Genomic DNA, 144,179 nt, shown 5'->3' on the forward strand with positions numbered 1-144,179 from the left:
TCAGTCGTTAAGCATCTGCCTTCGGCTCAGGTCATGATCCTAGCATCCTGGGATCGAGCCCCACATTGGGCTCCCTGCTCCACGGGAAGCCTGCTTCTCTCTCTCCAGCTCCCCCTGCTTGTGTTCCCTCTCTCGCTGTGTTTCTCTCTGTCAGATAAATAAATAAAATCTTAAAAAAAAAAAAAAAACTATTTTTTCCAGACTGTATGTTGTCTTTCTACTTCTCCATAATGTCCTTTGATGCACAGAAGTTTTTATTTGGTGAAGTCCAACTTTTCTGCTTTTTGTTGTTCTTCATGCTTTTGGTGCCCATTGCTAAATCCAAGGTCATGAATATGTACCCCAATGTATTCTTCTGAGAATTTTATGATTTTAGCTCTTGTATTTAGATCATTGGTCCATTTTGTGTTCATACCTGTATGTGATATAGGTAGGCGTCCAACTTCACTGTTTGCATGTGGAAATCAAGTCATCTCAACAGCACCTCTCCAAGAGATGATTCTCTCCCCGGTGAAGAGGTGACAATTGAACAGCCTTGGCACCCTGCTGAAAATCAATTGACCATAAAGGTATGGGTTTATTCTGCACTCTCACTTTTATTCCATTGGCCTATATGTCTACCTTTATGCCATTTTTATTACTGTAGCTGCATATGCTGCTTTTTAAACCTTTTGGCTTTACTTAATAAATAGAATAAATTCTGCAATAAGGGAACTATAAATATTCTCTATAATGTCATCAGTCAACCTTTTCTGTGTAAGGTGTCCATATTTCTTTATTATCAGGAGCAACATAATAAACACGCTTGCGGTTTTGTAAATGAGATAATCTGCAAATATGCCTCAGAATAACTTCCTTGAAGTAGGATCCCTGGGCCCAAGATTTTGCAAAATTCCCAGAGTTTGAGTAGCTGTAGCTGAACTCCCTTCCAGAGAAGCTCTGCTAACTTGTCTTCTCTCTCCAGACTGAAGCTTCCGTCTCCATCCCTATGTCCTTCTCTCTGTTTGTCCCAGCCAGACCCCAAGGATAATTGTCCCTTCTTTTCTTCTACTTCCAACTGTGTTCCATATCAACTCATCTTCTTTTCAATTTTAAAACTAACTGCATATTGGAAAATGTAACACTCCCTTCGTACTTCCTTATCCCAGAGATTGAAAGAGTCAGCTCCCTTGAAAAAGCCTGAAAGTCCCATTCCTAATGTGATGGCCCAACAAGGACGCTTGGCCATTGTGAATTCACGGGGCACAGTGAAATGATGGGTCCTCACATCCCTATCGAGCACTATCAGCTCCCAGTCATTGCCTTTAGAACGGGCAGGATGGTTGAGTCACCGATGGTAGAAACTATCCAGCATAAAGTTACTAGTCTCAACTGAATGATGCTGGCAGACAGAGCCCTCTGGAGCCCACTGGGCAGGGATGACACGGCAGAGAGAAAGAACACCTCCTTCGACCCCGGAAACGGCCCCTGCTCTCTGTGCCCCTAGGAGAACACGATTCTGAAGATTCCGTCTCTGTAGCTGACCCGTTGTCAAAGCCACACGGGCTGTGAAGGTTTGCCGAGATGGACATGTCCTTTGCCAGTGAACTCAGCAGGGGTTGCTGAAGGACACATGGGGAGAGAGGAAAAGGAGAGACGCTCTCTGAGTGTCCAGGCACAAGGTGCACGCCGCAGCTCAGGGGCTGCCCGCAAAGCTGCCTCGCCAGCGTCCCTTCACCACTGCAAGCACTCAAGTCGCCCTCTGGTCAGCACGGAGGCACAAAAGGGGAAAAGTGCCAGGAAGCTGCTCACATCGTTGAGTCGTGAACAACCACAAAAAAGAGAGTAACCAACGCTGGGCTGAGCAGGAGCCCAGACTCCCCGCCCATGTGCTGCCTCGGCCAGGCCCAGCACCTGTGTGGACCTTGCCCGTGGATGGGCCAGCCCCTTCTTGCTGACCCTGGCCTCCCAGGAAGCCACCACGGCCATGGCCACGCCGAGCCCACACACGGAGGAGTCCTGGTGGTGTGTCCCTGCTAGACGCCGCCCTCCCCGGTCTGTACAGATCGAATCTCTCCTTTGCCCTTCTCCCTGTCTCCCCTCGTATCCCTTTCCCCAAAAGGGACACAGGCAAAGGAGGGAGGGGGCGACGAGGCAGGAGCTGTGGATCTTAGTGCATGTTCTTGGCCTGATGGTCCCGCGGGGGGCGGAGGTGAGGATGGGCTTGCAGGTGTCTCTGGAGAGAAGCTTTTCATCCAGAAGAGGACCATCTGCTTGAGGCAAGTGGGCACTTCTGCCGGAGAAGCGTTGTTTCCAGCAGAGCTCGGTACCAGGGACCTTTCAGAGGCAGATGTTCTGGTTTTGTAAATGAGATAACCTGCAAATATGCCTGCATATTTGCCTGCATATCTGGAGTCTGCATTTATTTCCAGGCTCTTTATAGAATATTACATGGAACAAATGAGAAATTGGAGATAAGGAGAAATGGAAAAGCAGCTAGGAGTAAGTAGGGTGAGGAGAATGTGCTAGACAGCAGGATAGAGGCGTGGGCTGCGATGGAAACAAGGTAAATATAGACACGGCTTTCCATTTATAGGCTCACTTCACAAAGCACTTTAAAAACTAGCATCTCATCATCTCCTAACTACACCTCTGGGGCAGAAAACATCAGCCTTCTTTTCCAGAAGAGGCAGGGAGGGGAGACCCCCGTGGCCCGAGCAAGGTCACAGAGCTTGTTAGTGGCACACGGTAGCTGCCCCCAGCCTCCTGACTCCTGTTAGCGAATCAGTTAATGCCAAGAAGACAAAAGCACAAGGAAGAACACATGTGAGAGCCCTGATTTTAAAGTAGAGCAGAAGGGATTTAGCAGAATGACTCGGAGCGGGGGCAATGTTTAAACAAAGCGGGAAGAATCGCTCTGGGCAGAGGAAGAGAGAATCGGAGGGCGGGCCAGGAACAGGGCTTGAGGACACAGCCATCCATCCCCACAGCTTTGGCGGCTGAAAGCACAGACGCCAAGTCAAAAGGAGAGCAGCACAAAGCAGGTGAAGAGAAACTTCCAGATGGAGCAAAGGAAGGACAGAGATCCACGGAGGACCATGCCAGGGTCCTGGGCAGCTTCGATGTGGGAAACACCATGGGGTGGGGGTGGGGGGTTATTCTGAGGCAGAGGCGACTCCCACCGAGACTCTGATCACAACTCTAGGATATTTTGTGTCAAAGGAGTCTGATGGTACGCTTTATTTACCTATCTGGCACTTTCTTTCCAAAGGTGCTTGAGAAAAGGATAGGAAAGTCCACCAAAGGATTTCCACTGGAACTCTCTGATGGGGGCTCACCTTCCACGGCTAGTGTTTCCATTTAAGTGTCTTCCTTTCAGAAAACGTGGTGATTTGTTTTCCCTGGAGAAAGATCAGAACAGAGTGGCTTTAGCCATTAATCCCAGAGACCTCGTTCACTATTCTGTTCAAAGAGGGCAAAAACCAGAAACAGATTTCAAAGAAAGGCTCTTCTAATGAGCAGAGGCAGACAGGCAATCTGGGAGTAATGAGCCCTGAGCCCGTAATCAGCCACTATGTTTAAAAGTGTCCCCAGATAAGAAAACCTTCTGAATCTAAACAAACACACAAGCACACATCTTACCTGGTGTGGCTTCCTCTCTCCAGAGAACCCCCTTCCACCTGTGGTTTCTTGCTGCTTTTTCTATCCCTCCTTCCCTCTAAGACCCAGGTGAGAGGTTTTGGGAATAAGAAGTCTGTTTATTTAATTTCACCCAGTGGTTCTCAAACAGAAATGACCCCCTTACACACACACACCACTCAGGGGACATTGGGAGTGTCCAGAGATGTTTCTGATGGTCATGACTGGACAGAGGTGGAGTGGTTCTGTGAGCTCTGGTCGTGGGAGGCAGGGACCAGCTCACCACCATGCAATGCACAGGATGGCCCCTAGGACAATAATCGAGGTCAAAATGTCCATAGAGCAGAGGTGGGGAAACCAAGGTTACCACTGCCACCACTGAGGTCATAACCATTCACACTCTAATCCCGGGGTCTGTCTTCTTTCTCCCAAGTACAGGATTTTAATAGTCACACGTCAGAACAGGGACGCGTGTAGGTGACGCGCTGTTGTGTTCACCTCCAGCTGAAGCACTGTCTTCCTGCTCATGACGCCCCTGGCAGATGCGGTAAATCTTCATTACACAGTGATCTGGGTGGGGATAGTTCCAGAACGTGTGAATGCCTAGGGGAGGGACATGCCATAGAGAACTAACTTCAGCAGAGCCCACACGTCAGTCTTTTGAGCAAGAGTTCTGGAGGCCGACATTCCCACCTGCCTCAAATGAGGCTGCACTGCTTTGTAGAAGTCAGCTTCTTTCTGGATGCCTTATTTTGTCCTGATTGGCAATGGGATCCTAAGAGAACGAAGGCCCCTCTTTAACCCCGGACACGGGGCTACAGGGAATTTGGAGTCTAGCATGCGTCTGCAAGAAGAATGAGTTCTGTACGTTTTTAAATCGTGGTGAAAACAACAAAGAAAAAGTCTGCTAAAAAAAAATACGCATGTAATAAAAATCAAAAGGTGGAAACCACCCAAATATTCATCAGTGATGAATGGATAAGCAAGAGCGGTCTGTCCACATTGCTTGGCGATAGAGAGGAACAAAGCTCTGACACATGCTGCAGCATGGATGAACCTTGAAAATATGACTCTCAGTGAAAGAAACCAGATGCGGAGGCTAGGTGTTGTATAATTCAACTTATATGAAATGTCCAGAGTATGCAAAGCAGATGAGACAGAAATAGATTAGTGATCGCCAGGGTCTGGATTAGCAGGCGATGGCGAGTGAGCAGTAACTGGTAAGGGTTTCCCTTTGGGGCAATGAAAATATTCCTCAACAAAGTAGAGGTGATGGTTGCATGCTCATCAGTGCACTAAAAATCACTACAATGTAGAATTTGAAGTTGTTAAAAGGTGGATTTTATATTATATGAATTTATCCCAATTTCAAATAAGAAAACATGTTTTAGGACCCTTCACTTAGGACAATCTGATGAAATGAATTCTCTTGAGTGGGAAGGAAGTTAAGTATGAAACACCATTCAGAATCTATTGACTTGTGAAAAATAAAGCCAAACAAACAGCAAAAATGATGCCAAAGCCAGGTGTTTGTGGATGGTAAATTACATCATCCAGCCTTGGCGCTGGTTTTCCCAGGTCTGGGACAGGATCGATGAATGCATGCCAATGAACATAAGTCAGTTCCTGGTCACTGGCCCAGCAAATTGTTCTATCATTTTCATTTTTAGTCGCTCCATGCAGCTTCGCTTCACTGTGACTCTGAGAACTGAGTGTAATCACGGTCATCGCCAGCCCTCGGCAAAGGTGACTGTCTATCCATTGGGACCCTAAGACCTCCCTCCCCAACCCTGTCTCCACCACTGGCATCAATGAATGCCCCACTCTGAACTCAAAACCTTGTCTGGAGATGGTCCTGGAGAGGAGACAGAGTACCATGAGATGTCATCTGTTAGGTCGGCATGACCCTCAGCAAAGGGAATAGCATATGGGACAGGTGTCCAGCAGCTGAGTTACCTAACCCACATTGTGCTTCCTACCAAAGCCTGGGTCAGTCCGGAGATAGCGAGAGCTTGCACAGGCAGAAGACAAGAAGGAAAGGCATAGCCATTCAGAAAAGGAGGTGGTTTTCAACAAAAGAAGGTAGGGGTGGGCTAGGAGGAATTCAGATGGGAGGTGGTGGAGCCCTGAAGGTGAGCTTCATTGCTTCCACCTGTCTGCAGACCCCACCTTGAGCTCAGTCTCCTGTCATCCTGTGGTTGGACCTGACTTTGTCTACACACTCTAGCACCCACTTCTTTTCTGATATTGCCAGGAAAGGTAGACCAGGGTTCCAGAATGTTCCAGCAGCTTGTCAATCCCACAATCCAATTCACAGGGTCAGTCATTGGAAAAATATGGAACCTACTTCAACCAAGATATTCTCTGCAAAGGAGGACAGGTGTGTCCAGGCAGACAGACTTTGGACATAGTTTCTCTTGCTCATCGGTATACGTTAATTGCATGTGAATGTGTTTTTCCCATTTGGCAGTGTTAGAAGATTAACTGAGGCTTATTAACATTGTTAAGAGTTTATTTGAGCAGAAATCCATTCAAATCAGCAACATCCAAACTAACAACTAGAAAGGAGTTCCGAGGTCCTGTAAAAAAATAAAGATTTTTGTAGGCACAGGGCAGCATAAATAAGGAAATTATAGTGACAAAAAACAAACAAACAAACAAACAAAAACAGGTTGGTTATTGCAAGGTCACTTTCCTTTAGGGGTTGGAAGGGGTTGTAGAAAAAGAAAAAAAATCCCTTCTACCCCCCATGACATGACACAGATTAACAGGAGAAAAAAAACACAAAGATTTATTATGTGTACTCAGAGACCCAGTAATGAAACTGAGACCCAAAAAATGACCAAGGCAGATGATTTTAAAACTTTTTAGACAGAAAATAAATCTGCGAGGAATTGATAAGGAAAAAGTAACTTTGGAGCTTCAATTAGTAAGGAATTCTAAACAGAATTTGGGCTTTCACTTTTAGTAAAAGGTAATAAGAGGTTTTTTTTTTCTTCATTTTTTAAATTTAAATTCAATTAACCAAGGTATAGTACATCATTAGTTTTTGATATAATGTTCAATGATTCATTAGTTGAATATAACACCCAGTGCTCATCACATCACGTGCTCTCTTTAATACCTGTCACCCAGTTACCACATCACCCTACCCCCTCTTTTTCCACAACCCTCGGTTTGTTTCCAGGAATCTAGAGTCTCTCATGATTTGTCTCCCTCTCTGATATCTTCCCATTCAGTTTTCCCTCCCCTCCCTTATGATCCTCTGCACTGTTTTTTATATTCCATATATGAGTGAAACCATATGATAATTGTCTTTCCCTGATTGACTTATTTCACTCAGCATAACCCCCTCCAATTTCATCTGTCCATGCAAATGGTAGGTATTCATCCTTTCTGATGGCTGAGTAATATTCCATTGTATATATGGACCACATCTTCTTTATCCATTCACCTGTTGAAGGGCATCTCGGCTCCTTCCGCAAGGGGTCTTTATACAGCCTTCTGGGCTCGAAGTTCCATATCTCCAGTGGTAAGGGTGTCTCTTTACCTCCGGGTACCTTTCACATGGGACATTTATTTCCTGCCTTCTGGAGGCAAAGTGGGGGTTAGAGTATTCTTCTTGCACTGGCTGTTCTTAAGTATCTTTTAATTCAAAATAAATAATCAGTATGTCAAAGTGGCGCAGTTTGGGGCAGGGTCTTGGCCCCTACAGGGTGTATCAGGCAGATCACCTACATGATATCAGTGCCGATGAACTGACTTCTGATTGACTCACTTAAGCTTCCATTTCTGAGAGAGCCCAAATTCTAAGTTAGCTCTCGGTTCAGTGATGTGGGCCTTAGCATAAGCAACTCCATTTTGGGTTGTTGTCTTGTTTTTAACAACAATCTGGGTTATTTTCTCTGGTTTGGAGCAGGGTTCAAAAATTACCATAGCCAACTGGAAGCTATCTAACCATTAACAAAAAATAGTTTCCATCTTAAGGTTGTTTTAAATGCTAACATGGGTTTTGTTTTAAATGTTCAAACAACAGCAGAAGGCTTTAATGAAACTGAAAAGAAAACCAAACTGACTAATACATAAAGGTTCAAAAATCATAAATCTTTCTAGGCTCCTCAGGTGTGTGCCCCTGTTCTTGTCTAAAAACACACATGGAGTCGAAACAGAGGGCCACGTCTGCATCTGGCTGCTTCAGTGATTGATTGACATCTGTGATTGTCACATACACACCGGCAAACACCTGCTTTGTGAAATGCGCGTCCCACATGCTAAGAGAGCACAGCAGGCGAGCATTCACACTGCACGCATCCCCGGCCCACGTTTACATGGACCTGAAACCCCTCACTGTCTCCTTAACTTCCTCCTTAGGAACCTGGTCTATTTTTAAGCCTGGGATCTAACATTCAGTTGTGTACTGGAGTCGGGTCAGGGGAGCTCCTCCATGTCAGAGGACAGGACAGTGTCAGTGCCCAAGCCCAGGCCCTTGCTGAGGGGTGTGGTCACCTCCCACAGGGCCCAGCTCTGTGATGGGAAGACGCCTGCAGAGCCAAGACCAGAAGGGAAAGGTTGGTTGCTGTGTGGGCTAGGGTTGACATGGATCCCAGGCTACTCCTTGCCCCCTGAGGAGGGGGAAAGGAAGCCAACATGGACTTTGGGGTGTAGGTGGAAGCATGTAGGGACTTCTTTATACATTTGGAAGATGCACTCAATGTGCATGTGTGTGTTTGTGTGTGGTGCACATATTTATAGACATACAAAGCACACACAAAGATGGACATAGAAGATAGAGTCAGCTAGAACTGTCATGCAAAGTACCATGGACCAGGTGGCATAAACAACAGAAATGTATTTTCTCCCAGTTCTGGAGGCCAGAAGGGCAAGATCGAAGTGCCAACAGGGTTGGTACCTTCTGAGGCCTCAGGAAGAATGTTTCCTACCTCTCCCCTGACTTCTGGTTTGCAGGCAATCTTTGACCTTTGTTGGCTTGTGAACATATCACCCCAACCTCTGCCTTCATCTTCCCTGCATGCATGCCTGTGTTCAAATCCCCCCCACCTTTTATAAGGACGCTCGTCATGTTGGGTCAGGAGCCCACTTACCCCAGGATGACCTCATCTTAACTAAATACACCTGCAAGGACTCTGTTTTTCAATAAGGTCACATTCTGAGGTACTAGGGGTTACAATGTCAATATATGAATTTGGGGGAGGGGCACAATTAAACCTGTAACACCTCCCAACATGAACACATTCAGGTGCACACACGTACTCAGGCATATACACTCCACGTCCTGTCTGCTGTTATTCTAAGAAGCATGTGTTCCCACCATGGGCACTTATCTCTTCTTGACCCTCTGGGAGTCCCTGTGCTGTGGGGCTAAAAGGTACAAATGTCACAGAGAAGGAAAAACGTGGATTAATCAAGAACATGCAACTCACTTCTGGTTTTCTTTTCCATTGCCACACATCAGTGTATAACTGTGCCCACGCCCTCCAAGAGCCGGTCCCTGGGGAAAGCCAACAATCCTGGATCTCATGGAGATGGGGACAAGGAGAGGGGAGTTCCAGCATCCGGGGTCTTGGACTCACACCCTTACTCTACTGTGAATTAATGTAAAGAGAGTCATGTTCTAACTTTGTGCTATAGTTACTTCTAAAACTTTATGCCTTGCATGGAATTCATTCAGTCCTGTGTGCATTTAAAAAAGCTCTAATATGCTCTCTATCTGTGTTTGCAGATGTTGAGGATAACCACACTGTGCAGGGTGGGCGGTTCTGGCTAAACCAACTTAGCAGGGCTTTTGCTAAAATTGCGTGAGGCAGAGATGGACAGGGAAGTCCAAAAGTCGGGGTCCAGTTGGGAAGAAGGCTCAGAGAGCCCTGACTGGAGTGTGGTCAAGGAGGGACACTTCGCCACCTTGCCCCTCCGGGTCTGGGGAGTAACAGTAATCTTCCCTCGTTTTCTTCAAAGAAGCCCACACATCTGAGAACAAACTTCTCCTCAAGGTCTCCTGAACCATCTGACCTGGATTTTGTCTTCTGCCGGGCCCCTGACTGACCCATGCCTGGGGGCCAGTCCTGTCCACGTGCACCACCAGCGCCCAACATGAGTTACTGTTTTGTTTCTTATGTCACCATTTAACAGAAATCTGAAGCTCTCCTAACAACAGACAGATCCCTCCTTCAAAATGGAGGCATGTGAAACATGGAGGCTCCCCATGATTTCCATGATCTCCTATGTGCTCTCGAGGCCTCCCAAATGAGTGGCTTGTGAATAGGAAAGATTTATCACTGTCACCCCTGCTATTGAAAACAAGTCTGCACCTCCCATCAGAGCATTCCAGCTGTAGAGAGCAAAGTCAGACAAAATCGGACCCTGAAGATAGCTGGAAAGAGGCCTCCCCGCCAGAGCTGTGCTTGCGCTCATTCTTTCTCTCATGAATGCTGATTGCCTTTAAAGGGAATGTGCTCTGCATGGTGGTGTCCACACTTCCATTCTGAGCCTCCTTTTGTCACTGAGAACAATGCAAGCGCATGAGCCCAGTGTGTGAAGTGACCCATCTTGTCTTGCTGAAAAAACCACCATGACACAAGGTTAGGGAAATCAGAATTGGGTAAAACGTGGAGGTAGATGCTTGCTGCTTTTCTCACACTTAAAGAGTAAAATGATATCTTTCTTCTGCTCATCTTCCTTCATTGACTCCAGAGACCAACAATGGCTGAACTAAGGTAAACACTTTATATCATGGTTGTTCAAAAGCCACCTTACAGGGGGGGTGCCTGAGACATACTCCAGTCTGAGAGGCTGATGGGGCTCCTTCTCCACCCAACCTTAAAGTATACGTTTCCAGAGGATGTGACAAGGACCAAGGGCTTTCTCCATCCATCTGGTCACTCCAGCTCCCCTTCCGGCCCCATCAGTCTTGTCCTGAGGGTGGCCTGGTTAGTTTCAGGGCACTTTCTGTAACTCAAAGCCCGGCATCTGCCTGCTCTGTGATGACAGCCGCCCTGGTGGCCGGATGAGAAAGCACTCAGCCCCCATCCTTGAGCAACACGGAGTGAGACGTCAGCCTGCAGAATTCATGCTGAGCATCTGAAAGACAAACCACCTTGAAAATAAAGACACATGCAACCTCCTGAGGTTCCTCCATGTTCTAGAAATCCAACACAAAGCTGAAAGATGCTTCCACTAAATGAAAAAAAAAATGTTTTCAATGGAAGGCTTACATGAATAAAAGCCTCAGGTTCTCAGCTGGAAGCACAGTGTTGGCTAGACACCAATGCCCTCACTCACACGCTGGGATTGACCCAGAACTCACACGTCTGCAGCATCTGCGCACCAGACAACCTTGACCAGGCGACAGGCTAGAGGCTGGCAAACCGTAGCCCGTGGTTGTCCCGCGAGTATTTCCAACCGTTTCAAATAATATCAGGCTTTGGTCTTTTGGAAAACTGGTCGAGCGTTCAATAGGAGGTCCTGAGAACACTGTTTCTAGGTGAAACCACATTACACTTACAGAACTTTTCCTCAGAACATAAATGCTATTAAATGAGAGGATGTCTACGGAGGCTTGGGATTAACTCAGTAAATTATTTACAAATAAAATACTTTTCATACATAATGTATTAGTCATGTTCTCCAGAGAAACAGAACCATAGGATATGTATAGACAGAGAAAGAGAGAGAGAGAGAGATTTATTTAAGGAATTGGCTCATGCAATTGTGAGATGTAGCCTGCCTGAAATCTTCAGGGAAGCCTGGCACGCTGGAGACCCAAGGAAGAGTTCACACTGCAGCTCAAGTCTGAAGGCCTTCTGCAGACAGCATCCCTTCTTAGCGAACTTCAGTCTTTCCTTCTAAGGCCTTCACCTGATTGGATGAGGCCCACCCACATTAAGCAAGAAAATTTGCTTTAATTAAAGTCTATTTAAATGTTAATTACTTCTAAAAAAGTACTTTAATGAGGACATCTAGACTGGTGTTTGACTAAACACTGGGTCTGGTACAGCCAAGCTGACTCATTAAATTACCAATTGCACATGCACACATATACAGGGGTAAAAGGTAAGTAGTAAAGAATGTCCATAGAAGGTGCTACTTGTCCACCTGCAGGCAGTAATATATTTGAGTTTTCTAGGCTAAAGTCCTATTAAATAAAGTCAAAGTCAATAGCATTAGATATTCTTCATTCCTAAGAATAAATACCTCTATATACCTAAGTTGTCCTTTCTGGAAATTGAGGTGATTCAGTTTGTGCTGATGCTTTAACAAAGTAGTGTAGTGCAAGACCCAGGGCACAGACCTTAGAGCCAGCCCAACCTAAGTTCACATCTTGGCTCCTTTATAGATTCCCTGTGTGACCTTGTGCAACTGATGTAACCTCTTTGGGCTTGTTTCCTAACCTGTCAGGTGAGCATAGAAGCATGAAACTCGCAAAGCAATGTGAAGAGGTGTGCCTGAGACCCAAAAGGGAGCTCTTGGAGGCAGTGCCAGGCATACAACTGTGGCTCCGCAAACGGTGGCTATAAAAGTGAGCCAGAAAGCGCTTCAAATCACTGTCTACCATGTGCAGTAAAACAAAGGCCGACTCAGATGAAGGCCATAAGGATACCTGAGCACTAAAAGTATCTGAGCTTCAAGGCAGAAGGGGGAGCGATGGTGGCCAAGACTCTACAGTTTGTGGGCAGGTGAGGACATAGGAGATGCAGCCAGATGATCCGGTGCCCTGTTTAAGGGGAGGACCGTCTCCATGCTGATTCCAATGGCAGTTAATACCAGAAAACACAATCAGGTGGGCAGGGTATCTGAGTATCATGAACAATCTAGAGCAAAAATATTGCAGTCATGAGAACTGTCTTTTTTAACATGATCACAGCTGTGCAGAAGGAGATTGGCAGGTAGGTTCAATTGCTTTCCCATGTATTATATGCAACATTTCTATGAAATAGATGTATCTAAAAAATGGTTAAGATACTGCTATACAGGTGAGTTCCAGCTCCACTAATACCGGACTAATCTTTCCCAATGGGAACAGCCATAAAATCTGAGAAAATATTATTGAAATGTATGCAGAGTTGTCATAAAACTAATATAGCAATAAAAAATATTATAGAACCAAGGTTTGAGAGAAAAATAAAACAGGTGAGTCTAGCATTTGGGGACATTTACCCTAGAAGCTTCTCCTCCTGCTGAAATGAGCGGAAGAACACGAAGTGATGGCCAGAGCCTTTGACAGACTCCCAGGGATAGAGACAAAAACTGGAATTCAGGGTACTCCAGGCACAGAGGGTGGCTCTGTAAACACCTAGGCATTGAGTTGGAACATCAAAGAGTTGAAACCTAGGAATAAAGGTGGAGCGCCTGGTGGTTCAGTCTGTTAAGCATCTGACTCTTGATTTTGACTCAGGTCATAATCTCAGGGTCATGGGATTGAGCCCCAAGTTGGGCTCCATGCTCAGTGGGGAGTCTGCCTGAGATTCTCTTCCTCTCCCTCTGCCTCTCCCCTGCTCACATGCTCTCTCACTCTCTCTCTAAAATAAAAATAAATAAATCTTTTTAAAAAAAAAAAACCCTAGGAATAAGGGTAAACCAGAAGTAAACTGACCTTCAGAAAAAGATGGTAATCAAGCATTGATCCATGCCTGTCCCTGAGAGTCAAGGTAACCCCAGCTTTGAATCCCCTCGCCTAGTTATGGTCCCCTGTGTAGGAAGAGAGCATCATACCAAGCCTCAAATTATCTCTACAACTTTTCAAATACAATGTCTGCACCCAGTCAAAAATTACTATGCATGAGGAGATAAGAAAACATTAGAGAGAAACTTCATCCCAGAAGGAATCCAGACAATGGCATTGTCAGACACAGGTTGGAAAGTAACAGGGCTTAATGTGTTTAAGGAAATAAAGGACAAGCTGAGAATTTTTGCACAGAACTAGAAACTATTTTTGTAGAGAATTTTGTAGAGGACTACAAAAAAGCCCAAGCAGATCTTCAAGAACCAAATAATACAATGACACCACGTTAATGAATGTAACAGAAAACTATGAAGAGCAGTAAACAGAATTAGCAAACTGACAAGACGGTCAGAAGGAATTACCCAGACAGCATGATGAAGATGACAGAAAGAATATAGGAGAGGCAGGGATGTGGCAAGAAGGTCTCCATTACCTGCAACTGAAGACCCAGACACAAAGAGAAAAATAAAGAGGCAGAAGAAATTATGATAATATTCCAAAACTAATGAAAGACCTAACGCCACATATTCAATCCGCTCTACAAACCCAAACAGGGTAATTACAAAAAACCCCCTCACCTACACACAATGTAGGAAAATGTAGAAAAACAAGAGAGAAATCAGGCAGAGAAAAAAGACAAGTGACTGTCAGAGCTGTGTCTGTAAGAATTATAGCTGACTGTTCTCTAGAAATGACGGAAGCCAGGAGACAATCAAGTTCTGTCTTCAAACAACAGCAACAAAACCAAGAATTTAAATTAAAATTCTGAGACAAATATATCTCAAGAATGAAAGTAAAATTAAAACATGTTGAGGCAAAAATGGACAGAATCCATCAGTATGAGGACCACCCTGACGGAAAGGCTAAAGGAACTCCTCCCAGTGGAAGAGAAATGACTCCAGGTAAGACCTGAGACAAGAAAGAAAAGGGTAAACTTCAAACATGTGAACAAAGCTAAATAGAAGTGTCCACATCAAGTGCAAATAATACACAATTAAAGTAAGTGACAACAATAACACAAGAGGTGGAACTAGGCTACGTGCAGTCAGGGCACCCTACCTTTCCTGCTGTGGCTGGAAACAATAAAAGCATTAATTTATATTAGACTTGATAAGTCAGGGTGCTTGTTGCATTCTCTGAGGTAATCACTGGCTTAAAAAGAGTACATAATGATGAAGATAATGAGGGTGGGGGATGGAACAATTATAAAAATACTTAACCAGTTTAATAAAAAAGGCCGTCTTAGAAAGAAAAACATCTTCCAGATATCAAGGAAGTCATTCACCAAAGAACTGCCAAGCATTGATCATAGAGCTGGTATGTCATTGGCCCAGAAACCAGTTCCTGGTAAAAGGACCCCAGGTCCTTCATACAGTTGGGTTCTGTTTCTTGACTTCTGCCAGAGAAGGGTTTCATTGAACTGTGATGATGATATCAGATAATGAGATATATATATATATATGCAATACTATAAAGGCAGGTCCCAGGAAGTAGACATAAGAACATGGAATTTGAAATCACAACAACTATAGTTTAGACCCAGTGCAACCATTAAATTACATTGCTTTAGCAAGTATTTTAACAAGAAAGATCTGGAAGAGAAAATATAGAGTGCCATTTTTAAAAGTAACATGAGACATTACAATTTTATGGCCGTATTCATAATATAGATTTTAAATGAAAGATAGATGGTTGTATAGTCAGAAATCTAATCGTGGGTGGGAGTGGATGAACCACAGAAAAGCAGTTTGATAAGGAATCAGGTGGGTCAAATTCTCCCCAAGAACCTGTCCCAGATTAGGAATGTCTGAGATTCTGAGGGACTGAGAGAGTCCTCAGAGAGACAACATGAAGAGTCCCAACACATCTTGGAGCTCTAGGCTTTGAGATTAAGTATGTAAGGTTGGTCCTGCTGGTGTCTATTCAGGAATCACTGCCCTGACCTTGTGCCTCTTTCACTCTGGTCTGTCAGAAGAAGCTCTGCCCAGTTCAGGAAAGAGCAAAATCATGATCAGCAAGGATATTTGTGCCTCAACCCACACCATCCTCGGGAACTCTGAGAGAGTCCATCTAACTGTGGATGGTGTAAAGTGCTCTGATACTCCTGGTGGTGACTGGCCTATTAGGCTTCCTTCATCTTCTCTCATGTTCCTCTGAGCACTGTGCCTCAGTTTCTCCGTCTCACCTCATGGGGCCATCAGACAAGGATGGATGGCATCTGGACTTCAATACCACATATGTGAGGATAGATTCATGAGAGGGCTCTTTGAATAGTCCATATTATAGCTTTTCCAAAAGAACTGTCCCAAACAAGAGGAATAAGACTCCATTAAGGCGAGTTTCCAAGTCTAGTAACTGGGCTCATAATAGTGACTAAATCCTAGGGCGTGAGGCTTCAATTATATACCTGAAACAGAGTAAGTTCTACAAACAATAGGAATCACTGTCATCATTATTGTCATCCTCATTTCTTTTTTTTTTTTTTTTCTTTTTTTTATTCTTATGTTAATCCCCATACATTACAACATTAGTTTTAGATGAAGTGTTCCATGATTCATTGTTTGTGCATAACACCCAGTGCTCCATGCAGAATGTGCCCTCCTCAATACCCACCACCAGGCTAACCCATCCTCCCACCCCCCTCCCCTCTAGAACCCTGTTTGTTTTTCAGAGTCCATCGTCTCTCATGGTTCGTTTACCCCTCCTATTTCCCCCGCTTCATTCTTCCCCTCCCGCTACCTTCTTCTTCTTCTTTTTTTTTCCTTAACATATATTGCATTATTTGTTTCAGAGGTACAGATCTGAGATTCAACAGTCTTGCACAATTCACAGCGCTTACCAGAGCACATACCCTCCCCAGTGTCTATCACCCAGTCCCCCCATCCCTCCCACCCCAACCCCCACTCCAACAACACTCAGTTTGTTTCCTGCGATTAAGAATTCCTCATATCAGTGAGATCATATGATACATGTCTTTCTCTGTTTGACTTATTTCACTCAACATAATACCCTCCAGTTCCATCCACGTCGTTGCAAATGGCAAGATCTCATTCCTTTTGATGGCTGCATAATATTCCATTGTGTATATATACCACATCTTCTTTATCCATTCATCTGTCGATGGACATCTTGGCTCTTTCCACAGTTTGGCTATTGTGGACATTGCTGCTATAAACATCGGGGTGCACGTACCCCTTCGAATCCCTACTTTTGTATCTTTGGGGTAAATACCCAGTAGTGCAATTGCTGGATCATATGGTAGCTCTATTTTCAACTTTTTGAGGAACCTCCATACAGTTTTCCAGAGTGGCTGCACCAGTTTGCATTCCCACCAACAGTGTAGGAGGGTTCCCCTTTCTCCGCATCCCCGCCAACATCTGTCGTTTCCTGACTTGTTCATTTTAGCCATTCTGACTGGTGTGAGGTGGTATCTCATGGAGGTTTTGATTTGGATTTCCCTGATGCCGAGCGATATTGAGCACTTTTTCATGTGTCTGTTGGCCATTTGGATGTCTTCTTTGGAAAAATGTCTGTTCATGTCTTCTGCCCATTTCTTGATTGGATTCTTTGTTCTTTGGGTGTTGAGTTTGATGAGTTCTTTATAGATTTTGGATACTAGCCCTTTATCTGATATGTCATTTGCAAATATCTTCTCCCATTCTGTCGGTTGTCTTTTGGTTTTGTTAACTGTTTCCTTTGCTTTGCAAAAGCTTTTTATCTTGATGAGGTCCCAATAGTTCATTTTTGCCCTTGCTTCCCTTGCCTTTGGCGATGTTTCTAGGAAAAAGTTGCTTCGGCTGAGGTCAAAGAGGTTGCTGCCTGTGTTCTCCTTTAGGATTTTGATGGACTCCTGTCTCACATTGAGGTCTTTCAACCATTTGGAGTCTATTTTTGTGTGTGGTGTAAGGAAGTGGTCCAGTTTCATTCTTCTGCATGTGGCTGTCCAATTTTCCCAACACCATTTGTTGAAGAGACTGTCTTTGTTCCATTGGACATTCTTTCCTGCTTTGTCGAAGATTAGTTGACCATAGAGTTGAGGGTCCATTTCTGGGCTCTCTATTCTGTTCCATTGATCTATGTGTCTGTTTTTGTGCCAGTACCATGCTGTCTTGATGATGACAGCTTTGTAATAGAGCTTGAAGTCCGGAATTATAATGCCACCGGCTTTGCTTTTCTTTTTCAATATTCCTCTGGCTATGCGGGGTCTTTTCTGGTTCCATACAAATTTTAGGATTATTTGTTCCATTTCTTTGAAAAAAGTGGATGGTATTTTGATGGGGATTGCATTGAATGTGTAGATTGCTCTAGGTAGCATTGACATCTTCACAATATTTGTTCTTCCAATCCATGAGCATGGAACGTTTTTCCATTTCTTTGTGTCTTCCTCCACTTCTTTCATGAGTATTTTATAGTTTTCTGAGTACAGATCCTTTGTCTCTTTGGTTAGATTTATTCCTAGGTATCTTATGGTTTTGGGTGCAATTGTAAATGGGATCGACTCCTTAATTTCTCTTTCTTCTGTCTTGTTGTTGGTGTATAGGAATGCCACTGACTTCTGTGCATTGATTTTATATCCTGCCACTTGACTGAATTCCTGTATGAGTTCTAGCAGTTTTGGGGTGGAGTCTTTTGGGTTTTCCACATAAAGTATCATATCATCTGCAAAGAGTGAGAGTTTGACTTCTTCTTTTCCAATTTGGATGCCTTTGATTTCTTTTTGTTGTCTGATTGCTGTGGCTAGGACTTCCAATACTATGTTGAATAGCAGTGGTGATAGTGGACATCCCTGCCGCGTTCCTGACCTTAGGGGGAAAGCTCTCAGTTTTTCCCCATTGAGAATAATATTTGCTGTAGGTTTTTCATAGATGGCTTTTATGATATTGAGGTATGTACCCTCTATCCCTATACTCTGAAGAGTTTTGATCAAGAAAGGATGCTGTACTTTGTCAAATGCTTTTTCTGCATCTATTGAGAGGATCATATGATTCTTGTTCTTTCCTTTGTTAATGTACTGTATCACATTGATTGATTTGCGGATGTTGAACCAACCTTGCAGCCCAGGGATAAATCCCACTTGGTCATGGTGAATAATCCTTTTAATGTACTGTTGGATCCTATTGGCTAGTATTTTGGTGAGGATTTTTGCATCCATGTTCATCAGGGATATTGGTCTGTAATTCTCCTTTTTGATGGGGTCTTTGTCTGGTTTGGGGATCAAGGTAATGCTGGCCTCATAAAATGAGTTTGGAAGTTTTCCTTCCATTTCTATTTTTTGGAACAGTTTCAGAAGAATAGGTATTAATTCTTCTTGAAATGTTTGGTAGAATTCCCCTGGGAAGCCATCTGGCCCTGGGCTTTTGTTTTTTGGGAGATTTTTGATGACTGCTTCAATTTCCTTAGTGGTTATAGGTCTGTTCAGGTTTTCTATTTCTTCCTGGTTCAGTTTTGGTAGTTGATACATCTCTAGGAATGCATCCATCTCTTCCAGGTTATCTAATTTGCTGGCATAGAGTTGCTCATAATATGTTCTTATAATTGTTTGTATTTCTTTGGTGTTGGTTGTGATCTCTCCTCTTTCATTCATGATTTTGTTGATTTGGGTCATTTCTCTTTTCTTTTTGATAAGTCTGGCCAGGGGTTTATCAATCTTGTTAATTCTTTCAAAGAACCAGCTCCTAGTTTCGTTGATCTGTTCTACTGTTCTTTTAGTTTCTATTTCATTGATTTCTGCTCTGATCTTTATGATTTCTCTTCTCCTGCTGGGTTTAGGCTTTATTTGCTGTTCTTTCTCCAGCTCCTTTAGGTGTAGGGTTAGGTTGTGTACTTGAGACCTTTCTTGTTTCTTGAGAAAGGCTTGTATTGCTATATACTTTCCTCTTAGGACTGCCTTTGCTGCATCCCAAAGATTTTGAACAGTTGTGTTTTCATTTTCATTGGTTTCCATGTATTTTTTTAATTCTTCTTTAATTTCCTGGTTGACCCATTCATTCTTCAGTAGGATGCTCTTTAGCCTCCATGTATTTGAGTTCTTTCCGACTTTCCTCTTGTGATTGAGTTCTAGTTTCAAAGCATTGTGGTCTGAAAATAGGCAGGGAATGATCCCAATCTTTTGGTACCGGTTGAGACCTGATTTATGACCTAGGATGTGATCGATTCTGGAGAATGTTCCATGGGAACTAGAGAAGAATGTGTATTCCGTTGCTTTGGGGTGGAATGTTCTGAATATGTCTGTGAAGTCCATTTGGTCCAGTGTGTCATTTAAAGTCTTTATTTCCTTGTTGATCTTTTGCTTAGATGATCTGTCCATTTCAGTGAGGGGGATGTTAAAGTCCCCCACTATTATTGTATTGTTGTCGATGTGTTTCTTTGCTTTTGTTATTAATTGCCTTATATAATTGGCTGCTCCCATGTTAGGGGCATAGATATTTACAATTGTTAGATCTTCTTGTTGGATAGATCCTTTAAGTAGGATATAGTGTCCTTCCTCATCTCTTATTACAGTCTTTGGTTTAAAATCTAATTTGTCTGATATAAGGATTGCCACCCCAGCTTTCTTTTGGTGTCCGTTAGCATGGTAAATGGTTTTCCACCCCCTCACTTTCAATCTGGGGGTGTCTTTGGGTCTAAAATGAGTCTCTTGCAGACAGCATATCGATGGATCTTGTTTTTTAATCCAGTCTGTTAGCCTGTGTCTTTTGATTGGGGCATTTAGCCCATTTACATTCAAGGTAACTATTGAAAGATAGGAATTTAGTGCCATTGTATTGCCTGTAAGGTGACTGTTACCGTATATTGTCTGTGTTCCTTTCTGGTCTATGTTGCTTTTAGGGTCTCTCTTTGCTTAGAGGACCCCTTTCAAGATTTCCTGTAGGGCTGGTTTTGTGTTTGCAAATTCCTTTAGTTTTTGTTTGTCCTGGAAGCTTTTTATCTCTCCTTCAATTTTCAATGACAGCCTAGCTGGATAGAGTATTCTTGGCTGCATATTTTTCTCATTTAGTGCTCTGAATATATCCTGCCAGTCCTTTCTGGCCTGCCAGGTCTCTGTGGATAGGTCTGTTGCCAATCTAATGTTTCTACCATTGTAGGTTACATATCTCTTCTCCCGAGCTGCTTTCAGGATTTTCTCTTTGTCTGTGAGACTCGTAAGTTTTACTATTAGATGTCGGGGAGTTGACCTATTTTTATTGATTTTGAGAGGGGTTCTCTGTGCTTCCTGGATTTTCATGCCTGTTTCTTTCCCCAAATTAGGGAAGTTCTCTGCTATAATTTGCTCCATTATACCTTCTGGCCCTCTCTCTCTTTCTTCTTCTTCTGGGATCCCAATTATTCTAATGTTGTTTCGTCTTATGGTATCGCTTATCTCTCGAATTCTGCCCTCATGATCCAGTAGTTGTTTATCTCTCTTTTTCTCAGCTTCTTTATTTTCCATCATTTCATCTTCTATATTACTGATTCTCTCTTCTGCCTCATTTATTCTAGCAGTTAGCGCCCCCATTTTTGATTGCACCTCATTAATAGCCTTTTTGATTTCTACTTGGTTGGATTTTAGCTCTTTTACTTCTCCAGAAAGAGTTTCTCTAATAACTTCCATATTTTTTTCAAGCCCAGCTAGTATCTTTAAAGTGATGATTCTGAACTCTAGATCTGACATCGTACTAATGTCCGTATTGAGTAGGTCCCTGGCAGTCGGTACTGCCTCTTGTTCTTTTTGTTGAGGTGACTTTTTCCGTCTTGTCATTTTGTGCAGAGGAGAATAGATTAATGAGAGAACAAAATGCTAGCAGAGTAACCACGTCCCCAGAAAATATACTCTAAACAAATCAGAAAAGACCTGAAGCAGTGGGATAAGAAGGGGAAAGAGAGAAAAAAGAAAAAGAAAAAAAAAGAAAAAGATAAAGATAAAAACAAAAACAAACAAAACAAAACAACAACAACAAAAGAAAAACCAGAATGTGATCAAATATGATCTATATGGTATATAGATCAGTGCCACACACTAGATTTGGGGTGTATTTTGGTCTTTTAGAAGAAAGTGTCTCCCAAAATTTTAAAGAAAGAAAAACTTATATATGTACAAAAATAAGGGTTGATATGATGAAGGGATGGAAAATGACTGTAAAAATGGAAATTATAAAAAATTTTATAAAAGGAATTGATAAGAAGTTGTTTGAAAAAAGAAAGAAGAGGATTTAAAAAAAGAAAAAAGAAAAAGAAAAAAAAAGGGAGAGGATGGATCAGGCAGGGGAATAGAAAACACCATATACTAGAGATTTAGGGTATATTTTAATCTGTTAGAAGAAACTATCTCAAAATTTTAAAGAGAGAACAACTTATATATATAAGCCAAAAATACGGGAAACTACTATGAAGGGATAGAATATGACTCTAAAAATGAAAAATAGAAATGTTTTTTTTTTTAAAAAGGGATTGATAAGATGTTGTTTGAAAAAGGGAAAAAGAAAAATTCAAAAAGAAATAAAAAGACAAAAAGACAGTTAAAAAAAAATTAACTTTAAAAGACTAAGGAATCATGGTAAAAAAGCCATGAATTCTATGTGCAGTAGTCCCTTAGCGCTGGAGTTCTGCTGTTCTCATTGATCGGTAAACTTGGTCTTGGCCGGCTGTTCTCGCTGATCTTCTGGGGAGGGGCCTGTTGCCGTGGTTTCCAAATGTCTCTGCCGGAGGCGGAATTGCCCCGCCCTTGCCCCCTCCTGGCTAAGTAATCTGCTCGGGTTTGGTCTCCGGGGCTTTTGTTCCCTGCGAGCTTTCCGTACAGCTTTGGAGGCGGAGAGTGAAAATGGCGGCCTCCCAATCTCCGCCCCGGAGGCGCCAAGAACTCGGGGCCCCACTGCTCAGTGAGCCCCCAGAGAAAAGCCGCCAGTCACTCCCGTCTCCCCGGTCTGCAGCTGCACTCCGTGCTCAACCGGCCTGTGACCACGCGTTTCTATCTCCGGTACCCGACCCGGTCTGGAGTCTCCAAACCCAGCAGATCCCTGCGGTGCGCTCCGTGCGGCTCCTCCCAGAGAAGGAAGGGGAGTCTCCCCGGATCTGCCGCTTGTGGGGTCCCTGCTGGAGGAGCAGGGGCCCGACTGGGCCGCGGATCACGGTTTATGGGCACCCCGAGCTGAGGGCCCGCGCCTGGGCTCCGCCTCTGCAGCCGGCTTCCCTGCTCCGATACCTGGGAGCTCTGCCGCACTCAGGCACCCCGGTCTTCCTGTGACCCCGAGGGTCCTGAGACCACACTGTCCCAGAGGGTTCCACCCCCTGCTTAGCCACCAGAGTGACGTCCCTTGGCGGAGCAGACTTCTAAAAGTTCCGATTTTGTGCTCCGCGGCTCTATCACTTGCCAGAAGCGGCCGACGGAGGCCCCTCCCCCGCCGTCTATCCTCCCGAATATCGCCTCAGATTCACTTCTCCGCACGTCCTACCTTCCAGAAAGTGGTCGCTTTTCTGATGAGAGAGTTGTTGCTCTTCTTTTCTTTGATCTCCTGTTGAGTTTGTAGGTGTTCAGAATGGTTTGATCCCTATCCAGCTGAATTCCTGAGAGGAGACGAAATCCAGGTCTCCTACTCCTCCGCCATCTTGCTCCGCCCCCCCCGACTCTGTCATCCTCATTTCTACCATCCTTGTTTTCATCACCATCCACACCATCATCACCATCCACATCGTCATCACCACGATCATCACCACCACTATCACCATAACCACCATCTTCATTATCATCACCATCCACATCGTCATCACCATCATCACCACCACCATCATGATCACATCAACACCATCCATCATCACCATCAACAACACCATCATGATCACATCAACACCATCCATCATCACCATCATCAACAACACCATCATGATCACATCAACACCATCCATCATCACCATCATCAACAACACCATCTCCATCATTCTGGAGCCAGTATACTGCTTCTTCCTTCTTTGTTTTTCCAACCTCCCCCACTCCTGAGGGCTCCACCTCAGGCCTCTGGAACTCAGTGTGCGCAGCCATGCCCATCCCAGAGGCACTGGCCAAGTGGAGGGCCCCTCCCCCCGGCAGGGATGCACGTCAACAGCCAGCTGTGCACTGTGTGCGCCTGACGCACCACAGACAAGCCTGGACACACAGCTTTGAGCTCAGTGGACCCGAGCAGGAGGACCCCAGTCCCAGGAAGCGGTACGACCAGATGGCTAAGAATAAAGATATTAAGAAACTGGCTGCCTGTGATCTTGAAAGTGCAACTGACTCATGGCCATGGGGAGCCTTTTTGGAGACTTTCGCCTTGATGTTCTGAATGGAGCTCATTGTGATGCATGCCTGCTCTGCTTATTTATAGTGATGAGATAAAACCCAGGTGAGTTATTTGGCAGCAGGGAATGCTGCTGTTTTTAATCAAAGCAAATAAAAAGACAATCTCTTTATTGAACAGATGTACCCTCAAGGCCTTTTACAGACTGCAGATGTGTGCACCTTAATCTTACATTCCTTTGAAAAGAGAACACTCTTGAAAAGCAATCTATATATTCCTAATTTCACAAAGAAATACTGGAATAGTTCTGTCTTTCTGAATCAGAAAAGAAAACAAAGGGGGAAAAATAAGCTGGCTGTGACACAGGAACCATCCCATGTCACCAGCTGGAAGGCGACATGCTGGGGGAAAACCAAGTTCAAGGCTACCAAGCCTCAGGCTGCTAAGAGGCAAATTCGATTTTGCAGTATAAACATGACAAGTCAAGACAATGACCGCAATATGAGGATGCAAAGGATGAACTAGGCAGAGAACCCAGACTGTCCGGGGTGATAGTTGCAGATGTACGGATTGTCAGAGGAGGCTCCACACCCACAGTGAAAGGGGAGGCCACACGCCACCCGGTGTCTCCCACACAACAATAACGGGTAATGGAGGCACGGGGAGAAATGTGCTGAAAAGCAATGAAAAACACATCAACCTCCGTGCGTGCTCCCAGGGAGAGACATGAAAGGACAAGCGTCCTGACTGAGCAGACAGGAGTGGCACAGTCTCCCGCCGAGCAGGGCAGAGGATGATCTGTCTGGTGGTGTGCCTAAGGAAGAGCTTTTGCTTACCTGTTCACTTCTCGTGACTTTATCAACAACAGTGTATAGAAAACACTGGTTTTCTAATGTGATTTCTTCACCCAACCAGACTGGAAAAAAATAACATTTCTACATTTCTCTTTATTAAAAAAAACTGTTTTGTGTGAGTGCAGATATAATTTTTTGATTTCTTTAATTGTTTTACTATTCTCGCATGACTCTTACCACCAAACCCAATGATACCTCAAGGAGGTTTGTTTTTTTGTTTTTTTAAGATTTTGTTTATTTGAGAGAGAGAGAATGAGAGACAGAGAGCATGAGGGGGGCAGGGTCAGAGGGAGAAGCAGACTCCCCGCCGAGCAGGGAGCCCGATGCGGGACTCGATCCCGGGACTCCAGGATCATGACCTGAGCCGAGGCAGTCGCTTAACCAACTGAGCCACCCAGGCGCCCAGGAGGTTTGAATTATGAAAAGAATGTCAGCCCAGCAAGATGAGCATAGCTGAGGGGCACCAGGATTCGGGGCCTGAGCTTGAGGAGGTAAGTGTGTGTATGCTTATGAAGTGTGTACTGGGTAAGAGAGTGTCTCCCCAAAATCCACACCTACCCTCCTACCCTCAACCTCATGATGTGACTTCCTTTGAAAATAAGGTCTTTGCAGAGATGCCATTAGTTAAAATGAGGTCATTCTGGATTGGGCTGGGTTCTAACCCAATGACTTGTGTCCTAATAAAAAGAAAACGGAGACACAGGGAAGAAGCCATGTGATGACAGGCAGAGAATAAAGTGACATGTCTACCAGCCCAGGAACACTGAGGATCAACAGCAACCACCAGAAGCTGGAAGAGGCAAGGGACGATCCTCCCTTTGAGGCTTTGGAGGGCACAGGGCCTGCCAACACCTGGATTTCAGAATTCTGGCCTCCAGAAACGAACAGAATACATCTGTGTGGTCTGAAGCCATCAAGCCTGTGGTTTGTTACTGCAGCTGTGGGAAACTCATACCTGGTCCCTCAGCCATCTGGAGAACAGAGTCTGCAGAACAGCACCGTCCCAGGACCCCTGCACACTGAGCATTCGAGTGTCTTCTGAAATCTGTGAACGCACGGAACTCCTGGAGTTGTTAGGAATCGCTTCCCTTGAGTGACTCCGCAGCGCTCGGAGTCCTGACAGGTGCTCTGTCCGCCACCACGTGCCACGACCTGGCTGCCGGTCCTCTGTGTGTGACACGTCCCGTTCATTCTTGAGCAGGCTGGTGGAAGACTCTTCCCCTAGTCATCTCACTGGCATTTCCAAAAGCCTGGATGGCTTTCATTCCACAGTCAATGGTCTTCAGCTGAGATTCTGGAATTTTCAGCTGGTGTTTCAGGCTGACTCTGCACCTGCTGTTACTTCCATGCCCGGCCCTCCCTCCCCTCCCCATCTCCCCCCTCCCTGACCTTTCCACTCTGCTCAAACCCAGCAAGGCCTCCTCTCCCTCTGTGCACAAGGCTTCCTCCACCCCCTCCTAGCCTGTCTGCCTGTTTTGTCCCGTCCACCAAGGGTGTTCGTTTCCTAGGGCTGTTGTAACAGCGCTGGAAACTGGTGGCTTAAACCAACACAATTTTACTCGCCCACAGTTCAGGAGGCCACACGTGTGCACTCAGGGTGTCGGCAGGGTCCCCGAGGGCTCTTCTTGGTTTCTAGCACTGCCACCCTCCTTGGTGCTCCTTGGCTTGCTGCTGAGTCTCCTGACCTCTGCCTCTCGCATCCTGCCGCCCCCCCCCGCATGAGCATCAGTCAAAGGAGTGGGGTCCAACCTACACTTGCATGACCTCATCTTAGTAACGAGGTTACTTCGGCAAAGACCCCATTTCCAAATAAATGCACATTCACCATGTACTGGGGGTAGGACGTGGACATCTCTTCCTGGGGGACACGAGTCAGCTGACAGCACCGAGCTGGGTGACACGGGGGGCCAGCTGGCCCTCTCTCATACTACCACTCCTCACCGCACGGAATCCGGTCTGCATCCAGCCCTGCAGGGCTGGGGAGGGCCCTGTTTCTGAACTGTGCTCTTGCTTGCAGAGGGTCTAGCCCTGGCTGCCACTGGGCCCCAGATTACAATGCCCCCCATCACTGCACTCCACCAGCCCTGCGTTCCGACGTACAGACACAGAACCCACCATGACTGGGCACCAGCCACCTCCCTGTCCCCCACCCCCACACAGTCTGGGGGTCCCCGGCTGGGTCTCCCCCTTTGATGCGGAGAGTCTCACAAGAAAGTGTCCAGCTCTTTCTGGTGAGGACATGCTGACACTAGCCAGGGCCTCCCTCCGTGTGGCTGTACCAGAGCCCATGTGTCCTGACTTGCCTGCCCAAGTTGAGCGGGTATGGCCGGGGAGAAGAACGCCTGCCACTGCAGGGCTACTCATTCAAGATCTGGGCTTGGCCCGCTCGGGGGCTGGGTCTGCAGCTGCAGGCCGAGTTAGGCCATGGAAGGCCCTTCCCTTACAGGCGCTCTGTAAGGGAAGACTTCTGTCCTCAGCAGCCCCGTGTCTATGTCTTCAGAGTGTTTCCAGTGTACAGGGAATTCCCTAAAGAAAAAAAGAAGGGAGAAACAGGACCTGACACATAGTAATAAAAGCTAAAAGTAGCCACCAGCTATGAAGGGCTCGTGATGGCAGGGCAGCATTGTAATCACCTGAGCACAAGCCTGCACTACGTTATTAAAACCTCGCTAGAGCCTGGGGGTGGGCTCTGGATCTGATAAGGAAGCTGGGATCGAGGTGCAGGGACCTGCTCAGGCTCACATGAGTAAATAAAGGGCAGAGCTGGGGTCTGAAGCCCAGAGTGTTAGATCCTGCTCTATTAGCCACGCGCCTCTCACCTGCACCCCCAGGCAATGGCCAGCTCTGGATGGTCCTGTGTCTGCATCTGCCCCAGCTACTAGGAGAGCTTCCGTTTCAGCCGCAAACCCCTTGCCTCTCCGTCAAGTGCTGCCCGCTCTCTCCAAGGCAGAGGCTGCGGCCGGACCTGGCCAGTGGATGGGGTCAGATCCAGGTGATGGCCAGATGGAGGCATGGACCAAAGCTGGGGCTTCTGGCTCCCTGGCAGTCAGCCCGATTGCAGACCCTCATGCCAGTGGCTGTGTGGTTTTGGCACTCTGAGACTCCAAACTCCTGCTGGATCAAATAGGTGGACATAGCCTCTGGGCTGGTGTGACTGAGCAGGCACTGGAGTTATATCAGCTTCCTCAGGACCCGCACATCACAACACCCACTTGGACTTTGAAGAAAAATTCCTGGATCCTCATTGTCCTGAGAGAGCCTCTATCTCATTTGCTGGACCTCAGTTTCCTTCCACATGAAATGAAGAGACTGGATGATGTTTTAATTACGAAGCTTGTGGCTCCCTTAGTCTTTTGACTATAAAATTTTCATCAAGACCAAAGTTGGCTTTGCCTCAAATGGGGACAAACAAATTCAAACCACGTGCAGGAGAAACTGGGCCAAGCACATGCTGGCCTCCCCCAAACTCGGGCCTCACTCCATGCTGGCCTCTCTGCATGCTGGCCTCCCTGCTAGTCCTCAAATTTGTCAGCTGCACCTGAGCCTCAGGGCCTTTGCCTCTGTTCTTTCCCCTGCCTGGGACTCCGAGGCTCCTCCCCGCCCCCACCCGACAGCACCATGCCCAGCCTCTGACCCCTCCCCTTCCTTCAAGGACAGGGGAGCTGGGCATTCTTGGGGAGGAGCAGCTATACTCAGGATATGTGTCGAGGACACAGCTCTCAAGATTTGCTGAGTGACTGGGATGTGGAGGGTATGGGAAATCAGTGTGCAATTACTCCAAGTTCCCTGGGCCCAGATAAGTGGACAGGATGGAGCTTCTGGGTACCGTGATATAGAGAGCAGGGGACAGGTAGCAAGGGCATGCTCAGGAGTTACATCTGAACATGTCACATCTAGGACACCCCTTGGACTCGTTGGATAGCTGCTTAGAGATGAAAGTCTGGAGTCAACATATCAGTCATGGCTGGAGGTACAAACTGGGAACCAAGAGTGCACGTATGACATTTAAAACCAGGAGAATGAAGTGCAAGCAGAGAAGGGAAGAGTTATCAAGTTTTGGTGAGCAGGGAGGGGAAGAGAACCCACAAAGGAGACTGCCCAGGTGGAGGGGACTGGAGCTCCACAAAGCATGGGAGGTGCAGAAAGACTGGAGCAAGGCAGGTCATTGCAACCACTCTGTGAAGTGTTATTCCTTCTTTAATTTGAGGAAATGGGTAGAGTAACTTGCCAGAGATCACTGAGCTGGTGAGACACTGATTTGGGATTCAAATCCAGGTCCCACAGACTTGAGAAACACTGGATTTTCCACGACAGTATCCTTACTGCTTGATAAAGGATGGCGTGTTCTGTACAGATATTATGCTGTTTCATAGGCATAGGGTTCCCTAGGTTCCTGTATCAGCCACACTACTTCCAACATCATTGCTTTTTGTGAGTTTTCTTTGTCTTTTTCAAAGTGCTTTATTTGCAGTTTTTTTTTTAAATTAAATATAGGAAAATGAGTCCAGATGGGTACAGCTAAACAAGCATCAAAAAGTGATAATTATCAATGAGCTTCTTCTATCTGTGAGTCAATGTCCTTCATCAGGAGGACATTTGGGAAATTCTCAGCCATCATCTCTTTGAAGATCATCTCTGATCCATTCTCTGTTTTCTCACCTTTGGGGTGTCGAGTCTATGAACATCCAATGTTTTCATTATGCTGCTCTGTCCCTCCATTCTTTGCCTTATTTTCCATCACTTACTCTTTCTGTGATTCAGTCTGGATATTTTCCTTCTCCTGCTTCTGGTTGTCTGGCAAAACCTGACTTTTGATTTTTGAACATATTCATCACAATTATTTTAAGTCTGTGTCTGCTATTTCCAATATCTGGATCACCCATGGTTTGGTTCTTGCTGTCTGGCTTATTTGTCTCACCTTGTTTGTTTGTTTTCATTACACTATCATTCTGCAGAGAAGACTACCTCTTGCTTTGGCCCAGTGTCCAGGGTTGGGTGAGTGTGCAGTGGGGCTCCTTCTGCGGGAAACCTAAACGGTTTCTGGCTTAGCCCGACATCTTACATACTATCCTGCGAGATTCTCACCTGAAAGCATGGAATGATCCTAAAGACTTCTTCAGGAAGGTCTCTGATATCCTGTTTCTGTCCTCCCAGGTCCAGGAGACTGCTGAGAGCTCGGCAGATGCTCAGACGTTTGGTTACTACAGTATCTTGAGGGTAAAGTGGCATCTGACCTCAGGGTTTTTCAACACCTGCCGTGCTTCCAGGGTCCTGGTCCTCAAATCCTGTGGCCTTGGGAACCGTGCAATGGCCACAAACAGACAGGTCTCTTTCCTTTTTATTGTATTCAGTTTTCTTTCTGTTCTCAGGGGAAAGGTTGGTCTGCATTATCTATCTCCATCACCAGAAATAGAAGTCTTTTCTTAGTTGCTTATAGCAAGTTCACAAAGTTCCTCCCATTAGTGTTCTTAGTCCATTAGCATGGCAGATGCCTAGGAAGACACAGTTCACTGGGCCGTCCTCACACGTATAAGCACAAATGACTTCATACAGTGCATTTAGCACATTCTTTCAAGTAACCTTAATGAAGCTTTTTATTTTCCCTGCCACCTTTTGTGTCAGAAAGGGCCTAAAGAGTTCACTTTTTATGAAACTAGTATATCTCTCTTGGCTTTCACCATGTTGTGTTCTTAGAAACTTCCCACCTCGGGCGCCTGGGTGGCTCAGTTGGTTAAGCGACTGCCTTCGGCTCAGGTCATGATCCTGGAGTCCCTGGATCGAGTCCAGCATCGGGCTCCCTGCTCGGCAGGGTGCCTGCTTCTCCCTCTGACCCTCCCCCCTCTCATGTGCTCTCTCTCTCTCATTCTCTCTCTCTCTCTCAAATAAATAAATAAAATCTTTAAAAAAATAATAATAAAATAAAATAAAATAAAATAAACTTCCCACCTCTCATTAAAACATGCAGGTTATAAATTTCCAAGTAGCAGTTGGGGCAGGATATGGGGTTTCAATATGGACAACCTAACCTCAAACTTAATAAATATATTTTCAGGGGGAATAAAGAACTCTAATTAAGAGAGCAAAATGACAGATCAGAGAAATAGCATCAAGCAAGTCAATCCTACACAGCCTAATTTATTATCCATTTCTTCTCCAGATGCAGCGTGGAGGATGAGAGCCAATAGTAAGCTTAAGTTGAAGCCTTGCTCAGAGTCTGCCTGTGTGCGTCCCCCAGACTCTGGGCCTTGCTACTCTCCGGACCCCATCACAGAGCCTGACTGGGAAAGGAGGAGCAGAAGTGGAGCTCATTGCACAAAGTAGAGATGGTGTTGGGGGAGCTTTCCCTGTCCGAATGAGCAAAGACGTCCTCACAGATGCATGCGGACAAGGAGGGGAGAAGAGCCCACACTCCCTGCCTAATAACTCTTTTAGGTCACTTAGAAAACATACTCCCTAAAAACATTTATCTCGTGTGCCAAATCTTATCAATGAGCACCGTGTTGAGAAACATTCTGGGGCTGAATCAAGGTCAATGACAAAGGACACAATTCTAAGGAGTGACATCAGCCACGGGTGTTTCTGTATTTGCCACTTCTCCCATTAAAATGTGTGTGCAATGACCATTATTCCAGACTTACTGTGGTGTGTCAGGGCACATCATTATTTTTTCTCTTGTTTCTAAAGCAACCTCATGATGTAGGTAAGACTGGTATCATATATCTCATTTACAAGTAAGAAAGCTGCAATACGGACTATCACAGGATTTGACCAAATCACCCCCAGCTCATTACTGACTTTTGCACCTATTTCTATTCAACTTTTCCATGGTCGTAAGGAAGACAGCAGGTGCCTGATGACCAGGGCATCACGTTACAAAAAAAAAAGGACCAGGCAAAGGTATTCACAGCATTGGTCTCAAAGAACAAAATAAATATTCTCTAAATAGCAAATGATTCTGCCCATTCATGGTTTTTTTTTTTTTTTTAAGATTTATTTATTTATTTGAGAGTGAGAGGTGAGAGAGAGAGAGAGGGCATGTGTGAGGGAGAGGCAGAGGAAGAGAGAGAAGCAGACTTCCTGCCAAGCAGATAGCCCCACATGGGGCTTGATCTCACAACCCTAAGATCATGACCTGAGCAGAAATCAAGAGTCAGATGCTTAACCGACTGTGCCACTGAGGCGTCCCCTGCTCATTCATGTTAAAAATTAAACATGTAATTAAGAATCTATTACAAAATATAACTAAGATATAAAAATTATGAAAGATCATGAATATAGTCTTTTTTCATATTACTGATGGAAGACCACAAATGGTTAATGCGCCAAACATAAGAAAACATACAGTGTGCCTTCAGGATTGAAAACCTCAGCTGTTAATCATTGTGCATACCCAAAAACAAGGCAGGAAAAGAGCAGTTCAATTCAGTAAAACAAATACTAAATTGGACCATATGCAAAACGCATAGAATATATTCTATGCTTAGAATATACTAGAATATAACCTAATATGGGTCAGATAAATGTACAAATAACTATAATCCAAGACTAGATATGGTATGATGTTGGAGAGACACAGGGGAAATGTCACGGGAGGTCACCGAATCAGAAGATTTGGAAATAAACATTCAGAATGATGACTAATTGAGTATGAATTTCATTTTTATAAATCTTTAAAATTTACTTTCAAATTCAAGTAGGAAAGAGAGAGAGGGAAGTACTTCTTTCAATTCTGTGGATTGAGTCTGCTCCTATTTTTTCCCCCTGGAATCCTTAGATGGATATGAACAAACCAGGCTGCTAATGTATTCATGTCTATACCCCGGAACCTTTGTAGGATCATATATAACAAGCATTTAATAATAAACCAATTTATCTCAGGACTCATGGCATGGATTTTAATTTTGGCTTAGAGATCTTCAAAGGTTAATAAAAGGGAAAATGGCCTCTACAAATGGATGATAGAAACCAAGAATTTGATGTAATTCCTTCCACCTTAAATAGAAATATCTTTAGACTATTCAACATGGACTATTATTACCCACTTTATTTGATAGCTCTCCTGGAAACAAGATATGAGAACCCCTTGCATCAAGCATTTTGGCACTAAATCCCCTTTGTGTTGTGAGCTCTTCTCTTAAGGCTGAACACATTAGTACCAGACACACGGAGAGAGACTTTAGAGTGCATTACTAACTTCTAAAGTTTCTGATCCATGGACAACAGTGGCATCTCTGTGTTGTTGTCTCTCCTCAGACCTTCCCCTCAAGTCAGGCAGGCTTGTGACTGCTTCAGCTAGTCAATATGGTGGAAGCGACACCACCTGACTTTTGGAGGAAGGTCATATAAGTCATGCATCCCCCATGGGGCCTCGTGGAACACTCTTTCTTGGAATGCTCCTTCTCAGAGCCCAGGCCCATGCAGTGAGAAGCCCAAGCCTCATGGAGAGGGACTGTGCGGGCATTCTGCTCACCATCCTGGCAGAGCCCAGCCTTCAGGTCACCCCAGCTCAGGCACCAGATGGCTCAGTGAAGAAGCTGCCAGATGCTTCCAGTCCCAAACTCAGGTCACCCCAAACATTCGAGTCTTTTCAGGTGAGACTCCAGACCTTCTGTACTCTGTATAATTTCCAGAAACGTAGGATTTGTGAACATGAGAAATGACTGCTGCTTTATACCGCTAAGCTTGGGCTTGTTTGTTACACAGCACTCAGTAGCTAGAACACCCACCATGATTTTGGCCATATCACTCCAACGTGTCCGGTGTCCATATCACAATCCTTTTCTATCCTGAGTCCATGTTCTATGTCAGTCCTTATGCAACGTTTCCATCTTAGCACTTACCCAGTTTGCACCATTTTTCTCATTGTCATATTTTGGTGTATTTATTTCCATTTTTAAAGATTTTATCTATCTATCTATCTATCTATTTATTTATTTATTTATTTATTTATTTATTTTAAAGAGGGGAGAGAGAGCGCACAAAAGCAGGGGGAAGGGCAGGGAGAGAAACTCAAGCAGACTCCACACTGAGCACAGCACCCGACTCGGGGCTCCATCTTACGATGCCGAGATCATGACCTGAGCTGAAACCAAGAGTCAGACCCTTAACCGACTGAGCCACTCAGGCGCCCTTATTTCCATTTTTAAAACCATCCTAATATTATGTTTAGATTCTTTTCCATTAGATGCACTTAGGGGCGATGCTATCATGAATAGCTTTGTGCGTGATTTTGTGCTTGAGTTTGGGATTCGTTTTATAAGACAGATTTTCAGAAGTTCAGCTACTAGGTTAAAGAGGATTAATGACTTAAGGCTCTGGAGGCATGCTGTCAGATTTATTTTCAAAGAGTTATACCAGTTTAGAGTGACACCAATAGTATATGCGTGTGTCCGTATGACTGCACCCTCTCCAGCTAAATTAAGTTTTGAAATTAAGGAAAATATTAATCTGAAGCATCGCATGCACTGATTAATTTATCTCCCAAACACATGTAGATGTGGAATAACAACAAGAGCAGCTAGAACAGTAGGCACATGACGGTGTGGGCTGAAAACCAGATGAAGTATAGTCTAGAAGTGAGAAAAAAAAACAAAAAAAAGAAATCATTAACTGTCAAACCCGAGGGAGTGAGAGAAGGCAAGAGGGAGAAATGCAGCAGGAAGGATACTCAGAGGCGTGGCTAGACCTCCGCACAGGAAGGGAGAGAGACAAAAACAGAGAGCTCCGAGCAGCTAGGTGCATCACTGTGTCAAGTAGGATTCTGAGGCTCCAGGAAAGCCACTGGGGGCTGAGTGTCGGGGTGCGCTAGATGAGACTCCGTGTCAGTGGGATTTTCAGGAGGAGATCAGGTATTGGAGACACCCAGACAAGAGTCATTAAGAGAAGGAGGGAAAAAATGCTGACCTGTGGTGTCACTACGTTAGAATCCCCACCCTGTTTATCAACCCATCATTGCTCAGAGGGTAGCTAGACGTTAGAACACAAGGATTAGATAAATAGCATTAGGAAAAAAATTACAAAAAAAAAATTGGGAATGTGAGTGAATTTGGCCAAAAATTTTATTCAAATACCCTTACCGTTGTTTTCCAACTAACAGCTCGTCTTCTTTCAGGTAAATGTAGCTCCTAGAATGAAGAATTTTTTTTTTTTTTAAAGATTTTATTTATTTGACAGAGACACAGCGAGAGAGGGAACACAAGCAGGGGGAGTGGGAGAGGGAGAAGCAGGCTCCCCGCAGAGCAGGGAGCCTGATGCGGGGCTCGATCCCAGGACTCTGGGATCATGACCTGAGCCGAAGGCAGACGCTTAATGACTGAGCCACCCAGGCGCCCCCTAGAATGAAGAAATTTATGAGAATATTCAAAATGGCATTTTAAGGAGTACGTTTCTTGAAATCGCACTGTTTAACGGCCAGCATGCTGCGCTGTCCTATTTTTTCCCGGATACTAAGGGTTTGTGATAAAAACATCTGGTCTATGTGAGCTGGGTTTTGGCAGTAGCAGGTATTTATGTAAATAAATATCTGCTTAAAATGCATCACACCATTGCGACTGATGTCATCAGCTACACAGTTTTCCAAGGACAATATGAAATAAACCACCAATTAAGCCTTCTCAACAGGAGGAGAACAATAGATAGAATAATCTGCTTCATTCAAGCTCTGTTCGGTGCTGGCATGCAGCATCTGTGTAATTCAGGGCACTCGATGCTCCTGGACTTGCAGAAAGAAATGCATCTTCCGCCAGATTACATTCACGTGCTTGGCACAAACATCTAACGTATACAAAATAATCAAAAGTTTGTTTTCTGCATGGCCAGGAAATGGGTAAATTAAATATTCTAGTTTATAATGTAAGCTCTATTTATATATCAGGTGTGTGTGGATGGTCCATCAGCAAAGATCACTTATATTTGTATACTGACCTATGGTATGCATGGTAGTTTCCAGTGTATTATCCCATTCATCAGCACGATTTGACAAAAAAATCTATTAATGTCTCCACTTTTCAAAACTCTGGTCCTGGATGGATCCAACTGCTTGCCTACATGTGGGTAGCCTGTGAAGAGGGCAGAAATCATACCAGCACCAAAGGAGGTTCTTTCAAATCTGTGTTCTCCTGTGTACCTGAGCCCCAGGCCCCCACCCCGCCCCCTGGGCTGCAAGACTCCAGCCACACCTGAGCCCATACACCACCAGGCCTGAGCCCTACTGTACTCCAGCCTCAGTAGGGTTTCTGTGCTCCGCCCAAGAGCCTACCCGGGTCCTGCAGCCCTCACCCACTTCTCCATTATAATCATCAGGTGCCCCTATGGGTTCTACTACCTGTAGTTCTCCCAGTGAACCTAACACAGGCCTGTGATGAATAAAAGATCTTGTAAGGTCTCAGGGGGTCTGAGGACAACCTTCGACATCATTTTCTAGAGAACTCTCTGGTTTACATGGGCACTCCTAACAGATCAGAAAGGCCTCTCTCTCAGTCCAGAGCTCTTTGAAGAGATTACCGGTGTTCTCCAACTAGCTTTCTTCTCAGGTAGAGGGCATCCTCTGTTGGGGAAGCATTGGTTTTCTTTGTGGGCCTTTGAAGAGAAGGAAAAACAACATGGTGGCTTTGAACGCTGCTTGGTAGGACCTACGGGAGGTGGGCCCCTCAAACGGCCAGTTAGGGCATCTCTCTCGGCACCTCAGCGGAGTTTCACATGTAGGACTGGAAATGTGACCACATATGGAAGGGACAGCAGGACAAAGGACAGAGCAGCAGAGCGAGTCCAGTCCAGGGTCCCTGCCCTGGAGCTGGGCAGCCTTTGGTGATGTGTCGAGTTGGGATCCCGAGAAGCAGACCTGAGACAAGGAGGGATGTGCGTGTGGTAGGGAGGAGGGCCATGTGGAAACCAGTGCCAGGGTCAAAGCTGGACAAGGACGGGAAGGAAGCCAAGCAAGGGGCGATGTCAGCAGAGTCCTTCAAGCACAGCTCGGCCGAACCCACAGGAAGCTCTTGGCGTGAGCTCTGCCTCCCCGAAAAAGACAGCCAGTGCCAGGCGCCCAGACCCAGGGACACGGTCAGCAGTCACCCCTAAGCTCCCGCCACTTCTGCTCTGTGCAGAAGGGAGGACAGGTCCAACAGCCCAAGGCCAGAGCCTCAAGGAGGAGCCCCAGCTGCTGGCACTGAATGGGCACTGAGAGGGGAGCAGGTCAGCACCAAAGAGCCTGGTGCCCCGAGACTCACGGCTGAGTTTCTGGGAGCAAGTCCGCGGCTTCTCTGCATCCCTCCCATTCATCACGTGCCTTCCTCAGAGCCTCCTGCTGCCACGTTTCAGGGCCCTTGAGCACTAGACTTTGCCTGAGCCACGAGACACCTCCAGATGCCCCTGGGGCCCCCAGCTGGCCGCCTGGAGCACGGCGCCTCTCCAACCATCACCACGGGCCTGCCCCACGTCTCTGCTGCCACCACCACTTCCAGAACTGGGCAAGATGCCAACACACGGGATCTGCACCCAAGCGGCTGCCCCGGGGACATGCAGTCTCATTAACTTGGGAGATGTTTGCCAATATGAGCTAGGATAAAAAGGAGCACACATTTCTCCTCTTCTTCCTCCTGTGGTGGTTGGTCTGGAGCCATCCTGCAGAGCAGGCTCACCTGTGCACACCTGACCGTAGCTCTCCTTGGCATCACTTCCCACCTGCTATGGACCGATTGTGTCCCCCCAGATTCATATGTTGAAGCCTAACCCCCAGTGAGATGGTACATGGAGATGGAATCCTCGAGAGGTAACTAGGTCTCCACGAGGTCATGAAGGTGGAGCTGCCATGATGGGATTCGTGTCCTCATAAGAAGAGACAGCAGAGAGGTTGCTTCTCCTGTGTTCTCTCTGACATGCAAGGCTGCAAACCTGGAGTGCCAGCACCTTGATCTCCAGGATAATGAGAAATAAATGTGTGTCACTTAAGCAGTCCAGTCTGCAGTCATTTGTCATGACAGCCTGAGCAGATGAGAACAGCACCCCTGGTGCCTCACACTCCTGTTCCCTCACTCCCCAACACACATAATCCAGCCGCATGTAATCCTTTCTCCAGGCTCTGCTTTCTGGAGAATGCAGGTTTGGTCTCAAGTATTTCATTTTTATTTTATTTTATTTTATTTTTTTAAAGATTTTATTTATTTGACAGAGAGAGACACAGCGAGAGAGGAGAACACAAGCAGGGGGAGTGGGAGAGGGAGAAGCAGGCCTCCCGCGGAGCAGGAAGCCCGATGCAGGGCTCGATCCCAGGACCCTGGAATCATGACCTGAGCCGAAGGCAGACGCATAACGACTGAGCCACCCAGGTGCCCCTCAAGTATTTCATTTTAAAAATAGAGACCAGAAGGCTTGCTGTGAGAATGGAATCAAACGTGAAGAAAGCCATCACTTCTTGTGCATTAGCCTCCTGCTGATACGGTGCTAAGCATCGTATATTCAGGATCTTTAGTCCTCAAACAACCTGTGGGGACATTCCCGTTCCCATCCTGCTTCATGGAGGAGGAAAATGAGGCAGAGGGTTTTGCAGAGACTTGTCCAAGGTCAAATTGTGAGGTCAGGGACTTTCCCAGGGCTCCACACTTGCAGTTCTGGCCCCAGGACGACACCTTCTTTACCACCGTATGTGACCTGGGAAGCCAGGAGTGGTGAGTAGGTGATGGCTTCCCTTCCCCTCCAGCTGTGTTTACCATTATGATAGAACATCAGCTTTCTTTAGTTCAACATAGTTTTGTAACATGCTCATCCCCAAATGTGTGCTTCTACCTCTGGAGACAACCATCCCCATGACATCTCCTGTAAGCACTGCTATCACATTGGGAATTGAGTCTCAGAAAAAGCAAAATGAACGGACTGTAGAAAGGATGCCATTAAATTATTCTGCAAGATCCTTCAACATGCACAAGTACCCATCTAAATAAATATTTATTCCCAGAAGCTGGTGTTATTGCTGAAACTACTTGCAGCATATTGATTTTTATTATAGTACCGAAAAGTTATTCAATTTTATTATATTTGGTTCTTTTTGACTTAACAATTTTGCAAATAACTTTTTGATTCCAGGAAAACAGATGAATTAGAAGTCGACGATTGGAATCGAGTCACTGAGTTTAGAGCCCATGTGTTCTTTCTCCATATTATCTGCCTGTGCACGCACAAAGCTGCACACTGTGCCTCTCCTTTCAGCCCTTTCCTTTCAGCCATAGAGGAAATATTTTATCACTCATGGGAAGCCGGCATCATAGGCTATTTCCAGATAATTGGAGAAATTGATGCCAGCTACTTTCTGTGTTCTTGGGCAGTTTTCAGGCACAAGCCTAGCCCCAGGTCCCCACTGGGAGAACAGCAGGTAGAGGAAGGAAGCAGACAAGGGTCTTCATGCCAGAACTGAAGGGCGAAGGGCAGAGCCTGGGCAGCGGTGTGGGGGACAGAGAGGCAGCCTCCTCAGGAAGGCTGCAGGGGGTGAGCCTTCAGTTGTTGAGAAGTGTAGTACTTGTTGTCCAAGAGTATGAAGGGAAGGAAATCCCAGATATTGGTAACATGAGCAAAGCCATGAGAGATGGAGGTGCACCCAGTTGGGTGTTCACAATGCAGGTGGCGTGTGAGAAGATGAGGCTGGAGAAGCAAGGAGCAAATAATGCTGGTCTCCCCATCGGCCCACCAAACAGTGACAGTGGCAGGTAAGTGGAGGCAGGTGACCTGTAAAGGTAGTGGGATTAACATCCTAACAACCAGCAGGGAAACTGATCCAAGCCTGGAAGGAGACTGAAGGCTTCCCGTGTGTCGTCTCCTAAGTGAGGGGTGCTAGGGGATGGACAGGCTCCCTGGCCTCACCTGAAAGGAGGAAAGAAAAGAGAGGAGGTGGGGTGCTAGAGACAGGAGTGCATGCACCCATCTGGAGGACGGCAAGGTAGCATCCATCACGGTCTGAATCTGGGTGATTTCTTGTCCTTAAGAGGAATTGCTGCACTGTTTCTTTCTAAGCCCCCAGCGTTTACCTTCCTTCTGCTCTGGAACCTGTGGCCTATCTCAGTTTGGATGCAACTGTCTCCTTCAACTCTGCGCTGATGACAACCCTGCACCATCGGATACAGTGAGGATCCCAGGGTGCATCTGGGCCCCATCGTGGGATTCTGCAGGGCACCTGGTGCACCCCATGTGAGACAGAGTACCATGTGGTTCTCAAGACGCAGTGGTTTGACTCTGGAAAGGAGTTGCTGATCGGGGATTAGAAGCAAAGGGCTTCATACACCCTGAGGGGAGGCCGTGAGGGTGAGTGGGACTGCATGCATGCCTTGTGTTGGCGTGGACTGGGGTGGCAGGGTGCAGGCAGGGAGGACAAAGCCCCCATACCCATTCACTCTGGGGTTCCAGTCACAGCCAAGCAATTAATCCCATGACGACTATGAGAACCGACATTCTCCCACCTGGTATGCTCACACGAGAGTAACCAACAAGGCAACTGTCCTCAGCAGAAAGGAGCACATGGGGACTAAACCTCACAACCCCAAGATGGAGAGATTGCAGTTCAACCAGTTTGCAGCCAACCACTGCTTTTCACTGAGGAAATAATGAACAGGTACATCATGAAGGAGTATGTCATGAGCAATACTGCACACTGTTTTAGGGAGTCTGGATTCAGAAGTATGAATGCCCCTGTCTCCAAAAATGCCAGCCTGAAGACCCCCTTGTCAATCACTTCAAGAATGTCTCCTTCCAAATAAATAACTTTTCACACCAGGCCACCTGCTTCCTCTGAAATGGGATGCTGTGTTGGTGTGTTAGTATGGTTTCTCCAGAGACACAAACCAATAAGACATGTGGTAGTAAGGAATATGTGGTTTTGTGTCTCTGGAGAACCCCGATATGACGGATGGATGGACAGATGGATGGATGGATGGACGGACGGACGGACGGACGGATGGATGGATGGATGGATGGATGGATGAATGGATGGATTAGATAGATAGATGATAGCTAGCTAGTTATCATAGATAGATATAATCCTATCTATATTGTATCAGTCCAAATAGGACATATATTAGGAATATGTAGTTCTGTGTCTCTGGAGAACCCTGACTAATGTACTACAGATAGATAATAAATAGATGATAGATACATATTAGTTTCAGATATATCTAGATATGATATCTCTATATATCTACACAGTTATTTATATGGATAGATATAAAGAGATTATGTCTACCTATATACATATCTAAACCTATGTATCTATTGTAGATGTTAATCACGTTTGGAAAGTACCTTCACAGCAACATCTGTTTGACCAAACATCTGGGCACCACAGCCCAGCCAAACTGATGTGTAAAGTTAACTGTCCCAGCTGGTATGCACTACCTTCCCTCTAGAATTTCCATGGGGCAAGAACAATCATCCATCCCCAGAGAACACACATGCTGCGGAGTCCATCAGCCCTACGTGATGACGCAAAGAGAGCTGAGGTGATAGGAAACCAAGGAGGGTGGAGGCTGGGGTGGGGGGAGGACAGACAGAGCCCACTGTTCTGGGGATATGCTCAAATCTGCTCCTCCCCTCCCCCCACCAAGAAATTTCCCTGAAAGCCACTTCACCTTTCAGTTCTGCTCTCTTAGCCTCAGGGGTAGCAAAAGTACCCAATTGCATGCAAGGAAAAACCATTTTTAATGTAATTTACACACACTGAAATGTTCAGATCTCAAGTGGATTATTCCATGAGGTGCTTTGAACATCCACTGAAGAACACAGCACTTCCCTGAGCTGAAATCTGCCTTGTTCCCTCCCCAGACAATTCCTCAGGCTTTGAGGCAAGCACTGATCCGATTTCTATCACCATAGGTCTCCTTTATTTATTCTAGAAATTTGTATCTGTGGAATTGCCCAGGATGTACATTTTTGTGTTTGGCTTTTTCCACTTAGCCTATTATTTTTGAGACTTACACATACTGCGTGTATGTGTAGTTCATTTCTTCTCATTGTTAATATTCAACTGTGTGAACAAAGCATGGTTTATCCATTCTGTTGATCAATAATCCAGGTGTGACATTATAAATGTCCTATTAAAGGCTTTTCATGGACACACATATTTATTTTGGACAAATACCTAAGAGTGATTACTGTGTCATAGGAACTGACAGTTTGACAAAGTGGTTATATTCCTACAAGAACATGTGAGAGTTCTGGTGTCCTTTATCTCTTCCAAGCTCTGCTGTGGTCAACCCTGTGCAAGGAGACATTCTAGCACAGCATGTATATCATTAATAACATTATATTGTATCATAGCCAATACTGCGCTGGGTTTCTAATGTGCTATTTTCTTGATGATTAATAAAGCTGAATAGTTTTTCATGTGCTTATTAACCATTTCGTGTGTGTGTGTGTGTGTGTGTGTGTGTGTGTGAAGTGCCTATTTGCCTTCAACACTTTTGAAACTGTGTTGCCTTATTACTGAATTCAGGAGTTCTTTATATATTCTAGATACAAATACTTTGTCTTATGAATATATCCTCAGTCTTTGACTTGCTTACTTTACTAATAGTGTTTTTTGATTTTTTTTTAATTTTTATGAAGTCTAATGTCCTGTTTTTTAAATTTTATGAGCATGCCTTTTGTCTAGTAAGAAATCTTTGCTTATCTTAAGCTCACAAATATGGTCTTCTATGTTTTCCTTCTTTCTTGTTTGAGACTTTACATTTTGGTCTGTCTCAAATAGGATTTTGTATGGAGTGAATTTGTGATTGAGGTTTCTTTTTTTTAAAAATGGATCTCGTGCAGGGGCACCTGGGTGGCTCAGTCAGTTGAGCATCTAACTCTTGATTTCAGCTCAGGTCATGATCTCAGGATGGTGAGATCTAGCCCCACTTGAGATTCTTTCTTTCCCTCTCTCCCTCCCCCTCTGCTCACACACACTCTCTCTCCTCAAAAAAAAAAAAAAAGGATCTTGTGCAAAGCACATTTTAAAACCTGAATTACAAGGTATTAATATAGAGCAATTAATATACTCTTTCCTCAATTTGGCAATTAACAAAGATGTTGACGACTGGCTTTCATACACCTGGGGGCATCAGATGGCCCCCTGAGATCTGCCTGCTCTTCTTGCCTTTTCAGCTATTCTCCAGCACCACTCAGACCTATCAGCCACACTTAATAATCACTATCAGTCTCCTTGCCATCAAAATAGTGCTTTCTTCCCATCCCTCCATTGTGTAGCACAGCATGCCTGGCAGTCTCCAGATGATTCACTTCCCTTGATTTCTTGCTCTCTCTACTTTGAACACACACACACACTTACAACGTTTTTTATATTTATACAAATATGTACCTTTTCTGGTGCTCTTCATTGCTTCCTACAGATTTGGAATTGGAGCTGACATATTTCTTTAGCCTGAAAAATTATTTTAGTGCTTCTTGGAGAGAAGATTTAATAGAGCAAAATGCTCTTAGCTTTTATCTTCTCAAAATGTATTTATTTTGCTCCCATTTTTAAGTTAATCTCTTTATTTTTGAGAGAATATTAGATTCATATGCGATTTTAAGAAGCAGAGATTCCATGTACCCCTTTACTCAGTTTCCTTCAATGATAACATCTTGCCAAAACTGCCTACAGTACCACAGCCAGGATATTATTGCTGGTTCAGTCAAGGTACAGAATGTCCACCCTACAAGAATTTACTATGGTGCTCTTTTTTGTAACACCTCACACTCTCTACCCCCTGTCAGTGACCCCTAGTAACCACTAATCTGTCTCCCCTTTCTGTAATGTTGCCATTTCAAGAATGAAATTGTACAGGATGTAACAATTTGAGATTGCCTTAGCTTCATTTGTTAAGGCTATTTTCCAGGATATGGAATTCTGGGTTGACAGTCGTGTGTGTGTGTGTGTGTGTGTGTGTGTGCATCCTCTGTCTTTTTCCTGATTGGCTTTTTCGGAGCATTTTGGAATCATGGGTTGACGTCTTTCATCAATTTTAGACCGTTCAGAGCAAATATTTCATTAAATATTACTCTTTCTCATTCTCTTTCCTCCTTAGATTCCAATTACACACCTGCTGGACCATTTGATATTGTCCCACAAATTAAGACACTCTTATCAAATCTGTTTTTTTTTTTTTCTTCTTTGTATTTCAGTTTGGATACTTCCAAGTAACCTGTCCTCAAGTTACTGATTATTTCCTCTGCTGAGTCACTCTGTTATTAAACCCAATAAAATATTTATTTCTGATATATTTCTTATTTCTACTTGATTTGTTTTTATAGTTTCTTAGTGTCTGCTAAAATTCACCACCTCTTCATATCTATTGTATACATTTTCTAGGTCATTTAGCATATTTCTAGTTATTTTAAAGCTTTTGTCAAATAATTCCAACATCTAGGCCATTTATGGGGTCTGCTTCTATTTACATATACTTTCTTGATCATGATATATGAGAACAGTAGCGACTGAAGTAAATAATATTTCCCTATAGTCACTTCCTTTCTGGTTCAGGCCACTGGCTCGGAGCAACCAAGTAAATGTGTTTTACAGTTAAGCTAGCTCCGAGCTTTTTGGCAAGTTTAGTTATTCACCACCACCTTCAAATATTTTGAGACTGGGCTTAGGATTTTCCATTCTGCAGTGCTTGGGGTCTGGGCAGCAGTAAGAGTTCCCGAATTTTTTCATGTTACCCAAAACACCAGTTTTCCACACCATAAAATCGTTCTGATCTGTAAGTCAACCAATAGTTTTGTACATTGATGGGCAGCTCTCTTTGTTTTCTGGTGCATCCACAGGCCTTGGGATACGTATTAGAGGTCTTGTTCGGCCTGGAGTGCGTGGATGGGTTCTTTCAGCTCTCCCACCCCACCTGCAGCTAACGTTCATGGACAATCCCCCAGGTCTCTTGCTCATGCCCAGCCCTTGGTAGCTGAAAAATCCAGAGTGCCTCTGATTAATTTACATGAGGTCTCATGCTCTGCTTCTCCCCTCCTTTTGTAGGTGGCTGTCTGGGACTTGGAGGAGGTGCCAGGAATGTCTGGGGACATTCTCCAGCTTTCTGTCCAGCTCTGATCCTGAGCACTTGATTAAGGCCTATGGGAAAGACTTGCTCTGTGACTGAGGGTCCTCAGAATTCTAATCTGTCAGCCTCATGTGGCTATTAAAAGATCGTTAAAATTCATGCTCACTTCTTATCCCCACCTATGGCAGAATCCTTTTTCTCTTATATCTACACCAAGAATGAGAGTAGCTATGGGCCTTTTCTCGCCTCTGAAAACCTTGCCATTTTCTGTAGTTTAGTTCCTGATGGGATTTTTTTATATCCTAAGCTGAGTGGCTTAGAAAGACTAGGATTTTGTGGGTTATACATCTTGTTTGGGTTACTGAGAGCAAGAGGCTCTTGGGAGACATCTTCTGTGGCTCTTACCTTCTATTTTCTACCATTTTGTCTGAGTTGTCTTCTGTAATTATGTGCAGAGCAACCTTAAACCAATATCTCATCATTTGTAACTTATCTGCTTATATCCTGCCTTCTGGGATTATACTTTGAAATATATATGTGTGTGTGTATCTTTGCTTTTAGAAGTTCTATTTTGTTCTTCACATCTGTTGCCTGATGAATCTCCATAATCTCTTGTTTTCCTGTCATACTTTCATATTCCCATCCAATTTCTTTAAAATATGAAATACCATTATTGCATGTACCCTGAATCTGAGAAATAAGACATATACAAACTCCATAAATCTGATTAAAAACCTACTTTATTGTTTCTGGAAGTTCCCACTCATGGGATGGGTTTTATTTTCTCATCTGTTTAGTAATTCCGTGGGTATGAGTAGGAATTCATGTTCCTTGGAACTTTACCTATGGGGATTCTTTAAGGACTGGGCTTAAAAAAAATCTTTCTTCTAATAAGAATTTGCGTTTGACTCCAGATGCTTTAAATACAATTAAATTGGGATCGCTGTGAACGAATTTGGAGGGATGGGGGGCCATACAAGTGGTGTACATTCCTGCCCAGGTCCACTCAGGTGCAGGACTTGGGGTAGGAATTCTCGTGCAAGATACTGTTTTTTTTTTGTGTGTGTGTGGTTTTCCTTGTTCTACCCATAGCTAGGATGGAGAGGGGATTCTGTCCCTACCTTCTCCTTCTTGTTTTTTTTTGTTTGTTTGTTTGTTTGTTTTTCGTGGCTTAACTCAGAGTTTCATCCCTATCCGTGTCCTGGCTTCATGAGACATGGTTGGCTGTCACTGATGGACCTCCTGCTCTTCTGGCCCCAGGCCTTGTCATCTTTATCCTTCTCTGTGGCCTGTAAACCTCAACCTGTTTGCCACCTGAGACTGGATGACTCCATCCCTTTCTCACCCAGGCAGATTCCAATCCCTCCCCCTATGGATTTCAGCTTTCTTGTCCTGTCTCTCACCTTCAGGAGATTTTCTGATTTTCTGCCACCTCAACTATGCATTAGATTTTCAATGTTTTATTCAGCATTTTTTAGTTGTGCTCCTTGTCTGCAATTCTGCACGAGTCCCTCTTTATCTTTTACTTCTACTGGGCTCTCCTGACAACTAGTGTGCAAGTTTGTGGTTTCCAGGGGCCCTCGGGAGGCATTTCATTCATTCATTCATTTTAGAGAGGGTGGGGAGGGGCAGAGAAAGGGAGAGAATTTTAAGTAGACTCCACACCCAGCGTGGAGCCCAACGGGGGGTTTGGGGGGCGTGGATTTAGACTCAGGACCCTGAGATCAAGACCTGAGCTGAAACCAAGAGTCGCACGCTTCGCTGACTGAGCTGCCCGGGTGCCCCAGGCGCCACAGTTTTAAAGCACCTTCAGGATCTGGGTAAGAGCAGGGCAGTCGTGTGTACTTCTCAGATAAGGTAGCCAAGCACTCATCTGGATGCCCACCTTGCAGAGTTTCTGAAGGGGAAATCCTGCTTCTTCCTTAGGCCACTGGCCAGTTTGGACTTTAAAAACATTGGATTAAAGTGACTTTTGTATCGGTCTTTATTTTGGCAGCTGTAAATGTTGAAGTGAATACAGATGTTACTAAGTTTAAAAGTGTATCATTACCACAAACTTACTTTTAGTCAAATTAAATTTCAAACAAACCCTTATGATTTTAAAAACATAACTATCATTTCTAATTTTAAATTAATCATTGGGCAGAAATATATACTTCTAAATGATGACTAGAAATTGTCTGGTGTTAACTGTTCTCAGAGATTTTTCAGAGTGAAAGGTGGAGTAAGTCTGTGCAAGCTCAGTAAAGGGAAGTACGTAATCAGGTTTGGAACTACACGGACATGCTGTGAACCAGCCCAGGTTAACAGTGGAAGCGATCTTGGAATTCTTTTTTTTTTTTTTTTTAAGATTTTATTTATTTATTTGCGAGAGAATGAGAGACAGAGAGCATGAGAGGGAGGAGGGTCAGAGGGAGAAGCAGACTCCCTGCCGAGCAGGGAGCCTGATGCGGGACTCGATCCCGGGACTCCAGGATCATGACCTGAGCCGAAGGCAGTCGCTTAACCAACTGAGCCACCCAGGCGCCCTGATCTTGGAATTCTTAATAGGCACTGCTTTCCCCTTTCTGCAGAGAAGAAACACCTCAGGTGTGGACACACGCTGGGGGCAGACAGTGGCCCGGGCATTAGAAAGAGCAGGTTCTAGACTGAGCCACAGTCTCTGCCGCCCCGTGGCAGGTCTGGGGGCAGGGGGCTGACGTTCACCTGCCCGTCCTGCTCTGCCGGCCAGGGCGCATCTGCATCTCCCTTCTTCCAGGAGACATCAAGAGACAACGGGAATGGCTGTAAACCAAGCCTGACCTTTCTGACATCTTCTGTCATGCCTTCGTTCAACCGAGCCGGGGACACCCAGCATCTGGGATGCAGGAAACATCTCATCCACGGCCACGGACGCTTCACGAACCAGCAACAAGTGTCTGTAATTCTGCCTAGTGCTCCTGACCAGCCCACATCGTCACTGATGTAGAGGCCGTGGCTTGCTGCCCCCCAGCTCTGGGAGCAGCTACACTGGTGGCCGTGGCTGAGGTTCAAGCAGCCTCTCAGGAGGACAGAGACATATAATAGTCCTCTGTTTTAATAAAAGTAGTCTGCCTTGAAAAACTCTCCACCAAGCAAAAATCTTAAAATTTAATCAAATGAAATTAGGGGCACTTCATTACTTCAATAGTTAACAAAGAGGGGGCGCCTGGGTGGCTCAGTTGGTTGAGCGACTGCCTTCGGCTCAGGTCATGATCCTGGAGTCCCGGGATCGAGTCCCGCATCGGGCTCCCTGCTCGGCAGGGAGTCTGCTTCTCCCTCTGACCCTCCTCCCTCTCATGCTCTCTGTCTCTCATTCTCTCTCTCTCAAATAAATAAATAAAATCTTTAAAAAAAAATAGTTAACAAAGATTATTGTGATATTTGGGTATAAACTTGAACATTTAAAGCAAGTTTCCCACCCCACCCCCCCAAAAAATCAGAATCAACAAGAAAACAGTAAAGGCAGAAGAAAGTAATCAAAATAATTCCGTTCCAACGGTGAAAGATTATTAGCTGCCCAGGACCAAGCCACCAGGATCCTGGCAGAATGCTATTAGAGTATTAGTGGGCTGTGCTAATGAGAAGCAGTGTCTCCTGAGCTCAAATTCTCAAGATCTGAATGGGTATTTTTCAGGGAAACTGTGTTTTCTATAGAACAAAGTTTTAAGCCCCACCCAAATTTCTTGGGTGACTCTTAGAAAGATGTGATTTACGGTGTACATCAGTCAGTGTACATCATTCTGCACCAAGACAGAAGACCAGTCCCAGGGACGCCAGGAGCCTCAGGAAGTCACCCAAGAATATAGACACTGCCCCCTTCAACCCCCACCCCCCCCTTAGCAACCACACACATGCCTGGCCCTGCTTCCAGCCCAGGGGCTCCAGGGAAGCCACCTTGGGATTGGGTTGACAGGGAAGGGGGAGGGCAAAGCCCCTTGCTTGAAGACCCTTCCCGGGCCCTCCAGGAGCTCTGCCACCCCCAGCTCCTGCAGTCCGTGCTTCCGCGGCAGGCCGTCCCCGGAACCCACCCCAGGGTCACGTCTGGGTTCACTGCAACATGCGTGAGGTCCTTTTGTGTCTATGCTCTTCAGATCCTGGGCTCCCGGGCTGGGCCGGCGTGAGCGGCCCTGCAGGCTGCGGGCCAGGTGCAGCGCGCCCCCTCCCGGGCAGGCCGGGCACGGCGCTCCCCACCGACGCCGCCTGCACCAGATTGTTTTTAAATCCTGGGCACAAGGGTCTTCTTACTCTTAAGACTTTTCTTCTCCCTCTCCTTTCTCCCCACCTGGCCACATTGTGGAGTTTGAGAGAAAAGGAATTGCCAGGTAAAGGGCCAGGTGTAAAAACAAACTGTGCTCCATAACCTCTCCCTTTGCTTAAGTGCACTGAGAAAATGGGGGTGGGTGGGCGGCTGAAGAAAGCCAGAAATAAAGCCACATGAACTGACATTTCTTTGAGTTCTATTTATCTTACTTTGTTTTTTCCAATGTCAGTGTTTCTATTTAGAAATTAAAGTTATAGATTTCAAAATTGCATCAGAATCCAGGACACTAATTTCCTCATCACTAAAGAAATAGGCTTTATGAACGGAAAGACACATGAAATGGTTATTCTGGAGGATCGCCACCATGTTAAGAGCCGGGTTTCAGTCTCCTTAAAAATACAAATTCGGAAAGGTCAGGAGTGAGCGCTTTTAAAACTATTTTCCGCTCCGGAGCCAAGGTAACAAACAGATTTCCAATCTGCAGAGGCTGGCGCTCGGGTGTAGAGGAGGAGGGGAGGCTGTCCGCACAGCCCCTGGGACTGAGTCACACCCCTCCTTCCACCGCAAGGGGGCTCCCCAGGGACTGTCCCCGGGGTCTCAGGTTGGAGACGGCCCTGCAAAGGGACTCCTCCCATTTTATCAGCACTTCTTTTGCCTTTGAAGGTGGGGGCCAGAGTCCTGTCTGGCTTTCTCAGTTGGTCTCTCCCTGGATTTCTCCAGAAGAGACAGGACTCTTGAGCACTTGCTGCCACCACCACGGACCCCAACTCTGCTTTTCTAGATGCTTCCACACTCCCGAGGCTCCGGAATCAGTAAACACCTTACAATAGGCAGGTCCTTCCCCTGGGTCGGTGTCTCTTTCCTCTTCTCCCCCATATCCCTGGGGTGATGTAAAAGCAAATGCTCCAGACGAAATCGTGAGAACCTCTGGATTATTGATAGGGGCGCCCCCTGCTCTGCAGCACAGAGCTTCCTCTGCCCAGGGCAGGTACGGGGCTGGCAGGGGCTCCAGGAACAGAAGAAACCCTTTCTTATGTTAAATGCTAAATGCCTCTTTTTTTTTTTTAAGACTCCACAGTGTTTCTGCACAAACTTATTTTTTTCCACAAAGGAGAAGCACTGTTGAAAAACTAGAGAGATACAGGTCCGGAGACCTTTCTGCCTGCATTAGCGCAGTCAGCACTTAACCGAGTCTTCCTATGAAGGAAGTTTCTGCAGGTCAGATTTGGGTTGTCCAAACATTTGCAAACAGGACTGTTTTTGATTAAAAGAAAACGAGTCCCGGATTATATCTGCTAGCGACTGATGGGCATGTCGAGGCGGGCTTTCCCGACTGCGTGCGAGAGGATGTTCCCGGCGCCCGGGGGACACGTGGGAGAGGTGCGCTGACAGGGCAGAGTGCCTGGCATGTGTGGTTTTGGCCATACTCTCAATGGTTCGCTAACCTCTTGTCCCCTTCCATTAGTTCCCACGATCGAGGTGGCCTGGAACAAAGCAGGTGTGAACAGACGCTGACTTGGCTAACTCATTATACAACACATTTATTGCCTCTACACTCCAACCCCCAAAACATTACTAGGTGTTTATTTTTAGAGGATTGTCACAACACCGTAAATAGGATTCCTCAGAAGTCAGAATGGTTCCTTCATTTGGGGGTTTGCTAACTATTTATTAAGGTCGTTTGTAAGAATCTGACTGGTGTTGGCTTGGACATCAGGGAATCATAGAACAGTCATCCACCTGAGTTAGGGGTTCAGGTATACGAGCGTCTGGGTGAAAGCTGGGTTCAGAGCCCCCACACGCCCCTGCCCATCTGCCTTCCCCTCTGGCTAGTGGGCTCCGCAGCACTCCCTGCTCTTCAGGGGGAGCAAAAGCCCCAGTGGGAGCCCCTGCACCCAGAATCCCGAGGCTGGAGCAAAGGAACAGCCCTCCAGACCTGACTCTCCGGCACTTTCGAACGGCTCAACATGATTCAGCTCTTTTGGTCACCCCAGGCTCTCCCATCCCCATGCCCTCCACCAAAGGGACAGCGACCCCAGAGGACCCAGCTCTGCGCCGGCAGGAGAGTCTGCAGCTCAGCTGTCGGTGACCTCTGGGGTCCGTGGCAGACAGCGGTGAGAAGGGTATGTGGACCCTGATGTTGGCCTCAGGACACCCGCCTGTGGATGTGGCAGGAAGCCCAGGAGCCCGGTCATGGAGCTGTTGGCCCAAAAAGCAGGGCAGGAGGAACAGGGCCAGAGGGAGACTGACAGGCCAGTGTGTGACCTGCTTTCCTTTTTAATTTACGACATGCATACAGTACAAAATCAACATGGAAAATTAATTAAAGTACACTGGATCACAATGTAAACTATTAAAAGTGGGTATATAATAATACATATTTACATATAGAAACATGACAATCGAGTGGGGCAGCTTCCATGAACGCGAAAGGCGCACTGGGCTCAGGGTTTACACATTCGACCCCTCGCTTTCCTCCTCTTTCGTCAGTTGTACACTCGTGATTTAGGGTGAGATTATCCTGGAGCAGCAATTAATGACTATTTGTTAAGAAAAAAATTAACACCCTTAAAGACTACGCGAACAATTTAAAACAAAGAACGACAGTTCTCGACGGCGGGAGGAGGGTAATAGGCTCCCCTCCTCTTCCTCTCCCGTTTTCCCCAAAATGAATGAGGAGGGGACAAGGAGGGCTCAGCCGAGAGCGGCTTGGAGGGCAGAGGCAGCTCTCAGGGGCTCCCCCACTGCTGGGGGTGTGCACCTGGCCCGGAGGATCGGTCCACACAACCGCAGACAGCCCCACTTCGGCACTCAGTGGGTGGGGGGTGAGGCCATGTCCTCCGAGAACCAGGGGTCCGGATCAGCCCGCCAGGCACCCCCCGCCCCTCCCTGGGCCCAGAGCCCCTGGCCGGGCTGGGCAGCACCAGCTTCCCCAGCAGCAGAGTCAGAGGCCCCCCCGGGGGAGGCCAGGCTCCGAGCGTGGACGCTGGGCACGCTGGGGTGTGTGTGCCAGGGAGCCCTGGCCCCAGCATTGTTCCGAAACCCCGAAGTCCTCCATAAGACGCAGACACCGTCGCTCTCCCACAACCCGAGCGCACCACCTCCTGCTGGCGTGTCACTCACAGATCCGTCGCTGCCCACACTGCGCTACTTGATCGCCCTCAACACGCTGGCTCCGCACGGGGACCGCTCTGAAATTCACAAAAATGACCCCGGCACATGAAGACGGGAGTGTCGCGCCATGCAAGCAGGTCCTCGTTATTCTCGAGGCAGGAACAGGTCTGTGTTCCACAACCATGCACTGAATTTCTCTGGGAAAGTAGCAGGCGGATGGAAGGACGAAGAGGAGGAAGGCCTTGAAGGCAGTGGCTTTCTTCCTTTTGAAGTCCTTCCCCGAGGCATCCAGAACATTCCACACTGAACCCTCGGTGGCATCTTCGGGCTTCATGAGGCAGGCTGGTTAGACGTACACGTCTGGGCTCTCTGCACACCACAGGCTGCTGACAAGACGGCTCTACGCAAGAGGACACACTGGGAATGTTCTCTGGGGTACCTGGCACGCTCCATGCGCGGGCGGACGTCACTGCTGTTCACACGCCTGGCTGAGCAGACGAGCGCTCAGAGCCTTCCCGCCCAGCAGCGCCACCACCGACCCACCTGGCCGCCTCATTTGTTCATTCCGCTCTAGGATCACTAAAAAATATCCAGGAAAGAACCCAACCAACAGGCAAAATCTGTGCATTTGTAGTTGGTCGGGGGGGAGCTCTCCAATTCCACGGATCTTACATGTTACCCCTTCCACGCATCCCTCCCGTCCACTGCCGGGGAGAATGGGCCCAGGCACGGACACGCACTCCACTCAAGGCCCAACATGTGAACAGAAGTAGGTCTCGCTGGGTGGCAGGCGCAGACAGCGCGGCCATGCCTTCTGCCACAGCCCCGCTGAGGAGTCCTCCGTGGCCCAGGCCGTGCCGGCCATCGGTGAGGCTGCAGCGCCCCCTAATGGCCACGGTGCAACTCTTTCCATCCCCAAGTTCAAAAGCCAGGCTCCTAGAAATTCAAATTGTGAGTTACACTGTCACATCCTGTCTTAAGAAACAAAGGGAGCAGTGACCCAGTGCTGTCAGGGTGGAAAATGACAGCCTGAAGTATCTCACAGGCCAGTGGGTTTTGTGCTTGGGATGAAAGGCTGGGACCCCCACAGGCGAGTCCATGGGGACAGGGCTCAGACGTGAGCCGAGATCACGGGCCACACTGCTCGCTGCCCTGCTCACGCCACCGTCCCAGGGACAGCTCCTCGGGCTCCCCCACCCTTAGCACCCAGCAGCCCAGCCTGGAGCACCTGGCCTCCCACGAGCGTCACCAGAGCAGGACGCCGGGCCTGCATGGGCTGCTTAGAGAGCTGTGCGGGACCCAGCTGGGGCCACCCAGAAACTGTGGGCTTCCTGGGTGCACAGGGCCCAGCGCTAGTCTAAGGTACCCCACTCAACTCCAGGGTCAAATGTTCATTCACTTGGCTGTTTACTCATTTGCTTTAAATGATACAACCCACAGCCGTGTTCTGCTTGGGTGCCAGAAATTCAATCTAACAACAGCTCAAAACTGCTTCACTCCCCGAGGGTGCCAGAGCAGTCCAGGGGAGGCCAGGTGTGCTCAACAAGCCACCAAAGGGATGCCGACAGGTGAACTCCACACACCTGGTGGCCAGAGTACAGCAACCAGCCGAAAAGCCCCGCTGCTACCTATCCTCTGCCTATTAAAAACACATACACCTACCGGGGTTAAAAAACGGTTTCGAAGCCTATGACCGACCCATTTACCAGGCAAATCCCCCACAAGCCCAACTGCAAACCTCATTTTTGCCTTAACGCCCTTGCCTTTGGGAAATGCTCCCCAAGGTCACCGCCACCCACCGGAGGTGAAATGCAACCATCACCTTGTCTGACCTTGCGGCTCCAGCACAGATGGCCACCTGTCTGCCCCCCCGCCTTCTTAGCCATGGCCAGGAGACAGCTGCCAGGGGGGCCACACCACCGCCACCAGCCAAGCAACTTCAAGTGGGCAAGGTCGTCTCCCTCGTGACCGCTTGAGCATGGGCACACACACCCCCCCCGCTCTAAACAGCCTCCCCACAATGTCAACTCCCCAACTTCCGCCCCATCTAGTCTACCTCCACACTTTTGCCTGTAAAGGCTGCCACCTCCATTTGCAGGTCTCTCGGTTCCCGCATCCCAAACACACACTTAAGATTTGTGACTCCAACCACCAAACCTGTGCACCTGTCCCCAAACCCAGGTGCCCAACTCAGTAACCTGGGAACCTCGATTCCTACCGGTCCCTCTCCTCCAGTGCATGAATTTAGGAGTGACCCTACCTTCAAGATACATCTGAACCCCATGTACCCTTGCTCTTCTGTACCGCCACCACTCTGTGCTCTCCCCAGACTTCCTGAGTGGTCTCGGCTTCCACTCTTGCCCGCCTCCCATCCTCTGGCCCCAGAACAGCTCCAGTGCAATGCGATCGCATAGGACGCCTCTGCTCAAACCTCCATCCAAGCACGGACGAGCCTGGGGCTGCCCAGGTCCCAGTGACGGCAGTTACCTGTGTGACTGAACAAACAACACTAGCCCCCTTCAACAGCTTGTCCAGGCTGCGCCAGCCTCCTTCCTGCACCCAGTGGGCTCTTCCCTCCCAGAGCCAGTCACCTGTCTCCTCTCCGGGCTGGCTCCCTCCTCCTAGACCCTAGCTCACCTGCGACCTCCTCAGAGGGACCCTCCTTGACCAATACACAGAAAGACAGGAGTCGCCCCTGCTCCTCCAGTGTGGGCCTCCACGCTTACTTCACTGCACTTACTACAATTTCTGACTGCTTCTTCACTGCGGGGGTGGTTCGGGTTTTCTCTCCCAGCAGGGCACAGGTCTTTGCCAACTGGGCCCTTGCTGTCTGCTCTCTAGCTCCTCCCGCTGAGGCGCCTAGCAGGAGCACATGCTCAGCAAACACTGGTAGAAAGAACAACACACCAACAAAAAGCTTCCGAAGGGCAATGCAGAGTTATTTATAAATCTCAATTATGTCTGTTATAATTACTTTAAAAATACGAGGCAGGAGTAACAAAATAGTCATCAAATATAATTTTTTAAAGGGCAGCAATATTTGTAAGTAAACAAATCCAATCATGAGGGCCAATCAGTACGTAATTATATGGTGTCCAATGTCGCTAAGAGCATCTTGGAGAAACCTGCTGGACAATGGCAATGTAGCATATTTCTATCATTTGGGATGGCCGTTTTATCTTTGGTTAGAGTGGAGAATTTTCCATCTTTGGTAAGAGTAGATGTAATACCCAGTGTCACTCTTCACTGATCAGAACAATCGTGTGCATGGCTTACTTTTATTTTTTATTATAAAAAACACATACAAGAGTTTTAAGAAATGATGAATATATGACAAATCAGAACCACGGTGAGTTATTAAACCCATTTTCTATGTACAAATACTAAAATTCCGAAAGTGGAATATCATCAAATGTGAAACACATTATAGCACGGTCCATATATACACGGCACACACAGAGACCTGCCTGCGCGCGTCTCTGAATCGTCTATATACACATCGCTGACAGAAACCCTGCAAGTGAACTTCTACTCTTCAGCCCTCCTTGTCCTGATACAGTGACAGTTTTAAGGACCTGCAGAGATAGGAAGAAGATGCACTAGAGCGGGTCTCTAAGGCTCTCCCAGGTTCTCCTCTGACCAGTTGCGCACTCTACCTTGAGAAACAATTTTGTAGCCCATTTCCAGCTAAGACAGTGGAAGAGTCTTCTAGCTCTTTCTTAGCCGATTTATTTTTCCCTAGTCAATCATTTCAGCGCAAAGTCCAAAATTAGCTCAGGAACCAAATCAATGCTTTTATATTAAATTCATTATAAAATGCCACTCAATTTTAAAAAGCGACTAAAAGGACACTTTCTGCAGCAAAAAAGGGCTAAGTTCAAGTTTTTGTTGTTTGACCAAGACACAATAATACAACCCACATGTCATGGAATCACAACAGCCTTAAGTGAAATGTATGCGGTTTGGGGAAAGGCAGCCCTGCCATGGCTGGCTTCTGTCTCCTCGCCACGGTGACCAGAGCCTCTGGGCATTCTCTCTCTTCTCTGGCTTTCCTTTTGAAACTCAGTTTGTGCTCCGCCAAGCTGGCTCATCTATTCATACTTGAGATATGTAAAGGCACTTCTCTAGACGCAGCGGCGCGGTGCAGCTTAGCCGACCTCCTCTGCGCACAGCGAGCTGACCTCCTCCAGGCAGCTGAGCACCGCGGAAGGCACGCTGTGCGCGGTTTCTTGGCGCCAGGCCTCCAGGATCTTGGATATTTCCGCTGGATTGCTGGGACTCAAATCACAGAGCGCGTACACGGCGGCCAGCTGGATGCCCCACGGGATATCTGCAAGGGAACTTCGTATCAGGCATTACACAAGAAAAGGCTTGTTACTCAGAACGCTCGTGTTGTCCTCCACTGAATTACTACTCACATACAGGACACCCTCTCTGCCGGCAATGAAAAAACAGAAAACCCCGTAATGAAAAACACGAGCTAAGCACGCACCTGCAGCTGGGAAGAAACGGAAGCACAGAGGAGCTGTGTGCAGGCCCGGGAGCCGGCCGGGCCCCCAGACACTGGCACAGTCAGCCCAGAACACGCGCTGCGGAGCTCCGGGCCTCGCGTGCCCGACGCCAAGCTTCCCAAAGCAGCGCTGGAAGCAGCATGCTCCACAATGCAAGTTCGATAAGATGTGGATCCCAGAGCACCGGTCAAAGAAGTGCCTGCACTGGCCACCCACTGGAGGTGTGGATACACGGGCCCCGAACAGGAAGCACGCACACCTGGCATGAGCTGGAGCCCAACGTCACACCCACCGCCGCAGCGCCAGGGCCGGCGGGTCACGGCCAGCCGGAGACTCCGCTAGGGGCGCCCTCCCACTTAGCAGAGCTTATTTATAAGGTGTGCAAGTAACACTTAGCTCGGCCGAATTCTGGTTAAATTGTAATTCAAACCACACGCCAGAAAACCCACAGGCGCTCAGTGTGCGTGCTGAGAACGCAGGCCGCCGCAGCTTTGCCAGTTCCTGCCCCGACCCGAGGGCGCGGCGGGGAGGGGGCACAGGGCACCGCGCGCAGCAACCACTCAGAGGGCTTAAGGGGAGGAATGCGAGGGACTCAGAACTCCTTTCTGTGAACGGAGGTCTTACCTTCGTCCTGCGCGTGCTGGATGAACATACCAATGACGGAGCTAATATTCTTCACGGCGGACGGGAAGCCTTCCTTCAAGCCCAGCTGGCCTAAACGACCTGGAGGACACAGTAAACCAAAGTGCCAACAGCCTTCAGTGAAACGCTCACTTTTCCTGAGACTTTAACATTTCTGTTCTCTTTCCTGCATCACTATTTGCGTTAAGTTCAAACAGGTACGTGTTTCCTACATGAAAGCAGATAAAGGGTGAGGAGCCGGGAGCCACAGAGCACCGTGTGTCTTACGGGGGCGGGGGTGGTGGGGACTGAGAGCACCAATCACCCCCACTCGCACACTCAGGACACGGCACACAGCTTCCTCGGTGAAGGCATCCTGAGGAGTGGAACTCAGGCGAAAGCCCGGCTGCAGCAGGCTCGCTGGGGACGGCGGGCTTCTGCGAGGTTCCAGGACCCCCACGCGCTGCCCAGCAGGCCCGGCTGCGGTCCAACACTGGGCCATGCTGACCCAACTGCGCAGCACAGCGACTCTCAAGTGTGGTCCGCAGCCCCCCGAGTCCTCAGGGTCAAAATGACCTTCACGACAACACAGCTGTCACTCAGGAGTGACCTGCCTTCTTCCCAGGGCTGAGACCAGACGGACGGCAGCAAAGCCAGGGCCTGGGACGACCATGACCTTGGCACCAACCAGGGCGGCTGCGGCAGGCGGTCACTCCTGAGCACCAGATGCTCCCGGCACAAAAAGCGGACATGCACATGGTGGAGCTGCTTGACCTGGGAGGGGAACTGGGCACCTCTCCATTCAACCCCCACGTTCCCCTGAAAGAATGACTAACTCAAGCTATTCAGACCGAGACAGACATTTTCTCAGAACTGAACAAAGTGCACCTGTCACTGCAAGGAAATTTACCAATGTTGTCAAAGATAAAATGTGAGCTCTTAAGCAAAACTAAACTTTTGGAAAAACTTCCAACAGCCATCCGGAGCTTGACAGCTTCAAAAACTGAAGACCTCTCCGATGAGACCAGGCATGATATTAATGCTCGTTTTCTCGATATTGTTGGCATTTGGGAGATCTATGCAAATCAGTATTTTCCAAGTGAGCAGAGCAGGTCACGGAATCGTGACTGGGCAAAAGGCCTTCTCCATGCAGGTGCGAGAGCCCTGGGCAGCACGGCAGGAAGGCTCCCCGGGAAGGGTTCAGACTTCACACTGCATCCAGCCTTCAGGGAGTTACCCCTTGTGGTAGGTCAATGCAGTGTCAAAGAAGAATATCCACAATGATCTGAAAAGGCTGTTAAAATACTCCTCTCCTTTTATCAGCTCCATACAAAACTGGGTTTTCTTCATACACTCCAACCAAAACAATGTACTGCAAGAGCCTGAGTGCAGAGCAGATAGGTCCATGAATCCAGACAGTAAAGAGGTCTGCGACAAGATAAAGGGCCGTTCTCCTCACTGTTGCTGTTGGGGAAATACTGTTCATGGAGAACGTCCTTTATGTTAACACTGGTTTATTATCAACATTAAACGAATAGCTAAATGTTATTTTCAATTTTGAACATTTTAACACCTGGTAGAAAGGACCTGAAGTGACAGAAGCTCTGGGGGTTCTCACTGGGTCGGGGGGGGGGTGGCTAAAGCAAGCAAGATGAGGCCACACAGCTAGCCCCTACTCACCTGGTCCTTCCTTTATTCCAAGGGTCTGGGGACTCGAGCTTGCTTTGAAGCAGAGGCCCCATTCCCTCCCTCAGGACGAGGCCGCATGCTCTTTGCCCCTCCTCTCTCATGGGGAGAGAACTCTGGGACACAACTGGATGTGCTCTTATCCATGTCCTTCTCCTGGGTTCTAACGACAGGACCCTGCAATCTCACTGTTCTGGGCCCACTACACACATTCTCAGCTTTGTATGTGAACCCAGGCCCTCAGCTTCATCTCCAACTTGAATATGGAGAAACTGAGGCCCAGGACACTACAGAGACCTTTATTACTTAGTATCCCTGAGAGAAAACAACTTAGGGCAGGTTACATGCACCCTGAATGCTGTGATAGAGAGCAGACACTCAGTAAATTCCTGCTGATGGATGCACGCCTGGAAAATTTCAAACTCAGGACGAAACTATAAACATCTGGATAATTTCAGGGAAATCTTTCAGTGAGGTTGAAAGGCATTATACTTCAGGAATCAGGAATTTCACTTACTGATCACTCAATTATCTGCTTCCAATTAGATCAAACTGGTAACTGTATGAGACCAGATCTGTCCTCCAAGACAATCTACCAGGGGCGTTCAAAACATAACTGACAGTAGAGATGGGGAAGGGACGTGTGCCAAACACAGACGTGGGCTCATCCAGCCCTGGGATATGAGTGCATTCTCAGATAATACAGAACCCTATTACAACGGCTTCTGTTCTTTCAATTAAAAATGGTTAATGAATTGTTGGATTTTATAAGTGATCTAAATTAATGGAGCTATCAGGGGTACAATAAGAGGAAATCATGACTCAGAGGAAGGTGGCTTAGAGGAAAAAACTTACATATATGATGACAAAGATGATGGACAAACTTGCTGAGTACATGGGAAGAAAAGTCCTCCTACAGAAGGAATGTGAGTCCAGGGTGGCTCAGCCACATTAAAATACAACAAGTAAGAAACGTGGACTTATCCTCCATGTCAAAAACAGCACTGCCCAGCACTCAGGGAAGCGTGAGGAGGGCAGCTGGGGGCCTGCCGGGAAGGTACCTGGGTAGCCACCCATGGTTTTCATTCGAGATTGCAGGTGCAGACGTGCCGTGGGAAAAGCGAGTTGAGATAATTTCAAAGAAAAGGGCACAGGCCTGGCAAGAGACTGGGTACAAATCGACAATGGTTACTTCAGCCGGCCCCACAAAAACCTGCTGTAGGAAACAGTGTTCTCCTAGCTTCTAGGCTCCAGTCAATACCAGATGGGCTACGGGGGGTTAATAAGCTCTTTGGGGGCAAAAAAGGTACCACATAGCTCTGCACTCAACTCAATCCAGCAGCAGGCACACTTCGGTCTCCCTTCCAAGCCTCATGTCTGCCCTGAGACGAGCAGACTGAAGCGGGTTCTACCACTTCTCCATGGGCCCCTGAATCTAGAGCAATGCAAACACTACAGAATGCTCTAACACATCATTGTTGAAGATGTTAGACCCTCATCTAATAATCCCACATCTGCTAACAGCAATATCCAACATCAGACAACACCGAACTGCTCTGACAGAAAGCGTCTTTTATTTCCCATGAAGTGAAAATCCAGTTAGGGTTTAGCAAATCTGGAAATAAGAATAAACACAACTCCTTTATTTTATGAATGATTAGTGATTTCGGTCATTATTATTAAATCACTGCCTAGCAATTTAATTACTTGCTAAATTCTTCAGTGAGTGTCAGCTTCGAAAACTGCAAGAAGGTTCTCTAATGGAGTTTCTTCTTAGAAACAGTTCGAACTCCAAGCCTGACAGGTGTGCAGAAGGGTCCATGCACACCCAACCCTGACAGGACTCCTCAGCACTCTGCCAGCAGGTCTCACCTGTCTCTGCTCCCCACCCTCGGCCGCCCACCCACACCCACCAACCAGCAATATCGCTTCGGTGGCCAGACAGCCAGAGCAGGCAAAGCTGCGCCACCAAGGGCCGGCACTGGCCCACGGCACCGTGGCCAGCCTGGCCGTCCCAGCGGCCCTCTCCTGTCTGCAGACCTGAGGACGGCTTTCCAGGCCTGGCTCTGCTGCTCTGAACATCACATCACCACCTCCTACTTATCCACCCTTTGGATCACATTCAATATATGTATTAGCATTCTACCCGACAATGCTGTGAACTATGTATTGTCAATTTTTCCCATAATATGTAACTTACTACATATGACTTTTAATTATGTGAGTATCCATATACATTTTCTAAAAAGCTTCTCAGGCAATTTGGACGGCCTGCCAAATGCGGAAGGCTCCTGAAAGCCAACTGTAGGGGAGATTCATCCATGAGGCTGACCCTCTGTCACAGACGCACAGGGACTGTGCGCAAGTCACCAGAAGTGCAGCCTTCCACCCTCCCACTCGGCTCCTCTCCTGCTACGACCAACACATATGTAACCAAACGCCTCTGCAAACAACAACAGCCAAAATCACACCATATTTTGTAAGTGCGACTTCAAAAAGTTTACCATGTTCTTTTCAAAATTCCGAAGCTACTTCATCTAGGTCGATATTATCTATTTATGGATTTAATACCCTCTCCCAATTTTTCAATTTTCAAGTAAGTTTTGTAATTTAAAATGTCAGTTCCAGGTATGAACATTTTTCTTGAATCCCTGAGAGAAGATGCGACTGAAAGCAGAGCGAGCAGACCGCCGAGAAGGCTGCCCCTGGCCCTGCTCTGGCCTTACTGCTTCCGGGCCAGGGCACCCTGAAATAAGGGATGCCACAGACGGTGTTTTGAGACAGTCCCCCAGGGAGCAGTTCATTCACTTCCACACCCTGAGCTATCTTTGCAGGCATCTCTTCTGATTCCCCCAACCTCTCCAGCAATCACCTGGCCCACATGCTCTCTTTTCGGTAACTTCACTCCAGGTGTATTTCTGGTTCTTCCTTGAGAGCAGCCTGGACCATTTCACACATTTACTTGGCACCATGTTCTTCGGTTTGCATGTGAAGGATGCACAGGGCAGCAATATCTGTTTACTGAGATGGTAACACAACTAGCCATTGTGTACATGTCACAGACAGGCCTATTTATGCGACTACTCAGATCACTTAAATATTTGCAAACCTTATTTCCAGTGGCACTATCTCGAAGCTCTAACCAATTGAACGCCAAAGATACTGAAAAGTCACGGTGAATATGTTCTAGGATCTGAGGGGCTACAACATAGGTATCAGATGAGCCTCGATGGTGTGCCCCAGGGGCAAGGGCTACATACTACAGATGGAGAAGTCCACTCTAAGTAAGAAGAGCCTTCCAAAAATTAATAGATCTCATCACTGGTAACTCTGCAGGGCCTGGAGAGCGACTTGTCAGAGATGAGGCGAGGAGGAAAAAGTAAGTAAAAATAAAAAATAAAAAAGTAGGGGTGACAGGGAGCAGAACCAAAAACCCACTGAGGCCCTGCGCACCCAAGATGGAAGAGAATCTATGCCTCATTTAAAATCTGTTTAAACAAGGATTTTAATTTCTGTATATGGGCCTGGAGGAAAACAAAGCTAGTCCCCAGTTACGGAGCTGCATGACTCGACCCTGCCTGGGCCAGCAGAGAAGAACGCAGTGCATGAGGGAGAGAGAGCAGGTTATAGACACCGAACGAGACCTGAGCGTCACTGACCGCAATCCCGTGTGCTGGTGTGCACGTGTGCATGTAAACAGTAAGAAGTGAGCAGCACACGTTCGATCACACGTACAATGGACTGCACGAAGACCTCATCTCTGACAAAGTCAGAGAAAACATCCATTTATAAAGAAAGAACGTGACTGAGGAGAAGGAAGTGAGAATGCATCTAATATGTGGTGGTAAAAAGCCATCATTACGGTGAGGTTTTGGTCGGCATCTATTATCACACTTTTATTCTCCCACCAAGACGTGATCAATAACAAGAAAACATTTCATAAAACAGACAACTCACCAATCAGCCTCAGTATCGATGCTATAATAATATCAGGAGTATATGCAATGTTCGCGTGTCCTTTTCTGTATTTTATCCACTTATCCATTACAGGCCACAGCTCTTTACTAGAAAACAACAAGAGCATATATATATACATATATATATGTATACTTAGGTACACAGACGTGAAAAGCATGCATGCTCACCATCACTCAAATATTAACTTAAAATGGCCCGTAAGAAATAGACAACTGATAAAGAAGAGGGGCTTTTCTTATTTTTAAATGCCCAATGTGGGGCTCGAACTCACAACCCTGAGATCAAGAGTCACACGCTCTACTGACTAAGCCAGCCAGGCACCCCAGAAGAAGGTCTTCTGAAGATGTAACCTTCTAGGTTAAAATAAGATCAGACACTGGAAGCTCATATACCCTCCAACTATTTCGATATTTGGGCCCACACTGGCTTAAAAAAGGCTACAACTACCTATGCTTGCATCTTTATTCCTTTTTTACCCTTTTTACAAGGCTGTAAGTGGGACTCTGGACAATGTCCCCAAGTCACAGAACTGGAAGAGGCGGGAGACTGGATTTTCGCTTGGGACCTCCCAAACATGTTCTAGAAGCCTCTACCATGTTCTGAGAGGAGCACGGAGCTCAGAGGCAACACTCAAACCACACGTTAGAAACTCTCTACTGACTGGAAACAGTGTCAGCTCCTCTTTGCTTTCTCTTCCTTCCAAAGTGTAATTACTTCTTACACGGTATTTACAGTATCAGAAAAGTTAAACGCCAACACGCAGAAGAAAAAGGTAAATCAAAAGCACCCCAAATAATACCTTTTCAGATAACATTACTCAACTAATTCGGGACTTCTCTTTCCCTGTGCTTCTCTAGGCGCACGTACGTATGAGCCCGGGGGACGGGACCACAGCGCCCCAGGCTCCGGGTGTGGCACTGCTCAGGCAGAGAGCCTGCTCAACACTCTGTCCTCTCCCCCAGCGGGGGTGCCCAGAAGCACTTCTGGGGGGCTTACCTGTCACCCTGCCTGCTGGGCTCCCCCAAGGAGTCAGGAGACAAGGCCCACAGGAGGCACTCACAAATTTACACTGACGGCCCTGAACGACCGCACCGCCGCTCCCTTAGTCAGCAAAGCACGTGAGCTACTCCCATTTCACCACCTAAACATCCACTTGCAGCGATTATTTTACTGTGGCAGTATCTCATTGTACAGAAGTACCATAATTCGATTCCCTATCATTTGACGTTTAAATCTGTTCCTAGTGTTAAGGAGGAGAAGAAGAGAGCACAGTTTTCCACAGAACACATTCAAGTATCTCCAGGATACGGACTATCAGTCCTCTGTGGATCCTAATTTTTAATGTCATAAACTCCTTTAAATCAGCCTTTCTCAATCAGGCTTCCAAGAAAATTAAGATCTACAGAATAATCAGCTGAATGACAATTTTCTCCGTTCTCCCATCTCCCATTCTCCCAGAGATGGTATATAGCTAGTGCCAGAATTCTCCATGCACAGAGAAAAGTGGATTCATTACATAAAACAGATGCCCGAGACATAGTTCCCTCCTAAAACCCAGGTGAGAAGAGCTGCTAACGTGGAGTTCTTGCTGTGTCCATTCACATGGGTTTTCCAGAGCATCTGAACGTTAAGATCCAATCATGACACTTCCTCCTACACTAGCCGTGGATGGCTCCCTTTGTGGGCACTGCTGTATGAGCTGGGGACATGCCAGTGAACCCAAACCCCTCCTTCATGAGGGTCACTGCTCCTTGGGAGAGAGACACTAGTTAACAGAATATAATGAAGTCACAGCCACCACAAAACATAAAGCAAGGGGATGTGACAATAATACAAGTCTTTTAATGGGAGTTTTACCAACTCTTACCAAATCAGAACGTCACTTTTAAATGTTTCAGCAGCCTTCAAGAGCAGAAACTCTTCAAACCACAATCAGCAACCATTCGACAGCCTGCCTTCCAATTCAAGAACCCAACGTTCAGTTAGCCGAACAGCCTTGTACCTTATAATGTTATCGTGTGTCCAAATCCATTTTTGATGGCAGCAGAGCAGATCAATGGCAAATATGTACTCCCAAGTGTTGTCACTTAGGTCTTCACCAAATTTTTCACTGGGCTGAAATTCTGTTTTTGGACACAACTGTATGGTCAATAGCAGCTTAGAAACCATGAAACCCACATCCACAGGAGCATTCTAAGCAAATGAAAAAAGAAAAAAATAAATAAAATAAAATTTAGAGTTCCAAATATAACACATTTACATTAGTCATCTCATAGACTGTAACAAGCACCAAATGAATAATCATTTAATTTTAAAAGACACTTTTCGAAAGTTGTATTTGAATAAGGAACTATGTTTATCTTACTCATAATACTTGTCCTAAGATGATTATAAGCATAGAGGTTGGCAGGTCAGATAAAAAAGCTCCAGGCAGGGGGCACCTGGGTGGCTCAGTTGGTTTAGCATCCAATTCTTGGTTTCAGCTCTGGTCATGATCTCAGGGTCCTGAGGTCGAGACTGGGGGCTCCACGCTTGAGACTCTCCCTCTGGCCCTGCCCCGCCCCCCTCCCCCAGGGTGCACATGCTTACACACTTGTGCGCTCTCTAAAATAAATAAATAAAATCTTAAAAAAAAAAAAAAAAAAGCTCCAGGCAGGATGCAGAATCTAGTCAGGTAGAAAGGAGATTAGCTGCAATCCAGATAGAAATGCAAATTTTTATTACCTCAAATCAGAGAAAGTTATAATATTTTTTAAACACTGAAAAAGCTCTTCAATTTCTATCATTCTTCTGACCCTAAATACCAGTCTTTTTACACAACTCCATAAAATCGAATCAGCCAACACCATACTCCTTATCTGGCATCTTTCACACAATCACACGTTTGATGATGCCCATACTGGTAGTCTTAACACTCCTTCCTGTCGGTGAATGTTACCCTTTTACATGATGGACCGGTCTGCTTATCCACTCACCTCCTGACAGACATCTGGGCTATGCAGCCTTAGGCTACCCATGATAATGCTGCTATGAACATGCATGTAACACAGCTCTGTGTGGACATTAATTTAACTTCTCTTGGACAAATACCTACAGTGGATTTATAATTTTTTCTTACTTGTGCTATTTTTTTATTGGGTTTTGTTAATAAAAATAAAAACTAAATAGATGGGCCCTTGGATGGCTCAGTCGGTTAAGTGCCCGACTCTTGATCTCAGTTCAGGTCTTGATCTCAGAGTCATGAGTTCGAGCCCTGCATTGGGCTCCACAATGGGCGTGGAGTCTACATAAAAAAAATATGTAATTCAACAAATTAAAAATAAACAGGAAGAGGGGCGCCTGGGTGGCTCAGTTGTTAAGCGTCTGCCTTCGGCTCAGGTCATGGTCCCAGGGTCCTGGGATCGAGCCCCACATCTGGCTCCCTGCTCTGCAGGAAGCCTCCTTCTCCCTCTCCCACTCCTCCCGCTTGTGTTCCCTCTCTCGCTGTGTGTCTCTGTCAAATAAATAAGTAAAATCTTTAAAAAAAATAAAAATAAACAGAATGCTTTCAATCTTATACTTGCAAAAGGCTGGAATTATTTGGTTCTTCAAAAGATTAGGCAAAATTCAGATGGAATCTACACATGCTTTTTATACAGTAAATTTTACATCAACGTTTCCACTTGTTTTATGATAACTGAAAACAACTGGTTTATCAAGTGTTCTACCTCTAAAACCAAATGTGATAATTTTTATTTTGCTAAGAAATCATCCTCGGCTTCCAAATCTGTCACTACAGAGCTGCAGGTGGTGGTCTTCTCAATCTTTCTATATCTGGAGTCTGTTTTCTTTCTCATTTTTGAAATCCTCAGTATTTTCTATTTTCTCTTTTTTCATTAATCTGACCTGGAAGCTATCTGTTTTGTTACTATTTCTTAAAGGCAATGCGTTTTTCTTCTATGTGTTCTTTTGTTCTCTGCTTCATTACTATTACCTTTTATACTCTATTCCTTTTTTCCTAGATTCCTTCTCAGATATTTAATTTCTAAGATGATAATCAGTCACCTTACTATCTAATAATGAAAACATTTAAACTACCTTAATGAGTGTAAGTTTTGTAAAAACTAGAGACCTTTGGTATGAAGGGTTTTCCTTTCCAATGACTTTTAAAAAATTCATTTTACTTTTGGGTTCCTATGTATTCCCAGATTGTCCAGGACCACATACGCCAACTTTCAAGTAGTGTTTATGGAATCTCTGAATTACTTAGAGCGAATTTCACTTAACTACTACCAGAGAATCTTGAGTATGGAATCTTTACTTCTTAAGAATTAAAGTTTTCGGGGCGCCTGGGTGGCTCAGTCGTTAAGCGTCTGCCTTCGGCTCAGGTCATGATCCCAGGGTCCTGGGATCGAGCCCCGCATCGGGCTCCCTGCTCCGCGGGAGGCCTGCTTCTCCCTCCTCCCTCCTCCACTCCCCCTGCTTGTGTTCCCTCTCTCGCTGTGTCTCTCTCTGTCAAATAAATAAATAAAATCTTTAAAAAAAAAAAAAAAGAATTAAAGTTTTCATGTGGCCAAATTCATGACTGGTTTTATAGATGTGCCATAGGCATACAAAGAAATACATACTCTTCATTCAAGTTTACATTTTGTATTACTGAATTCCACTGTTTCTACTCATTTTTGTCTATCCGATCTGTTGAATTCTGTGAGAGAAAATTTGGAAGTCTTATCTTATAATGGTATTTTTACCCCAAGTATTACTCAATTTTTTATACCTTTGACTTTATATTTTTATTTGATATGATATAGAGCAAACGCATTTATTAAAATTCTATTTTCTTTATAATGTCTTTTATCACCAAATTACCATATGTGGTTTCATCGTGACCAGGCCAAAGAAGGAAGACCAAAGCAGATGCAAGTCCCCCTGCAGAACCCTGGGGGGAGGGGCCTTGCAGGTATTGGGGGAGGGAGCGTGACTGAGGCAGGTCAATGACAGGAGGTGGAAGGGCTCTTCCGACTAAGCCGCTGACCTGAATCCGATGGACCCTCCCAGGACTACTACTACTCTGGTTTGTCTAGATAAGTTGCTGAAAAGATGATTACAGACTTGCTTTTTAGTATTTCCTTAACTTTTGTTTACTAATAGCCCTTTCCTTTACTTTTCATAAGAAAATAGAAGACAGGGCACCTGCATGGTTCAGTCAGTTGGGCGTCAGGATTCTTGATTTAGGCTCAGGTCAGGATCTCAAGGTTGTGAACTCATGCCCTGCATCAGGCTCTCTGCTCAGCACGGAGTCTGCTTGGGATTCTCTCCCTCCCTCTCCCCTGTAACCCTTCTGCACTCTTTCTCTCTCTCAAAAAAAAAAAAAATTCCCTCTGCTCCTTCTCCTGCACACACGTGCACACACTCTCTCTCTAAACAAATAAAAAACCGAAATCAACCCCTCACTGAATTCAACATCTCAGAGTTTAGCACTGTCAATTCAACTTCCAGAGATTGTCACTAGATAAACAGCTATAACATAAAAGAACACCAATCTAGATGGTATATTAGCACCCAGTTACCAAAGAAAATAATAAAAAAAGGAGAAGAACACACAGGAACAAAATACTTAAATAAAAATTCCATCAACCAAAAAGAAAAATACACAATATTAGATTAAAAAAAGTCAAAACAGGAAGGAGTTGCAATGCCATTTTTCAGCTCTCCAAGTGCCCACCATAGAAGCAAATGCCATGTAGCTCCTGTGAGCCCTGCACACACATGTATATTCTACACGGTCATCAGTTGTAGATCAGTGAACAAAATAAACTTCTGTTAAATTAACACAACACCTCCATCTCCAATTCTTACCAAAGTGCCTCATGCGTATTTCCCGAACTAAATGCATAAGCTTAGGCTAAAATGGTATTTTAAAGGATCTAACAGGAAGAGTCCTGTCTCTAAAATGCCTATGAACTAAGTCGACACTAAATACAAAGCCAAGTAAAAACATTCATGTGAGATCTGCAAGTAAGGTCTGACAATTGAGCAATAAAACAAACCTCACCTTTTCCCAGTTGAGAAAGGCTCTCAAACAGTTCCGAACCTCTCCTTTAGCACGTTGCCTGGCAACCAACTGCATTGCCTTATTAATCACCGATTGGGAAATAAATATATCATGCCACATGTTTGCAATGAACAAAGTCAATTTCTCTGACTCTGGAAAATCTATGAGAAAAAACACAAAAAACCTTTAGGTCTGATCAAGTGAATAAATTACAAGCTAAGAACTTACTTTATTTAATAATTTCACTTGTGCCTTGCAAGGTCTCCTAACACTGAAAGGAGGTGCCTGAGGAGGCCCTACTTCTTACAAATCTGCTTCTTTCTTCCCCAGCCCCTTCACTTTGGCAAATCTTCCTTAATTAAATTTGAAACATAATACCTGGATATACAGCACTGTCTTATGAAAAGAACCATAAAATCCCAAACATGAAGCAAAGGTAAGCCTGTCTCTCCAGACTTCCACAACCCTAGAACCTCTCCATTTGTGAAGTGTCATTCAGGCGACTTCTTATGCATTTGGAAGACAGAACTCACCTGTGAAACACATAAAAGGCTTTTGATTTGAAGAGATGTTTTTATACATTACGGATGATAATCTTCTACTGTGAATGCTCTTTCCCATGGTTGGCTGTTTGTTTAATCAACCTAACCCACATGCAGCTCACACATAATAAAATATACTCTTCTTAAGCACGCAGTTTGATGAATTTTGATGAATGAATATATCCATGTAACCCATACCACAATCAACAGAGAACATTTCCATCATCCCAAATTCCCATGGCCTGACCCCTTCTAGTGAGTCACGTCACCCCAGATACAGACAACCGTGATCCGCTTACTGCCACTGGAAATTAGCTGTCTTTCCTCAAATGTTCATGAATGGATTCGGATAGCACGCACTCTTTTCTGTCTGGCTCCCTGACTCAGCAGAATGATTCTGCAATTCATCTGTGTTGCCACACACATCAGCAGCCCCTCACTCTGCGTGGCCAACAAGTATTCAACTGCTTGATACCGCACACCTGTTCTTCCGTCACCTGCTGACGGACGTCTGTCTCCAGCAATGGGCAGCTACCAGTGAAGATGCTGTGGCTATGTGAGTACCAGGCTAGGTGAGGGCAGTCTCTACTTCTGTTAGATAAGGACGTGTGAGTGGGATTTTGAGGTCATACGATAAATGGATATTTTGATTTTATAAGAAACTGTCCGTGTTTTGCAACTTGGTTGAACCAGTAGACACAAATTTTACCGTTTGGCAGGAAGCCACATCTTGTGTTTCCAGAGCAGATAAGTCAAAGCAGAGGCTCACAGTCTATTCTGACCAGCTGTTTCAGAGACAGAATGTCCTCCTGCCCCAGGACCTTCCCACATGCTGCTCCTTCTGCCCGGCAGCCTCTCCCTCACGTTTCTCGTAGGCACTCGCTGGCATCGAGCTTCACGCCTCAAGATGAGAAGCCGCTCTGACCAGGAGAGCTTCCCTGACCCCTCAGACTCTCACAAAGCCCCTTCCACGGCACGGTCCCTCACGCAACAGATCCACAATGGCTGCGTACAATGCGTTCTTGTGGGGTAGGGATAAGCAGGGACAAGACAAACAGAATTCCTGCGCTGACAGAACACACAATCTGGTGAGGACAGAGACAGCAAACAAAAGGGTTCAGGCTACAAGGCAAGGGGATAAGTGCCCATGAAGAAAAAGCCAGGAGCCTGGAGGACGAAGAATGGCTGTGGGAGCCCCAATAATGGGGAAAGCTTCGGAGGGAGAGCCTGCGCCCCAGGAGCCTGAAGGGAGAGGGGGCTGGCGGTGTGTGACAAGAACAGAACCTCAGTGGGGACTCAGCAGTCCCCGCTGCTCGCCTTGCTAGTACCTGCCACTGAGGGAGCCCCACGAGCGCTGGGGCCACGTGACTGGCGAGGATGGGCCTCACCATACGGGCGTGTCTGCATCAGGTTCCAGTCACCATCCAGGCCCTACGACCTAGCGAGCACCCCGTGAACTACTATGGAGTCCACCAATGACTGAAAGAATAAACAAAGACACGAAGAGGGCAACAGACGGCAGCCTCATTCACAGGTCTGCATGCTATGGGCACATTCCATTACCCGCTTCACAAGCCCTGTGAACATCATGCTGTTAGGATGAAAAACCTTCACTGTCGAGAGAAGACTTTCTGATATGAAATTAAATTGCATTTGTGTATCATTTCCGTGTTTACAAATGTTTCCCCTGAGGATGTCCTATTACAAAGGATGACTCCTGATCTGCCCCGTTAGTGGGGATGGAAGCAGAGGAAGGGAAAAGGGGACCCTAGGAGAGCCCTCCTATCCACCGCCCTCTGGTCCTCTTCTTGCCACGGGCTCCCGATTCCATTTTAGAGTTCTGCCTTTTCCAGCCAGGGATGCAGCAGTGTGGTCTGTCATTGACTTTACAATCATTCCCTTATCTTGTGTCGCCTGTATCTGATTCTTCAGTAGATGCACCAAGAAGAGACAAACAACACAGTAATGAGAGACCCTAGATGATATACCAGCGGAAATGTATGTGCTGATATAAGAAGTAAGTTTAAGTCATGTAAATTCTCCCACTGAAAACCAGGCACGGCTTGGCACAGCTAAGGCCCTTCATGTCCTCTGGTAAATGCCCAAACATTAATGCTATTTTCAAAGATATGCAGCAATCACTTAGCTGCAAATACAGATCCAAGTGTAATGATGAGGTAAAAAAGCAGTAGCAGACTTCCAATACAGAAATGTCACTATCTAAACATACCTTCCTTAAGTAGGCTGTAGCAAAACAAACGAGCTCTTTCCAAGTCTCCAAGTTGCCGACAAATACCCACATACACTCTGCAGAGGGCGTGAATGTAATTGCGCTCCATAGAGATCTTCTGAATTTTTAGTTCTGAGAGAATAGAGTGAAGCAAGCACTCTGCTAAATGCTGGATTGGAGGGGAAAAAAAAAAAGAAAGAAAGAAAAAAAAGGCAATGTACATTGGTATTTCTTTTGCCTACTGAAGAACAGCTAAAAATGACAAAATTATCTATTAGGGCCGTAAAATGGGCACCGTATCAGACAGGAGAAAAGAGCAGTCACTGTGGCCAACCACCTGCCTGACTCAGCCGCGAACACCCCCCGCCTGGGTGTGCGGGGCAAGAGGCCCAGACCGGCGGGCTGCCTGTAGGTGCCACAGGCCACGGGCTGCCTGTAGGTGCCACAGGCCACGTCCCAGCACAGCCGCCTGCCTGCCGTCACGGCCACCACGCCAACCAAGTCACTGCCTTGGTTTTGCTAAAATAATTTTGTGTGTGTGCATTACACCCACTCTTAATGCATTCCTGTTTTCTGAACGCTGATGTGCCCTACACATTTATCTTCTTTAGGTCTTACAAAAACTGGGCAACGTTTTTTTTCCTACTTAAGGAAAAGGGCATTAAATAATTTGGTCCATTTGTTCATCTGAAAATAAATATCTTTTCAAAGCAACATGTATTACTCTGTTTCCTGAAAGTAAGCAATCTAAAAAAAATACATACATATTTACACTAGTATGACTCCAAGGATGTGCAGATAACCAATACAGCAGGATCCATGGGGCACTGGAAATAATCCACACAAGGTGTTGACATGGACACTTGGAAAATATAACCCTGTAAGAGTCCTAATAAACCAGGTGTGTGAATCTGCACAATGCTCCCACTTTAACTGTCCCTATCTTGAAACCAGGATTTGTTCCTGTTTCATTTGTGACAGTCATTAAAGGAGGGGCAGGGGAACCCCTCGCTCTCTTTCTGGAAGACCCTCAAACTCTCAAATGTGTGTTTGCTATTCACGGAAAAGAAAGGCTCTGTTACAGGAGCATAATTTGATGCTTTGGAGCAAGTCATTTCGAGCCTTTAAACATGCCAGAATTGGTGGGAAAAATGCAACTGCAGTCCTGACAGATACTTTTACTTCTTCAAAATTTTAAGGTATTTGATGAATACAAATGATCAAGTCGCCAGTGTCTTCTCACACCTCAAGTGTACAAAATGCTGACTACAAACAAAGTAGAGGTCACAATGTCTATACGGATAACTGTCAATCTCTAAAATAAAATTTCTGTTCAGGGTAATCTACCACTTTGCTGATAGCAGACAACCTATCTCTGAGGACATGTAATTCCTAACGCTCTTAGAGAAAAGCAGCCACGTACCTTTTTGGTTGTGCTAAATTCATAAACAACTTCCTTCTCTTGATCTCTCATTACAGGCTTTTTAGAGATATTTCCCACATACACGTGACTCCGAATGACAGGTAAGAGATCAAAAGATGACTCTGCGATTTTCTTCAGTGCACCAGCTATGGCTTGGTCATGGGACTCTACGGTTTCTTTTGGGTTTGGAGGCACCTGTGAAACCGTACTGATGGTCAGAAGAGAACTTTCTTCCTCTGTCGTCACACCTTCAGCTTGAGGGAGGTTCCTCCGGAGGGTCTTGCTGACTCCTTCTGCAGTGGCAGCCCCAGTTTCTGGTTCTGGGGACCCGCTGTCCAGCCGCAGTCTTTTGGCACTCCTCAGTGTAGATGCAGACAACGTCCTTTTCCCACCTGCATCCTGGCGAGTCCCCCCATCTCTGGACTTCTCTTGACTACAGTCGCTCCCTGAGCTGCCCCCCGTCTTAACAAAGGCCGTGGACGTTGAGGTAATTGCCTTGAATCCTGTTATAGCGTTGACAGGCCCTGCTAAGCTTTTACAGTCTGCAGACGGACCTCGAGTGAGCTGAATATTCCCTTTGAGGATGTTGAGGGTGCGGGCCCTGGCAGACAGCTCTGGGTACATGGTGTCAAGGATTTTAACGGAATTCTCCTGGGGTCCGGCCACAGCCGTGTGGGCAGGTGCCAAGGGCGGGAGGCGGCCAGGCACAGGGAGGGCATGCTTTGGGGTCGCAGCACAAAACTGCAACGGTGATGACAAGATCCTCTCGCCGGCCAGGGCAGTGGATGGGGACGGAGATGTGCACAGCGGGGAGAGGCATCCCGGCTCTTCTGGCAAAGGAGACATCATAGGAGGCACTGGGATTTCACACAAAGGAGAAATCTGGCCAAGAGGAGAGGTAGGTGAGGAGGGAGAGGAAGTTACTATCAGAGGAGAAACTGGTTGCGAAGTCCTTGGAGGTGTAGCGACCAGAGGAGCGAGCAAGGGTGGCAGGGGAGGCCCCACCTCCTGCCGGATTTTACTCAGAGTATCAGAACAATCTGTAGGAGTCGATGTGTCAGCATTGGCTAAAATGGTCTGAGTTTGATTTTTCTGAGTTTTTGTGTTCTCTCTTTCTCCTGAAAATGACTGAGAACCTTCACTCTGATTAGCTTCAACTCGGCTGGATGCTAAAGCCTTTGCCGGCTTGTTTGATTGATCTTTGTTTGAAATCTTTGATCGATTCTTATTTTTGCTGAATGGCTCTAGTTTCGAGTTAAAGTATGTGTGATCAGATGCAATAGTCTGAGACTCAAAGTTCTGATCATAGATTTCAGAACTAATCCTTACACTAGGTTTGACAGGCCTATTGCGCAAACGACTTTTATCGAAGTTGGTGCTCTGGCTGCTGCTGGAAATTTCCTCTTGGGCACATGACAGGTTGCTGCCACACTGGGGCTCCTGAAATGGACGGCCAGGGTGACTGGTCTCTGGGGACTTGTCCAAGGAAGTAACGGAAAGGAAGCCAGCTCCCAAATCTCCTCGATCTGGAGAAACAGGAATGTCCTCGGGACTGTCACACAGTATGACCTGGTCCACATTTGGCATGAGAGCGACCCCATTTATGATGGTCCAGTGGTCCCCCTTTTCAATGACGAGATTCTGATCCTTATTGATGAGCACGTTTATGACTTCGGAGGTCACTGTTGATATCTGACACTGAAATGTCGTTTCTGCCCCCTCCTCGGCATTGCCCTCCATGGTCTGCCCCACCATGGAGTCAGAGCGCTGGGGGGAGGGCTCTGCCGGCTCCGACAGGACCTCTGCCCCACCACAGATCGGGCTGGTGACATCGGGAACACCCTCAGGACTGCCTGGAGTGACTTTGTTACTCAGTATGCCTCTGGCCGGAGAACGGCCCTTGCTGGCCACGCTGGCTGTTGGAGGGGGTGTTCCTGAAGGGTCTGGCAGGAAGCCACTCACCTCCTGAGGTGGGACGTGCTCTCGGACAGGCTTAGTGGTCAGGCTGTCATGCGTATTTAAGAGCACCAGGTTACCGGCGTCTTTTCCAGGAGAGCTCTCACAGCTGGTCTGAAGCGCCTGGCCGACCCTGGTGAGTACCTCAGACAGCGTTTCCAAGGAACGCCGTGTGAGTTGATCCGTGCTCCTCAGAGGACCGTCATCTTCCTCAGATTCAATCCACTCTTCGGAGGTTTCAAGGGTTTCTTCTTCACAGAGCTGCTTTCTGTACTTCCCTCCTGAGAGCTCACCTGCCTTTAAGTCTTTGTTCATTTCTTTATATAGGGTTCCTTTGCTCGAACATTCTGAAACAGAGTCCCCTGAACTATAATCTCTTAACTGACAACTTTCGAGAAACATCACGACCTCTGATGTGGAAAGTCCGTCTACCTCAGAAAGAGTACTGATGTTGAAGTCCTGCAGCGCGGAGGTCAGACACCCCACCTCAACAGAAGGCCTGGGCTCGGCTGCGCCAGCACCTTCGGCTCCTAAATCTTTTCTGGAGGCACGGGCGGCACCTTGCTGTCTGTCCCCCATCGCGGCTTCGGACTCACTCTCCCCCTCGCTGCAGCTAGGTGCCTCACTCTCCTCCACCTCTGTGTCGCCACCGCCTGCCTCCCGAATGCCCGTGTAACACAGAGCCCCAGCGAGGCCACTCTGGGGGACAGCATGCGTCTCTTCATCTTTCCTGAGAATGGCCGATGGAAGAGCAGTCCCTGTAGTGCCTGGACCTTTAGGAGAAGCACTGCCAGGAGTCTGAGATGGCAGCTCTAGAGACTCCAGGCTCTGCTGGACACGAGGAGAGTCCTCTGAGACGGCCAGGGCCTCACCACTAGATCTGCCCGTGCCATCAAAGGGTACTTCGTCCACAGGAAAACTTCTCGACGCTGGCACTTCTGTGGCGGGAAGGAGTCGATCCCCACCTAGCCCAGACGAGTCCAGATCCGTGGCATGAAGGAGCAGACTTTGCTTCTGCACTTCTTCCTGTGCTGAGGCTTCCGTCACAACGTCTTGGTTTTGGACCGGGATGTTTTTAGAAGAGAAAGACAGTCCGCTATTTGTGGAACAATGAGAATTTCCTACTGGTAAAGAAGCACTTGGAAAACTGAAGTCTAATTTTCTCCACGAGGCGAAAACTTGTGGCGAGGTCCCTTCAGTAGCAGCCGTCCCCTGCGCATCCCGTGCCGTGTCCTCTCCTTCTCTGCCACGTCTGGCTACAGATGACATGGATGCAGCCCCAGAACCGGCACGTGCTGCCCCGAAGGCAGATTCAGTCCCCCGCCTCCAGTGCTCCGGTCTAGCACTCTGCGCCGTGTCAGGCCTGGCCTGCTTGGTGATCACGGACACTTGGTTTGGCAACAGCGATGTAGCAGCCCTGAGCCCCACAGCATTATTTTCTCTAGCAAGTTCAGGCTTGGATGTGGATCCTCTACTCTCTAAGGATGGCACTGCCTTTTCTACCTGATGGTTGGTCTTCTGTTCATATTCTGACTTAGCTCTCATCCTTTCTTCCCCACCTCTCCTTAACAGATCACTATGGTGCCATGAAGGGCTTTTAACAAAACCAAACCCACTCTTGGTCAAGCCACACTGAGACTCTAGCAATGGTGAAGAATCCGCCCTAGTCAGGGGGAGCTCAGTTCTGGGACCCTGACTTCCACACTGTGCCTCTTTCATAGCTTTTATAAATACTGACTGTGCAAGTGAACAGACTTTGGGCATGCCTTTCACAACATTTGTGCACCCGACCTCACTGCTGCTCTGATTATTAAAATCTGACGCTCCCAACTCAGGGCTCAAAGCACACAAGCTATTCTCCAGATGGTTCTGTCCGGCAGGACACTCTGGGGGCTCAGGCTGCAGATCTAACATGTTCAAGGTTTCAGCTTGTAACTTTTGTTCAGAGTGATGCAGTTCCATAGGGGTAACTTTAGCAGGAATGTGTAGATCATGACCATACTTTAACCCAGAGGAAGACGGGGAGTCACTGCAGACAGACGATGTTCCCGAGGTAGAAGAGGAAGAAAGCCTGGCGTCAACACTGAGCCCTGTGACACCCATTGCATCACCTGCATCGTCCTCTGGTTCAGGTGATGCTCCTAAAATGAATCCTTGAACATCTCTCTCCTTCCCCAATACTCTACACATTCCCTGAAAGTGGTCAGAGATTGACAGATGATCTGATTCAAGAGGGATTTCACTAGTTAGCATCCACTTAGTAAGCTGTGATTTGGGTGATCCTATCATTTTGGATAGCAGGGTTTTTCCTTCAGATTCCATGAGCTCACTGAATGGCCTCTTGCCGAGGGGAGAACACACATCAGACTTCTGGAGGGCCTCTCCCCTGCCCTGTGCCCGGCTGCCAGACGACGTCTCAACACACACATTTCTGATGGGCTCATGAAGCATGTTCTCAGTCTGCACTGACTTATCCGCCTCTCTAACCTCTCTCTGTCTTTGTGCCTCATCTAAAATGCCTCTTCTCCTATCACTCGTCGATTCAGATGACACCATCCAGTGTTTCTCACGAGCTAAGGAGTATGTGGCTGAAGGCTCTCTCAGTGTTGCTGTGAATGTCCCAAACCCGACAGTTGTCACTTCATTTACTTCCAATGTAGTCAGAGCTTGGGTGGCTTCATGTGATTTGAGCTTTTCCTCCCAGGTACCACTACTTCCTTTACTTTTTCTGGATGAACCAAAATACTGTGATTCAGACGTCTCATCTTCTGAAACAGACTCAGCAGAATTTCTATGTTGGGACGATTCATTATCACTGGAATCTGTATACTCTCCAAAGTAGGTTTCCTTAAAAATGAATGAGTTATTCTTATTAGTTAAATATTAACTGAACTTACTAAACACAGCTACCAATTAAATGCCTTAAAAAAGTGATTCTTACTAAATACTAATTGAACCTACTAAACGTAACTACCCATTAAATGCATTCTTGAAGAATCCTTTAAAATACAGCGAGGAAAGGGTAATTCCCTGTCTGGAAGCTAGCGGTAGGTAGACGAACTGCAGTCTGAGCACCAAGCTGCCGCCGTTTCCCTGACCTGTGTCCCCGAGTCCCCCAAACTCCCACCACTCGCTCCTCCCACAGGAGACACAGCCAGGATTAGGTCTACTCTGCGGAGGCCAAACATTCCTAGTCTCCAGCTCTCCCTCCCGGTTCCTGGCACAAAAGGTGTCCGACTCTGGCTGCACAGCCTCTCGTCCCCCTGCTTCCAGGTCACTCCTCCGCAGGCGTCCAGCTCCAGCGCAGCGGGACCGGCCACCACTCTGGGGGACGTCTTGTACGTAGCTCGTGCCCACAGGTCCTCGTGCCTAGCCTGCGTCTGGGATGTCGCTACCAAGCAGACAGGCTCCACCTCTTTCAACAGTATGCACACTGACACTGCTCCTTCCCACACAGCCCACTCTCCATCTCCGCCCCAGAAACCCTAACCACCCCTGGGCAGCCCCTGCTGTCTTGGAGGGACAGCCCCCACCACATGGCCCAGCAGGAGAGCTGGTTCCTCAACCGCCTGGCCTCCTTCTGAGCACCACACTCATGGTTCTAAAATCCTATTGCACGAGTCCCCTTGCAAGCCCCATGCATGCCTCGGAGCCACACCTGACACAGCACCCTCCCACTCACGCAGGGCTGCTGCTTTTCTTTGCTATGTTCCTCCCCACCTCCTCCACCTCCCTAAACACCACACTGAAAACCTCGTCAAACGCTACTCATTCACCCTCATAACATTTCTCATACCAGCCCCACCTCTTGAACCCAGTGCTGCTGCAGGGATGAGAATTCGAGAATGGCGGCAGCTGCTGATTCAGTCCCAGGGATCTCCCCCGCTATGCTCTTGCCTCTGTCCAGACTACCCCCACTCCCTACTCGATCACACGGAATCTAAATAGAAACTTGCAACTGAACATCTATCATTAAGTCCACTTCCCAGGATCCACCAAGGACTTCCCACTGCCTTCACGATAAAATGGAAAGTCCTAAGGGCACAGATGGCCTCTGCGGACCTGGGAAGTGTGAACATTCTCTGGCACAAACTCACCTTCAATCCCATGACTCTATAAAGAGCTCCCCCACCTGAAGCACCCCCGCCCTCCTGAACACTCAGCTGGGCCTTGTCTTCCCAGAGCATCCTTGCCCCCTCCAACCGCCTCCCTCAGGAGCCAGCCTCTGGCCTGTGTCCTCTCCAGCCGGTGTGCCCCCCAGCCCGGCAGTCTCTACCAAAGTGGTGCAATTGCCTGCTCCCTCCTCCGCCCAACTGCCACACAAGATCCAGCAACTGGTAACCATGGCCTGTGTCACGTCCGTGTTCCCAGGCCAAGCGCAGCCCCCGGAACAGAAGAGACGTACACTGCTTCCTGAAAGAAGGGAGTGACTCAGAGCAATGCATTTATCTGCTCCTTAAGCCAAAAAGCATACAAATCTGCTTCTCAAGACTAACTTCCTAAGAATTTACAATAAACCATTCTGCAAACACATGTAAAGGTGCTGAAGTCATCAAGCAAAAGCGGGGAATTCGGCAAACACAGGTTAATTGGCATGTATGCTACGTACATGGATTCCCCATCTCTGAAAAACTCCAGACCCGCAAACGTGCACTTAATCCATTCACTGCATTAGGTGCCAGGCGGCAGAAAGAAGAACAATTAGAACACAGTCCTCCCACATGGGACTGCGAATTTGGTTGTGGATAAAGACACACAGAATGCAACCTTAAGTGAACATGTCATGTGATCCACGTTGATCCAAAGAGCGCTGGCATGCCCTAGTCAGTTCTCACATCTGTCCCCAGTAAAGTCTGGTCTGAGTATCACTGAGCAGCACTCCCTGAGTATGGCTAAGGTGTCAGGATGGGGAACGTGCCCGCATGATAACTCAAATGCCAAGTGCAAACTCACAGGTGCGAGCGAAGAAGGTAATGTGCTCAGGGGTGGTAGGGACACCAGAGGGGGTGACGGCACTGGAGACAACAGAGGAGGGGGAAGTTTGAAGAAATCAACTGCCGCCTGGAGATCTTCATCAAAACAGTGATCACGATCAGAGAAGTCAGTACTGTCCTCGTCGTCCCTCGGCACCGCGAGTTCAGGATGCCGGCCCTCATTAGAAACATGGTCATCACAGTGCGCGGCTCCACTGGGCCCCTCTCCCCCCACACGTCTACACGCAGAGAAGTCACCCTCTATTTCCATGGACAGTTCTGCCAGGCACGTCTGCACAGCTGCAGCTCTGAGCGGCCTGCCTCCCGCTGGAGGAGGCAGGCCATCATCCCTGGACTCTGTGGGTCCGGGGTTTTCTTTGGCAGGTTTCTCTGTAGGAGAAAAAGGTAAATACCAAACATCTGTAACATCAAGAAAACTTAAGAAAATTATCCTAACTGTTCAAAATGCTTTACTGAAGAAACCCAAATAAGGAGAAACATTTTTTAAAAGGCACCCAATCCCTTCCTACAGATTACCCTGTAAGACCTGAACACATTTCATGTAGGTACACTTCCCTCACAACAAGCAGGACAAGAAGGCAGGCGGGCGGGTGGAGGCGATGCCCTGTGGCCCACGGGCAGCAGGGCACACGGGTGGAAAGGCATCGCGGTGGTGGGAACGGGCCTGGATGGCATGCTCCCCCTCTCAGAAACTATCTTTCCACACAACCAGCAGCATTCGGAGACACAGCTTTGTGCAGAGAGGCTGACAGGGAACACAATTTCCTCTGTCTGAAAAACAATCAAGAATCAGCCAACATAAAGCCTACCCAATAACGATATTTGTACAATGCTGCAATTAAGGGACTCAACAAGGCACATACATACTTTGTGTATTACAGTGCAATAGGAAAGTTACTGTAAAAAGCCAGTGATTTGGGGGTCTTGATTTTGGTGAACTTCAAGTGGTACTTATTATCAGTGAAGACATGGAAAAAATAACCATTTGTAATATCTTAAAGCTATAAAAATATGTTTTACATAAGGACTCAAGGCTCCCTGGAGAAGTGACTGACTATAGGGCTGGGGAGGGGAAAATACAAATAGGGCCTGAAACATCTTGCAGAGTCAGAAAGAAGTTCTCAAAACAGGCTGGGGTATGCCTCAAGGGCCCAGGAGCCAACCTGAAAACAGTCCCAATAACCAAAGCTGGAATAATTTGAACGATGAAATAAACAATGGTAGTTATGAATTATAATGCAGAGAATAAAGAATTCCAATTAATTAATGTAGAAGGAACGAGAGAAATACAAAATCGCTATTAGACTAAGCAGGCTTCAGTGGTGGACGCTAAAATCAGCGGGCTAGAGTGGGAGAAAAACAGACTATCTGCAGAGTATCCATGTGTCTCCCTCAAGATAATTCACAGTAACCTAACAGTAGAGAAACCTGGCAGACACCACCTTGAACAAGTGGTCCTACTCTCACCCATGTCATCCATCCCCCCATCCCCTCCCCGGTACAATGTCAGAGTGTGGAGAAGAGCGCAAGGCCACCACTGTGGAGTTCTTGCTGTAAAGAAGTCTTCACCTAATATGAGAAAACAGCACACAAGCCAAAACTGATAGGTTTCCTACGAAATGATGCTTGCTCTCTGAAAGTGGGTAAGACAGGAGACAAAGCGACACAGATGAACTGCCAGACTAAGGGGGCGGAAGGCGGAGGGCTGCTAGGTGCAACGTGGGCTCCGGGAAGGGACACATGCCCAGAGACATCCATGGGACCTTTCCCTTAGCTAACAGTCTTGCACCAAGGGATAAATTCAGGGGAATCTGGATGAGGAGTCTAAGGGAATTCTCTGCACTATTTTTTAAAATTTTCTCAGATAAAAACAAAAAACTAAAAAAAAAAAAAAAAAAGTGTATTTTAAGACTGAAGATTCCAAAGACTCCATGCTTTCCTTTCTACTTGAAAAAGTTAACATGAAGCAATACACGTATCCCTCAAAATAGTTTGCTTTTAAATAAAAACACCAAATTATGAAATGGAGAGCCCTTTTAATAGTACCTTGAACAACGTGGAATCAAGTGCTTAGGATAAAATACGACTACTAGCTGCCGAAGCAGATTTAGAGCCCCGGCCTACTGCTGCGCGAACAGATGAAGACGCGGACCGAGAACCGCAGGGGCTGGCTCACGAGACGCAGGCGCCACCTGCTTGCACTCGCAGCGCTACCACGCAGCAGGCGACAATCCAACAGGCCTCTCTCCACCTCGCAAAACCTCACTGAGTCAAGCACAAATGAGAATCAGCAACTTGCCTGGTAACATTTTTCTGAGGGAACTCTGCCTTCAGAAGCCTGAGAGTGAAAACTAGGCACACATCTCTACAGATCTAGATCCTCAATGATCTGTGAATTCACAGGAGCTAATGATAAGAAACCAGTAAAACGGAAAAAAAAAAAAAAAAAAAAAAAGCTAAGGAGCGCTTTAATCTTATGCATGAAGGCTAACTTCTCCCCATCCACTCTGGGATGACTAATACCTATTTCCAAATCTTAAATCCTGAGTAGGGTGTGACTGAGAACATGGAAGAAGGCCTCCACAGCTTTGCCTGCGGATCAAGATAGCCCACAGATGAAGTCAAAACTGAAAATTAGTGGATGGTGCTGCAGAGTAATAATCTGACGTGACGTGACAGCAGGAAAGGAAACCGCTTATCGGACACCACCAGTATTCTAAAGGAGACTGAATGTACAGATCGGCTGCTATCAGTTCAGTTTTGGCTTGTGTGCTATTACAGGAAAAGTAAATGCAGTGAGGCCGCTACTGGATGGGTGACACTCGTGAAATGATTCAGAAAGCACCATGCCTCCCCAGTCCTCTGCATGTTCCCGCCACAGACACTCCCCTGTGTGTCCTTCCAGCTTCGCATGTCCTCTGACGAAAGCCACTATTAAAAAAGTAAAAGCCGGATACACTTACTGAGACCAGAAGCCACACTGAAGTTTGGAAAGGAGCTCTGTAACCGAAAGTACCCAGTCCAGTTTATTTCATTCTTTCAATGTCAGATTCAGGAGACAGTAAAAGCTGAAGGCATACAATACCCATGGTAAACATTTCTACTTCCATGCATGAAATGTACTTCTGGAACCTTCTCTCTCACCTGTGATACATTGGCTGCCCTCACCAGGTAGTCTGTGTGTTGTGTTTATGCAGAGCCAGAGTTCCTTCAGAAGTAGCTTTACTTTTCCTGTGAAAAAGAGTAAAGTATTAAAGACATGTCATTTGGCTCAATCTACAAAAGGCCAAAACACACACCTGGGAAATCAGGACTTCTCAGGGGCTGGGGAAATAAATAGGCACTGAGATTTCTTCCCCAAATCCAACCACTATGCATAACTGGCTAAGCTGCTGATGGGAAGGCCTGCAACGCTCCAGCTGAACGCTGAAGACAGGCTTATTTTTTCCTAGGGGTGAGGGGAATGGGAGGACACAGGACTCAAAAGACTAAATCTACTTCTGGTAAAAGTCTTTATCACCTTTTTGTATGAATGGACCAAATACACATTCTTGGGACTTTCTACAGAAAGTGGTAAGAGATAAGGGATAGAAGCAAAGATATAATGACCGATGTAAGAGATGTTGGCTCTACATTTACTATAAACAATAATAGAAAAGCACCCCTCAGTGACATGAGGGTGTCAGAAAACCCATCAGAATTGACCATGCTGGGTAGAGCATGCAACTCATTGATCTCAGGGCTGGGAGTTCAAGCCCCACACTGGAGGTAGAGATTACTTTAAAAATCTTAAAAAAAAAAAAAAAAAAAAAAAGACTTGGCCAAGTTCTAACTAACCTGGCGGCTTTGTGGACAATAGAAAATCCATTAATAGTCTTAAGGAGTAACAGGGTGGAAGACAAAAACGTGTGTATAAACACATGGAAAGAAAGAGATTATCACACAAACGAGCAGACACACAGAGAAACACATGTTTTTAGAAGGCAAGTGAAAGCCGTGGAATTTTTATAAATTTTCAAAAGGGTCAGGATTCCTACAACAGTTAAGAACCACTGGTTGAGGTTGAAAGGTACATATTTCTACAGATTTAGATCCTCAATGATCTGTGAATTCAGATCGTTTTAACTATGCCAAGCCTAATAAAAATCATATAACTTTAGGAATATGACACTATGGTTTTAAAGTGAGTTTAACATTAATACGTACATACAATCCTAAAAAACTCCCAGAACAAAAAGTATTCATAAAAATTTAAGTATGAATAGCTTATGGTCAATTATGCATAAAAAGACCAACCACACTAATAAAAATTCAACTAAAGATAAGCTTTAAGTATTAGATAATTTCAGGCCACCTCAAGTTCTATTATAGTTTCCTTGAAGTTCTTAAATTGACCTGAAGCATGTATCGAAAATACTGAAATCTTTGATCTAGTTCTAGAGAAGATAAAAGACCAACCTTTTAACACAAAATATCTGCAAGAACTCACAAATTTTGAAATAGGTCAGCCCTATTTAAGCTGGCAAACAGCATCACTCCACAAAGAGCGCTGTCCCCAGAAGAGGGGACCAGGGTAAGTGGTGAGGACATAGTAACAGGCAAGCTTAAAAAGTTTCCTATTTCCAGCCTCTCTGGAGCCCAATCAACTTCTGACTGTCACTGTGTATGAGGCATGTCTATTCTTGAGTTCCAAAATTCTGTGATCAAGTAATTTATCTACATTGTGATTTAACCCACCCAAAAGCCTGCTTCCAAATGCTGTAATCCCCTTTGCTTAAATGACCTGACCAGGATCCCTGCTTATTACGTATACCCAAAGCAGCAAACAAGGAACCTTAAAAAAAAAAGAAAAAAAGTTACTTTTCTATTCCTATGGAGGCTATTAAGCAGAGCTATGCCTATTCTAACTGAGCACTCATTCACTACTTTTTTTTTTTTTTTTAAAGATTTTATCCATTTGACAGAGAGAGACACAGCAAGAGAGGGAACACAAGCAGGGGGAGTGGGAGAGGGAGAAGCAGGCTTCCCGCCGAGCAGGGAGCCCGATGCGGGGCTCGGTCCCAGGACTCTGGGATCATGACCTGAGCCGAAGGCAGATGCCCAATGACTGAGCCACCCAGGCGCTCCACTCATTCACTACTTCTAATCTGACAAAACAGAACTATCCATTCCCAGTAAAGCAGGAAAAAAAAAAACAAAAAAAAAAAACACTTCATTACTGAGCTGTGAAGAGAAAAGCTCATTATGTTGAACTGCACACCTTCCGCCAATCCCGTACAATCCTGCCTGAATCAAAACCTAAGGCGTCCATGAGTGTCTCTGCACTCGTCTGCTCCACTGAGCTGTGTGGCATTAGACGAACACCAGGCTTTCACTGTGATACCGTCACAACTGTGTTTGACAGTCTGTGTGGGCATGAACCTTGCTCAGGTTTTTCCTTTTCAAAAACTTGATTATTCCGAACATCTATTCTATCCTGCTAAGCCTTCACCATCTGCTTGTGCTTTCCCATCTAAAACCTCAGTGGGATTTGCGTAAGACTGGGTCTTTAGAAATACATCTGGGGAAACCTTACATCTTTACACCGTGAGCCTCTGATCCAGTAACAATGCTCACTCACGTGTTCTGGTCTTTCACCCTCTTCCACGGCTTCACGGGCTTCCTCATAGAAGCCTGGCGCCTGCTTTTAGGTTTTCTCTTCCTAGACATGACGGTCCCGTCGCCTTAACAGGTTGTTCTCATTCCGTCCCTATTCTGATAGGTTGAGGATGCCGCACTCAGCGTGCTCAAAGTATGTATCAGCACTCTGCCAAACTCCCATACTTGTTTTCAAGTGGAGTCTACCTAGACGGTGTCATCTGTGAAATAATGACAATTCGGACTCTTCCTTATTAGGACGTACAGACCCTGCTCTCCCCCCACTGGCTCCACTGCACAGAGCAGGGCCCCCCGCCCTGTGCGTACAGAACGCAGGGAACAAGAAGCGCGTGTGACGGTAGTCTGACGGTAAAGACTAGGCTCTTCAGCTTCCATCCTCCTCAATTTCAAAATGTGTTTTTCTATCATTACCTCACCAGATATTTTTTAATGAGGAATGGGTGCTGAACTGAGATGATTGTATCATTTTTCTCTTAACCAGTGGTTGTGGTCTTCCTGAGATAAACCCCTAAATCATAATGTGTCTGTATTCTCTATTACTATGAGACTGGAGTTTTCAAAATTTCATTTGGTATTTTTGCAGCTGTATTCCTAAGTGACAGCGCATGTGTGTGCATGTCATTCTTAGCTGGCTCTGGTGCAGGGCTATTTGAGTCTAAGTTCTCAGAGAAACAAAATAACAATAAAGATATTAGTCTTATTCACTGAAGCCTTTATAGAACTCACTTGTAAGTCATTCGGATCTTGTATGGTATTAGATCTTTAACTTTTTTTTTTTTTTTAATTTCTTCTGCATTATTTTTCTGGTTCAGGTTTGCAACAACGATCCCAAGTCAATCTGAGCATGTTTTCCTTGAAAATGGTCTATTTCACAAACATGATTCAATCTGAATATAAATGTGTGAATTCAGAAATTCTCTCACTGTGGCTTTTCATGGCTTTCTCCGTTGTGTTATCCGTCGTGATGCTTTTGTGTTTCTGTTCCTTCCATTCTTGATCAGACTTGCGGAAGAGCTGTCGGTTTCAACAGCTCTGTGAAGATCCAGCTGTTTGTTTTAATGGGCCCAAATCAAATGCTTTGGCTCATTAACTTATGTTTTCTTCTTCATCAACTCCTTCTTTCCATTTTCTTGTTTCTGTTGCATTTTCCTACTTTCCTGTCATTCTTGCTTTCTGTAGTTCTTGCTTTCTATAATAATCACGGAAGATTACTCATTCCTATGAATACCATACTGAGAGTATCTCAGATTTTAATACTGCCCTATGGTTGTTTATTTCAGTTTTAATGTTCTCTGCTACCCAAGAGGAGTTTGTTTGTGTTAATGCATGCTCACTTACCAGACAGGTTTGGAAAGTTGTGGGGCTTGGCGGGGGGTGTGGGGGGGTCAGGGGGAGGGAGAGATTTTTATTAATATCTTACTAAGTATCAGTATCATAATAATATCTCATATTAGGCTGGAGTTTCCGTTATCTAGCAGAGTCAGCTTTCATATAAGTTGGAAAGTATTTTAAAGAATTCTAGGTTTGTGGTTTAAAAGAGTTAGATATAAATCGTCAATCCTAAAATCACAAATCCAATTCCACCTATTTTGTCTGCTTTTACAAACAATGGTCTCTGAGAAACATACCAAAGCCTCCCATGGAAACAGGTAACTATTCCCTCTAGAATTTCCAGGCATTTTACCATAGAGTTTCGTGTTCTTAGTCTATGACAGTAGCATCTTCTTGGTGAACTGTACCTTGAAGAAACCTGGATATTCCCTTTTAAACCATGTAAACTCAGTTCTAGGCTTGAATTACTTTTTGCCTGGTTACTGCTTTCAAGTTAGCATTTGCTCGAAATTTCTCTATCCATCTCTCTACATTCAATCTTTCCACTTCATCTGATTTTAAAAATACTTCCTACTAACATGCCAGAAATAAAGGTCGTACACAAAATCATGCTCAACACCTGAAAGACCTTTCCAATATAAATATTACATGTGTATCCTGCTCTGAGATGGGTCCTTCAATTATTTCTTAGTGACCTTCCCTCCTTAGGGCTCTGGCCTCCCCTCGGAGAGGTCCTGGTATGTGACCACTGTGACGTCTACGATCTTGTTTTCCATACTTGAGAACCCCACTGGCTCAATTTCATTGCAGCAGCCGATTCTCTAAGGACACTAACTCTATATTCTTAACGTTTTCTTCCCTCCCATTCGTGATTCAATACCGTTTCCTCAGGGTTTTTCTCCTTGGTGCCTTTCTTCCCCACGACTCTGCTTCTCAGTTTTAGATGAAACCTGAGGCAGGTCATCTTTGAGAGCCAGTGTATAATTCATCAGCCTACATTCCTCTGGCAATACATGCAGGTTCTCATTTCATGGACCTAAGGGACCCTGACTTCGGAGGGAAGGGATGCAGAGTGAAGCAGTTACAAGGATTTATTTATTTTTTTTTTTTTTTAAAGATTTTATTTATTTATTTGACAGAGAAAGACACAGCGAGAGAGGGAACACAAGCAGGGGGAATGGGAGAGGGAGAAGCAGACCCCCCCGCCGAGCAGGGAGCCCGATGCGGGACTCGATCCAGGGACTCCAGGATCATGACCTGAGCCGAAGGCAGTTGCTCAACCGACTGAGCCACCCAGGCGCCCAGTTACAAGGATTTATACGGAGAACGTAAATATCTAATTTTCTGCGAACAGGAGTGGCTATCCTTCAAAGCAGGTGCAATTACCCAATTTTCTGATTTTCTTATATCCACACCCGCTCAGAGCGCCTCCTATGTTGCAAATGACACTTCACAGAACTAAACTTTGGGCCACAACGTGTGGATAAATGCCAGAAGCTGTTTTTGAAACCAGAAGGCTATACATTCTTCACCCTGAATCCATTACCTGGCAAACCACTAATGTCTTGCTCTGTCTCCCACTCCCTGCACCTCTGATCTAAAGAAATGCAGGGCTTCTACAATCAAACTTTCTTTATGAAGCCTGCTGTTTTCTCTGTAATTTTGGGTTTCACCACCAACTGATACCATCTGCTTTACATTTTCCTCCACTGGTAGTAAAATTTTAACTCTAAAAAGAGTTTTTTGTTTTTTTTTAATTTTCTGCCATCTCTAATGGATTTAGAAGGAAGGAAAGGCAAATGTGGCATTCAGGTGGCCTTTCAAAAAGTGAAGTCAACCCAATAGTTTCTAACTTGTGAATTGCTTTCAGAAGTACAGATGAGCCTTGAACATGGGGGACAGGGGTGCTGACCCTCTATAGAAGTGAAAATCCACCTGTAACTCTGAATCCCCTAAAACCTAACTACTAATAATAGCCCAGTGTTAACCGGAACCTTTCCTGTTAACATAACAGGCAATAACATGTATTTTATACTTTGTATGCATCATATACTATATTCTTACAATGAAGTAAGCTAGAAGAAAGAAAATGTTAAAAAACCGTAAGAAAGGGAAAATACATTCATAGCACAGCACTGTGTTTATAGAAAAAAACCCACATAGAAGTGGACATGCATGCAGTTCAAACCAGTGTTGCTGAAGGGTCAACAGTATGATGAGAGAAAAGTGTTAAAGATATACTTAGCAATTAGGAATTAAATCCCCCAAGGTCCACAGGTAAATAATTAACAGATTCCTAAAGACTTCATGTATTTACCTGGAAGAAGTAAAATGTACAGCAGAAAACAATCACCCTCATGGTGTGGGATGAGAAAACAGAATGCAGAGATAGAGAGCAACTCCGAGGACACAGGGGGAGGGTTCAGTTTTAAATAGCAAGGCTTGAGAACAGTCAAATCCTAAAACAAACCCGTTGGTCCAAAAGAGAAGATGACGAAAGCAGCAGCTGACCGCTGGCTGGGAGAACCAAGCCCGGCGACCCCTCCACTTCCCTGGGCAGCACCTAGGACTCAAAGCCTGGCCTTCCACACAGAGGGGCAAGGCAAAGAGGGTTGAAGCATGTGGACCTAGGCAGCAGTGACAGTGGGAAATGGCAAACAAGTGCCCAGGCAACCGAAAGGTGTTAACTATTAAAGTCTTGAGCACAGGAAAAGGTGATCTTGTGCTCTGAATTAAAAATAAAAGTAAAGCAGGGCGCCTGGGTGGCTCAGTCGTTAAGCGCCTGCCTTCAGCTAAGGTCATGATCCCAGAGTCCTGGGATCGAATCCCACATCGGGCTCCCTGCTTGGCAGGAAGCCTGCTTCTCCCTCTCCCACTCCCCCTGCTTGTGTTCTCTCTCTCGCTGTGTCTCTCTCTGTCAGATAAATAAATAAAATCTTTAAAAATAAAAAATAAAAAAAATAAAAGTAAAGGACGAAGAGACAGGGTAAAGGAGGCTTCTAAAAATAAGCTATATCCTTGTGGAACAATGGAAGTGGTTTTAGTAATCTCTACTTGGAGGAAAAATAACACATCAGTAACATAAAAATACCATTATTTCCTTATTTATCATTTGAATTCCATCTCCACCAAGAAAGTGAGATAGGTAGAGAAGAAATCCATATTCTCCTTTTTTAAAAATGAAGAATGAAATGCAGAGAAGTAAATGGCCGCCTACAACATTAACACACTGCGTGACAAAATGAAGACTGAAACATCTGTGACTTCCCTGTTCCACGACCACTGTCTTACCTCCCCTTACAACACTTGGCTTCCCTCCAAAAATACACTGGAGGGCTTTGATTCCAGTTTTCCTGCCTGACCTTAACAATTTTTATATACTTGGCACCCAAGAAACTTTATAAATTAACTTGGCAAACTTTAACCTAATAAAAAACTATACTTATTTATTGCAAAGTATGGAAATTATACCACGGACTAGTTTTCATTTCCCAAACAATATTGCTTTTTGACTCTTTCATTCACCGGATATGATCAGACAGCAAGGTGATATAATACATACAACAGATCTGACGAAGACGTAAAATAGGATATGACTTCTCTAACATGAACATCTGCTGAACCTAGAAATTCTGCAATTACAGGTAAGAGTGACAAGCAACCTCCCAGACCACTGAACGGCACAGAAATTAGTAAGAAATCTGTAATATACTCACTTTTATCTATGCTTCCATAAGAATCACTTGAAATTTGTGTTCCAATGTGTCTCAACTCTAAAATCATGGGGAAAAATACAGTTAATAAAGAATATTGCAGGTCAAAACAGAATTTTCAAGCAGTAAGTGAATGCTCACCCTTTTCATTTTTCTGTTTAGAAAATTCATCGAGCCGTTCCTGTGGAAACCAAGTGCTGACAGTGTTTGTAAGGGGTAGGGGGAGTGTAGGCATCCCACACCGGGTCTAAGGGGGTAGCCCCGCGGCGCTGCGGATGGCGTGCACCAGGCGGCCCCGCCCGACTCCCACGTGATGAGGATGCTAAGGAGCCCTGAGGCCGCGAGTGTCACCTGGGTGCGCACTATTATCTATTACCTGTGTCTTCTTAAATTCCTTTTCAAGTATTTTCTTCTCATTCCTCAGCTGCTTGAAGTCCTGCGTTTGCTTGACAGCAGCCTCTTTAAAGAGCGCAATGAACAAGACACACAACAATTGACCAACTTCACAGCTACCACTAAGGAAATACTCAAAATATCTACTGAGAGCTTTTCTCATTTCATAAAACTTTGAAACAAATTTTGTAAAAAGTTACTGTTCCTTCAGCACTTCCTCAGTCAGGGATAAATGCAGGAACATGGTTTGTTTAAACTGTTATCTATAAAACCACAGACTTGGCAGAGGCCCCAAGACGCCTTTGCAATCCCAGCAGGAGCCAGCCCACGCCCTCTGGTCAGGCAAGAAACCCAACACACATGAACTTTCGAGAAGGAGGGGCACTGCTTCCTCCTGCTCTTCAGCAATAAGCAACATTCATGTTTCGGAGATTTTAGAGCTGTGGCTTCATCTCGGAATACAGTCAATACCATCCTCTCTCTTGGGGAGGAGGGGCAATCTTCTCCATGCTTATTATAGTGTTACTTCTTCCTGGAACTCCCATCAACAAGCTGATAGTTCCAGCTGCTAATACAATACCTGTGTTCTAGATCTATTTTAAGGTATTGTTTTAGCTCTTCCCTGGATCTTCAGCAAATTCTTCAATCTGGTTTTTGGTTCTGAAGCACATGGTCCAAATATATTATTAAGAATCTAACCAGCATTAACCTTACCTGAGTATGTTCATACACAATTGCCATGAAAACTAAAATGCCATAAAACACCATAGTAACAATCCTTTCCTGACTCCTCTAATGAGCTTGAGTATTTTTTTACTTGATTATTAGGCCACATCGCTCACTAGGGGAAAATATTTTTGTCACATGGGAAATAAAGGCTACACTTCTCTTCAAAGGAAATCTGTCCTAAAAGGTGCACATAGTCTGAAATGCACAGGCATCTCAGATCTCTTTAAAACATTTCCTTAGATAGAAATTTATCTCCACATACCAGCAAGAGAAAGCCATACTTAAAAAGAACACGATGATGTTATATTTACTGCCATATTGTCAGTGTTTGTGCAAAAACCAAATCAGAGGAAAAATTGTTACCAAAATATTTGTAGAGTTTAAATCTAAAAACCTGGGCTCAATCTAGGTAAACTCATGACTGGAAGTATTTTCAGCAAGTTCTCTTCTATATGCCCCGATCCAGCTAAATTTAAATTCTTCACACTCCACATGAAAAACGAACCATGCTCTGAGGCAGAGCACCATCAGTGTGTCATCACTATCTAAAAACATCAAGTTTCCTGGTACTAAAAGCAGTAACCTTCTCTTTCCACTAACCACTTATTTCAGGAAAGAATGAAAAGCCCCATAACATGTAAATTTCAAAATTAAATCCTTTTACTGACTGCTGCTTTTTAAGGTACAAATATGGACTGCCATTATTTTGAGTGCAAAACATTTCAAAGATTTGGCATATGCCATTCCCATATTCCTATCCGGAAACTGAGAGGAGTATTCAAACTTCTCCTTAATGGTGGCCTTAGCGCGATCATTCGGGATGCACCCTTGAAAACACGATGACCCAACTACCAATCAAGTCCTACAACTCTGTACGACCATCAGTGATCTGTGTGAAGACCAATGACTTCCATTAGCTAGACAACGATAGTGCTGATTACCTTCCAGCTTCTTCACCTTGGCTTCTAGTTTCTTCTTCCTAATAATTTTATAAATAGTAAAAATAAATAAATAAATACACACACACATACACACACAAACACACAATCCGTGGCTTTATTTTTTAATTATTGAAATATAACAAAGGAATGTCGGTCAAGATGAGCATTGTGCATCAACCACTGAAATCATCAGCAACTGTTATGAAAGTATAGTAAACTAAGAGAGAACAGTATGCTATTTAGTGTGTAATATTTCTAGAAAGAAATCTGTATTTTTCTGCCATGCCACATCTGGGAGTCTCCCTGGGCCACAATGGCCTCATGTCCAGGCCAAGCTGATGTTTCCCAGTGGTCTCCTAGAACCAGGCCAGCATCTACATCAGCAATGTCACTCTTGGGAGCATGCGGGGCAGTAGTGCTCACAATTCCATTTTATGGGAGGCAGAGGCTGGAGAGCTGCACCAGTTTTCAGATAGATTTTTGGGTCAGAGAAGGCTGGTAACTCTGAGAAAGTCTCTGAGGTACCATTACATCACACGTACATTTGACTGCTGTGTGTGTAGCTCACAAGATCTGTGAATCATGTGACTATAATCACTTGGATGCTTTCAAAAAGCTCTTTTTTATTAACGGTAACAAAGATGCCCATTCCACAGGATACCTGTTAAAGTCCCAGTACAGAGGAAGGAGCTGACGATCATGTTTGAAAACACACAGACAGGTGTGTGTATGCACGAGTACAGACAAACACTTCTTTGGAGTTCTTTCTCATGCAGCTCTTTAACAAATCAAGACTTATAATCCTTCAGGGGAGGTATAATTTCCACAGGACAGACCTAGAGACTAATGCTGAGTGACTGACTAGCTTAAGATCACAGTTACAGCCCATAACCCAAAGACAGAGAGGAGAGAGACAGTACTGATTTAAGGACCAGCCATTTTCAGACATGAAAACCGTACGTCCACAGTCATTTTAGAACTTACTGAGCATCAGTTTTCAAGCATTCTTCTTTTACACGTGCATATTCCTGGTGAGTATCTTGGTACAACTTCAGAGAACTCTAAGAAAAAGACAGCTGTTGTCAATTTGAAAGTCACTGACCATCACTGAGAATTTACTTGGACCTTGGTAAGTGAAATTATTACCATTTAACAGTAAGACATCAACCAAATGAATACATATATTGGACAGGAAACCAAAGTATATTCTTCGAACATTTTAACAGAGATAACCAGATCCTTAACAGATGTAATATGATTAATAGTCTCAGCCAACAAAGCTATACAAGTTAAGATGTACTAATTTTAGGGCAACTCCAAATCTTCCTAAGACTGAATAGCCAATATTTTTCTCAACCAGTTAAAATTCAACAAAATCTGCTCAATAAATATAAGCTATCATTACTACTACATAAAAATATAAAGCAAATCATTATACTTAACAATCACTGGGAAAAATGTGCTACCACCAATCAGCAGGTACATCCTGACGGCCACCATGGAATGGGAAAGAGTCTGTCACTGAGCACTGTATCCCACTACAATGTGCATATGGATAGATCTTTAACTGCCACAGCTCTGAGATGGATTTTATGGCCCCCTTTTATAGATGAGGAGTCTGAGGATCCACCAGCTGACTTATTTTTCCAAAGTCACAGAGAATGAGTAATTAGCACTTCTCACTGAGGTCCGACTCCAATGTGGATGCTTCCTCTCAGATATGGCTGACAAGACTGTTATATATTAGAGGCAGACAAAATTCAATGTTGTAGTTGTTTCTGTTTAAACTTCAAGTAGTTAAAAATGTAATAAAGACTTTCTACAGAAGTAGGAAAACCAATCACTGCTGAAATACATAAGACCTCAGATCAGTGCATGGCATTACTAAAATAGTACAAGTCGATGCCTGGGAGGCAGAGACACCATCATGAAAAGAGCTCTGAGAACAGCTGAGAAGCAGGCATCATTCCAGCTCTGACAGTATATGTCTCATGCAAACCAACTAACTTTATTGGCCTTCAACTTACGTTATCTGTAAAAGCTATGAATTCTCTCCTATGACTCCTGAAAAGAGTAAACCAAAATTTATACCAGAAAGCAAGTTTACAGCATTTTTCTTTTGTACTGCCCCCAAGCTTACAACATTTTAAATAACTGTTTTACTGCAACTCGATTTTGAAACAGAGAACATGATCTCTTCACCTCTAAGTTTAAATTCTTGCAGATTATTTTACACTTACAGCAAGACCGATGTGAAAAGGCAACCAACGCAGGACACAGAGAGCCCTAAAAAGTCCCAGCTAGAAGGTTCCTCTGCAGAATCTCAAAGAACACATAAGCAACTAACACAGCATCACAGAGCTAGTAATTACTGTGAGGACCAAGCCATTAATCAACCAGTTCGATGTTCTCTAAACAGAGGAATACACTTTGTGATTTTTGAGTACCCCTTGTTTCCTCTGTTAAGATGTAAAATACCGCCTCATGCCAATGACAGTGAATAAACAGATCTTCATTTATAGAAGATAAACCTTCACAGGAAAATTCCTTTAGGTACCTTCTTCTCTTCCAGCTCTGCTTTTAAAGATCCCAATTCTTCCTGACATTTCTGCAGAGGAGAAATTTTTTGAAGCATCTGTTCCACTTGGTGATGCAGAGTGCTATTCTCTCTAAAAATTGACAATGCATTAGCATTATTATACAGAAGTATCTACAGCGAATCATTAAATATATTGACTGCTGCTATTCTATTTTTTCTAACTTGGAAGGAAAAAGTAATAAAAGAATCTCTCTTTAAATGCATTCTATTTATACCAACATGATCTTCATACTGCTAATATTTTGACATTATAATCTATTTCTAATAAAAGTATATGATAAACTACTTGAGAAGTACAGTAGATTCTCAATCTGATAGACAATATATGAAAGGACAATATGCCAAATAATTAGGTTTTTCCAATCTTGAACTAAATCCCCATTTATCCAAATTAAATCACAGGCAATTTTGTGATCCAGTTTGTAACAATGTTTTGCCTTCTTCTAGGGGATGAATATATTCAGAATATGAAACACTGCTAAATGTTCACTCCATTTTAAATTGTTTAAGATACACAAGATAACCTCATTATTAAACACAATCCAATTCAGGCAGACAATAATTTGATTAACAATAAGCTCCATTTCAATGGCAACACCATCAGTAAAAGTAATAAAAAGTCAAACACCAGCCTGTAACTTAAGACCTTGGTAAGAATTTCATTTGGATAATACAATAGTAAGGAAAATATAAATCTTCTTTTATCATGACCATCAAAGCAACATTCAATATGATGGGTCAATCCTATGTGGCACTTTGACTGAATCTGTTTCGAAATCTAGTCTGATAAATGTCTACCCCAAAACAACCATGAAGACAGTACTTACCTTCTTGCAAACTGCAGCTGTAAAACTTGTTAAAGAAAACTCTCAAGAAAACTCTCAGTTTTATCTGAAACTTGTCAGAAGATTAAACTCATTTTAAAATTACCTGTAATAATCTCTGTTCAATGTATATACAGGCAAATTCACAATTCCTAGAAAACAATATTCCAAGGTCCATCTATAACACAGTGTTAAAAATTTTTACTAGGTTACTCTATTTACCGTAACATGTACCTAAAGTCAAAATATCTACTTCTCTAAATTAAAATAGGTACTCAATTACATCGATGATTAATACTGAATCCCGAGAATAAACACAAAGCAATATTCAACGAATGAACACTACCTTGGATCCTATAAACAAGAAAATCCCCGAACAGCCTATCCTGAATTTAATAGTCCAGAGCATAATTCCAGCAAACAAGAGTTAGATACTTATGAGAACCATTTATCACTATACTCAATGAGTAATGAGAAAAGAAACAGAGAGAACATAAAACCTAGATAACCTCTCACTTTTACAATTTACACAATATAACTTCATTTCCCATCTCATGCTGCCAGTGAAATGTTCTAGGACAGCAAAACAATTACCCTTCTAAATTTCACCTCCTACAAGTTTCTATGCATATACCATGAGGTGGCAAATGTCTATAACGACACGCCTCTGTTCTCCTGTCAGAATACAGACTTCTCCAGATTAAGGACTACATTCACCCTAAGTTAGCAGTCTTTGCAAAAAAGAGAAGTTCAAAATACCTGATGAAATAAAATATACCCTCTCCTTCCAAAAAAGGAAATAATAAACTTAACAAAACAGTCAGAATTACACAAAAAAGTAAGAAATCAATGGGTGACTGGGTTGCTCCATCATTTAAGCATCTGACTCTTGGTTTTGGCTCAGGTCGTGATCTCAGGGTCATGAGATGGAGCCCCTTGTGGGGCTCAGTGCTCAGCGGCGAGTCTGCTTGAGATTCTCTCCCTCTCCCTCTGCTCCTCCCCTTGCTATCTAATAAAAATCTCTAAAAAAAAAAGTAAAAAATCAAGTTATATAACAAAGCCATTGAAACCTGCACCATTAGCACTTTGGGTTGGAAGAGCAAACTACTGCACACCTAAGGTACAAAAAATATGTATTTGGGGCAAATACCAAATGTGTTAAAAAAAAAAAATCAGTATTTACTTGTAGCTGAGGCTGAAGAAGGTTATTGTATCACCGAATTGATATTCCAGAATAATCCCAAGGTTTATCAATTTTTAATAAACTATTCTAATAATTTTGATTTAACAATTTTATAGGGGCGCCTGGGTGGCTCAGTTGGTTAAGCAACTGCCTTCGGCTCAGGTCATGATCCCAGGGTCCTGGGATCGAGTCCCACATTGGGCTCCCGGCTCGGCGGGAAGCCTGCTTCTCCCTCTCCCACTCCCCCTGCTTGTGTTCCTGCTCTCGCTGTCTCTGTCTCTGCCAAATAAATAAATAAAATCTTTAAAAAAATAAAATAAAATAAAATAAAATAAATAAAAATTTTATAAATTTTTAAAAAGTAAATCAATTTCCCTGCTAGATTACATGTGTAATTACCTCAAAAAGTTTATGCTAAAAAGGATATAATGAAAGTATACTCTCCTAATACTGGAATTAATTGGCTACCTATATTTCTTATTTAGCTAATTAAAAGTACTTATAATAACTGTTTCTGTACAGGTTTCATAATCAAAGGTATTACTCTTGTGATAATATACATTTATAGTTTAACAGACTGAGAGTTTTAACAAATGAAGCACAAGGGGGGGGGATTACCCTGACCTACATTTTTTAATGTAAAAATTCAGTGCTAAAAATAAATCTAAGTCTTATGCCTTGATTTTATTACTCTAATCACACAAGTTAGACATGATGGTACCAACACAAACAAATAATTAGTGATCACGTGTAAGTTCAGGGAGGCCAGAAATAATATCAAAGCAGGCCTGGGGTTCCTGCCAAAGTTGAAGAGTAGCATCTGTCCCAAGACCTAAGCTGAAGCTGCACTTCAGTGAATCCCTAAAAATATACCCACGCTAATTTTCATGGGAGATTTCACTCATGGTGTTTTCACCACGAAATGCAGAAAAGACAACTACGCACACTATTTTCACCCTACCAGTAAAATATCTCACTAGAGGCCAACTACACGCAGGTGCTCTGAATGGTTACTGAACAAACGCTGACCAAATCTGTCTTGTAAATACAAAATCACACTGTGATTATGGACATATACGTATATACACACACACACACACATATATATATAGTCATTCTCTACAAATCATAAAGCTAGTTAATGAAAGCCACTTGTCCACCATTTTGAATATTCCTACACGGCAGGTCTTACAGAAATCCTGAGAAATTCTCATAGTATCCTATTCAGCTTAAGTTCATTGCTAAGCCTGCAGAACTTGTCACATCCTCAGTACAAACGAAAAAGACCTACCCATTAAAAAGGAGGCGCCCTGAAGAAAATCAAAATTAGTGACAAAAACATAACCTTCTAAAACAGAGACCAGGAGTCTTCATCATGAAACACGTACTCACAGGAAAAGATTCATGTTCACTGTGCTGCCCAGAAGGCTTCCTTCCTTAGAGGCTGTAAACACTACCTCCCAAGGACACCTGAAAATTCCCACGGTTCTTCTAAGAAACCATAAATAAGTAAATTTAAGAACTCCAAGGAAAAAGCTAGGAAAAGGATATCATCACATTTCTTCTGATATTCTGTCAATAAATTACTGCAACAAAGAAAAGAGTTACATTACTTTTTTGATCTGGAAAATATACTGTTAAGATCATGTTTCAAAATATGCTAGGCACCTTTCTTCCTAGGCTTCCTGCAACAAATCATGTTTAATTAATTAAACATGTATACACACACACATATATATCACCTTCAATTCCTTAAAAGTGCTGCAATGATATATGAACTTTAAAAAAAATAAAAATAAATCCCCTACCATGGCTGTGAAATACTGTGAGGAAATCGGAGATCCAGTGCTAAAGCTAAGAAGGCTTAAAAGATAGAAAAGAGCTTTAAAAAAATCGCCACTCTAGCAAAACTCACTTCCTAACCTGCAGGCCTGCTGGAAAGGGCTGCGGACCAACAACACAGCTTCAGCCTGTGGACAAGGCTCACCAGGGTTCCACCATGACCCACGGCCCATGGGCCCTGGATGAGAGACTAAAGGCCTAACACACCACCTGCTCTGGCTTGTCTGTCAGGGTCTCGACGTTCAACAGAACACATGAAAACATACTCACTCTGTATTAATAATTTTCTGCTTCAAGGTAATTAGTGCTTCAACATATTCGTTTAAATTCTGCAAGAAAAAAACAGCTACAGTCAGCTACTTGTTTCTGTAATATGAATGACTCTAAACGTATATTCTGTAATGTGCGACTTATTGTAAAACATGAGCATATTTACTCTCACATAAACACAGAAATACATTAAGATATTATTTACAATGCACAGAAACACAGACCTACTCTGTGTGATCTCGAACCCATGCCGTATCTCTCTGAATCTTTCTTTAGGTGGATGGCGCTCTCTCTCTGACAGTAAGGGGGTTGTGCAGACTCTCTGTGTGCTCTTAATCAGTGAGAATCTGGTACATACTCACTATTTTAGTTCACTAATTATTAGTAATCACGTCTACAACTCACTCTGCATTGTCTCTGAAAGGATTTAAGACATCAAAAAGTCACGTAAATATAAAAAAAAGCAAGAAAATAAAAATAACATGGGAAGAACAAATAGGAATATTAAAATAGGGATGAAATTCAATGAAAAATTCATTTTATAAGGATCTATATATTTTAGGGACCAACTACAAATCTGGCTCTAAATTACTGCTATCAATTCAATAGGGAAAACATCATTAGTTACACTGCTCAAAATGTTCCTAAGACTTAAAAACAGATATTTTTTTTCTTTCAAGTGACTTTTTCCCCTAATATCTTCATATTTCATTGGTAAATACTTCAGAAGAACTTATTTTTCACTGATTATCCCAAAACATCTTTTTTCTAGGTAATCCAAATGATTTTGAGAATTACAGAAATATGTCCCTTTATACTAGTCTGTGTATCTTCTTTGAAGTCAGACATATAACACGGTATTAGTTACAATAAAAAAGGTCCACACTGAAACACGTAAATAAAAAGTCTTAGTTTGGGGCGCCGGGGTGGCTCAGTCGGGTGGGCAACCAACTGTTGGTTTCGGCTCAAGTCCTGATCTTGGGGTGGTGGGATCGAGACCATGTCGAGCTCAATGTGCAATGATGTGCAGCTCGGAGTCTCCTTGTCCCTTTCCCTCTGTTCCACCACCCGCCCAGGCTCACGCACGCTCTCAAATAAATAATTAAAATCTTAAAAAAAAAAAGTCTTTGTTTTCTTATACTCCCACCACCAGTTAAAAATCTCTATTCCTCCTTGTGCATTTCCTCTCAGAATGTTCCTGCATTTGTAAATGACATCTGGATGTGCTCAGTCCACCAACTCAATACTGAAGGCCATTCAGGTTCATTTCTGTCTCCACCAATGCACACCATGAGTGTCCCTGCCCATTCCTGTGAGATACTATCTTTCCTTAGGATCAAGTCCAAATAGATTTCCTGCATTAGTGATAGTGATGAGCTTTGAAAATCTTAGAGCCATTTTTCCATGTATATTTATTTACAAGTGTGACTGAGAAATCTCTTGCCATTTAGTTTTTCTCTTATTAAAAGCTCCTGAACATTGTTTGCTCACTGGTGTGGTTGCACTTTCTTATGAGCAGCGATATTTGAGCAATAGCAACATTTCAATAAATGTTACAAATATATACATAATGTCTGTCACTTGATCACTAAAATACAACCACACAGGCATGCAGAAGTTTTAAATACAGAGCTGAATCTGTCACTTTTTTTTAAAAGTTTCGGTTTCCTGATATATTTAGAAAATTCTATCCCACCCAAGATGCTAAAATAAAAGGATTTTTCTCTATGTTATTCTAGCACTTTCATGCTTTTATTTTTTGTATTTATATCTTTAACCATTCTAATATTCTATATAGTAGACTCTAAACATTGTAAGTCAAAAGGACAATGAGTGGTCCATTCCATATTTGTATTTAATGTATATTTTGCTTTCCACATTCAGAAACAATCTTTCATTATATACAAAATAAATTTCATACAACAACAGATTTCTGGGCACAGAGGGAAAATAATGCATCTGCTTTTACTCCCTCCCTAAAAGCCAGCTAAAACTAAAGCCAAGAAACTTTTCCCCCAAAGGCAAAACCCACAAAGATGAGAGTAGAATAAAAAGACAAGTGGAAACTGGAAAGCAGATTCAAGAATACTGACTTGGCAGGCTCAAGAAAGCGGGAGAGGTGGGAAGGGGGAAGAGTCCAGGACACCAGGGTGCTCTGAGACAGAAGGGCAGGGGCGCACTAACAGAACTAGTGGCAAACTTTCTTATAAGCATTAAATCCTCAAATTCCTACCTCTCTGCCCCGCCACCGTCCAGCAAAAGGTTTGCTGTTTGAAGAATTCTCTGCCTCGGACACTGTGAACACTGTGCCAAAAACAAAGGGATGAGGCAGCCCTATGCACACTGACCTGACACTGACCACCTGCTTGTCCCCATTAAGCTCCCAGACAGTGACAGCCAATCCTTTGCCCTCCAGGCAGGAGACTGAAAGTGCTTTCTCTGAGGATATCTAACCAGCACTGACATGAGATATCCTTGAAATGAATGGCCCACCAGACCTTCTGCAATGAAGCTCAAGGTCCAGATGCCCCACACACTCAGCATTTCCAGCCAACATATCAGCCAACAGTTTTAATAGGAACAATCATGGATTTCCACACATCAGAGAGAAACCTGTAACATGAAAGTGAGACCAAAACAAGACAGCAACTTGGAGTAAACAGAAACTGAGAAGAAAACTGCAAAGATTAATATGATCGGAGATAAATGTTATATTCATGAAACAACAATATTTTTGAAAGGAATATACAGAGTTCCTAGAAAATTTTTTTAAAAGCTCCTAAAAATTAAAAACATCCACACTCCCTAGGATGGCTGAAACCAAAATGGCAGACGACAACAAGTGTCAGTGAGGATGTGGAGAAACCGGAGCCTCGGATTCTGTGCCGGAGGCCGACGTGGAGCAGCTGTGGTGCGCAGCAGTCTCCGAACTCCTCCAAATGTTCCAGAGTTCACCACGTCACTCAGCAATTCCACTCCGAGGTCTACGCCCAGGAGAGCTGGAAACACACGTCCATGCCAAACTCTGACTTAGAGCATTATCCATGCTAGCCAAAAGGTAGAAATAAGCTAAACGTGCATCAGATGATGAAGGGATAAATGAGATGTCACGCAGCCATACCACGTGATTACTTGGCAATGAAAACAAATGAGTGACACCTCTGACGAAAGGGACAAACCCTGAGCTACATGCAAGGGGCCAGTCACAAAAGGCTACATGCCATACAAGTCCATTCATATGAATTGTCCACACCAGGCAAATCCAGAGACCCAGAGACAGAAAGTAGATTAGTGGCTGCCAGGGACTGGGGTAAGGGAGACAGGGAATGACTGCTAATGCCTAAGAGGGCTCCTGGCAGGGGTACGGGGGTGGGGGTGGAGATGAACGTGTCTTACAATTACAAAGTGGTGACAGAGTTGCTTAACTGTGACTGAACTAAAACCCACTGAATCGTACACACAAAAAGGATGAATTTTATGTGAATTATATCTCAATAAAACAGTCAGAACTAAATTAAAAATAGGGAAGCAAAATAAAAGCCTCAAAAGATTTGATGAAAGAATTGAAAAAAAAAAAAAGTTCCCCCAAATAATGCAAAACACAGACATGAGAAAGAACAAAAACAAAAACAACTGGAGTATCAGCGCAAGATGTCCACATGCCCAACATTAAGAGTTCCAGATAGAAAGTAATAGAAAAGACAGAGAGATAGTCAAAAAAATTGTGATATTCAAGAAGTCTCAGAACTGAAGCCAGAAGTTTCCAAACTGAAAGATCCCAGCACATAAATACAAACAGAATCTAAACCATGGAACATCAGCACCAAATTTCAGAGCATCAGAGACAAGCAAAGACCTTATAGGAATCCCAAGAGAAATATAAAACCAAACAAGTCAAATACAAAGAATATGGAATCAGAATGGCTTCAGCCTTGAACAACAATCCAGAGACCTAGAAAGCGAGCCTTCAAAATTTTGAAGGAACGTGAATTCCAAGCTACCTACATCCTTACTTAGGGAAGTACTGAAGGATGTGAACACGATCCACCAAAATCACAAGTAAACCCAGACAAGATGACGTGGCATCCAAGACGGAGGTAATGGGAATCCAGGAAGGCAGCTGTGCCCCAGAATAAAGCAGATCCAAAGGCTCAGGAGGGAATTTTTTCCCTGAAGAAAGCAATAGAATATCTGGTGGAGTGAAAGCATTAAGATGGCATTTCTACCTAACTGGCACAGAGAACTGCAAATAAATGTAGTTGGTATTCACCATGCATTTAAATTAGGATTTTTTTAATACAAGTGATTCTTCCTTTATTTTTCCCCCCCATCCTCTTTCCAGTTCTTTGCTAGTGGGCCTCATCTTCTCCACCTTGCCTCCAGATGCCATTCTGTAATGTTAAGTACTATGCAAGGAACATTCCAGAACCCTGACTCTAGCGTCACACACAGCTGGATTCAAATTCCTGTACCACCTCTTTCTGGCTGAGTGAACCTTGGGCAAGTTTGTTTAGCCTCCCCCTGCCTCAGTACCCTTTCCAATTCTACAGATAAGGAGACTGAAACTCAGGGAGGGCAGAGCTGGCCAGCTGTCAGGAGTAAATAGGAAAAGCCACAGAAAGGGTTTAACCCAGTCCCTAGCATAGGGTAAATAGTCCTTAACATTTCAAGATGAGGAAGTTGAATTAAGGATACCATCATTCATCAGGGGAAACAAGAAAACACATGGGAAAGGAAAAACAATCGTAATTTACTCCAGAGTATAGCTCTGAATAACATATAGTCATAATAATGTCCACTCTGAGTAGTGACTTAACCGAAATCCTATGTAGGCTGAGAAGACTGGGGAAGCAGCAGGAGGAATGCTGAGGCAGGTAGGGTACAGGGTGGAAGGAGAGCTCAGTCTGCATCTTCCAAAGGCAGAAACTGAACAATATGCCCTACACTGAAAAACAAGAAGTAGCAATGCAAGTCTATTACTTAACGATACTAAAGCTCATCATAAAACACACAGTGCAATGGAAAGTGGGAGGGGAGAGATGCGGCTGGGGACAGCGGGCTGGCTTAACACGACTTGTACATCTAGCTACCTCTGTAAACTGTGTTCACGTATATTTGATAAAGAATTTAAGACCACAAAACAGCATTACAAAGGAAAAGCCAGAGACTAAGTACAGTTTCCGTTCCCCACAGCATTCTACGCCCTGACTTTTTTCTCAGAGCTCAAATTCAGGCAGATACCGCAGCACCCTAATAACAGTCTCGTTTTTCTCCAATCTGGTCCAAACGCTGCTTAAGATGGTTGCAACCGTTTCTAATGTAGCTCGGAAGCATGAGCGAGCAGCAGGCTGGGTCGCAGCGGCCTGTGCGCGTTTATGGGGGCACACTGCACCCCACCACCATCCAGCCTCTGGAAGCAAGGTGTGGGGTGCACCCAACCAGGAGAGTTTGAAGTGACGTGCTTCTGGACTGCTGCTTCTCTCCCAGTGGTCTTGCTCTTCTGGTACTCCAACTGCAATGCTCAGGCCTCCCCCAAGTCCTCTCCCCTAACCACCATCTTTCCTCTTTCTCTGGCTTCTGGCTTAGTCCCTCAAGCTGTACTTTATACTTGTTCACTAATACAATTCCCAAGCAGCACGTTCTATTACTCATACTTATTCCACATTTACTCCTTTTCCAAAGCGTACTTTTTTAATTTTATCCACACAATACCCTCTGGAATGTCACTGTGAACATTTAGCACTTGAGAAAAAGAAAAGAAATCCATCTGTGCTCATTTTCCCTCCCTTCTCAGAGAAGTGAAATCAACACAGTGGCTGAGCACACAGGGCGAGTAGGGGGCATCAGGATAACCCGGGGCCAAGGGGCAAGCCAGGACTCGTGGGGCCGAGGTGGGGAGAGCAGAGGCAAGCGTGCTTGGGAAAATGGCAAATACTAAAGGAGTCAGTACAATGTGAAGATACATAGCAGGTAAATGCAGGTGATAACAGGACAAGTACATTGCCAAAGTCAACCTCAACATTAACACTGCAGGCTGGAAGATTGTTTGTGGTGGCTTTCCTGTGCACCGTGCAAATGTTCGTCAGCGTCTCTGACCTCTACTCATTAGGTGGCCAGAGCACTCCCTCAACCACCAAGGTGTACGTGCAGAGTGAACACAGCAGGTCTGAGATGCTGTCCCTGGAAAGGCGTGCTAGCAAGGTGGGCCCTTGGTGGTATCTGGGAACTTGGATTTCTACAGGTTTCCCACCATTCTCTCAAGGCCAAGAGTGGCTCACTGTGCTTAACTGCACAATGTACTTTATGCTGGAACTTGCTTTCCTTCTGGGAGCCTGGCGTCTGGGTATGTGCTAGGTAGGCATATACATGTGACCAGCGCCCAAGAGACACTTTGTGCCATGTCACAGCACGCTGTTGGAGAACTTCAGTGAGTCCAGTCACCCTCACTGGGCTTCCTCGGGACCCCACCCCATGCATGGCCTTTCCTCCTGGCATATTTTACTTTGTATGCTCTCACTATAATAAGCCACCCGGTGAGTAGGAAAACACTGAGCTGGGGGTGAGGGATCCCTGATACAGTGTGACCTCCCACAGTGTCTCCAGACCTTGCCAATGAGACTACAAGGCTGTGCTCTTTAAGCTTCCAGACACATGAAAGGCAGAGACTCAATTGGAAGAGGCTGAAGAGACATGACAGTGCTCTATGACCCACGTCCCCAATCGACCCACGTCCCCAAGTGGACCTGGAACCAGCAAGGCAGGCGGGATTCTTGGGCCTGCAAGCAAAATCTGAAGGGCCCAGGGATGGGATGGAGCGGCGGCACGAATGCCAATGTCTAGGCTGGAGGGCTATGGGCTCACTCTGTCGGAACGTGTTCAGATTGCGGGGGAAACACACGCCGCAGTGTGCGGGACACAGAAAGTGTGTGTGTGCATGCCAATGACAAAGCAAACGAGGAGACATCTGAACTCCTGGTGAATGGGGTGAAGAGAATACCAGAGTTTTTGGTACTATTCTGGTGATTTCCTTTAAGTTCTAAGTTATTTCAAAAAAAAATTATTTTTAAAAATCACACCAATCCCATTAATTGCTCTGCTGGGGGTGGTCTGGCTCACTGCTCAGCTTGCATCCTCTCTGATTTACGACATTTCCTCCTCCTACTTGTTAACTCTTTATTCATTGCTCTTATGTAAAGTCTCCACTGATCTGCATGAGAGCTGAGTGTGTCTCCTGAGTGGTGAGCAAGGACCCCCATGTGATGTCCTCTGGCTCAGAGTGGACTGGAACAAGGCAGGAAGGTAGGAATGCCCACCCCCACCCCCCAACTCCACTCTGGGAACTTCCCACCAAACAAGCTGAGAGGCTCTGCTTCCTGGGAAGGGAGGACCCAGTTTCACATGCCTAGTCTTCAGCTGCCCTGACCTCATACATTGTGCTTCATCCATCACAAACTACCTTCTCCCACCCTGGTCTCTGCACATGGTGCCCTCTGTCCACATCCCCTCCATCTCTTCCTCTTCCTCAACTAAGACTCACCCTTCAGACAGACCTCAATTCAGATTCACCTCTTCCATGAAGCCTTCCCCTGTCCCTCCTAGGTGCTCCCAGGGTCCCCTGTGCGCCCCCCAGCATGGCACTTACTAATATACTCCTTCCGTGGTGGTTTTCTCACCATCTGTCACCCCAACTAGAACACAAGCCCCAAGCCTCTTCTGTTCATGAGTGTATTCCAAAACAAAGCATGGCATCCTAGACCCAGTGATGCTCAAGAAATGTTTGCTCACTGAATGAATTACAATTTTGTGAGCCTTCTTTGTAATATAATCATTTACAAATCAGTATGTCTAAGAGAAGTCATGGTTTAGGTTCCAAATGATGAAGTTTAAACCACTGGCAGTTATCAGTGGGAGCCCAACACAAGCTTATATAAATGACAGGCTCAAATCTGCGCCAAGGGCAGCCAAACACCATCTATTCTGAACCTACTGTAGTGGCATGAGCTCAGAAGTATAACCACGAGCTCTGAACTCTCACAGGGCCCCCAAGGGTTAAACTGTTCTGCTCTGCAGCGAATGGAACTGGTGAAGAGGGGCCTCTCCTCCACCAGGACAGAGCAACTTGTGCCGCTGGACTGAAAACTCAGCTTAAGAAGTGTGTAAGTGCACACTCTCACCACAGGAAGGACCCGTGCTGCTCTGATGGGACTACTCAAGTCCGGCAACCCACAGGGACCTTGGGCTGGAGCTCAGTGACCAACCACCACCACCACTGAGGGTGGGCACAGACAGGAGGTGGGCTGTGGGACTACGAAACAAAGGATACCTAATGCGTGGTTAATCCACACACTTGCGAATGGAGCGACGATCACAGCCAGACCCATTTGTCAACACCGATGCAAAGAGGACAGGGGAGAAGATTTCCAGCAAGAGGAAAGGACTGCTCCGCTCAGGAGAGAGCCAGCTTCCCACTGTGGTTCAGAACAAGCCCAGCATGGCCACGACCACCTCCAGTGGGGAGACACCTGCAGCCTGCCTGCCCGTTCGCGGCCAGGTGCGAGGTGCCCGCGCGAAACCACCCAGCAGGCCACCTTCCCTGTGCAGGGCACCCACTAGGCTCTCTGACACAGTGTCTCTCAAGTAGGGAACCCAGCACCCAATCCTAAGGTGAGGTATCCTGACTGACAGATCCCTGTCTGCTCCGTTCTCGATCTTTCCCACCCTCATTTCCTAGGCGCTTCTTGTTTCCCTGTGTTTCCTTTCCTCACCATCCACGCCCGCCTTCCGTCAGTAGCCAGCAGCTTCTCCTTCACTGACTCCTGAGAACGGCACCTCATCTCATACCGTGTCACAAAGGTTCTCAAAATCTCTTCAAGTGACAGAATGTGCTCCCCCATTCTCCTATCACCATCTCTCCCCCCCAAAATTCTTACAAGGCACTCCGCGCCAACCCACCCAGGTCTCTGCTCTATCTTCTCAGCAGGCCATCAGGTGCTCTGGAGGCCTGTGTTCCACAAACGACAAATGTGAAAGCCGCTGAAAATTCCCAACTCCGACCTCATTCCAGAACTTCGATCCCACATTTCCAACACCTCTTGTGTCTCGGTTTCCACTTCTCTTCCCTCTAACAGTTCTCAGTGACTCGGGTTTTAATCGCTGGATCTTTTATTCCCCAGATCCGAAATCCACCTGTTCTTCGAAGTTTTTCATATTGAGACCGTTTTGCTTTTTTATTCCCATTCCTGGGAAGCTTCACTTCACCCAGGCTTTTGTTATCACTAGTGTGCATGAGTAAAATAATGTTCCAGAGCTAGCTGCACCTCCTCCAATTCGACCTGTACACCACCACCTGCCATTTTTACCAAAAACACCGCTCTTATGTGGTAATTGTGCAGAACCTCTCTCTACTCCGTAACACTGACAAAAATAAGTATATTTTTTTTTTGGTGGTTACCACTCAAGATCTTCAATAATCTGCCACGTACCTATCTTTCCAGCCTTCCTTTGTAAAATTAAAGACTCATTCAAGATTCTACACGTGACTAATCATCCTCTTCCCCTAAAACGCCATTCCAGGCAAACACCCCAATGCAGTGGAGTGTTCTGTCCTAGGGAAGAGGTCTGCAAAGGCCCCAGCCAGGCCCATCCCTCGACTGCTGCCTGCGCTGCTTGTACCCTCCAATGGGTAGAGGACCTGCGAACAGACCACAAGCCCTCCATCTGAGGATCTTGCCCCTTGCAGAACAAGTCTGCAGACCCCTGAAGAATTTAACGGGATTTCTCCTATTGCTGCTCTGAGAACCACTAGTAGGAACGCGGCAAGGGTGGAAAAGGGGGGGGTTCTCTGGAGACTGGAGCCAGAATCTCTAGGCCAGAGAGCACACTGGGTTCACACAGGGCTGGAAGCAGCGGGGACCAGTGGGGGTTGAGGCGGATCATGATGGTGGGGTCAGGATGCGAGAGAAAGACAGGAACCAAGGATGACACTGAGTTTCCGGCCAGGTGCTACTTTTAGCTAAGATGAAGACTACTATGGGTAGACCAGGTTTCTAGAGAAAGACGAGATCCACAACTGAAAAGTATAACTCATGCTGTTCTCCTGCACAGAGGCCCCCATCAACTCACTATCCTTTCAGAGTAAAAGCCACAACTCACTATCCTTTCAAGCCAAAATCCTTTGATGGTCTCTAAGGGCCCACGCAATCAGACCCTTCTTTTACTGATGTCATCGGACTTCCTGGCTATTGTGTTTGTGTCCCCCTCCCCAAATTTGTATGTTTAAACCTAACCCCCAATGTGACACCTCTGGGAGTGATTAGGTCAGGAGGGCAGAGCCCCCATGAATGGGATTAGTGCCCTTTACAAAAGACCCCAGAAAGCTCGATTCACCCTTCCATTAGATGATTCACCAGGTGACAGGGCGAGAAAACAGCCACAAACTAGGAATCGGGCCCTCCTCAGATACCAAATGTGCCCGTGCTTCATTGATCTAGGACTTCCCAGTTAACAGAACTACAAGGAATAAACTCCTCTTGTTTATAAGCCACCCAGTCTATGGTATTTTGTTATGCAACCCAGCACAGACCAAGACATCTACATGCACTCCACCCCGGCCACGATGGCCGCCTTCCCCAGCACGTCAGGCAGGCCCCTGTGTCGGGCACCCACACCTGATCTTCCCACTGTATGGGACAGCCCCTCCTGAAGTATCTTAAAGCTTATTCTGTCACCCCCTCTGCTCAAATACAATCTTCTCAGAAAGGACTTCCCCCATAAATTCCACCAGCCAGCAGGCCCCTCCTCGCCCATTTGTCCTTTCCACCTTCTTTGCTTAATTATTCTCTACCATATTATCTTCTCATGCAACCTGTTTAATCTGTCTCCTCCCCCCTCCTAGAATGGAAGCTCCCAGAGATCAAGGATGTTGGCCTTTTTTCCTGCTGCTACAATCACATTGCCTAAAACACAGCACATGACCTACAAATACTTGTTAGATGAAATTGGCACAAAGAATAAATACAATTCATTAAAGATTCAAGAGAACTTCACTCATGCTCCTGGGGTTTTAAGGGGAAAAAAAATAAAGCACGGTACACATGCCTATACAGTGCAGCTCAACTCGATGATTTGACTCTCCGTTTTCCTTCCATCCAGAATGCCAGTGCACGATCCCTTTCCCTCTCCCCTGTTCTCAACACTTAAAACGTTTGGGATCAGTTCCTAGATAATGCCCTTAAAAAAAAAAGCTTATCTGGATGGCCTGTGGCCTACATTCCTTTCTGATCTCCCCTCTGCTCTGCGCTCATGTCAGCCAGACACTGTTCCGCTCCTCGGAGGCACCCTGCTCCTCCTCGCCTCCTAACGTTCCCGCCTGTTAATCCCCCCATGGAGGAGGTTCCTCCCACACCTCTTCTGCTCACCGTTCAGATCGCCCTACCTCGCCTCCCCAAAAACACCCTGCCCACCAACCCGGCCAAGAGCACCACTCCAACTCCTCCTTTACCTGCTTCAGGATACTTAAAACCTCCCAGAGTCTTACTTGGACGCGTGTCTTACTTCTAAGAACAGATCGTCTACTTGGTTCACCCCCGTGACCCTGGTGCCTAGAACACCACGCCGGAAACGGTGCTGATTTAATTCAATCTAGGAGGTGGGGCGACGTCCCACTTTGCCATTAAGGGCACTGACCCTGGGGGTTAAGCAACTCTCGACATCAGGCAGCGAAGAGGGTCTAGCCGGAAACAAGTACCTGGGACGATCCCCACTACCTCGCAAGACCTGGAGCCAGACACTAGCAACGCCTCTTCTGTCACTGCAGACAGTCCATTCTGCTGCTAGAAACGTCCAGTGACTGCAAGCCTTCAAAGGATGGACGACCCTCCAGCCAACCCGCACGTCGCGCCTCCAGGCAAAAAATATTTCGGGACGAGCCAGAGCAATCGAACATCTCACTGCTCAGAGGCCGCTTCCCTCCGCATTCCACCCGTCCCTCGCCAACCTCAAAAGCAGCCCTGGGGAGCCCTGAGACTGGGTAAGCGCAGGGGCCCCCAGAACCCGCTCGCTCCGCCCCCCCCCCCCCCCCGCCGCCTCACGGCAAACGAGGCCTGGGTCACCGGCCTAAATCAAACAAAAGAGGCGGTTCCCCCAAAGCACTGCAGCAGAAAGGGGAGCGGGCGGGGAGGAGGGGCGGCTTCCGCCGCGGAGTGGGAGCCGCGCGCGGGGGCGCGGCCCGCGCGGCCGGACCCCCAGCCCCGCGCCCTGGCCGGCCAGCCGAGCTCCTCCGCGCCCTCGGCCCGGGAAGGCGCCGCACCTGCTGCAGCGAGGCGCAGCCCTGACACCGCGAGAGGTCCGCCGCCGTCCCGGGCGCCGCCGAGTGGGTCTCGCCCGGCATCATGGTGCCAACGCCGAGCCCGGTGGGCCCGCGCGCCTCAGGGACCCGCGGCCTCGGCCCTGTCCTGCCTCTGCTGACACCGCCGGGGCCGCCGCCTGCCAGGCCGCTTCCCGCCGGGGCCGGGCGGGTCCATCCGTGCACAGAGGTCCCCGTGGGGCTGGCGAAAGGCTCTCCCAAACGGAGCCGCCTCCGGCAGTCGAGGGAAACGCGACCCGGCGCGGCCCCCGAGCGCGACACCGCCCCGCCAGGACCCCGCCCCGCCCGGGCTCGCCCCGCCCCTCGCCGCGGCGTGGGCCTGCCCGGGGCGCCGCCTGAGCGGAAGGGGAAGGGGAGCCCGGCCGAGGTGGCGGGAGAGACGCCCACCACGGGAGAGCCAGCGGGATCGGAGGCATCGGAGGCGAATTCCTTGCGCTGTGTAGGGAGTTAATCTTTTATTGTCGGCTCGCTGTGACAGACTCTCCATAGACACCTAAAGCCCTCGGCGAGGGGGCGGTGACGCCCTTGATGACGTCACCCAGGCGCCTGCTAGCCTGGAAGGACCCGCAGCCGGACGGGCCGGTGTGGGATTTGTAACCCGAGGGAAGCGCTCTGTGCGAGTCCTGCCTGGTACCCGAAGGAGCCGGGTGACCACGGTTCCCGACGCCCCGCGCGGCGGACGCCCCGGAGCGATCCTGCGGCCGAGCCGGGTGCGCCTGAGCGCCTCGCCGCCGCCCCCGCGACAGCCGTCCTTCCTGCGGGACCGTCTTTCCTGCCGGCAGCCCTCCGTTTGTCCGCTTGCCAGACCCTCCCCGCGGCCCGAAGCCCAATCAGAGACCATAGCCAGCCGCCACCAAATCCCACGTTGATGCCTCTTTGGGGGGAAAAATTTTAAAAAGTCCTCTCCCAGGCCGCAGTTACTGGGTCAATTCGGACCCAGACCCTCTTCTTGAACGAGGTTCTTCACCTTATCCTCCGCCACCAGAATCATCTTTTCAAGGATCACTGCCTGACTCGGAAGCTTCCCGAGGCTTCCCAGCGTCTGGTTATAAAGTCCAGATTCTTAGCACGCGGTACAGTCAATGCACGTGTTAAGCAGACGTCCAGATTTCACCAGCTCTTTCCAAAATGTTCAGTATGGAATTGCAAGTGGAAACCCTCCCGAGAAAGCAGTCTGGTTGCTCCCCAAATGCCACAGCCCTGCCCTTTAGTACAGAATCCGTGGCTGGCACGTGCTGTGGAGTGATGCACCGGGTACCCTAGACCTGACAGCTGGGTTTCTTGTCCCCGACACCTCAGGTGGCACCTGAGAGAGGAAGTGCTCTGACGGCTCCATTTACCCAAGAGCAGAAAACAAGACCAGGCTTCAAAGGGAATGGAGAAGTGAGCAGCACAGCGGGAGGCACCTTGGAAGACCCCCCCGTGGGACCCGTTAGAGAGGGGAGAGGAGACCATGTATGAGTCCTGATGACTTTCCATTTCTGGCTTCAGATCCCTGACAATACGTTTTCACAGTAACTTTTATTTAAGGTTTCCCAAATGAGTGGGTTGTTTGTTTTTTCCAAATTACTTTAGTGGAGGAGACACCAACTTAGCCTTGAGCCTTTTCTCCCGCTACACTGTCCACCCACACCCATAGGTCGCCTCCTTTCCCTGGCACTCAGAACTCTCACTGCTGCCTTCCTGCCTCTGTCTTCGCCTGTTTCTTCCCCTTTGCCTGGAGTGCTTTCCTCCCAGCTTCACCAGCTGCAATCAGCCAGGTAGTCCTTCCAGGTCCCACATTTTACCTCCACCACCCCGAGTGACACCCACCTTTTTTTCTGCACTAATTTTTTGGTAACAAACCATTTTGACTCGGATCACAGTGATTTTTATGTCTTCTAAGACCTCTTAGTTTTCCTTTTAAACCTTGTGAAGTGCTATACACAGTAGGTGCTCAGTGAATGTCAGAGTGGATCAAATTTGCTGCAACTAATTGAAGGTAAAAAAGAAAAAGCACTCATGTGCAAAATTTCAAATGCATTTGTTTCTACTTCTGCCCACCTCAAACCAGTCCTTAGGACATTTAGAGAAACAAAAGTCTTGTTTGTGTAATGCAGGGTCAGCAAACTCTCTGTGAAGGGCCACATGTTCACTATTTTAGGCTTAGGGGACCTGACAGATCTCTGCTGCCCATTTGTCATTAGTTTTTGGTGGGTAAAGAACCACCTAAAAACATAAAACTTGGGTGCCTGCCTGGCTCAGTCGGTGGAGCATGTGACTCTTGATCTCAGGGTTGTGAGTTCAAGCCCCAGGTTAGGTGTAGAGATTACTTAAAAATAAAATCTTTTAAAAAAATGTAAAACTCATCCTTACCTTGCAGGCCATACAAAAACACGTCATAGGTTGTAGGCCACTGACTGAGGAAGGCTAAAAATCAGGTTTTTCTCTTTCCCACACGAGGAGCCACACCCGTTGGTCATTGGGATAGAAACAAGCGTCCACACTGCGGAGTCATGAACAGTGAATTAACCATTTCAGTGGCTTTACATTCTCAAGTGAGCAGCCTATTTGAGCTGGTATTCCCTTACAGAGCATCAGATGTCATTTAAGTGAAAAGTGACCAGGACAGGGCCAAATCCATAGGAACTACTATGCAGAGAGTAGTTCATAACAAGCTACTGATGTCATGATCCATCTTGGAAAACAAATGTGTCTTTAGTTTACTCACAGAAAAATAGTGGGTGGTTTTGGTTTGGGGGTGTGGCTCTTTTTTTTTTTTTTTTTTTTTTTTAGTCATTTTTCGTATCAAACTTCCAAGAAAAATGTTGCATTTTTCTGTCAGTGTCGCCAGACGTGGGGGGATGTCTAGATTCTGGCTGCTGATGTGGGGGCACCCTTGTGGCTCTGGAGTCCAGCCCACTGCTCAGAGGATCTGACTCTAAAAGTCTCAGTTCTTGCCTCACAACCCCCCAGATACTCGGTCACTTCTCCAAATTAAAGCTTTAGAATGTAACATAATTAAGAGGCTAGTTAAACTGATGACTTATTAACATCTGCTTCCACTGAAATGGTTAATGGATTTGGTCTAGAAGGCAAGGAGATTATCATCGTATGAACTCAAATTGGAAAGCGATTTGTTCTCTGGAAGTTCCTATATTTTGCTTCATGAAGAGCCATTCTTTCATTTGATGCACTTATCCATAATAAAAATAAACTATATTACATTATTTCTTTTAAAGCCCCTAGATACGTTTTATGGAGTCGTTGGCGGCTCTAACAGTTTAGGATTCAGTGACAGTATCTGATTAAGTTCTACGCATTCTCCGACCCGTGATGTAATGCTAATAAATGGCCACAGGATGCCAGTCTTTCCCTGTGTCCTAGAGACAAATGGAACTCTCCAACAGATTTCTGTTTTCTCTGAGGCATCCCGGGGGGAAGCACTCTGCAGGGCACCTGTGCCCCTTCACTGACCCCCAGGCATGGTCCTAGGTTATCTTTGCTCCAGTGTTTCTTACTGTCCTGGGTTAGGCCATGATTTGTCCCCATGGGCAGCAGTAGGCCCTGGACCCTTGCTTAGAGCCCAGCTCCCACCCTGGAAGTAATGCAGAGTTAGGGGAAGGATGGCTGCTTCCTGGAGGATTGAGCTCACTCAGCAAGCAGAAGAATCCATTTCCCCAAACAAGCATCATTTGCAATAGAGCGCAGAACCGACATGACTGTTAATGATGACGCACAGTCTTAAAGGACTTTCAGGGTTGTGTGACCCCCTTCAGGGGAGTAGGGGGTCACTCCCATTTTGGGGTATTTTGTAAACACCAGGCAGCTGTAACAGCTTGTCTCCTAAGACACTTCCTGCGTCTCCGGGGATTTGTAGAAGGGAGGTGGCTGGCAGTCTCAAAGAGGGGCAAGGGAGAGAGGACTCTGTTAGGGAGGGTGGGTGGGCAGGGTGCAGCCCACCCACCCCCAAGAAGAGGGCAGGAGAGGGAGGAGTGGGGTGAACCACTCCAAGCTAGACCTGTGCCCTGGCGGGACTCCACGGGAGCCCGGGAAGGCCAGAGTGGTGGGAGATGCCAGAGCCTGTGGGAAGTGGGGCAGGGAGCACTGGGAGCAAGATGCACTTCAGCATGGGGCAAAAGGGAAGGTTTTCTGTGCACTAGGTACTGTGGACCTCTGAGTGGAAGCTGTCCAGGGAGCCAAGAGCACAGCCAGGAGGGAGGTAAGATGCCTAGCAGGTGTTCTAGATGCCCGGGCCCAAGGCAGAGTAGAAGCAGGCAGCCAGAAGTAAAACGTGGCTCCCACACGCACCATCAGAAAAAGTGTAGCTGCGAAGGGCCGGCTCTGGCCACCCCCCGGAGTTGTGTATATTATCTGCTGCTCGGCAAAGTCTGTTTCAGTTTCTCTGAGGCATTCAAGAACTCCCCGGCCCTCCTCGAAACAGGCATGCAACTGTGTGCTCCTGGTTGAATGTCAGCAGCAGGGGCCTGGCTCGTAAGGCCCCTTCACGATCTTTGCTTCCTGCCCACAGAAGCGGAGATGAACCCCAGGGCACTGAGCAAGCCATGAAGCTACTGTCTCTCAACCCCAGACCTCCCCTTGTGTACCCTGCTTTGTGATACTGGGAGCGCGGAGCCACGTGGCCACCTTGCCTGCTGGGGTCCGGCAGACTCTGCCCACAGGTAGTACACTGGTCCACAGTGATGGGAGGAGGGCGTGAGGCTTCGCTTTTCCTCTCCTTGGACTTTGGGTCCTGTCCCTCTCTCTCGTCCTTGCTTTGCCCCAGGCCACATCTGATTCCATCTTCAGTTTCTCTGACATGTGCAGAATCAGCCTCTGAGACACAGGGGACCCTGTCTCCAAGTGCAGAGACCCAGCACTAGCCCAGCAGGACCCCTGCTCCGATGTCTGAATTTGAGCTCCAGCGGGCACGCCCTCCAAGTGTCCATGTTTTGCTCCTCCCATCCTTTTCCCTTGGTTGCCTACAGCCTGAGGGGTGGCAGGAACATCTTGCAACACAGAAGGTCCCTGCAGGGATGGAAGGAGGGGACTCACCTCAACAACAGGTTCATCCAGCTCGCACTCTGATCCAAGCAGGTGGTGAACCCAAGTCACAGCAGAACTAACCGTGACAGAGGGTACCTTTGTCTCCTCGTCCCTTCTCCTCCCTGCCCAACCCTGGAGGGACCCCACCCTGGCTGGAGATGGTGGGCTTGGCAGGCTTTTCTCTCCCCCACCCCTCCTGCTGGCGTCTGAGAGCAGGCCAGAGCTCCAGGGATGGCAGAAGCTCCAAGCTGAAGACAGAAGATGAGTGACCAGTATCTCGTGCTGGACTTTGTGTTGCCCAAGAACATCTGCGAGGCCACAGGCCCGAAATGTGGTCTAGGGTAAGCGAGGCCCCAGGGAGCCAGAGCCGCAGGGCAGGGATGGTGACTGAAAACTCAGAGGAGCGGCTTCACGAGGGCTGTGCGCTGTGCGGGCGCCGCCCTCCTTCCTACGCCCGCTGTGCTGCGCTTCGCCCTGGGCACCGGGCACCTGGCAACGCCCGGCTCCGCGGCGCGCACACCTCGCCACCCTCGGCCCAGCTCGGAATGGTGGCGCTCGGCGTCCCAGGTGGTCCTGGCTCGCGTTCAAGGCTCCTGCCCGCACACCTCCTCTGGGCATCTCCCTGCTATTGTTCTGCAGGTCTCATTGTTTTTAAAGATTTATCTATTTATTTTAGAGATTGCAAGCGGGGGAGGGGGGCTCAGGGAGGAACAGAAGGAGAGGCAGTGAGGATCTTAAGCAGGCTTCACGCGGAGCGCAGAGCCCGATGCTGGGCTCCATCCTGGGATGATGACCTGAGCGGAAGTCAGACGCTTAATCAACTGTGCCATCCAGGTGCCCCTTCATGTCCCATTTTATGGTCTTGTTTTGATATCATTCCTGCTCCTCTTTTTCCCCTCGCCACTCCGCACAGCTGAGCATCATCAGGCCCTGTGGGGGCCACGTCTCCAGCCATCCACCTCCCTGCCCCTGCAGCTGCCACTAGCTTCCAGGGACCACCAGCTCCTGGTGGTGGCCAGGAGCCCCTCACAGTGAGCCCCAGCTGTTTGCCACCAGCATGAGTGACGTCCAGGGGCTCATGACTGCGATGCAGCCGAGAGGAGAGAGGTGGACAGGCTCCGGATTCCCTGCATCACCTCCACTGCAGCAGAAACAAATTTGGGACCCCCTTCCAAGGCCAGCAAGGCTCCCCTGGGTCTGGTCCGTACCCCCTTTGTGCATGCTCCCCCACTGTCCTCTAGATCTCCTGGGGCGGGCTTGTTCCCTGGTCCGGATCTCAGGCCACGTGCCCCTCGCATATGGCTCTTGTATTTCCTTCACAACAGTGAAGAAGGAAACAGTACCCCACTTCTCCCAGGAAGAAGATAGACGTGAGAGAAGTGTAGGGGCCTCGCCTTGTCCCTGTCCTCCCGGAACGGGAGCCAGGGAGCAGCCACTTGCCCAGCTTGTGTTTCCCAAAGGCAGAGCCAAAGGGAGTGCAGGGAGCCCAGAGCTCCTGTTCTGCGAGGGGGCAGGTGTGCTCCTTCAGCAGCTCTAAGTGGATGTTAGTTTACAAACAAAGAGCTGAGACTAGGAGCCATGAAGCGGCTTTCCCCCTCTTCAAAGGGAGGAGGTGTCAGAGCTGCATCCGCGGGGCCACTTAGCATCCGTGCATGCTTCTGTGCCCCATCTTGGCCTCCACCTGGCTCTTCTCTGGACTTGGCCCGAATATCCCATTACCTCCCATCTGTGGGTCCCCTGGGCTCTCCCCACCTCTACCCGGTTCCCTCCTGCGTATCCTCAGGTCCACCTGGGATCTGCTAGGGTCTTTCCAGTAGGGTCTTTATGCTGCAATTATACGTGAACGTGGGCCTGCCCCCCTGCTCACCTGTGTGCTGACTGAGACCGGAGACAGAGACCACATGTCATTCACCTTCTTCTCGTACCTTCCCCAGCGCTTGTTCATCATGCAGCAAAGGCTACTGGATGAGAACCTCTGTGGGGGATTGTCGCAGGCGCAGGGGGAAGCCTCAGGGAGGGGACATGGGACACACACCCCTGCCCTCATGCAGCTTGCTCCCCCCCTTACTTCTCAGCCGCTTTGTCGGCTGGACCCGCCTCACCAGGCTTGCTTCTTGAAAGCACCTACACTTCGGGCCCAGCTAGCTTCTAGGTCCTTCCAGCACCAAGGCTGACTACACAATTTGTGGGGCCCAGTGCAAGATGAAAATGCCAGGCCCCTCATTCAAAACTTATTAAAGCTTTTAAGATACCAGCAGCAAAGCGTGAGAACAAGAGTAGAGCCCTGGTGAGAATGCATCGCACCCCGGGGGAGCGGCGCTGCCAGCCCCCTCCTAGCCTGACCTGCTCCCAGCCCCCACGTGGTCCCACCTCCCCCCGGGCCAGAGTCATGGCCAACCCACCCTCTGTTTCAGACTTAGCGCACTGTAGCGGAGCTTTGCCCCTATCTCCCCAGTCCTGCTCCCCATTCTAGGCACCAGCATCTGGCCAGTCCAAGGGCACTGACCGATTTCTCACCCTCGCCAAACTCTGGTTCCAGGTCTTGTGCTTCTCCTTTCTACCTGTCTGTCCAGGCACTTCACAATTCTGGCTACACAGGACCCCCCCCCCCCCCCGCCCATGCTGTATATTACTCCAGTCTCCTGGGGCCAAGTTGAAGACTCCAGGGGGCCCTGGGACATACTGAGTATGACCCCGGAGTAGCTCAAGCATGGGACACTTTTTTCTTTTATTTTAAATTTAATTTTATTTACATCCCATTAATGAACATATAGTGCACTATTAGTTTCAGAGGTAGAGTTCAGTGATTCATCCGTTGTATATAACACCCAGTGCTCATGATGTAAAGAATGAACATTTCTAAGAGCAAACATCAGGGGGAGGGGGCTTCAGGCAAAACTGAACTAACAGGATTTTTGCCAGAGGCAGCCAGCCCGACCAGATGACCAGATATCTCCAGAGGAACAGTAGATTAGATTCAAGAGGGCCAGATGTCGAGGGTGGAGGGTTCTGGTTAGACTGACTCAGTGGAACTCTGGATAAGACTGGACAGTGCAGAGATGAACACAGAAGCCCAGGAGTCAGGGCCTCATTGAGAGTTCAGAGCATCACCAACGTTGGGTCAGGAGAGACCGTCAGAACAAGAGGCAGCTACTGTCCCCTCATGCCCACTTCTGCCGGAGCAGATCAGCCACTGGGGTTTCTCCAAGATGCCATCTCAAGGAGGGATTTGACTCCCAGAAGAAACAGGGTCCTTTGCCAGAGTCAGAGCCAAGGCCAGTTGAGGGGGGTTTTGCTCCTAGGAAGTCCACCAGGACATTTCCAAATCAGATGCCTTATAAAGAACCTTCTGGTATGACCACCTCAAGGCCGAGGGAGTGCGTTCCGGCACCCCGTGATAGGAGCAAGGCAGATTGCACAAGAGATCCAAGCTAAGAGCTGCCCTACCTTAAAGCCGTCCACTGGCGCCTGCCTGCAAGTTACGTCTGACCCCCTAATCCTTTTAGGCAGGTCTGGAGGAGGGTCTCTGATGGCCACTGTCCGAGGCCGGTGGTGCTCCTTTAAGGACGGGCTCCCGTGTTCTACTTCATGGGAGTCTCAGCTGCTGCATAGAAGCAGGCGCGCCAGGACCCGGGGAGCTGTTCCGGGCCAGGAGCCCCGCCTGGCCGCGCTGCCCACCCTCTCCCCACAGCAGCCCTGGAGGAGGCACACTGGAGACTCCGTCCCTGCCCCGGGTGTCTGCCGCCACCTCCCCCAACCCCTCAGCAGGTAGTCTGAGCCCTCTGCTCACCCTCAGCCATGGTCTTCACAGGGTTCTGGGCATTCTGTGTTCTACTGTTCCTTGGAGACTGTGCCTAATTCCCGTCCTCTCTGTGCTCTGGGCTCCTGGCTGTCCCCCCACCTGCTTCCACTGTGCGTCCTCACAGCCAGACGGGTTCGGTCCCACGGCTTCTGCCTGTGCATCCTGCATCCTCATGCCCCCTGAGGACCCACTCTGGAAACGGTCTGTGTCTACACTGCCTGCCGACTCCCAGGTTCCCCTCTCTGAGCACCCCTTCCCTGCTAACTGTCATCTAGGAGGACCCCTTGTCCATTTAACTAAAACATCTCGATGGTCATCACGCTAAACGGCATGTCACTGCCATCTTTTTATTTTTGAAGTTGAGCTCTGGGGATCCCCTTTTGAGGCTTGACATAGCTGGCCCGTGGGTGTCCTCAGTCCCACGCAGGGAAGTACTTTCATGGGTTCGTGAGCTTGCCGTGGCCTTTCCCCTGGGCTCTGCCAGGAGGGCCTGGAGCTGGTGGCTACTCCGGTGGGTCTCCTGGGGCTTCGGCCGGGGGGTTGTCCTGGGCCCTGGGCTGCAGTGTCCCTCGCGCCTCACACGCCATGCAATGCCGGAGCGCCCTGGCCACCCCCGCCGAGATCACGGAAACTCTCTGGACTTCGCCGCATGTCCTGGGTGGGGGGGACCACTGCTCTACAGCTCAGTGGTTGCTTTCTAAGTTTTTTTTAGTGGCCGCAAGGGGGAATATGGAGTCAAGGGAGAGATTTTTTTCTTTTCCTGGAAAAGAAGGTGAGAGGAAAAGGATCCAATGCAACATGTCTTGTCCCTGAACTTGACAATAGTGTAGGCCCGTGGAGCTCTTCCTGGGTCATTTCTAATGTTGGACCTCCCCCTCAGAATAAAATAAGACACTTTCCAATGGCCCAGAAGGCCCTGCAGGAGTTGTCCCTCACCCCAGGGGACAGATCCGTAAAGCTGGGGGCACACATGTTGGCCTGAGCTGATCTCTGGCACAGCTCGCAGCACCCTTTGTCACAACCCTTCCTACTTGACCCCATGTCCTCAGGGCCTCGGACCCTCTGGCAGGATGCCCCCCCCCCCCCCCGGAGGCTGCTCCCTCTTAGCTCTCCCTGGCTCCCCTGCCCCTTCTGCATCTCCAGCCCTAATGTGGGAGTGCTCTGGAGCTCGGCCCTTGACTCTCTCTCCCCCTTCCCACCCAAACCCGGGTGGTTTCCTCCAGCCATGTGACTTAGAGTGACCAGTTTTAGCCAAGGCCTCTGGCCTAGACTCTAGAGGCAGGTGCTTGGGGGCCCGTGTGCTCTCGCCTGCAATGTGTGGCAGGAATCCTGAACATTCCCCAGCTCGCCGCATTGCAGGGCGGCACATTCTGCACGTGCAGAGCCCAGAGCTGGGGAGTCTCCCTCACCCCTCGTCCAGCTGCCCCTGACAGCTGGGCAGTCAAAGCACCTGCAGCCCCCACCACTCCCACCCCTGTGCCTCACGTCTGTCCCACATACTCATGCAAGTGATGCTTCCAAACATAAACCAGCGTAGGTTCCTCTGTGAACCAGGAAAGAGGAAAGTCTCAACCTTCCTGGAAGAGCTGTGACCTCCCTGTCCTCCATCCCACCCCACTTCCCCATGCACCCTCATCATGCCCGGGAGTCTCCCGGCTGAGGAGGGGCACCAGGCACCCCCTGCCTCTTTGTGTCGCTCTTCCTTCTTACAGAATGCTCTTCTCCCTGACCTCTGCCGTCCTCTCTCCTTACCCCATTCTTGTCTCTGCTGCAATGTCATGTGACCACAGATCCCTCCAAAGCAGCAAGTTTGGCCAATCTCTGTCCCTTCCCCAGATTCCTTGTCTTCCGAGCTCTCGGTAGCACCTGCCATCACCCATTTGTGGAGGGCTTTCCTCCACTGAAACCCATGTTTGTGGAAGAGATACCCACCCTTAGCTTATTCTGTGCTTCCCCCCCACCGCCCAGTACCTGGATCATGCCTCACACGTGGTGGACAATCGACAAATAGTTGTTGAAAGAATCACTGAGAAGATAAATAAATGGATATTTATCTGAATAAAAGTATAAAGCTAGTGAGATTAAGAACCAAGAGCTCCAGCAATCACACACCTTGGTATTTAACCAAATGATTTGAAAACTTATTTCCACATGAAAGCCTACACACACATTTATAACAGCTTTTTTTAAAAATTGCCAAAACTTGGAGGCAAACAAGATGTCCTTTAGTAGGTAACAGATAACCCGGGGTCCATCCAGACAGTAGAATATTATTCAGTGCTACAAAGGAATGAACTATGAAGCCATTAAAAGACACAGAGGAAACTTAAATGCATATTCTTAACGGACAGAAGCCAGTCTGACAAGGCTCCATACTGTATGATTCCAACTCTGTGTCATTCTGGAAAAGGCGAAAGCATGAAGACAGTAAAATGATCAGGGGTTGTCAGGGGTTGGGGGAGGGAGGAGGGATGAGCAGGTGGTGCCCAGAGGGTGTTCTGGGCACTGTATGGTACTATAATGACATGGACATGTCATTGTACATTTGCTCAAGTCCACGGACGTCCAGCACCAAGAGTGACCCCTAATGCAAACCATGGGCGTGGTGATGATGACGTGTCAGCGCAGGTTCGTCCGCAGTAACAATGTACTGTCCCGTGCTGACAAGGACAGAGGCTGCGCACTGTGCCTCTGGACCTCCCCCACAGGGCCATGTGGGGACTCCGAACCTTCCACTCTATTTTGCTGTGAACCTAAAGCTGCTCTAAAAAATAAAGTTTATTAAAAAAAATAAGAACAAAAAGTTGCAGACAGTGGGGATAACAATAGAAAGTCTCCACGTTGGGAGTGAATTTGGCATATCAAAGCAGCAGAAATCAGTTCAGGGTCTGGAGTATAGTTACTCAAGGGGGTGGGGGGGTGGCACAGACCCATAGCACAGGGTCTTGTAAGCCAGGGTAGAAGTGTTTTAGGTTTTAAGTGCAGAAAGCAGCCATTAAGGAATGTTAAGAAATGAAAAGGCATTATCTGATTTGCATTAAAATCTTCTGTTCTGGCTGTCATATGGAAATAGAGTGGAATACTGGGTGCCATCTCCCCAGTTGGGAATGAAGAATTGGCACTGGGTAGGAAAGTCAAGGACGTGTCCATTCAGAGATTATGTAACTTTTTAAAAGAGGTTGTTTACCTTTCTTCTGGAAAAAGCACACAAAAAAAATCATCGGGAGCCCGGGGTCACAAGAAGTTTTTGAAAAGCAGTGTTTTGCATTTCTTACTGGTCTTAAGAAGCCATGATTCTCAGCACTTCCTTATTTCTGAAATTGATGATTCAGATTGTGAGTTGGAATGGTTTTATTCTAAGATCATGAGAATATAGTACATTCTGTAATTTATCCAGGCAGAAAATTATTGCCAAGAAGGGGCTGGGGAGTGTCTTTCATTTAGAATAAGTGTCTAACAATTGCTTAACTTTTAGACAAAATGGTACCAAACCTCTTTGGCCCGAAATTTTCCTTTGGGCTCATCTTCAAACCCTGCGATAAAGAAAAATGGGGCTAAACTTGAACAGTACATTCCAGATCTGAGGCTGATGCTCCAAGACTCGGAGACCCTCATTCAACATACACTAGAATGAAAACAAAAAAAGCTTAGCTTAATGTTCTTCATCGAAAACCAGATAGTGAAGTATGACCCCCAAATATCTCTTGGATGTTTCCTGCTGAATTTGTTGTTATATTTGGAACTTCTGTTAGAGAAGAGATTCTCTATCCAGTGGGGCATTTTATGGTTGAGGATGGAAAAAAATCCAATATTTAAGTACAGGTTTCTTTCTTCCCTCCTGCAGAGAAGATGGAATCACTTCTCATTTGTATGAAGAATAAACCCGTTACGTTGGGCAGGAGCGTGGAGATGTGCTCGGGGTGGCGTGGAAGCTTCGGTGTGTGTAGATTCTGATTTGTGGCACATTGGCAGATCGGCACTCAAGGTCCATTCGAGACTCCGACTAAGGTGCCTTCCTGGAGGTCCGAGGTTGAACAGCGTTTCGGTCCTTCCAGTCCAGCTCCGTTCTGCACGTATGTCACCTTCTGAGAAGCAGCCATTGTCCTGGGCACGCTGTCAGGCAGGGCACAGGGCGCCCACTTCACGGCCGCCTTGGCCATCTCGGCTGAGACGCAAGACCGAGATGCTGGGTTTCTGCAGCCCCCTGTCTCGGGCCTCACTTGCTGCGCCCCAGAGGCCGCTTTCTGGTGGTGTCTGGGATGGGACTCAGGCTGGGTGTTCCTGAAGATGCGTTCCAGTGGTGGCCTCACCCTGCCTCACCTTCCCCCTGGTATACGATGCAACTCTGAGAAAGGCCTTCGGGACCCATTCCTGCAGCCTGGGGCACAGACCACTCCTCCTTCTGACCCAGAGGACGTGCACAGTTCTCCGCACTAAACCTGTTTAAAATAGCTTGTGGTTCCTGCTGCTTGCTTGTTAATAGGATGTGGCTTTGGAGGCAGGAATGCTACTCCTGACCCCCAGCCCCATGCTGGTTTCCTGCTCCCTTCCTGACTTCTCCCCATCAGCCCGCACTTCCCTGCTCCCTTGCTCCCTCTCTGCTCCCCTGCCTTGCTTCTCATCACAGCCAAGTGTGTGCCCTTGTGCGCCCTCCCTGCTCAGCACCACACTGGACTCCTTCCACTCCCCTCTTATGCTTTACACGCTAGTTCTCTTGAAGAGTTTCGGGTTGGTTTGTTTGTTTTTATATTTTATTTATTCATTTGACAGAGACAGACACAGCAAGAGAGGGAACACAAGCAGGGGGAGTGGGAGAGGAGAAGCAGGCTTCCCGCTGAGCAGGGAGCCCGACGCGGGGCTCGATCCCAGGACCCTGGGATCCTGACCTGAGCCGAAGGCCGATGCCCAGTGACTGAGCCACCCAGGCGCCCCAAGAGTTTCTTTTTTTTAAAGCAAGTTACTCTCTTGTCCTCAAAACGGTCACTAGAGTAACCCACAAGAGAAAGCCTTGCTGCCATAGAAGGACGTTAACATCCTCCTATGCCGCCCTCCCCCAGCCTTCTGGAAGTTCTTTGAAGCTTAATTATCAATTAGAACATTAAATCAACCCTCAGACTCCCAATCATGCCTTGGATGATCTCACCCTTTGTTCCAAACCTCTCCTCCTGCCCATAACTTCATCCAAGAGCTGCTACCTTTGCCTTCCTGCCCCAGTCCCACAGGATGGGGGGGGCTGCCTCCCTAATTTATCTAGCCCAGCACTCTGCCCCATCCATCTGAGCCCTGTGCTAAATATTGCACTGCTTTGTGTCCTTGAGAGTCCCTCTTGGGCCGCTCTGCACTCTTCAGTGAGTAGGGCACAGATCCTTAGAACCACGTGGTATCACCGTCCTGCACAGTGCATATGGCAAATCAGCAGGCTTTAATCTGTAACCACATGGGGGTACGGACACTTGGAAATGACAGATGGGAAGTATAGCTCGTGCGATCAAACCTAGAGGCTGGTGGTAAATATCTCGTGTCTACTATCAACTTGGCTGTGCATTTCTCGTGTGCTTAAAAATATTTTTTTCGCTTATGTTTCAGATTTTCTGCCCCCAAAGTGGGGGATGTATATTGACTCACTTAGCAGGAATCCTGTGAAGCGCAGTGTTATTTATAAAGTAATTTGTTTCTCATTGATAAATAGTAACATGAAAAGGACAGTGTAATTTTCTTTATGAAGTATGTTTAAGCCACAGATCTAAAATTTGGGAAAAGCAAAAGGAACTTAATAAATCTTCAACTTGACTAACATGATAATCTTTGAACTCAAGTGGTACTAATTTAGCAAAGAAGACAAAAAAAAAAATCCTTGTTTCTGCCAGAGTTTATGTTTTTAATTCACTTATCTGAAAGTCTTTCCTATTCTCTTGGAAGGGGAATTCCCATTTTGCACTAGGTTTGATGATGCATCCATATGTTGTAAGAGTAGAATGCACGATTTCCTCATGTAAGCATCTCTGCCCCCAGCAAGGGCTCACGCTAGAACATTTGCCTGCACTGCTTTTGCTCACTGAGCCGTGCAGACTGAATGTGTGCTCAGGTGGGGCACTGCTCTGGGCTGTGGACGTGCTGGGGCTGCGCTCCTGGCCTGCTGAGCACCCGCAAACTGAGATGCTCTGCACCGTGCCTGACTCTAGAGGAATAGAGAGGTTCCACATGGTCAAAGACAGGAATCTCACTGGATATCCGGGCGGGAATGCCTCACAAAGGAGATGAGCCCAGGATTTTGAGGTGGACAACTAAGAAAGGATTTTGCTCAGAGCAGAGCCACACAGTCTAGGGCATTCCTGGGGGAGGGACGGCTTGGCAGAGGTATTGGCTTCAGGAGGGGAGCTAGATGGTAGCACAAAGCTAGAAAGGAGGTTGTGCTGGGCAAGGAGGAGGGGCTCAACAAAGGTGGACTGCAGGGCTCCTTGAGTGCCAGAAACAGAGTTTGGGCACCAAAGACACCGTATTCGGTGGGAAGAGGGGGAGGAGAAGGGTTTTGAATGACAATCTGGACTTCTGAGGAAGAGAGCTTCCTTGGGATAGACTCCTCTTTTCTCTGGGACAGAAATAAAAACACACATGGAATACAATGGATGTTTTATGTCAGTGTGGGTATTTATAGGAACAGAGGGTGCGATCCCAGCAGAGTATGGCAGTGGGCGTCACCGTGGCTTTCTGGAAATGCCAGGGGGCAGTATGGCATTGTGCAGAGGCTAAGAGCTTCGGGTTTAGCAGCTCAATGTATGGCCTTGGCCAAACACTCAGCCTCGGGGAGGGTTTCTTCACACAGCTGTAAGATGGGGCAAAGGCATGTTTCTTTGTGTTGACTCAGTTGCACGTATAATGTACCTGACCAGCAAGTAGGTACTTAGGAAGTGACAGATGCTGAGCTATGAGGACACGTCACGAGTTCGGTACTTGTGAATTTCTCTCCAGCCGTTTGCCGCGGGCGGCGATCTCCCTGGAAGCAGGTCTACATGGCTGCCAAAACGCTCCCCTTGTTCTTCTAAATAATGAGAAGGGCTCACACTTTGTCGACATTCGATCTGGCCACAGCGTTCAGCCCCTGGCGGCCCCACTCCCTGTGCAGAAGGCACCCCTCCAAGGCCAGGTGGCGGGCAGCGCAGGGCTGTGGCTGGGCTGCCACAGATGCCCTTGTCGCTTACGGAATTCGTCCCCCTCTGTCTTCTGCTCCACACTTTGTGCCATTGGGACACACCCTTGGAAGTCATCCAGGGCATGGGTTTTGGAAGTCATGCGGAGAAAATGTTCTGCTCCGACAGCTGCCTTCCTTGCAACATACCCAGGTAACCCCCTCCCGTCCCCACCATTGGACTCTCTCGGGGTGCAGGGGTGACTTCTGGGTTTTCTGTTCAGTACGGGCCTCCCAGAGGTATGCTCTGCTTAAGCTGATTCAGGAATTTTTGGTTGGCTTAGTACCGAGAACCAACACATCTATACCCACGTACCTGACTGTCAACCGTGACATCTACTTACTATCCCACTGTCTTAATCAATCTGACCTCACTACTCTAGATAACTCTTGCCCAGGAAGAGAAAACTTGCAAATAACTTTATTGCTAACTTCAGGAACTTCCCCAATATTAATTTAAATGGGTACCAGGCCACTCAATTTACAATGAACCACATTGCATGACGGTATGTCCTCAAGGCTTTCTGAGTCTGTTTCTCCTAAACTACAGGTTACACTTGAACAACACAGAGGTCAGGGGTGCTGACGCCCACCCACAGTCAGAACTCCCCCATATAACTCAGACTCCCGTGAAAATTCACTACTCATAGCCCGCCGTTGACTGGAAACTTTGCTGATAACATAAACAGTTGATTCACACACATTTTGTGTGTTATAGGTATTATACACTGTGTTCTTATAATAAAATAAGCTGGAGAAAAAAATGTTAAGGAAGAGAAAATTTATTTATTTGTTTTTAAAGATTTTATTTATTTATTTGAGAAAGAGAGAGAGAGAGAGAGAGCACTAGTAGGAGGAGGAGCAAAGGGAGAGCGAGAAGCAGGCTCTCTGCTGAGCAGGGAGCCCAACATGGGACTCCATCCCAAGACCCGGGGATCACGACCTGAGCCTAGAGAGACACTTAACTGACTGAGCCACCCAGGCGTCCCTACTGTATTTATTGGGAAAAAAAAAAAAAAAAAAAACCACATATAAGTGAACCTATATGGTCCAAACCCATGTTGTTCAAGGGTCAACTGAATTATATCATGGATCTTAACCAATCATAATCTAGCCCCACTTCCATTTGGAAGACTGGCCTCAAACCAAACATTAGAAACTTCCTAAATATGTCACCTTTTCCAAACCCCTCCAACACAAATCTAAGACTACTAGGGTAGTGCTAGCAAAGAGGAGATGGCCACGTGAAGGGGCAGAGCTGGGAGTGAGGTGCTTCGAAGACAGTGGAAGGGGCCACAAGCTGAGGAACACCGGTGCCCTGAAAGCTGAAAAGGGCAAGGAAACAACGTCTCTGGTGCCTCCAAAAGGAACCAGTCCTGCTGACACCCCGATGTTAGCCTGCCTGAGGACTTACGCCCTGCAGGCTGTAAAGGAATACATTTGTGTTGTTCTGAGCCACCAGGTTTGTGGTGATTTGTCACACCGGCTGAAGGAAACTAACAAGTACACTCAGTTTTCTCACGTTTAAAGTGCATGTAGAGATAGAACCTGTCTCTGGGGGCTTTTACAAGGGTTCAATGAGTCAGTTCGTATAAAGCACTTAGGTAGGTCAGTGTCAGACAGTAAATACTGAGTGTTATTACCACATCTATTATATCTCTATCTAACACCAAGTACCGTATTACATCTGCAAAGCTGCATGTGGCCAGGCTGTCCATCCATTCCAACTCTGGGATGCAGAGGCCAGCCGAGCCTCTGTGATATTTGTTGACCGTCAGATCACTGAATGATGTACCGCTTTCTCTACCATGCAAGATGTTCAGCCCTTAAAATGCTTTGTTAGTGAAAGAAAGCAACTGCACAGATGATTCCCAACACTACAAAGCTCTGAAGTTCTTTTTATTCAGCTTTTAAATTAATTACATAATGTTAGTGGCTGTAGAATGATGTCCCTCAATTTATCTTAGGCTTCCACAACTGATTTTCCCTGGATGTGTAATCCAATGATAGAAGAAATGGTCTGGGTTGGCACTGAGTGGAAGGAGAAATGAGGGAGGGAAGGGGTCAGATGCAGACACTTAGCTGAAGGTGATAGAGAAGTATCCCACTGTCCCACCTATGATCATGAAACTCTGAGCAATACAGGGTCTTCCGAAAACCCAGAACTAAGAGGAGATGATGGAGAGATTGATAGATGGATAGATGGATAGATAGATAGATAGATAGATAGATGATAGATAGATGATAGATAGATAGATAGATAGATAGATAGATAAATAGATAGATAAATAGATAGATAGGGGGAGAGAGAGAGAGAGAGAGAGATACATACTATTAGGAGAGAAGGTGGAAAGAGAGGGATTTTAAGGAATTGGCTCATGTGACTCCAGGGCTGAATGTCACAATAACTTTCTACTAGAAGGTAGAAAGAGCAGAGTGAGGCTAATGGTCTCTGATTAAAAAGCAACAACCACTCACATCAGCCAGGGTGGAGGGACCTTTAGCCATGTTTGTGGTTTTGACAAGGCTCTTTGCTTGTGCCTAGACTGATTTCAGAGGGGTCTTCGTTTCACTCTGCTCCAGCATGCCCACAGAGTGGCCTTCTGTGATGCCGGTGCTCTGTGACACTGTTTAACCTCAGCAGGGGCCTGAGCATGGCCAAGGGTACCAGGGGTCTGCCAGCACCTGGAGGCTGCTTTTCTTTTATGATGTATTTATAGGTTCTGATTCATCAGGTCTTGGATAACTAAGGGCCCACTATTCCCTCTATATAGAGAGAGCTGTAATACTTAATGAAGTTTTTTGGCTCATGTGTTCTCAAAGGAGAGGGTAGCTTCCCACATTTTTTTAATCTATTGCTGCATAATGAATCACCACAGATGTGGTGACTTAAAACAACACATGTTAATTATCTCATACTTTGTGCAGGTCAGACATCTGGGCACTGCCCAGCTGGGTCCTCTGCTTTGGGTCTCACCAGGCTGCAGTCAGGCCTTGGGCAGGGTCATGGTCTCATCAGAGGCCTACGGGGGGGAAAGATCGGCTTCCAAGCTCTCTCAGGTTATTGGCTAGACTTGAAGGACAAAGTCCCCATCTTGCTACTGGCTGTCACCTGGGGACTACTCTCAGCTCCTGGAGGCTGCACAGTTCCCTGTCACATGGTCTTCTCACAGGTGGCCTCACAAAATTGCAGCTCACTTCTTCAAAGGCAGCAAGGGAGAGTCTCTCTTCCTCAAAGTCTTATACAACCTATAACCACAGATGTGACAGCCCATCACCTCTGCCATATTCTATCATCCAAAATCAGTCACAAACCCCACTCACTTTCAAGGGGTGGGGATTATGTAGGATATCAATCATTGGTGAGGGTCTCCTCATGGTATGTCTACCACATCACGTCAGAGTCTATTAAACAGCTATATGAACCCTTCTATTTCTTAAGCATTGAAAAATTACAAAAGGAATAAATATAGTAAATGTAGATGGCATGAATAAATCCAAAGAGGGAAATAAAATCATCCCCAGTGATTACTAGTTCTACCATGAAGAGATGATCACTATGACAGTTAAGTGTTATGACTTCTTTCAGTCATGATTTACTGTTCAGTGTAGACTGAGGACTCTTCACAAATACAGTGGGGGACCAGCCACGTTCTTGTAAGACACAGAGAGGAGGCTTCCATCTTCATTGGTGAGAGAAGCTTCTGGAGCTCCTTCTCCACCTGCTAGTGGAGACCATTGACCAACTGGACCAATAGAGCCCCAGGTGATGTGACATTTTTAAATTTCTGATTATCACACTGTTCGGGGTGGAGGGAAGGCTGCTGGCATCGAGTAGGTGGGGCCTAGGGATACCGAGGAAAAATCACCCAACACACAGCATGGTCCCACCCCACACATCCATGGTGCCGAGGCTGAGAACCCTGGGTCTCAATCCTTACATGAGAAACGTGAAGCTGGAGATGCTCTGGGGCAGGAAGGGTACTTCCACAGGTGATCCTTTCTCTCTCAATCACGGCTCCTCGTAGCTCAACCCAATGGAAATGAAGAGTGGCAATCAGCTGGCTGCAAAGCACCTAGTGAACTCAGCACGTTTTAAATCCCATAGCAATCTTGGGTAGACATTCACACTCACTAGCCGATGAGGCAAAAATTGTAAGTGCTGCAGAATGGGAAAAGATTTATTGGGCTTAAGGAATAAAAGGAAAATTATGTTATCGAATGATAGATTAGAACCAACCAAAGACTAGAAAAGACTAGAGAGCCAGCCTCCTCCACTGCTTTCTTCCCATGAGAGCCGCAGGGCTGGCCGGCCCTCTGGATTTCTACGGTCACAACCCAGGCCTTGAGAATGCTTTGTAGGAAGACATTTCTTTGGGACACTTGGAGCCTAGCACTTGGACAGTGGTTTACCTAAACTCTGTGCCCTGGAGTCTGTGATCATTCAAAAGTAACAGGAGAAAGCTGTCAAGCCAAGGGGATGATTTCCACAGGCCCGTCAGCATTAAGGATGTAAACCATTCATTCATTGCGAAATCCAGGGACAGACACCAGATGAAGAACTCACAGGATCCGAGCACTGAAAGCACCCTGGAGACAGCTGGGTTGACATGCTCATTCTGCAGATGGGAAGCCTGGGATCAGAGGCAGAGGGCCAGGGTTGGAGGCCGGATCTGAGAGAGAGGGTCCCTTGTCTCCCCACCTCTCTGTGCCTTCTGCTGTCAGGTCGACGCAGTGAGTGGACAGACAGGGCTGGCCTCCGGGCAGGCAGCAGGACCGGCCTCATCTCTTCCCTGTGCTCCTCGGGGGTGGGCCCCTCTTGGGAGCAGCTCCACGCAGAGGGGCCAGTCCTAGCTCATCACCACACCTGTCTGCCCCTCAGGGAAGTGCTGAGTGACAGGCAGGGGCTTCATAGGCAGGGCGCCCAGCTGATAAGGAGCCAGTGGGCCATCTCCCCAAGACACATGTATTATTATAGATTTAACGGTGTCCTCACTTAGAGACAAGACTCCTTCATGACGGGCCCCCAGGCTGAATTCAGCACGTAGAAGAAGGCTCAAATAGAGAGAGAGAGATAAATTGGAAAGGATATAGAAGAATAAATACTATCATATGTGTGTATACAATATATATATATTTACATATATAATGATACATATTTCTTTCATATGCTACTTTCTATAGAGATATAAAAATACATTTTTTCTATGAAAAATGGGAAAGGTAATATTCTATAAATATGTATATACTCTATTAACATATTTACATTTCCTAGCCATGTGGCCATCACAAATATAATTTTATAATCATTTTTTCACTTAACAAAGAGCTCTAAGCATTAATGTGATTAACAGTTTTTCCTGACGGTTGCGAAACATCTCACTTAATCGATTCGACCTTGTCTCTACATTTGTGCACTTTGGACAGGGTGCCTCAGCCCCAGCACTCTGGCTCTCGGGGCCGGATCATCGTGTGCGGCGGGCAGTCCCATGCACGGCATTGAGCAGCATCCTTGGCCTCTGTCCCCTGGATGCCGGGAGCAACCCTTTCCAGTGACCATCAAAGCTATCTCCACACATGCTGAATGTCCCCCAAGGGCTGAATCACCCAAGGTTGAGAACCAGAGATGTAAGGTTTTTTTGTTTGTTTTAATTTTTTTCTTTAACGATTTTATTTATTTTTTGGGAGGGGGAGAGGAGCAGAGGAAGAGGGAGAGGCCGACTGTGCTGAGACCCTTAACTGACTGAGTCATCCAGGCACCCCCTTAAAAAAAATTTTTTTTGAAGATTTTATTTGTTTATTTTTTAGAGAGAGAGCATAATTCGTTTTATTTTGTTTGTTTTTTGCTTTGACTATCATTACACAAAGCTGCCTGAATCTCTTTACAGCCTTCTTTCTGCTTCTATCCAAGCACACCCAGAGGGTACATTCCTAGATGCTAAATTACTATTGCAGAGAAGAAGTATCCATTGAGAACTCTGATCCATTTTTGCCAAATTTCTATCCAAGTGTCATTTTTAAAAAGTTAAAAACACAACTGTCGCTCACATATATAGGGAGCCTACGTCAAAGATTTCTTTGTCTCATTCAGTGAGACAGCCCGCAGGCTGCGGAGGCTGGTTCGGGAGGAAGCAGAGAGAGGTGCCCAAAATCACGGTGAAAACCCGGGGGGGGGGAGTTGTTCAATCACTTGCACAAGGACGCTCTACCTGTGGGCTGTGTCCTCCATGAGGCTCCAGAACACGGGTCGTCTGCATTGCAGTCAGCCTTCCATGTGTCAGCGTGGACTCTCAGAGTAATACGCTAATCAGTGGAAACGGTGAGTCAAACCAAACAGTTACCCCTACTGACTCAGATACATCTCAGGAGGCTATCGTGCTCACCCCCATGTACCTTGAAAAAACAGAGCCATCCTCTTGCCTATTTCTGCATTTTGACCTTTTTCTCTCTTACCACTGCCTTCCTGACATTGTGCCAACTGTCCTCTCCCTTCAAGTGCGCCCCCCTCCCCCAAGCATCCACCTGCACAGGGGAGGAGCATCCCTTTCCCTTAGCGCCCATCACCCATCAGACAGGTACCTGGAGTCCTAGATCCATCTCCCTCACTTCTGTGAGCTTCAGGATGTCCTCACACATTTATGGGCCATTTCCGCTCTGATTTACTCTGCCTGCATGTCCTTTATCGATTTTCCTTTCAGAGAGTCCCACTTATCCTCATACACTTGCAACCCGTTTATGTATGCGTCATTTGCCTCTTATAAATATTAGAACTACTTTTTCTAAATTTCCCTTTAATAAAGAAATCGACACAGAATTCAGTCCACCAGTATCTGTGTTCATGGGTTCATGTCTGAGATTTTATGTTGAAAAGCCCTTTCTCAGTCCTGGGATTACGTCTTCACCTATGCTTCCTTGTAATATATTTAGAAGTTAATATTTTATACTTAAGTTTGTATTCCATCCGAAGTCCCTTTCTAAATGATGGAAGTTGGAGATACAACTATTTCCCCCCCGTCAAGAGTTAGCCAGTTTTCTTGGCTCTGAATTATTCATGTTTTTAAGTCCTATTGCTCAGATGTGAAGTTTCTGTGTGGAAGAGTCTGATTCTGGCTTGCCTGTTCTATTCCCTTGATCTGCCTGCCGTCTTGGCCCCAGGCCACAGAATGTAAATCCCTATCGATACATCATACACTTCTTTATCTGCCAGAGCAGGTCTCATTTTAAATGTCACAGCTTTTATTTGCAAATGGTAGAGTGACTATTTGTATAGAATTTAGATAAGTAAAAAGGTGTTCTTTTGTTTTATGGACAGTGGTTTTTCATTATCTTATCAGACCAACTATTTTCCTACTAAAGAGATATTTTCACTTCTTTGTGAACACTTGGAGGGCATGGAATTTCCCTCTGCGGAGTGAAAGGCTGTGCCACTTGTCTTAAATATTCTCACCAGGCACGCTTTTCCTATGCCTGAGTGTCTGGGAATGTTTAGGCCCAGGGTCCTAGGGGGGTGTGCAGAAATCAGCTGAGGGAGGGCATCTGGGCACTTGAGTAGATGCAGACTCTCCTATGCTCATGACACAGCATGATCAGGGTGCTTGCAATGGGGAGTCAGCAGCTCTTTATGTATTTGTTTCTTTGTATTAACCTCTAAACCAGTTTTCTCAAATACGGCTCCTCCAGTCCCATGAGATTTATCAGAGTGTGGCTGGAGAAAAGTTCTTTCAAAATAGGAAGGTTAGAAAATGCCCTGTTACACCATGTTGAGCAATGTTCTCTGCAGCAGGACTTCTCAGGACCTTTGATCTGTTCATATCCTGTGACTTTCCAAGAGTGTGATGGTTATTAGACCTTGGCATCTTTCTCTAAGATCCCAGTCAACATTAGGCTGTCTAAGCTCTGCAGCCTGGCAAGCACTATTTCCCAGATACTATTATTTTTCAAGCAAAACTGAAAAAGACAAAATGTCGCCAACAGAGCAAAAGAAAATAGCTATAATTAATGGTAATCATTGACAACAAGAACACGATCCACTCTATCTTTGGTGGCAGTTTCAGTTTTCCCGATTGAGTTCTGTACACTTTCTTGGCAGCCCTCCCCGCTCCCCAGTGAGGAATGCAGGATAGGATTTATCATCCCTCTTTGCCGAGAACGTTGATGATGTCCCATCGCCATGGGATAGTGGCGCCCACGCGAGAATCTGCATCTGTTGATTGCACAACAGATTTTGTTAGTTTTGCTCTGCTGTGTAAAGTGACAGAACTTAATGGCATAAACCAAGAGCCATGTGTTAGCTTACAGTCCTCCGGGTCAGAAATCCAGCACAGTGCGGCTGGGTTCTCTGCTCAGGGGCTCACTCGGTGAAATCAGGGTTGGCTGCATTTCCTTCCTTTCTGGAGTCTCAGGGGAAGATTCAGCTTCCAACTCATGTGGGCTGTTGGCAGAACTCATTTCCTCACGGTTATAGCACTGAGGACACCAGGTCCTAGGGACCGTGCACACTCCTTGCCATGTGATCCCTCATCTTACGAGGCAGCAACAGGGAATCTCCTTCATGTTAATCCCCCCATGCATCAAGTGTCTTGCTTCAGGTAGCGCTCCATCCCTTTTATGGGCTAGCCTGATTAGGTCAGGCTCACCCAGGAGAATCTCCCTGTCTTGAAGTCAATGTGTCTTGGACCTTAATCCCACCTACAAGATCCAGGCACCGCAGTATCTACATTAGTGCTGATCACATATCTGGGAGGCAATTTGTGTATACAGTGGGGTAGGAGGAAGCGGTGGTTGTCTGGGGAGGCTGGGGGAGAATTCTGCCCACCACCTTCGCTTCCTATGGGGTGGGGTAGCAGGACCGCACTTGCTTTAGAATGTTTCCCTGCTGCTAAGATGTTCCATGTGTGTTTGGGGAAATAAAAAATGAGTCAGAAGAGATTTACTCTCAGTTAGAAGTAGTAGAACACATGAGACTTCCAGAGAAGCCGATGCTGACAACCGGGCCACGTTCTTTCCACCTCCAGCAAAACCGCTTCCCTTGGGGCTCCCTGCCCCTGCTGTCCTGGGGTTGGAAAGCATCTGCGCAGTGGTTCAATGGTTGTCTTTTAACGTTTTTTTTAAAAGAGACTTTCTGAAAAAAACCTTTTTTTTTCTTTTTAAAGGCTCTATTTTAAGCTCCATTAGTTGTTTGTGGCTGAAATAATGCTCAGTGTATGGGGGCAATTAAATCATTCACCATTATGGCACAGCATGCTGTTCTTCATAGGATGTTAAAATCATTCACATTTCCTTTGTCCTTGATGATCAACCGATAGAGATCATCTTGCCATCCCCAAGCCCTCACCCTGGGATGTGTACCATGAATGTCAGATCTTTGCATTCTTTGTTTTCCCCAGCTCACCTGACCTCACCTTCCCGAGTTCCTCATCGCAAGTTTGTAAATGTCACTCTACGTTTTTAGTGAAATTCAGCAAGTGAAAACATTTAGCCAAACCAGATTCCGTTGGGTCCCTGATTGGTTGGTGGCAGCTCCCCCTTTCCAGCCAGTGCTCGAGGGGCGCCAGAACTGGGAACTGCTGAAGGGACAGCCCCCTCCTCTCCCCTGCAGGAACCATCTGCCTTCCCACCAACTTCCCACCAACTGAGGAAGCTGCCATGGATTTCCTGTTACAACACGAAGCAAGCCTCCCCTGGGGGCTGAGTGCACAAGCCCTACCGCAGGGTCCCCCTGCTCCGGGGCCGGTCACCACGTGTCCCCACCATCCCCTCCAAGCTCTGATGTCATAGGTACCACGGGCCCGGGGAGCAGGGCCAGGCTGGGTTTCTCAAGCAGGGCCACGGTAATATCATTAAGCTGCCTGGTTTTAATTTCAACCACTTCCCAACTGTCTACTTAGAAGCGTTTAAAGCCAAACTCTTTTCATTCTTTCCACCATTTACTGGTGATTGGAGAAGTTTAATGATTGTCTTGTGAGGAGGAGGAAGGGACACAGATCAGGCACAGGCAGAGAGTGATGAGAAAGAAGAATTATAAGCTGGAAGAGAAATGCAAGATAATAAAAGTGTAATTTAAGACATCATACTTGTACAATTACCATGGTGTGTCACGCTTAGCAGGGAGTCTAAATTTATCTCACTGCTGATAGTCCACTGTGAGAAATAAAACTGTACGAAATCTGGGGGGCGTTCCAGATTTTCTAAACAACTTTATCTAGCGGTTCAGCGTGTGGCCAGGAGAGTGGGGGGGACCTCAGGGCCTTCCGTGGTGCTCAGCCCTCAGCGACCATGCTGCGGAGCGGAGCTGGCTGCCCCCCGAGCCTGCAGAGCCCCCCGTCTCTGGAGCAGAGCACAGCCGCCCTGCAGCCCTGCCTCCCATGCCGTGGCCTGTCCTGTCCGAGAACAGGGTGGTGGCTGTGAGGCAGTTATTCTGGGCCCCTCCTCCCTTCCACGTGCCCACACAGGTGCCCCATGGGCGTGGACGGCACCCCCCCCCCGTCCCCCTTGGCGGGCCCCAGCTCTCCCCGTTCTCTGTCAGCAGCCCCACCGCCCCTCACACCTCAGGCGGGAGGTGTTCCTGGGTTTCTCCCATGTTCTCCGAGCTCAGATCCCATGACAGGGTGTCCTCCTGGCCCTGCGTCTCCCCGCCTCCCTCCTCCGGCTGGGACACATCTCGGCCACAGAGCACTGGGAGGGATTCCCACCGCAATACCTAGTGTCTTCCCGGGGGCCAGGGGAATGAGTTCCAAATATAAATAACATCACTTGGTGCCCCCGCTCAGCGTCCTCCAACAGCTGCCCATCCTGCTTAAAAGAAAATTCAAATACGACAGTGGCCTGCAGCCTGCTTTCTCTGCTGCAGCCTCTTCTCCCCACTGACCTCCAAAAGGGGCCTCTCCTTTCGGCCCACTTTCTTCCCCCGTCAGGGCCCATTCGGGTCCTGGGCTGCCTACCCAGAGCACACTCCCTCCAGGTCCTCCCACGGCACACAGGCCTCTGCTCAGATGCCCCCTCTCCAGAGAGCTCCCGCTGCCACAGGATGGGAGCCCCAGGGGGAGGAGTCCCCAAGGCAAGAGTGAACCTGGCTTGCGCAGGGCAGTCCCACTAACGTCTGGAAAAGGAATAAAGGAAGATGTATCACTTCCCTGATATCGTGGAAGGTTTAACTATTTAAACTAAGAGCCAAGATAGTTTCTCCTCCTAAGTCCAGTTCACCTCAGGACTAAGTACTCTCTATTCCAAGCAGTATGGAAGCTTCTGGAGTCGCGTTGTCCAAACTGGGAGCCGCTAGCCACATGTAGCTATAGAAATATACATTTAATTGACTTAGGGTAAACCGCAATGAAATATCCAGTCCCTCAGTTACACTATGCACGTCGAAGAGCCCACACGTGGCTAGGGGACTAAATGCCCCCCCCCCCTTTCATGTTGAGACCCAAGGCCCCAGGGAGACGGCATTTGGAGGCAGGGCCTTTGGGAGGTGAATAGGGTTAGATAAAGTCATGAGGGTGGGGTTCCCATGACGGGGGCAGTGCTCTGCCTTATAAGAAGAGGACGAGACCAGAGCCCTCCCGTCGGTCCCACGTGGGCACAGACAGGAAGTGGGCTCTCGCCAGATGCTAAAGTGGATGGCACCTTCATCTTAGACCTCCCACCTCCAGAGCTGTGAACAATGTCTGTTTTTTGAGCAACCCTGCCTGCGGTGCTTGGTCGTGGCAGCCTGAGCTGCCTGAGACATTAGCTATCCAGCTCCCAGACATGTCTCTGCTGCCCACAGGTACAGATGGGGAGCTCCTGCATCCACGCCAAAGTCCTACTGCACAGAATGGCCATGCCACGTGGTAGGAGGGGCTCCATCATGCTCTCTGACAGGGTTCAGAGTTGGCTGCAGGAGGATGGACGGGGAAATGGTATCCAGTTAGTCCCGGGAGATGAACACACAGGTACCGAGCACTTAGCATCAAAGCAGAGGTGGGCCTAGCAGGTGCCATCTCTGAGCCAAATTTTTAAGGATGAGCAGGAGCTACCAGGGGGGCAGACTGTGAGCCATCGGGGGTCAACCCTACCAAGTCTCCTGAAAATAAATATAAATGTACGCAGGTGTAAAACCCCAAGCATGTGTCCGCTTACCCATTATCCCACCACTTCCTTATGCACCTTGCTTCAAAGGAAAGAGCATGTCCCTTGTGTTCCTTGGCAAGATTAATGTAGAGAGAGGCACAGCCCAGTCCAAATGCTGGAGGTGAGACATGTTAGTCCGTGCGGAAGCAGCTTAACTAGCGTTGCTGAGATAGAAGAGCTAGCGTGAGATTGCAGGAGGTAACGGATCGTCGCGTGAACAAAATGCCTCTAGGTAAGACCATGAGGGCAGTGGGAGTCCACACGTCCCGCAGACAAAGCACGTTGTGGGAGCAGTGGTCACAGCTGTAGAGTGGAGGTCCATCCACACAGGGGGGCCCCCTGCGTTCATATAGCCTTCCCCCAGAAGGAAGCTCAATCAGCCTTCTCTCTGCTCACCTGGTACAGTTATTTTTTGCCAGGTTACTTGGTTACCAGTTTGCCCATCATCCAGGAGTTTCAATGTGCTTTCCCGCTGGGCCTTTGCTTCCACGGGGTTCAAGTGCCGGCAACGTGTATGCACCCAGCTCCCACCCTGGTCTTCCTTCCTCCCCAGCGCTGGCAGGATGCTTCCCGGCAGCGGGATTCTGCCATGGGAGCCCACACCTTGGAGCATGGTACGTGGACGCCAGCCCTCCGGGCTCTGCACCAGTCCTCAGCTGGGGGCTGGCCTGGCTCCGGTCCTCCTGAACTCCGTCCACCAGCACTGTGGGGAGCAGGGCAATAAGACCGAGGACTTGAGATTCCCCAAGAAGCGCCAGAGGGCACCTGTGTTAATTCAACAAGGGTCTCCAGGGATCCCTGTGAGGAGAGCCGGCCGAGGAGGGACGGGGCGGCCGTTGGAATGCGGTGTGTCTTGGGGCTGGTCAACGGGAGCAGAGAGGCACCCAGCACAGGCAGGAGCCTCTGAGGCTGCGCACCCAGAGCACAAGCTCTGCATGTGACCCCAGCAGCCCCGGCTGTGCCACTGCCCGCGGGGAGGATGGGGGCAGTCGCCGGGTACCGACCCAGCTAAGAGCACTTTTCCTTGCCTGCTCCGCACCGGCCGTTTGTCACAGCTTTTGAAGGCTGTGACTGCTTCCACTGTATATTGTGTGCGAGAGGATACAGCCAGCCGAGCGTGGGGTTGAATAAATGTGGGCAGCCACACCAACTTCAAACTGATATTACTGTCAAGGTTGCTTTTTATAGTTCTCCTGAAGGCTTTAGCAACAACAGACAAGGCAAGCTTCATGGTACCTGAACCCGAATCAAGCCCACATTTTTCTGATGTGTATTTAATTTGGTCTTGGCACAGAGTCTCTGTTTTTCTTGGGTTTTACATCATTTATGAGGTTGCATGGATACACTCTAACAAAACATCATCTATAATCAAATGAGGCTCACAGAAGAAAGAAATGCATGCCAATTCCGACTAATCTTAGCCTTTATGGGAATAGCTATTTGCTCTGAATGATTAGCCAAACATCTGTGTCAACACTTTCTGAGCTGGAGAGAGAGATGTTAATCGCCACATTTACGATGAAATTTCGAGTTCCAAAGAGGGGAAGTGCTCATCGCAAACAAACGTCTCAGCTAAGCTCTTCTGAGTGAAATCTACTCTCCTAATTAATTATAATAATTAAAGGCACAGATATTTGCAAGGGGCGCTTGTGTGCGTGTCGGGCAAAACCCGTTTGCCTTGCCTCACGCTAAACCTTCTAAGAAAATGACGTCCAGTCATCCTACGGAGACATTTCAGGAAGAAAGCCATTTCCTTCTCCGCATGAGACAGAGGCGTGCGGTCTCTCCCACCCCTCTAAACCAGGCATCACTCAGCACTTTCTGGGTTGATAAAAAGACATATGTGCTCATCAAGGTTGGTTTATGTGATTAAGGAAGACCAAAGAATGTCAATAATTGGCTCCGTTGTGAAACATGTCCTACAAGAGACAACATCTGTGCTTCGCTGTCATGCACACACAGGGCAGGGCTCGGTGTTTGCTGTGGGCAACACGAGTCTCCTGGTGATTGCAAAGGCGCAGCTGCAGACGAAGCGGCCCCCTGGAGCACTCGCTGGTGGCGCCGCAGGGGAGGGCCGCCTCCTGTTCTGCCCCTGGCTTTGGCCTCCAGGGGCAGGGCTGCGCTGCTGGGCTGCCGATCGACCTGGCTCATCTGTGACATCCTTTCCTGTCGCCCTTCTGCAGAGTGGACACGGAAGGAAGGGACACGGTGATGAAGTGAGATCTGCACACATGTGGCAGCCGGACCAGCTTCTCAATTTCGAAAGAGTCATAGACGTGGCCGACGAAGAACCAGGACACTGTTCCTAGCCTGCAGAGAGGCTCATGCGTCTGTTTTCCTGCAACTGGAGGGCTCAGTGCAAATGGGGCATTTCCATCCCATCTGAGCCCACGGAAAGTGCCCACTGATGTGGGGCTCAGCGCTGTCTCTGTTTTATCAGCTGTGTTGTCTGTGGGCACACGAGGCTTTCCCAAGCCCTCCGAGGAGGCCAGCACAAAACCTTTGAGTTACGGGATCAACTCTCTAAACCTAGAGACGAATTCCTTGAGTTTAATAAAACGAAGTTTTAAATAAAATGAGGTTTTTTTTTTTTTTTTTCTTAAATGTCTGTCCCTATTGAATTTGGCTTCTCCTTAAGCCCCTGAACTGTGGTATGTAGGAGCGAGTGATGGAAATAGAGCAGTCTGAGATACTTCAGTCTCCGACTCCAGTGGGTTCTTTGAATTAATCACGCCAGTTGGATGGAATCCAGGTGCGGATTTGATCTCACTCTGAACAAGCAGTTTTATCTTTTTGTTTCCTGAAGTCTGCCTTTTTGTTCCTCAGAGTTGACCTAGGAGGCAGGTTATCTTGCAACACAACTGGGGAAAGCAGCCCAGGCATAGCCAGGTAAACTCGGTGAGGCTTGCGAGTCTCTTTCCGGACTGCTCTGGCTTACTCCGAGCACGTGCTGGCTGTGACCCAGTCATTGCATCTGAGGCTCTGCGATCAGCGGACTCAACGTTATAGAGCTTTCGCCTGGCCCTCTGGGTTCTCCCCACTTGGGTTCATTACAAACCCTCATATTGTTCTGGTGTTTGCCAATTTAACCCGGGAAAACCATTTATCAACCTTCACCAAGAAGCCAAAAGCTGACAGGAGAGAAGATTGGGTTTTATTTTATTTCAAGGTTGGCCAGTCCGGAGGCTGGGAGACAGCGTGTGTTTCGAGGTTGAGTGAACCCCGACCTCTGGTCCGACGGCCAGCATCAGGGGTGCCCCTGAGCCCTGCACTCCTGCCTGGGAAGTCAAGTGCTGAGCAGAAGCTCGGTCCAACACATCTTCATGGAAGTAGATTGATGAGTCAGCACCAAATCGGCAAGGGGACATAAATGTAGCTGGAGAGGATGTTCAGGTGTTCAAATAACTTTCACAAAGACGGAAGTACTTCCTGTTTTCTAAGCAATTGAATCGTGCACCTTCTGGTCTGTCGGACTCCTCCCCTCAGGTGTATTTGTGACTTCGCTGGAGGGTAGCTCAAAGGATGGCAGCCTCCCTCGAGGATGAGTTTAAGGACAGGATGACTGTAGAGCGCTCTGCTGTGGTTCAAAGCTCCGCATCCCGCTCCCTGCCCTTTCCCTGGGCTCTCAGATCAGAGCCTCGGGCACCTGCATCCACTGTCCATTTAGAACACTATTACTTCCAAATCCCTTGGTTTCGAAAATACTATTCATTGCTAACAGGTTTGATCAGTGACCCTCCTACTGTTCCAGTCCGCAGAAAGCTCAATAGCTCAGTTTGGCACCTTCTCCTTGAAACAAGTTGCTTTTGAGTCAAAGCTACGCCAACCCACCACCCCCTCCCCTGGGAAGGAAGCACAGGGGCGGGGGGAGGCGAGACCACACATCCAGCCAAGGTCACCAGGGCTCTTCTGTGTCCCCCCCCGAACAACACTGCCGACTCAGTGTTGGCACAAAGATAAAAGGGGAAGCCCGCAAACTATTGAACTTATTTATTTGCATAAAAGACTCCAATTTAAGGGAGTCTGTTTCTAGCATTTGGACTAAATTTTGGACATTTTAAACCAGTTAATTGGAGTCATTCAGGAATTATCATAATTCACTCCACTTCTTTCCAAAATGTCCCCTTTTCATCGAATCGGTTGCGTGTATTATTAGAGTGATCCACAGCCAACTGTGGATCACAGGTGCTATCTTTCTAGTTCAAGTATTTCATTCTGAGATAAATAAATATATGAAAATGTGAATCTTTGAAACTTGTTGTCTTGAAGTTTCAGTGGTTTCTTTTTCTTGGGACATTGTTCTTAATTTCTGACTCAAAAGGGCTGGCCAACCATGCTTTCAATAATACCTTAATGATTTTATGACTGTCCAAAA

At 46.7% G+C, this 144,179-nt stretch overlaps 1 protein-coding gene across 1 annotated transcript; it reads right to left on the reverse strand.

The window, feature by feature from the left end:
* Positions 1–55,119: 55,119 nt before the first annotated feature.
* On the reverse strand, positions 55,120–111,948 carry ICE1 (interactor of little elongation complex ELL subunit 1). The gene is made up of 19 exons (XM_045863732.3): positions 111,627–111,948; positions 99,320–99,378; positions 98,759–98,793; positions 96,028–96,046; positions 95,159–95,270; positions 93,586–93,662; positions 92,602–92,639; positions 90,915–90,997; positions 90,680–90,719; positions 90,542–90,598; positions 82,980–83,066; positions 79,795–80,204; positions 72,886–77,688; positions 71,463–71,631; positions 68,691–68,851; positions 64,659–64,849; positions 62,636–62,742; positions 56,996–57,094; positions 55,120–56,190 (listed from the first exon to the last, which is right to left on the reverse strand). The coding sequence occupies exons 1-19, from the start codon at positions 111,708–111,710 to the stop codon at positions 56,009–56,011; spliced, it is 6,813 nt and encodes a 2,270-aa protein (XP_045719688.2). The 5' UTR covers positions 111,711–111,948; the 3' UTR covers positions 55,120–56,008.
* Between the last annotated feature and the right edge of the window lie 32,231 nt (positions 111,949–144,179).

Source organism: Mirounga angustirostris, unplaced genomic scaffold (assembly GCF_029215605.1).
Source record: "Mirounga angustirostris isolate CCGP_5_RB_7025 unplaced genomic scaffold, mMirAng1.0.hap1 SCAF_7, whole genome shotgun sequence".
Taxonomy (NCBI): domain Eukaryota; kingdom Metazoa; phylum Chordata; class Mammalia; order Carnivora; family Phocidae; genus Mirounga; species Mirounga angustirostris.

Excerpts from the sequence above, each read along its gene's own strand:
- ICE1 (XM_045863732.3), bottom strand. The coding sequence starts at position 111,710 with ATGATGCCGGGCGAGACCCACTCGGCGGCGCCCGGGACGGCGGCGGAC. Across the intron at positions 99,379-111,626 it reads GCTGCGCCTCGCTGCAGCAG|AATTTAAACGAATATGTTGA; the intron begins GTGCGGCGCCTT and ends TTTTTCTTGCAG. Across the intron at positions 90,599-90,679 it reads TAAACAGAAAAATGAAAAGG|AGTTGAGACACATTGGAACA; the intron begins GTGAGCATTCAC and ends CCATGATTTTAG.